The 144,179-nt window shown below is 35.9% G+C and overlaps 4 protein-coding genes across 4 annotated transcripts; 1 reads left to right on the forward strand and 3 right to left on the reverse strand.

Annotated features, from left to right (window-relative positions):
* Positions 1 to 458: 458 nt before the first annotated feature.
* Positions 459 to 66,185, reverse strand: VTA1 (vesicle trafficking 1). The gene is made up of 8 exons (XM_019425115.2): positions 66,031 to 66,185; positions 44,181 to 44,275; positions 41,207 to 41,334; positions 40,465 to 40,540; positions 23,338 to 23,446; positions 13,836 to 14,009; positions 7,944 to 8,024; positions 459 to 1,562 (listed from the first exon to the last, which is right to left on the reverse strand). The coding sequence occupies exons 1-8, from the start codon at positions 66,140 to 66,142 to the stop codon at positions 1,417 to 1,419; spliced, it is 921 nt and encodes a 306-aa protein (XP_019280660.1). The 5' UTR covers positions 66,143 to 66,185; the 3' UTR covers positions 459 to 1,416.
* Positions 66,186 to 73,243: 7,058 nt separating this feature from the next.
* GJE1 (gap junction protein epsilon 1) lies at positions 73,244 to 75,891 on the reverse strand. Its single transcript, XM_019425000.2, has 3 exons — positions 75,685 to 75,891; positions 74,821 to 75,003; positions 73,244 to 74,284 (listed from the first exon to the last, which is right to left on the reverse strand). The coding sequence occupies exons 1-3, from the start codon at positions 75,721 to 75,723 to the stop codon at positions 73,889 to 73,891; spliced, it is 618 nt and encodes a 205-aa protein (XP_019280545.2). The 5' UTR covers positions 75,724 to 75,891; the 3' UTR covers positions 73,244 to 73,888.
* Positions 75,892 to 96,682: 20,791 nt separating this feature from the next.
* On the reverse strand, positions 96,683 to 96,946 carry LOC128777764 (translationally-controlled tumor protein-like). Its single transcript, XM_053905299.1, has one exon. It carries the CDS (start codon positions 96,944 to 96,946, stop codon positions 96,683 to 96,685), a length of 264 nt encoding a protein of 87 aa, XP_053761274.1.
* A 4,377-nt stretch (positions 96,947 to 101,323) lies between these two features.
* Positions 101,324 to 119,717, forward strand: NMBR (neuromedin B receptor). The gene is made up of 3 exons (XM_019425117.2): positions 101,324 to 102,368; positions 114,989 to 115,337; positions 118,387 to 119,717. Exons 1-3 carry the CDS (start codon positions 101,947 to 101,949, stop codon positions 118,786 to 118,788), a joined length of 1,173 nt encoding a protein of 390 aa, XP_019280662.1. The 5' UTR covers positions 101,324 to 101,946; the 3' UTR covers positions 118,789 to 119,717.
* The last annotated feature ends 24,462 nt before the right edge of the window (positions 119,718 to 144,179 follow it).

Genomic DNA, 144,179 nt, shown 5'->3' on the forward strand with positions numbered 1-144,179 from the left:
AGACGAATGGTTATGAGATAATGATTCATTTTCTTTGGAATAGACTGTTAGAACAGGTTCAGCAAATGTTTTCTTAAAGAGCCAAAGAGTAAATATTTTAGACTTGCAGGCCATGTGATTCTATAGTCAGGAAAAGCAACCACAGATTAAACATAAATAATGGGCAAGGTTTTAGTTCAATAAAACTTTATTTACATAACTGGTGGTCTGCCCATTGACCATACATAGTTTGTGGACCCCTACGTTAAAGACTCCAATCTCAGTGGGATGAATGAAATAGACCAGATAAATTTCAGGTAAATTTAGCAAATTTACCTCCCTCTTTTTAAAAATTGTTCCTTTTACTTTAGAAACATCCATATTCCTGTAACTAAACATAATGACTTAAAAAAAAAAAAAGATAACTCTAGCATGCAAATTAAAACAGACATTTGGCTTTGTAATAAACGGAACGAGTTAAAAGAATCCTTGTATTTATTTTTTACACAGCACAAATGTAGGTGACACACAGTAAGTCCATCACTTCCCACAAAACTTATAAACTGAACAACTGAGAGTCTAAATTCTCATAGTCTTCTGCAGCGCTCAGAGCTATCCACTTTATGGAATCCATTCCATAGCAGCAGAGGAGAACCTTAACTTAAAGCACCAAGTTTCCAGGCATTACTACAAATGTCTTCTTTTCATTCCCTAATACATGCAGTCAAACTGCCTATGAATAAATACCAATTCACTTTAAGCTTCAATGGAGAAGGGAAAGCTGTTGGGAAACCAACATTATTCTTAAGTCTGAAAGTGATTCTACCTCTTTACCTTGGTTTCTTCTGTAACAATTTTCACTTTTAATGTAGTTCTATTAAACATGAACATATTTTAATTTTGAACATAATCCCTTTCAAATTCGTCTAACAGTTTAGGATGTTCATATTTGTTTTATAAATCCGGGGGGGGGGGTGGGGGTGGTGGAAACATGATCTCTAATCTAGAATATTCTGGCAATTTCTATTAAAAGTTAAATTTAGAATTTTATAGCAAAGTAATATAGCCTGTGCGTCCAAATTATAAGATTTTTAAAAGTCTTTAATTTATGTATATTAAGATACAATGTGAATCCCAATACATTTTATAGAAGTGTGATTTCATTCTCTGAAGCAGGGCTCAATGGGCATTTCTGGATCTTGCTAACATCAGCCCGATATACCCGGAGATTACTGGATCCACTAAATGGACAATGAAAACTGGTTGAGGCTGCTGCTGAATGCTTCAACAGGAATCTGATACACAGACACAGATTTCATTGTTATAGTCAATGCGACTGAAGTCTTCCTTAAAACTGTGCTCCTGATAGGCTGAAGAGAGAGTAATGGACTGTTAGTTCTTTAAGCCAAAAATGTACGGACGTGTGGTACAAAGGCTTCATTCTCTGCCCGTAGTTAGCAACTTGAGGGCCTTCTGTAGATTCTGCACCGCTGTGCTGACATCCTCATACTGCAGAGCACTGCCAGCATACTTGCAGTATTTCTGAGCTCTGGCAAAGTCCTCTGGTGTTAGACGGACATCCGCTGGAAGACAAACAGAATAATTAAGACTATCCGTAAGAATAGAAACGTATTCTGTTCGGTTCAATGCTTATTACATTTAAAATTATAAAAAAAATATTTAAGGTTATATAAAAACATGAAGGCTTTTTTCAACCCCAGGGTATTTAAATAAGTTTTTTCCATGCTTTTCAAATTTTTTCTTACTCATATAAACTATACACATGCCACTACACAATAACTTACATGAAAAGGTTTTTTTCCCCCAAGTAGTAAACTAGAGGCCCTTGTATTTTGGTAGATTAATTGCAAAAAAAAAATTATATTCTGTGTAAAATAAGGACAGTAGTTTAGGTGTTTATGTTAGAATTGCTAAGCCTCTCTTTTCATGGAACAATACACACAGACTAAACCATTGAACCCTCATTTGAACTAGAATATAAATATAATTCTCAATGACAAAAATAAATAACATTTTTAAAAAATTACATAAGCCATTTGACTTTTATTTTAGCATGAAAATATTTTGTGTTTTTGTGCCATCCGTATATAAAACTCTAAGGTTTAACGAACATACTATCATTGAACTACAAAATTCAACACGCGAACAACTTTTACAATTTATGTCCAAAATTTATTCTTGGCAAGTTTTCCAGTTACATATATGGTTAATATGGGTAGTGCTCAACTAAATAATCTGGGTAAAAAAGAAAACCAAAATGCTAAAAACATTTCATTTAATCTAAAATTTGAATATACCTGAATATATATTTCTAAAGATGAAATTAAAAACTGACTTTATGTCTTGTCTTTTGAAATACCATTTTCTTTAGAATTTTTTATGAGGATTCTAAAAAGAAGTGATAGGAGGCTGAGGCACAGAACATAACGAGCAAATTCTATTTATAAGTCTGTACTTATACACAGACTATTTTTGTTTAGTTACCTTTAATTTTGCCAAAGATATATGTGCGTATGTTATACATATCTATACATATAGCAACTGCAGGTATCTGGACACTAAGTTCTGATCCAAATTATTGTTTTCTTTAAAATTTTCAAAAGAGTTCTGAAATAATGGATCATAAAGTTTCTAGGGCAGGGTCAGGCACCGATAAGTGCTGAAGAACTTTAATGAATGAATATGTTTCCACTTCACATTATTTCCTACATTTTAAAATGAATCAAGTTCATACAGAATTACATATTAATTTCTGACTTTAAGAGAATATAAATATACACATATCTACATACGGTAACTAGCCAGTGTGCTACATATAAATTCTTCAAATACTTGTTGAATGCTATTAAAGTTATAATGGTTAATCTTACTATTGTAAGAAATTACACATTCCAATTTTGACAGAACTTACTTCAATTTTCTTAAGTTCCAGTCTTGCTTAAAAAGCAAAAAATACAAATCAATAAACTAATAAAATGTAATTATATATTTAAAAAAAAAGTTCTCCAGTAGTACCAAAAGTTTTAGTACTACTGAAAGTACTAAATTCTTTTAGTATTTAGTGACTTGGCATTTGTTACCACTTAAACTTAAAAACCAATTATCCTGCAGCTCTATTGACAATTTAGTCAGGACACTTTAGGTTGTATTTCTTTCTTGAAAATACCTACTAGATTTTTCAAAGTTTTTTCTAGATATATTAAGAGGCTCTGGTCATCTAGAGCTAGACATACTATCTAGGTGTGTGAGACATCTTTGAAAACTGAGTTTACCCCACTCATCATTTTGTACTTTAACAGCCTATCCTCTTATCTCAGGGCAATTTTTAAATATGTAGGGCATCCATCTAGAATTTACTGGACTTGCTGGAAGAAAATCCAATGCACAGAACTAATATTTTTATACCATTAGCCTTAGCACTGTTTTGCTGACATACCACTTACTTATTAATAAGATGTCTGTAGTGGCAAGAACTCTGTGACTATTTTAGTTTTTACAAACTAAACTTATACACCAATGATAAAACTATTTTAAAACACAAATATTCAGAAAATATGAATGGAAGTATTTTAACAGGAAAATGTCATTACAGATACATATGTATCTTATAAACTTGTATGAAATTATGTAACTAGCAGGTAAAATATCATTAGATAATAACCATCTTACACATTCAGATACAAAATGTAACTTACAGATTTATATAGAGATGTTAGATTTATTTTCAACAATTAAAAGAACTTAAAAAGCCATGTCAAATAGTTACTTTTGCTATTCTGTAACACTTCAGGCTTTCCTTCATTTAACAAATATCATCTAAGAGTCATCAATAATAAAACATGTCATTAAACTTTCAAATTAAAAAAAATAAAATCTGCTTAATTATGATTCTTTTAAATTAGCAGTTGAAAACTGAAGTGGAAAATACATAAGAGAACAAGTGTTCAATTTCAGTATCTGATATTATATTCCAAATTGTAAAAACTTCTTCATGCACCCATATAGAAGCTGTTTTTCCAATTACTAAAATTTACTAGAGGCCATAATCAGACCAGAGAGAGCATATTGTGGACCTAAAAGGTGTTTAAAGGATTAGAGAGGCTGTCTAACAGAATATCTCTTTTCTGAACTCTATGCCTAATATGTTTCCAGTGGCTTTAGGCAAGACAGTCCTCATCACAGGGCTGCTTTTCTCCTTTACAGGGCAGTACGAGAAGGCAGAAGACAGCTAGGGCTATTAGTGAAGTTCCCTATTGCAGCAGAAAGAGCCTGGGTCAGCACTGGATCAAAGATAACATTTTTGGTGTAAAGAGAAAATCTCTGCACACTCAGTTGACAGGATAGAAGAATCCATTTCCAAGGCTGATTTATCTAATGTCATGACAGAGCATAGAATATTTCATTGTAAAAATTTCCAAAATGGGTCTTTAAAGACTCTTTTCTATCTAACTGGGTAATTTTAGAAATTCACGTCAGGGACTTTGGATAATCTGACCCTAGTGGACTCTATAATCCTCTGACTTGAATGGAAAGCACAGGCAGGATCATAGGGGAACCATCTGATACCCAGTAAACCTTAAGGGTAAAGACAAACCTCAGTACTAAACCCTCATATCCAGGCACTGCCAAGATATGTCACTTAAAAATGGCAACAGCAGTAATGATTTGAGGCAGAATTTGACTGCATCGGGCACTGTGCTAAATACTTTTCAGATATTCCATTGAATCTTCCAAAAAAACCTATGAGGTACGTTGTTATTCGCATTCTAATACTATATAAACAAGTTCAAAAGGGAAATGCTCTGCTTCCTGTATCTACCACCTTTCCAATCCCATTCTCTTCTCCACAGTCAGCCACAGACTCACTACAAAAATATTTAATATATTAACACACATATAATATGGGAACTAAAAGGTGATGAGTACTAAGCACTAAAGAGAAAAATGTAGCAGCAAAGGGGTTTAGGGAGTATTAGAGGTGGTGGTGAAGCTAGTGATGGTTATGAGATGACTAGTTGTAGTCTGTGCATTCTCTAGAATTTTTCTATGTACTTAAACACATATGTACATGCGGGAAGATAGAGTTTTAATTTTTTTCCCCAAACAGGGTCATACTATACAGAATGTTCTACAACTTGCTTTTTTAATTCAGTATATGGAGGAGATCTTTCATGTCAGAGTTACTATATTCTTTTTTAATATGTGCTCAGTAGTCCATAGGACAAATGGACCATAATTTTCATTATTATCAAATAATACCATAAGATTATTTTCTACTACTATGATGATGTTGAAATAAAATATCCTTGTAAACATGTTTAGTGTTTATGTCTACGTATTTCTTTAAGACGATTCCTAAAAGTGGAACATAGCCGGGTCAAAAAATTAGTGATATAATACTGCTACAAAAAACTTTACTAACGTATACTGCCCAGCAACAGCATGCCAAGAGTCATTCCCTAGGTCTTCACTGACACTGTAGATTATCAATCCTTTAAAATATATTTTAATTTTTGTAATTAAAAAAACATTACATTCCACGTTAGTTAGCATATAGTGCAACAACGATTGCAGGAGTAGACTCCTTAATGTCCTTAATTCCTTAACTCCTAATTCCTTCATTTAGCCCATCCCCCTCCCACCACCCCTCCAGTAACCCTGTTTGTTCTCCATATTTAAGAGCCTCTTATGTTCTGTCCCCCTCCCTGTTTTCATATTATTTTTGCTTCCCTTCCCTTGTGTTCATCTGTTCTGTGTCTTAAAGTCCTCAAATGAATGAAGTCATATGGTATTTGTCTTTCTCTGACTAATTTCACTTAGCATAATACTTTCCCGTTCCATTCACGTAGTTGCAAATAGCAAGATTTCATTCTTTTTGATTGCCGAGTAATACTCCATTGCATATATCTACCACATCTTATCCATTCATCCATAGATGGACATTTGGGCTCTTTCCATACTTTGGCTATTGTTGATAGTGCTGCTATAAACATGGGGGTTTTCATGGGGCATGTGCCCCTTTGAAACAGCATAACCTGTATCCCTTGGATAAATACCTAGTAGTGCAATTGCTGGGTTCTAGGGTAATTCCATTTTTAATTTTTTGAGAAACCTCCATACTGTTTTCCAGAGTGGCTGCACCAGTTTTCATTCCCACCAGCAGTGCAAAAGAGATCCTCTTTCTCCGCATCCTTGCCAACATCTATTGTTGCCTGAGTTGTTAATGTCCGCCATTCTGACAGGCGCGAGGTGGTATCTCACTGTGGTTTTGATTTGTGTTTCCCTGGTGATGAGTGATGGTTAGCATTTTTTCATGTGTCGGTTGGCCATCTGGATGTCTTCTTTGATTCATGTCTTTTGCCCATGTCTTCACTGGATTATTTGTTTTTTGGGTGTTGAGTCTGAAAAGTTCTTTATAGATTTTGGATACTAACTCTTTATCTGATATGTCATCTGCAAATTTCCCCCATTCCGTCAGTTGCCTTTTAGTTTTGCTGTTTCCTTTGCTGTACAGAACCTTTTTATTTTGATGAGGTCCCAATAGTTTATTTTTGCTTTTGTTTCCCTTGCCTCTGGAGACATGTTGAGTAAGAAGTTGCTGAGGCCAAGATCAAAGAGGTTTTTGCCTGCTTTCTCTTCGAGGATTTGATGGCTTCCTGTCTTACATTTAGGTGTTCCATCTATTTTGAGTTTATTTTTGTGCATGGTCTAAGAGAGTGGTCCAGGTTCATTCTTTGGTTTTTTGTTTTTTTTGGGTTTTTTTTGGTGAACTGAGTTTTAGTTATTCATCTGTAGAAGCTCTTTATATATGCTCTGGACATTAATTCTTTAAGTTTCAATTCCCTCCTGGTCTATTAGTTGCATTTTAAGAACGTAATGGGGAAGAGGGAATCTTCCGTGGTATGGAATTTATTATTTTTCACTAGTTAAGCCTGTTAAGATGCAACTAAATCAGATATGAGAACTGGGAGACAGAATCTAATATATATTTTTTCCTGATAACCAACTGTTGTAACATCACTTTTGAATATATATTCTCGCAACATTGCTCCAAATGCCACCTTTATCATTAATTTCCATACTGGGTGGCCTGGTTTCCAGATTCCCTACTGTGTCATTGATCTATCTTTTTCAGATATTTTCACAGCAGATTTTAGACAGAGCTTTTAAAATTGAGGGGGATTAGGGGCGCCTGGGTGGCTCAGTCGGTTAAGCGTCCGACTTCGGCTCAGGTCACAATCTCACGGTCCGTGAGTTCGAGCCCCGCGTCGGGCTCTGGGCTGACTGCTCAGAGCCTGGAGCCTGTTTCAGATTCTGTGTCTCCCTCTCTCTGACCCTCCCCCGTTCATGCTCTGTCTCTCTCTGTCTCAAAAATAAACGTTTAAAAAAAAAAAAATTAAAAAAAAAATAAATAAAATTGAGGGGGATTATAGAGGGGAGTCTGGAAACCAAATTTAACAGAGGAATATGGTATTCATTGGGCAGGTGATATGTTTTCCATTATGTTGTTGGGTAATCTGCCAGTTTATTAAAGGTTCTTTTTTGTTTTTATTTTCAATTACAGTCAGTTCTCTTTTCGGATAATCTAATAATTTAATGTAGTAGATAAGGAAGACCATAATCATAACACATGGTAATTCTGAAGTAAAGTCATCTAGTATAAGCTTTCATGATAGCTTTGGCTATATGTTTGTGCCACGATATCCAGCATTATGCAAAAAAAGGAACTGTAAAACTAAAAAAAAAAGGGAATGCCTTCAAAGTTGGGTATTTTGGATAATATGAAATAATCTTGGCTCACTGGAGAATCTAGTGAACACAGCCATTCAAAGAAACGTGTTTCAAATTACCTAGGCATTCAAATATACAACACTCTTAAGGTAAAATTACCAAACAACGCCCAAAGCAGGAGATACAATATATCACAAAAACAGCTGACTTACCCTGGGACACTGTACTGAAAAGTGCAGGATCAATAGCCGGAACAGTCTGGGGAGTAGGCTGGATAGTATTACTTGTTACACCTGCAAATCGGAGAAGCACAAATGGGCATTACAGTTATACCTCTTAATTATACACTAGGAAAGCGTTTAGAGGATCATGAAGGAATTTCATTTCTTAGTATTTTGGAACCTTATTGAATTATAATTTGACATACTTATTTGATGTTGGAAGCTGCAATGGAAAACATGCAGGAAAATATATTTTGAGTGCTTACATACGTATTTAACGCAAATGGTAATATGTCTGCATACTATACTATTTTGTACATTTTTCACTTAATATATTTTCGCAATTTACCTTATTAATTTACATGGGTACATAAGTGTTCCATTTCATGTATGAGCCACAATTTATAAAGCAGTCCTTTACTGATGGACATGTAGGTTGCTTTCATTCTTTTGCTACTATAGATAACACTACAGTGAATATTCTTATACAGTGTGTACATATACATATGTACAATGTGTATGAATTTATTTATAGGAAAAATTTAAAGAAGTGTAACTGCAAAGTCAGGTTTTAATTTTAAACTGACCAATTTAATGACTATCTTTTGCTTGATTTTGATAATTGCTAACCAAATATATTAAACTATCCACATCTGACATAATTGTTCCCACAAAACTTGTTAACCTTTAAAGGCACATAATAAATAACATTAACAAAAAAAAGGGAATGCAACCTTTGGGAGGGATCTTCAAGACGACCTAATCAAGTGTAGTGTTTTGATGTATCTAAAGCATAGAGACATGACTATATATTTTTCATATTGATGTTAAAAAAACATGAGCAGATCAATCTAGATATCATTGCCATTCCTTGCTAAATAATTTGTGTTTCTATCTAAATTAAGTTCTCCAAACAAATCCCTTTCTCTATGGAGAAGAAATATTTTTATTAATCAGCATCTTGCTATGTAAAAATTTTTAAAAATGTTTATTTATTTTTGAGAGAGAGTGAGCGAGAACGAGTGGGTGAGGGAGAGAGAGAGGGAGACACAGAATCCGAAGCAGGCTCCAGGCTCTGCGCTGTCTGCATAGAGCCCGTTGCGAGGTTCAAACCCACAGACCTCGAGATCATGACCTGAGCCAAACACTTAACCTGGACACTTAACCAACTGAGCCACCCAGATGCCCCAATCAGCATCTTGTTATTAAATTTTAAATGCTTATTTGTACATCTTCACATGACTAACTAGACAATATTAATTAACAAGAACAAAACAGAATTTGCACAGAAATTTAGTTATGTAGTAAAATTTTATTTAAGCAATACTAAAAAAAAATTATGTGGTGTGTATTTTATTAAGAACTTGTGGTCACAGTCGTTCAACCAAGACTTGAACTGACAACACAGGCTGTTCAGCGCCTCACGCAGCAGTAAGAAGATACTGCCTCCATTTGTCCTGATGCATGAGCCAAGGGGTGTCCTTTGGCAGCCATCATGACATGTTCCCAGGGGGACCTAGTGTACAGGCCCAACACAAGCTCATAAATACTTGTTTTGTTTTTTTACATTTTATATATTTTTGATAGAGAGAGAGACAGACAAACAGACAGACAGAGCACAAGTGGGGGAGAGGCAGAGAGAGAGGGAGACACAATCCAAAGCAGGCTCCAGGCTCTGAGCTGTCGGCACAGAGACCGACACAGGGCTCAAACTCACAGACCGTGAGATCATGACCTGAGCCGAAGTCAGGCGCTTAACTGACTGAGCCACCCAGGCGCCCCTCATAAATACTTGTTAAATTTGTAAAAATAGCTTGTGGTTTATGTTACTTTTTTTTTTTTTTTTTCGAGATGCCCAAATCTATTTTTCTTTCTTTCTTTCTCTCTCTCTCTCTCGGGATTTGGAAAGGTCTCGTTTGTCAATTCATAAATGGATCGCAGCCCCCAAGACTGCAATATGCTGGAGTGATGTGACCATAAAAACATTCCTGGGGAAAGCAGAACTGTGTTGGAAATTTCCTTCCTTCTGTTATTTAACAAAAAGAGGTATTAACAAGTAACTTCTGGTTAATTTTTAAGTAGATGGTTACATAGCTTATTAAATGGCATTAATATACATTCAAGAATTAAACATTAAAAAATGTCTAATTAAGTATTGAATTGTTCTACTGCCTACATGATGTGGGGATTCTGAAAAGGGAGAAAAAATAGGTAGTGGTTAGAAAACTAGAAGATTATCCAAAAAGTATAACCCTAAAGAGTAACATTTGGAGAGGCAAAGAAAAGACATGCTATCTACAAGGAACACTGTAAGCAGAGGTAAGAAAATGGGAGGATTGGGTTGAGTAAAACCTCAGTATAATCACGGAAAATAGCATTGACTGAAATGGTTAGGACAAAATATTAACAACTCTGAAAGCTGTATAGGAGAACTCAAATGCAGTGCTGATACTTAAAAGAACAACAATAAAAGCGCTAAGTTTTTGATCTCTGTATGTGCTGAGCTACATTTATCATCAAAAGGCTAGCATTAATTATAAGACAGTTCTAATATTTAATCTATTTAGATTTATTACTGAGCTCTTCTTCCTGAGCACTTACAGGCTGTGTAAAGCGTATGTTTCAAGAGAAAGGAAAAACCATCTGCTCCATCACCTACTTCTGATAGTCCACAGTGGTTAAATACAAGAGGCAAACACTCCCCCTGCTTAAACAAACGTTATCGCTGCCCTCCTTGCACCTCGGTGCGTTTTGTGGAAGAACTAAAAACCGTATATTAGTACATACTATTCTTTTCAGCTATCTTAAGGATTTCCCTTTGATAAAAGTGCATCCTGGATCTTTATATGAGGGAAAGTAAATCAATCTTAAAGTGAGTAAGAGGGGAAACATCTGCTATATTTATAAACTAGAAATGTTATTTCATTTGCTATTAGGCAACTGTGGACTTTCTTTTTTTTTTTTTTTTAACTGTTTTAAATATAATAGAAAAAAAAATCTGCCAGCTAAGAGGAGATTCCAAAATCTTAAACCAGTATTAAGGGGTAAATTACTATATGGGAAAAGTAGATTTTGATTTAACAGGGTTTTAGTTCCTTGGAGGAAGAGACAGAAAGGAGGTGCCAAAAACAAAATCAGAAAGACACGGGTTCAGTTTCTAGTTCTGTCACTAACAGGTATGCCTGTACATTTGTTTTCATGGGACAATTGCTTAATTTCTTTACAGTATGTAAATAAGAGACAACAATTTCTAATATAGTTGCTGTAAGAATTAACTTATAAAATAGCTATGGCAATTATTTAAATGCTAAGTCTATTTAGAGTGTATATAAAGTAACACAAGAGAACCTCAACCTAAATAAGTTCCAAGGCTTTTGGTTTTATGTGCTCACTCTGAGGAACAAAAGAGAAAACATAAAATAAAATAAATAAGGTTTATGCCAGTTAACTGGATCAAAATTAACTGCTTATGCCAGAAAACTTCCTAACAGAAAACTACCTCGATATCTATGTTTACGTATGTCATGGATATTCTAAGCAGGAGATACTGTTAGTCTGAACGTATGAAACTACTAATATTTGATCACTTTTGTTGTACCAAACCTAATTCAGCCTTCCTACTAGAAATATGCTTTCCCTCTTCTATATATGTACTGTAGAACTATATATTAAATATACAAATATATGCCTATACAGAATTCTGCCCAAAGATATTTTGTCTAAACCAACACCCCTCATGCAACTTTTTTTAAGGTCAATATCCTACCCCCGAAGGTGACACTTCCCTTGATTCACAAAATGGTTTTAAGTGTTCATTAGCTTGCTGCTAAATACCCTGTCTTTGGCACAGAAATAGGAAGGAAGCGAAAAAAAAAAAAAAAGGAAAAGGAAACTAATTTGCTGAACACTGATTTTGTGTTAGGCATAGTAGTAGTGAATTTTCAACCTTTTTCCCCTTTAATAATTAAAATCAGTATGAGAGTATGGTTAATTTCATTTTAGAAAGAGGCAAAACCTAGGTTAGGAGAAGCTGTATAACAGTTGAGTCTGTGCTTTAGCAAGGGGTAGGCACTAATAACCAATACAATTTGACTTCAAAATGCATTTTATTTTCTAAAACTGGTGTGTCTGAGGCTCCTGGTTAGTGTTTAAATTCAGTAGTATAATTAGAATAGTATTAACCTAAAGCAAATACATATAAGTAGTTGGTGGTGTTGCTTATATTGTTCTACCCGAAAATATTGAGTATTTCTAAAAGAAAAGAAAATATTTATAATTCTGTTCCATGATACTTACAGAACAAACTCAAATTGGTGTGCTATTAAAGTCATCATACAGACCATAAAACAAAGTCAGGTTAAAATATGCAGAATGGTGACACAAAAGAGGTCAGTGTTAAAATGACCACATTCATCAATATTCTTCAAGACAAAAATGACAGCAATATTTGCAGGTAATATAAAACTAAAAGTTTTAAAGGTTTTCTTTTTGTTTGTTTGTTTCTTTTATTTATCTGAGAGAGACAGAGGCTCAGGGAGGGGTGGGGACAGAGGATCTGAAGCAGGAAATCCTGACCTGAGCCAAAGTCGGACACTTAACTGACTGAGCCACCAGGTGCCCCTAAAGCTAAAAAAGTTTTAAAATAGGAGGAAAGAAACTAACAATAACTGGTACTACAATGGTCAAGTAGAACACTTTTAGACAGTGGTCAACTCATGCAAAATAACCTAGAATGGTTTGGGTAAACTGAGGCTGAAAATTTAAAAGTCAATGAAGTAATGATGTGTTATTAATGGGACTCAAAGGATGACTTTCCTATCGATCAAATATTCTGAAATGTTTGGGGGCGCCTGGGTGGCTCAGTTGGTTAAAGCGTCTGACCCTTGATCTCAGCTCAGGTCATGATCTCACGGTTCATCTGTGGGACTGAGTCCCATGTCAGGCTCTGTGCTGACAGCAGGGAATCTCTCTCTGCCCCTCCCTTGCTCACACGCATGCTACCAAAAAATAAATAAACATTAAAAAATATATTTTGAAATGTTTGTACAGTTTACTACCATAGATTATGCGGAGATAAAAGAAATATCGTAAGAATAATTTTTGGAAAAAAATCAAGATATTAAATCATGGTTTTAAATGCCCTTCTATTTGAAAAGTAAGGGTGATCTTTTGTCAACAATGCAAGTACATGTCTGCAATTTTTAAAAGTATCTTTCATTTACTGACATTGACATTACTAGAGACTAGTGTTGTCAGATCTCTTCCATGAAAGCACAGACCTATGATACTGATTTATTCAAGGATAGTAGTTATCACTTCCCTTTTTTTCCTTTAGTCAACTGTTTGTAATATTAAAGGAAACAACCCAAATCCCCTGTTTTCAGTTGTCTGTGATTCCACTGCTATTGAGATTCTGTGCCTCAGTGCCTGCTCCCTCCATCAATAATGTCTATGTTGAGGGCAGAGGTCAGGTCCTAAGGAAATAAAGCAAGAAAAATGAAATCTTGCTCATACAGTGGGACGCTGACCAACACTTCCTGTAATAGACCAGCTCACCTCACTGCTAATCCTGAACAGCACTAAAGGGCAAAAAAAGGGAGAGGAAAAAAAGAAAATATGACTCATGAAAAGCACAGAAGTTCTTAGTAATAAAATACACAAAGTTAATAGTAACATATGTAAATGTTTTATCATTTCTCAAAAGGAAAGACAATTACTATTAAAACTTCAACAAAAAGGATTTAACATTTTTTGTGGGTTCAAATAGAATTTAAAGATCTTGCCATGTTTTATGACCATCACTATGAGGCATAAACATGAGGAAAAGTGCGGTTCTTGTTTACGAAAGGAAGAGTTCAAAACTGGTTAACTTGAACTTCCTACCTGCGCTGGAAGGCACTTCCGCTGGCGTGTTGGCTGGAGCGTGTGCACCGGGGGGGATCTGGATTCCCGTGAAGCTGCTGGACGGCACGCTGCCTGGGTCGTAAGCTGAAGATGAAGGCCGGGGTGGCTGGGTAGGCAGGGGTGCGGCCCCGGCATCTTCATTTTCTTCAACATCTATCATATAACATATATGTAAAGCGAAATTAGGTATTTTGAAGTAAACACGCCAAATATTCTTATCTCGCTATACAGATAAGACAGACCTTCAAAGGCAATTCTATTTAATGTAGTCGATAAGCAGGCTTTCTCTCTTAAAATACTAGTTTTAACTGTTTTCTTTTTTTGAAACACTTAATTGTGCCTGACAATATGATTGTCACTTCTTTCAAGTTAAGACTTTTTACAATTATATAAAATCTTTGCATATAGTATATTTTTCTTAAAAATCAGTTTTCTTTAAACTCACTCTTTAAACTCACGAAAAACAGGATATTTTTGGCAAAACATGTCACATTTAATGCTATCCATAAGAACGTTATTTTTCTGACAGCAGCCTTTTACTCAGCATTTGTTGTTACACTAGCTATAAAATGATTACCTGTGTGTTTGTTGTTCAAGTATTAGGTTCATCAACAAAAACAAAGAAAATGAAATTTCACACTGAGCTACCTGCACAGAAAGGAGTAGTGAGAGACTTGTGTTGAGAAGTTTTGAGATACAGACTTAAAATATACTATATTATTAGCTGAATTTGATAACTACCTTGGGAAAGTTAAATATTGACAGTCTATTTAAAAATTACAATTAGTGGGGCACTTGGATGGCTGAGTCAGTTAAGCGGCTGACTTTGGCTCAGGTCATGATCTCATGGTTCATGGGTTTGAGCCCCATATCAGGCTCTCTCTGCTGTCAGCACAGAGCCTGCTTCAGATCCTCTGTGTCCCTCTCTTTCTGCCCCTCCCACTGCTCATGCTCTCTCCCTCTCTCAAAAATAAACAAACATCAAAAAAAAAAAAAAAAGAAAAAAAATGACAATTAGCCACTTTTGGGAATCTTAGTAATTTGAAATGCAAACTAGAGCAACAGATTTCTGAAATCAATTTATTTCCTATCAACTTTTTACATAACATTTTTGTCTGATCATAGCCACATTATATATCCAATGCAGCTAATTTTAAGCAACCAAAAAACTCTACCTACTCTGAAATATATGTTACTAAGTAACCGTGTACATGTATTTATATTTTATATACACTAAAATAATTTTCTCTTCTATTAGAGAACTGTAACATTAATTCATCCTAAATGAAAGATAGGAAGGAACCTCTCAGTCCAATGTTTAAAGGCACTAGAAAGTGACTAAAAGGCGGAAGAAACCAGGGTGAAGATGGCCCCCAGGAGAGGAAATCTCACCAGGCAAGGTTTGCTTTCATGTGGCTTTTCACCTGCAGCACTCAACAGTCTGAGCAAAAGAAAGAACTGGAGAGAAGTGAGCCTTGAAATATGTGTATGAACCCCAACTAAATGCTGTAGGACCCTGAATTATGCACGCACAGTCCAGAGAGATTCTTGAGGGTCCTGGTAAAGGCAACAGCCTTAAAGGTGAAAGACGGACGGTGTTCGAGTTCAGGCAAGTTAAATGCCATTAGAACAGTAAGCAAGAACTTGCAGGGGAAGATAACAAAATGCAAAGGAGCTACAAGAGGGGATCAGCAATAATAATTAATAGAAATATGGGTGGGAGGGAGGAAGAAAATGTGACCAGAGTCAGGAGAAAAAGAGAGTCTATAGAAATAGACCACAAAGACCCAGATACCAAAATTAGTAAAATAAATAAATAAATAAACACATAAATAAATAATCACTTTAAAGCAGGTATTATAAATATGTTCAGAATCACAGAAAAAAATATAGTCATAATGAAAGAAGAAAAACTCACCAGAGAAAAGAAACTGTAAGAGGGACAAAAACAGGACTAACAGAAAACAAATGGTAAAAATAATAGGCTTAAATCTAGCTATAGAAATAATTACATTAAATGGACCAAATATTATTTTGAAGGCTGATGTTGGCCGACACAAAATACAACAACAAAAAACAAACAAACAAAAAAGGGGCGCCTGGGTGGCTCAGTCAGTTAAGTGCCTGACTTCTTGGGTTCAGCTCAGGTCGTGATCTCACGGTTTGTGAGTTTGAGCCCTGAGTCGTGCTCTGCACTATCAGCATGGAGTCCACTCTGGATTCTCTCTCTCCCTCTTTCTCTCCCCCTTCCCTTCTTGCTCTCTCTCTCAAAATAAATAACTTTTTTAAAAAATGAAAAACAAACAAACAAACCCTATATGCTTTAAGACTCAGATATGTTTATACTAAAATGATGAAAATAGATATACTATGTAAATACCAAGTAAAAGCTGAAATGGCTAAATCCAATAATAGACACAATAGGATTCATTTCAAGGAATATTAGTAGAGATACAAGGAGATGTTTCATAATGATAAAAAGGTGAAGTCATTAAAAAAAAAAAATCAAACAATTATAAAGGTGTATGTGCCTAATAAAAATGAAACGAAAGCTGACAGAACTAGTAAAATCCTCACAGTTGAAACTTTAATATGCTTCTATGACTCACATTCATGGGACACCACACAAATAAATGCAGAATATTTTCTTTTCAAATGCAAGTAGCATATTCACCAAGACAGATCATATTTTGTACCATGAAATAAATCTTAGTAAACTCTGATATATTGAAATCTTGCAAAGTATGTTCCCTGACCAAAGAGAATTGAATTAGAAATCAAAAAGAAAAGTCCCAAATATTTTTAAATTACACAACATATTTCTAAATAATCCATCTCTCAAAGAACAAAGGAAATAAATATTTTGAATTAAATGATATCAAAATTTGTGAGATGTCATTAAATCAGTCCCCACAGGGAAGATAAATGATGCTTTAAGTGCTTTTTCTAATAAAGAAGAAAAGCTTAAAATAAAAAGTCTACATTTTCTCTTAAAAAGCTACAAAATCAAAACTAAAAGAAAATTAAATCTCAAGTACAAAGAAGGAAAAAATAATATAAAAACAAACATAAAGGAAATAGAAAATAAAGATATTAGAACAATTAAAACAACTGAAAAATAACCAGATTAGGAAAAGGACAGAGAAATGGATAATATAAATATTAGTAATTAAAGAGGCACTATCAATACACATTCTTCAGATATTAAAAGGATAATGAGGAAAGAAAGGAAATATAAAGTCAATGAATTACACAATCTAAGGGAAATGTCATTATCCTTTCAACGTCTGTATGATTATCATCATTATGAAAAATACAGACACAAACTACCAAGACTTACCCAAGAAGAAATGATCTGAATAGTTTGGTATCTATTGAAGAAATTGAACTCACAGCAAAAAAACTTTCTATAAAGAAAATGCCTAGCCTAGATAAAGTGGCAAATTCTATCAAACATTTAAGTAAGAGATAATATCTATCTTATCCAAACACATTCAGGAAACAGGAATAGGAATCACTGTCAACTTAGTTATGAGGCTGGTCTAACTCTGATAGCAAACCTCATAAATGTGAACACATATCCAAAGATCCTTAGTGTGAGAACCAAACCTGGCTGTATATTGTAAAGACATTACACATCATGACCAAATGGCGTTTACCAAGGAGTGCAGAATTGATTTATCGTTTGAAAATCAATCAATGTCATTCATATTGACAGAATAAAGAAAGAAAAACCATATGATAATTCAATAAATGCATAAAAAGCACTTGATAAAGTTTAACCTCCCTTTAAAACAAAAGTTTTCAGTTCCCTGGAAGTGGGGCTTGGGTGGGGCGGGGAGGGGACTCCTTAGATGAGACGGGGCCATAAACAAAACAAAACCACACACATAAATATCATTGCTGGTGCAACAGACAAGAAAAAGAAAGAAAAGACATAAAGATTGGAAAGAAAGAAGCAAAACTGTCTCTCCTTACAGATAACATGATTACCTACACAGAAACTCTCAAGGACCTTATCTACAAAGCAACCACAACTAACAAGTAAATTTAGCAAGGTTGTACGATACAACATTATACAAAAATCAACTGTATTTCATATTAGAAGTAAACAAGGGAATGAAAAAACACATTTCTTGGAAATTAACAAAAGAGGTTCAAAATCTATACTCTGAAAAATACAAAATACTGTTGATAAAAATCAATGCAGGCTTAATAAATGGAAAAATGTATCATATTTGTACAATTAAAGACTCAGCTTTGTTAAGGTATACATTCACTCTAAATTGATGTATAAATTCAATGTAATATCACTCCTAATTCCAGTAGGTTTTGTTTTTTTTTTCTTAACAGAAACTGAAAAAACCTACTTTAAACTTTATGTGGAAACTCAAAGGACACAGAACAGCTAAGAACATGTGGATAAAGGAGATACCAGAACAGGGGGATGACTTCTGCCAGCTGACCTCAAGATTTACTGTAAAAAGATGGAAGGCAGTGTGCTATTAGTATAGACAAAAAAATATACCAATGTAACTGAACAGAGTCCAGAAATAGAATCACACAATTAACTGAATTTCTGACAATGTGTAACAACTGGTGATGAAATAATAGGATACCCTTATGGGGGAAAGAATCCTGAATCCCTACCTCACACCACGTGCACAAAAAAATTTAAGGTCTCTCACAAGCCTAAAAGTAAAAATGCAAACTACAAATCTTCGTGATTAAATATATATAAAAGAATTTTTGAGGTAGAAAAAAAGACTGGGCAGGACACAAGAAATAGCCATAAATTTTCTAAAATTATAAATTATACTTATCAGTATTAAAGATTCTTGTACTTAAAAGATAATTAAAAGAACAAGGTAAGCAACAGACTGGGAGTCAATATTGGTAAAACATGTATGTGACAAAGGACTTATGTTCATAATTTATAAAAAAAATCAATACTAGAATGACAGATAATCCATTAAAAACAGGCAAGTATACTAATGTTCATAGCATTATTCACAACAACCAAAATGTGGAAACAGTCACAATGTACACCACTAGATGAATAAATACAATGTGTACATGCATACAATGGGATATTATTCAGCCTTTGGAATGAAATTCTAAAACATCCTATAACATGGATGAACCTTGGGATGCCTGGATGGCTCAGTCAGTTAAACGTCCAACTTCAGCTCAGGTCATGATCTCACGGTTCATGAGTTCAAGCCCCATGTCGGGCTGTGTGTTGACAAGTGTGGAGCCTGGAGCCTGCTTTGGATTCTGTGTCTCCCTCTCCCTCTGTCCCCCCTGCCCCCTACTCACACTCTGTCTCTGTCTCTCTCTCTCAAAATATTAAACGTTAAAAAAAAAAAAGGATGAACCTTGAATACATTACAATAAATGAAAGAAACCAGTCACAAAAGGTCAGAGACTATATGATTCCACATGTATGAGGTACCTAGAGTAGTCAAATCCACAGATACAGAAGACAGAATGGTGGTGACCTGGGGCTGGGGATCCACAGTGGAAAGGGGACTTACAGTTTAATGGGTACAGAGTTTCAATTTAAGAAGATGAAAAATGTTTTGGAGATACATGGTGATGATAAACTGAACAAGATGAATGTATTTAATGCCACTGAACGACACAATTAAATAACTAAATGGTAAATTTTATGTTATGTATATCTTACCACAACAAAAAAGAATAGGCAAAAGATTTAAACAGATGCTTCACCAATAAAGATATAGGAAAAGCTAATAAGTACATTTAACAGAGTTCAGTAACATTTAGTCATTGGGAAAATACAAGTTAAATCACAATGAAGAGTCACTTTACACGGGTCAGAATGGCTAAATTTAAAAATGCTAACAATACCAAGTGTTAGCAATGACATAGAATTACAGAAACTCTAATACATGGCTGATGAAAGTGTAAATGGTACAATGACTTTAAAAATAGTTTGGGAATTCCTTAAAAATTAAACATATATAACCTAGCAATTCTGCTCCAGCTATTGACCCAGAGCAATGGAACACATGCCATGTGTTCACATATAATGTGAAGTATGTCAAAAACCACATGTATTTGCATTTAAATGTCATGTATTTAAGTGTCAAGAAGCTTAATTCTTCATAACCTCAAACTAGAAACAGCTAAAATATTCATTAGCAGATGAACTGATAAATAAATTATTTGTATCCACAAAGTGAACTACTACTCAGCCGTAAAAAAGAATGGATTACTCATACACAAGACATAGATGAATCTCACAGATGTGATGCTGAGAGAAAGAAGCTGGGTGCAAAAGAATATTGTATGACTCCATTTACACAATGCTCCAGGTCAGGTAAAACTAAATTTTGATTAAACAAACAACTAAATCAGTTGCTTCTCAAGGTAGGAATGGACTGGGAAAGAGTATGAGGAATTTTGAGAGGTAATGGAAATATTATTTATTTAGAGGGATATGTGTCAAAAGTCACCGAGTCACTGAACTACTCTAAGTAAACAGGTTAACTTTAATTTCTATCTTTGCTTTTTTACAGTGGTACAGATTACCAATTCTGACTCTATCATTTGTTTTCCAGACATGAGTAAATGGATGACTAAACTGAAGCTAATGAAAGCTAGAATACTTAGTGTTGAAGAATGAAAATAATGTGTGTGTGTGTGTGTGTGTGTGTGTGTGTGTGTGTGTCTCCCTTGCTGTGTTCTGAGAAGGCCTAGAAGCAATGATATATCCGCAGCAATGCAGACACCTAGTGCCTATCATGCCCAGGTTCCCAGGTCTTGGCTTCCATTCTCCAGTAAAAAGGACCAAGGGCTCTTTAAATTTTTTTTTTTTAAACATTTTTATTTATTTTTGAGACAGAGAGAGACAGAGCATGAACGGGGGAGGGAGACACAGAATCTGAAACAGGCTCCAGGCTCTGAGCTGTCAGCACAGAGCCCGATGCGGGGCTCGAACTCACGGACCGCGAGATCATGACCTGAGCTGAAGTTGGACACTCAACCGATCGAGACACCCAGGTGCCCCCAAGGGCTCTTTAAAGAAAAAGCTGATTCTAGTGCTGGGTCAAAAAAAGAACTAGATGCACTTGTAGCATTCTGATGTGTCAGAAAGCGAGGAAGCGTATACCACCAAGAACGACAGAAACACACAAAAAGGACACAGGAGCCAGACTGAAAAACTCCCACTGTCTGAATCTGGGACAATTTTGACCAACATAAAAAGAGATGATAGTAATGGATTATAATCACTGAATATAAATTTATGAGCCCATACTGACATAAATAATTAAATGAGTAAATACACAGATGAAAGAGATAGGAACACTCTTACAGTATAATGCCAACTTATTAATATAGAAGGAATAATGGTGTTAGAAAATCATCGGTAGATGCTAACGATGGTGGGGTAATATTCCATTAAAAATAGGGTATTTACATAGCCTCAAAGTATCTTCCACAAACAACTTATTAATAACAAAGGGATAATTATTTTAAAGTATAATAACCCAGAGGATACCACATTATCTGAGTGATCAGTTAATATCACCATTATTTCACCAATATGTCACAATATTATACACTTCCAATGGGAGGTAAGGAACACAATCTCATTCTAGAGTATTTCTGCTAAAAATGCATAGTAGTAATCTAATTATGAGGGACAGTCTATAAGTAACTAGCCTGTGCTCTTCAAAAACATCAGGCCAAGAAACACCTACAAAGGCTAAAGAACCATTCCAGGTGAAAGGGACTAAGGAGACATGAAAAGTAGATGTAATGGGTTGATCCTAGACTGGATCTTGGACACAAAACGCCACCAAGGAGATTACTGAATCAACTGATCAAACTTAATATTTGAAATATTTAGAAGTAAAAGAGTGTATCTCCAATTTATTTTCAAATTCTTCAAAAAATGTGTATTTGTAAAATTATATCCTTTTGTAGAGCCATAAGCCATTTCTGAGAAGATACTGTTAAAGTTATGACATTAACACTAGATTAGGACACTTTAAGATTACATTTTAGATTCATAATGTATTGACTTATTTTATATCTCTCATATTCTTCAACTACAGGTCTTAAGAGCAAATATTTATCGAGGCTAAAAAATGCTGAGGTTAACTGTATCTTATGGTTTGTTGAGAGAGAGTAATTTTAAATCACTAGAAATATGAAATATGTAATTACCTTCTTTAGTTTTTATTGCTGGAGTATAGGTTAATAATGACCAGTCAGAAGTAATACCATTTTGCAGATACTGAATTCAAATGGACGTGAAAACCTAGAGTTTGAATGTTAACAGAATTCCCTTCAGTTGAGCCTTTTCCCTAGAATGCTATTTTTGTACTAAGCATGTGGCTTCTTTATGGGCTTAATTCCATACAGTACTATTTTCAGGAGTAAGTATATTTCTCTTTTTTCTTACTCTAAATTAACTAAGGTGTGGTATCTACTTTTTTTTTTAAATGTTTTTACTAGAAATTAAATTCCAGAGAATTAGACTTTTGTTAAATGTAATACTTTTTATGTAAGTCAGGAGTTAATTTAAGAACACTAGAGAATATAATGGTACATTGAGAAAATCACAGTTTAAAGACGACTTTTCTCTTACACATTCAGATTTAAGGACATCCTCTGGTGGAGCCATACACCACTTCTGAGCATATACTGTTAGAGGTTATGACATTGACACTGATTATGCCACCAGGTTACATTTTAAGTTGTTTTGAAAAAGCATAGAGTGAAAAAAACTCTTCATATTTTGAAGGATTTATTACTGGTATTCTGTAACTCATCATTTTCTACTATCTAGAAGCTCCACAAAAACAGAATAAAAGTAACGAATAGAAATTACAATTCAGATTTTCTGTCTTCCTCTCTGCTCCTCCCCCGCTCTTTCTCTCAAAAATAAATAAAAACCTTAAAAAAAAAAAGAGGATATATATTCCTATATACTTGTAAATTCATAAAAAATCATATGGAAAGGTACACAAAAAACTGAAAATAATGTTTATTTGGGTTTTAGTAGAATCTGGGCAAATGAGGGATGTGGTGGAAAGGAGAAACTCATTTCATATATTTTATATCCTCTATAACTTTTGAACCATGTGAATGTACTATCTTCCCCTCTGCCAAAAAAATCTACCTCAAACAGATATGTAAAAAATAACAGTGTCTTTGTGGTTTGGAAATATTTTATGAATTATAAATGGATTACCTGTTCTATGTTGGAACAAAATCTGATTATAGGTAGGAGAGAGGCAGGCCATTTTGTTGACACAGACATTAGAGCAGTTTGGCCCTAATCTCTCACTGTCCCTAGATTTATGATTTCACACTTAACTTTCACAGATTTTAGAACTAACGCGACAAACAAAAGTGTACAGTTTCTTCCAAAAACTTTGAGTAATAATATTTGGAACAATTATGATTCTGCTAAGTCATTTTGCTTAGATAAATAAATACATACCATTATCTTCTTCAATTCCAACAGGCCCTGCTTGAGGAGTCTCTCCATTCTTTAAACAGTTATGGATATATGTTGCCTTCCACCTTGCATACTTTCTGTGTTTCACATTCTAGAAGGAATATTTTAGTATTAGACTGCAGTAAATAAGTCAAATGAAAATATACATTTGTGATAACCTACACGGTATTTCTCAGATAAAACCCATTTTTGCATGTTGTATCTCTGCAAGAATATGGCAAAGAATCCCCTTTCCCCACTGGATCCTACCAGCTGTCTGGTGCTTGACAGACCATAAAAAACTATCTTCCTCAAAACACATGCCTAGTTCCCTTTTATGATTTTCTAATTTTAGAAAAGGTCTGCAATGAAAATATGGGAGTGTCCTTCCAGCAAAACTTGTAACTCTAATGGACAGGGGAGAACTAAGCTAAATGGAATTCTAAAATTAAATGTAAAAGATAGTAACAACAGATTCAACTATTTCCACCAAAGAAGAAAAAATTGACCCGTACAAATCTATGAAAACACGTTTATGAAAACAAAAAGAAAAATAAGATGATGCAGTTGTTAAAACAGACACTAGACAGACAGCTAGGCAAATCTGACCTTTTAACTTTTTGACCACCTCCGAATCTCAGTTACCTCAATTCCAAAAAGGGGAAAAATAATACACCTCATGGGGTTGTTATAAGAACTGAAAATATCAATAAAGAACCTACGAGTTGCCTCCTCTTCCTTCCTGCCTTCAAATTGATGCTTACACACTATAAAATTAAGACAAAAATTTATAAATGTGAAACCTTTTAGAATTTTGGATGGGTTAGTAATTTTTAGTTTATATTCCAACTGACCTTTATGATAATCATGACTGGAGCTTGTTAGAAATGCAGAATCTTTAAGCACCTCCCAGACCTACTGAATTAGAATCCGCACCGTAACAAGATCTCCAGGCGACTTGTATGCGGTTTCATTATGTTGGAAACAATTATAATTTGCCTTTTGCAAAGATCCACTGAGTCGCCAATAAATAGAAATACTGCACACAGCACAGATACTTAGTTTTTTATGCAAAATGATCTAGATACTACTACAGATAAGTATATAGATACCTAAAAAAAAAGTTAACTCCCAGATTACTGAATTCGTACCATATTTAATTTCCCTTTTCTTATCAAACAATCCTCATATATTCTACTAAAAAGTCTTTTGTACAGGGTTTCCATTTTCTTCCAGGTATGATTATAATTTATTCTACTTCACAAAGAAGCTCTTCAAAAGAAGCATCCACATTTAAAGTTTTCATTTCTTCACAGTTACTCTAGAGAAAAAAGTCTCTGTTTCTCTTCTGTTTGGTTCTCATTTTCATCACACAAAAGGTCAGAGTCCAGATAGGACTGGCTCACCTACAGTGTTTTCTCATGCTAGTCTCCCTATCTAAGATGGTTTCCTCTTCTGACAAAAGTCTCCTTAGGCTCAGTTCAAATGTTTACTACCTTATCGGGCTCCCTGAATACCAGCAAGTCAACACATAATTTATCATTTATTCAAGTCAGGCACTATGCTGAGTGCTGGGGATAACGATGAACAAAGTAGGTGTGAACTTTGGAATCCAAAGTGAAAGCTGGGCAATAACTTCCATTACTACACGTGGCACTTGTACTACCCAAAGTCTGTAATATTTCCTTCGCCTTTCTCTCTTAGGATTCTGCAATCCCGTTATTATAAATATGAGGAAATGGCAATACAAAAGTAAATGGTTTACCCAAGGTCACACTATTTTGCAGTGAAGCCAACCACTCGATTCAGGGCTGCCTTAATAAGCTATAATTAGCACAGTGCACTTTGCAACTTAGGAATATATGAAATAAGGGAACACTAGCTTTAAAAGGTCAGCTACCAGGGGCGCCTGGGTGGCTCAGTCGGTTAAGCAGCCGACTTCGGCTCAGGTCATGATCTCACGGTCCGTGAGTTCGAGCCCCACGTCGGGCTCTGTGCTGATAGCTCAGAGCCTGGAGCCTGTTTCAGATTCTGTGTCTCCCTCTTTCTGACCCTCCCCCGTTCATGCTCTGTTTCTCTCTGTCTCAAAAATAAACGTTAAAAAAAGTTAAAAAAAAAAAAAAAAAAAGGTCAGCTACTTAATGCATGTTATATAGATTGTACTTTGGTATATATAAAGAGGACCCCTTTGAAAGAAAATGAATAAATTGCTTAAGAAAGTTTAATTTGCCTTCTTCAGCTTTAAGAATAGGACAGATTATTCTTGGCATGAAATAATTTAATGCTAAAGACTGAGTTGGGTTAAGTTGTATGGTGTTAACCTCAGGAGGTTCCTTCATTCCTAATATCATAGTACAAATAGTGTAAATATTTAAACCACATTGGGTTCCTTCATTAGTATGTGAAGTTTAAAAATGTTACGCTAACCTAAGATGGCTTCATTTTAGTATATACATTAAAAAAACATTTCCCCAGAGCAGATAAATCCATACAACAGTTTGTTTTTTATTCCGCACTGTTTTCAAAACACCCCTGCAACCTGGAGCTTATAATATATAATACAGAAAATTTTGGCAATTGTTAAAACGAATTTGCTTTTTAATTTTATTTTCTTTAAAATAAAGGATGCTAGATATAAAACAATGTTTTAAGAGGAAATTTTCAAGATGCCAATATTTTTGACATCTTTTAACTCTTTTTGGCTAATTAGACATCCTTTCTGGGAAACAGGAATTACAAAAAGAACTTTTACTTTTGTCCTTGGCCTTTAAGTTCCTGTTTTGTTACAGGATTGATGAGAATCACGGACAACTGCAAATTTGGGCCACTAGAGTCAGCAGTGGTAAGTAGAATTTCCATTTAATTTTTAAATCATTTGCGCTTGTTACACTGAAGAATGGTTAGCAAATACCAAGCACAGGCTACAGCAGAGGTTCTCAAACCTGGTGCATTTAAGAATCCCATGAAAATACAGTAACAAAACTTCTTAGCCTAAACTACGGGAAATCTTATGAAAACATTCTCTATTAGCATACCAAAAAGCCACTTTGAAAAAGAATGCTCCAATTCTTCCTCTTGGATTTTGGTCTTGAGCCCACCCAGTCAAGTTCTTGCTTTTGTCTAGGTTACAGATACTTCTCTCTTGCAAAATCCAGAGTTTAGAGGTCATCTTACTTGACTCCATCAGAGTGAAAAGTTGAGCACTTCCTCCTCTTTGCAACCTCCTTTCACTTGGTTTCTGGGTTATCAAGGTCATCTGGTTTTCTTTGCCTGGCAGGGTGCTCCTGATTCTAGCTCCAGGGTGGGGAAGGCCAGAGGCTTCAGTTCTTGCTTGGACTTCTCATCTTCTCTTCTGACACTTTACCTGAAGGATCTCATCTACTCTTATGGCTTTAAGTACCACCTTAGGCGGCCAACTCCCAAATTCGTATCTTCTGCTCAGTTCTGTCTTGTGAAAGTCAGGACTTATATTCACCGCACATTTCACTTGTATGGCAGAGAGTTGAAAACATTCAAAGTTCAACACCAACTTCTGATCTTTTCCTACTAAATTTGCTCCTCCATATGCCAGTAAATGGCAACTCCATTCCTGCAGTTGTTCAAGCCCAAACCACTGGAGTCATTTTTAGTCCTCAATTTCTCTTACAATCTACCAACGAATCTTTTAGAGTCTGTTAGCTCTCTGTTCAAAATATATCCAGAGTCCAGCCACTTCTCAGCATCTACTACTGCAAATTCTGGTCTGAGACAGTACTACTTCTGGTTTTGATTATTTAGTAATGAACTAATGGGTCTCCCTACTTCCACACTTGACCATTAGAGTGATAGAAATACTTTAAAAATAGCACTTAAATCCTATCAATTCTCACTGAACTCCTCCTTCCCCAGCCTCACCTCCCATTAATCTCTCTCACTCCAGATTCAGCCAGTCTTCACTGCTACTACCTGAACTTGAACAGACCTCCTTTACTATTTCAAAAGGTTTGTACTTTCTCTTGCCTCTTTCTGAACATCTCTGTATTTCATTCCCTTTATCTTTCAAGGCATTGTTAAATGTTGCTAAATGTAAGGCCATCCCCAACCACCTGTTTTAAATAGACCTTCCTATCTCTACCTTGAGTTTCTCCATGGCACTTGCCATCTGACATACTATGTATTTTATTTATTCATTTTTTTCATTGTCTGTCTCCACCAGAGAAATGTGATTCCCACGAGGACAGGGATTTTATTCACTGCTGCATTACTTGTGCCTAGAACCATGTTTGATATATAGTAGAGCTTAATAAATATTTGATGAATGGAAGGATACTAGATTCTGAAATACATGTTTTTTTAAAATCAAATACCCCAAATGATTCTGAAGGTGGCTGTCTTGGAACTATACTACGAAAAACACTAAACTGGAATAAAACATTTTTCACTAAGGAATAAATGTGAATATTACATTCGAGTATACAGTTTGACTTAGGCTTGCAAAGAAGGGTCAGTGGTTAGGGTAGAGGGTGTCTGTGAAACTTGCAGAATTATATGCAAAAATGTGATGCACAAATGCATGGGAGAGAATCCATAGCTTTCATAACATTTCAAAGCACTTAATGATACGAAGGAGAGGAATAATCTCTAACTCTGTGGCAATACCACAGATAATATATTTATATTTAGCCCCTTGATGCTCCCAAATATAGTATAGAAACAAGGGCTCTATTAAATTCCCAGGAACACTGGACAAAATACAATGAGAAATGCTTGAAAAACACACATTCAACAAATTTATTACCACAATGACTCAAACACTGAAGTATTTATAATCACAAATTACATGTACACAATTACATGTATTATTAAGATTTATTTAACATTTTTATACTTTTAGATTTTTCTTTTTTTGAATGTGTATTTATTTTTGAAGCAGAGAGAGACAGAGCACAAGTGGGGGAGGGGTGGAGAGAGAGGGAGACACAGATCCGAAGCAGGCTCCAGGCTCTGAGCTGTCAGCACAGAGCCCCATGAGGGGCTTGCACTCACAAGCCGTGAGACCATGACCTGAGCCAAAATTTTGGAGGCTCAACTGACTGAGCCACCCAGGCGCCCCTACTTATATTTTTCAAAACAACTAGAATTTTATAAAACTGTACCAAAAAATCATACCCATAATACATAAACATTTAAATTTACATGTACTTAATAAATAAATATACAAAACTATAATACACAAATACTTAAATTTAACTATCCTAGTTTTATAATATTTGGAATGTACATTCAAATTAGCCAAAAGATTTTCAAAGAAGGTATGATTATTAACTGTTTAATACTTAATCCACTGGGGTAAGAAAGAACCAAAATTATCTTAAAATACATATATATATATATATATAGAGAGAGAGAGAGAGAGAGAGAGAGACACACACACACACACACACACACAGCTTTGTGAAATAATTTTTTATACAACTTCACGAAGCTTAGAAGAAAGTTTTACAAGACACTCTCTCATATACTTTTCATTTAGATGCCCCAATTGTTTACATTTTATCAATCCATTAATATACACATATTTATGCATATATCAATATGCAAAATGCTTATTTATATATATGCATTTTTTTTCTGTACCATTTAGGAGTAAGTCAGAAGTCACTGTGCCCCTTACCCTTCCATTGTGCATTTTCTAAGATCAAGGACAATCTTATGCACGATGGTTATTAAAATCAGGACATTTAACACTTATATAAGAATATTCTCTGATCCACAGTTCCAACAAATTCTGTCAATTTTATTAATGCCCCCAGTAGTTATTCCTCTTCTGGGTTTATATCATTTAAGAAGCTTGCATTATTTAGTTGTCATGTCTTTTTAGTCTTTAATCTGGAACCGCCAGCCTTTGTTAGTGTTTGCTTCTCAACCTCAACATTAAAAAACAAAACAAAACAAAACAAAACAGCCTAAGTTGTAAAGCATGTATTTATTAGGATTTGTCTGATATCTCCTTATGATTAGGTTCAGGTTATGCATTTTTAGCAGGATTAGCACTGAAGTGATGTTTGTCTTTTTCACTTTATCTTATTAGAAGGCATATGGTATTGGTTGGTTCCAATACTGGTTGTGTTAGATTTGATAACTTGGTTAAAGTGATGTCACACAGGTTTCTCCATTGAGACTATTTTCTCCTTTAAAATTAGTATGCAGTTTGAGAGGAGACATTTAGAAACTAATAGAAATACCTCACTCTTCATCAAACTTCCCACCCATTCGTTTTAAACCCGATTATTTCTACCTTTATCATTTTTCTACATTTATTAGAATTCTACTGTAAAAGGCCTTCTCTGTTTTTCCATCATTCATTCATTCATTCATTCATTCATTCATTCATTCATGTATTTCATTGTATGTTTCAGTACAGACCCATTGATTCTTATTTTATTCATTGAGTTATCATTAATATCATTCTCATTTTGATTCTCAAATTGTCCCCAGCATGGACAGTGGAAACCCTTTCTAGTTGGTTTCTGGATCCTTTTGACATGTCCCCAAGATCATATAAACATTTTATTTTCTAGCACAAGAAAAGGGCCAGCTTCATCTAGTGTCTTCCCTGACCCAGTCCTAGATTCAGCCTTTCTATAAGAGTCCTGGTTCCTTTTATAGATGAACAGTATTTAGAACCCCAAACCAGACACTGGGGTACTCTCATTGCTATTGGTGCATCATTGCTTCTAGGTCCCTTATAAGAACTATATTTTATGTGCATGCATACACATATCTATGTATGTATGATATATGTATACACACAAATACATATATTATACATACATTTATAGTATATATACTACCTATACTACTACACAATTACTATACTATATGTATCCATTTTGCTCTATTTATCTAATATATTTAATAAGCACAAATAATATGGACATCTCCAATTCCAACCCAACAGCATAACACAATCTGGTCTTCTCCCATCCTATTGTAACTTCTTTCCCCAGAAGTGAGAAAACTGGCTCTCTCAATGCATTTCTACTCCTATGCTCCATCCTAGATTACAGAATAAGCAATTTTGGAATTGCCAACCTAATACCATTAAGAAAAACCAAACCTATAAATGATAGTTCAATATTTAACTTTTTTTTGCAGTAATAGTGATACACCTTGAGATGCATAAATCTTGTATATGAGTTTTGACAAATAGATATACCTATATAAAACATACTCCTATCAAAATAGAATACTTCTAGTTCCCCAGAAGTTTCCTTTATATCTCTCTCCAGATCAATTTGCCCTTGCACACACATACACAGACACAAACCCTAACTTTTTCACTAGAATAAATTTGTATATTGTACTTTATATGAAAGGAATCACAGCTTGCATTCTTTTGAGTCTTCTTTTGCTCAGCATAATCTAAGATCCATCCGTGTTGCAGGGTATATCGGCAGTACCTTTTTACATCTCAGTAACAGCTGAGATCAATTCACAGGTTGGTAGGCATCTGGGATCTTTCCAGCTTTGGGCTATTATGAATAAAGTTCCTATGAGCTCTCTTGAACAAGTCTTTTTCTGGACATAAGTTTTCATTTCTCTTGGATAAATACCAAGGAGGAATTGCTGGGTAAAAGGGTAGGTGTATATTTAACTTCATAAAAATATGCCAAATCTTTTCCAAAGTGGTTATAACATTTATCATTTTCACCAAGCAATGTATGAAAGCTCTTATTTTTTCTACATTCTAACCAATATTTGGCCAGTCTTTATTAATTTTACTGTTTTTAAACTACTCATTCTAATGATACTGGGGGTGTTAACATCTGAAACTGTGACTATGAATTTTTCTATATTTCTATTTCTATTAATGTTTGTTTTATGTAGATTACAACTTAGTATGTACACATCTATAACTATAATACCTTGTTGATGAACTGAACCCTTTATTGTTATAAAATGTCCCATTTTACCTCTACTAACACATCTTCTTAAAGTTTGCTTTGTCTAATATTAATATTTCACTAAGAATTTTGTTTATTTAGTATTGGCATTCAGTATTTTTTCTGTCCTTTCATTTTCAAAATATGTTTCTGTACTTAAAAAGTGTCTCTTGTAAACAGTATAAAATTATAGCTTGCTTTTTTACATAGTTTGACAGTCTCTACTTTTAGAGTGTTAGTCCATTTACATTTACAGTATGTATTGATATAGCTGTATTTAGGCCTAAAATTTGCTAAATTGTTTTATATTACTCCCACCTGTTTTTACTTTCCTCTCTTCCCTTTATCTGCCTTCTTTTGGGTTTACCAAATATGTATATATAGTTATAATAATTTTTTACTTAAATAGGCATAGATCTTTTAAAGAAATGAAGGAAAAGAAAAAATATATAGTCTTTTAAATATATTTATTTACATATTATGTCCAGTGTACTTCATTCCTTCCTGGAAATCCAAGCTGCCATCTGGTATCATTTTCCTTCAGGCCAAAGAAAGTTTCTTTCTGCTGTTCTTTAGCTCTTTAGAGCAGATTTGCTAGCAGTGAGCTAACCTGCCTGAAAATGTCCTTTATTTTACCTTCATTTTTTGAAGGATAGTTTTGCTCTATACAGAATTCTACACTGACAGGGTTTTTTTCCTTGCTTTTTCTTCCTTTTCCCTTTCAGTGCTTTGAATATGTGAATTTCATTATCTTTTTGCCACTACTTTTTCAAAAAATGAGAAGTCAACTATCCTTCAAAGCACTGTTACCTTCAAAGCACATTATACCTTGTACAATGTATTATTTCCCAAGACCACTCTCTCAAGATTTTCCCTTCCATCACTGAACTTCACTGGTTTGACCAAAATGTTCTCAGGTATGGTTTTCTTTGTATTTATTTTACTTAGGGTTCACTGACTTTGTTGGATTCATTTTAGAAAATCTATGGTCATTTATTTCTATAAATATTTTTTCTTCTATATTTTCTTTCTACTCTCTTTCTTGGGACTCCAACTGCACATGATGGGTCTCCAAACATAGTGGTAATGATATATAATGCTTACTTATTTCTGTATAATAAGTATTTCTGTATAATAAGGCATAAATTCATCTTAAGTAAATACATAAGATTGAGCAATTTAGGATAGTTTGCATTAAAACTGCCATGTATTTGCTGATGCCCTTTATAAATATAGTACAGTACAACATTATCCATCAAGGAGTGAAAGCAAAAACTAATGTTTTTAAAGCATCTACTATATGCTAGGCACTTTGCTAAAGGCTTTACATGCAGTTTTTCATTTGAAGTCTAGAAAAACTTGAAAGAATAACTATTATAATTTTCTTCACCTTACAAACATAGGAACAGGCTTATATAAATCAAATAACTTACCAAAGTAACACAGTGATGAAGTGCGTATGGAATTGTGAAGCCAATGCCTTAGCATTCTTAGTCACATTGTACTAACACTACATGCAAACATACTCCACTCATTCACAATTAAATGAATATGAGGTGCACACACTTCTTGGCAATTATTACACAGAAACAAATACAAAATATATGGAATTCCTACTCTAGTAAGACATACTACCCTCATATTTTTGTTTGTTATTATAATTGCTGAGACCTTCAGTGTACATACAGTAAAAGTATAAAAACCTAAGGTATGGTGTATGTACTGAACGCATGCTTTTGTAATTAGATAAATTACTCCTGATCCACCATGGTTTCTAGGTTAGCAATAAGATGTTGCTTAATTTAGAACCTTCTAGTGCAAATGGATACTTTAGACAGATTATCTCCTTCCCAGCCTGCTATTCATATATATAATCACTGCGGTAAGGTTGCAAAGCTCTGTTTTCTGAGCAGGGAGAGTCAGATCAGGATATAAACAGGATTCCCTGGGGGCTTCAAGAGAAGCCAATGATCAGTGCCAATCAAAAGACACCCAGTACGGGTGTGCAAACTGTTTACCAGTTTGTGACAAGATAGTACAGAAATTCGGAGTATTTAGGAAACTTATAACAAATTAGGCTTGTACTTTATATGTCTTTTTAAAAAATTTTTTGTTTTTAATTTTTATTTTAGAGAGAGAGAGAGCTTGTGACTGGGGGAGAAGGGCAGAAGGAGAGAAAAAGAGAATCTCAAGCAGGCACCGTGCTCTGCTCAGTGTGGAGCCCAACATGGGGCTCAAGCCCAGGATCCTGGGATCATGACCTGAGTCAAAATCAAGAGCCCGATGCTCAACTGACTGAGCCATTCAGGTGCCCCTTACACATCTTTTTTAAATTTCACCTTTCTAGTAATTCAATTATTACTTGTATTTTACGAAACTATCAGTCTGCAACATAATGGAAAGTCCAAAGTAAAAAAAAAAAAAAGAAAGAAAAAAAAAGGCTGGATGTTCATCAGAGTTTGAGAATACTGTTCCGGGCCACAGCACCTGGGGACAAAGTACTTATATTTTTCTGACTGGTGTTCTTACTGTAATTCAGAGTCGTAAAAGGTGAAATAAGGTTCATCTAAATTGTGTAAGCACAGTGCCAGGCAAGTGGCGGGAGTGGAATCTCTTCCCTGTACTTTATCATTACTACACCATATATCCTCATAATTAGTTATTTTGCTTCTCTTTTCAAATTAGAACACAAGCTCCGTGAGGGCAAGAAAACATGCCATATTCATTTGATTCCCCCCAAAATTAGCAGAAACTCAATAGATAAGAATAGTATTTTTACCTTTTACCTACGATTTTTATTCTCTTCCTAAACTGCAGTATTAAACCTAAACCAAAGACCATGAAGGAAAAAGGGCAAAATGCTGTCTGCTCCTCAACACTGCCAGAAGTGAAACAAATCTAAAATACAATAGAAGTCTATCAACAATACTGGTCATGAACAGACTGCACAAGATACCATAGAAGGAAAATAAAGTATTTATGTTTTAAACATCCCTTGCTTTAAAATACAAAATTAGGGGCGCCTGGGTGGCGCAGTCGGTTAAGCGTCCGGCTTCAGCCAGGTCACGATCTCGTGGTCCGTGAGTTCGAGCCCCGCGATGATCTCGCGGTCTGTGAGTTCGAGCCCCGCGTCAGGCTCTGGGCTGATGGCTCGGATCCTGGAGCCTGGAGCCTGTTTCCGATTCTGTGTCTCCCTCTCTCTCTGACCCTCCCCCGTTCATGCTCTGTCTCTCTCTGTCCCAAAAATAAATAAAAAACGTTGAAAAAAAAAATTAAAAAAAAAAATAAATAAAATAAAATACAAAATTAAAAATTTTAATATATACTCTGGTGATTCTATTGCTAAAACTGGGACACTGATTTCCATGTAGCTACAGAAAAGCCAGAAGTTTATTTTAACAACAAATTTAAATACTGAGATGGAATTATAGAAGGCACAGTTAAAAGAGTTACACAGGTACAACTAAAACAGAGATAGCAGAGTTAAGATACAGAATGGTGGCAGATAAAATATTTAAAAAAAAAAAAAGTCAAAAACTAAAGAAGATACAGACTTTACTTTTGTGCAACTATGACCTGAATTTAAAATGAAAATTATCAGGGAACAGACCAAGAAAAATGCTGTGAGTAAATGAAATCTATTACATTTTAGAAGAGTTAGGAAAGAAGTTCTGTGTAAACAAGTCTGAACCTTATCTCCATCTATAGATAGAAAAATGAAAAGCTGAACTATAGCAACATCTGAAGTACCAACTAATCACTGTTATGTTAATGGTACAAAAAAGCCACTGTTTTTTACTCTGAGATTTTCCTCAGGGTGGAAATTTACACTTAATGCCAAAGAAGATGTAAGAGTAGAATGAGACAAAGTCCCCCCTGCAAGGCAATACATTATAGAAGACTCAAAATTTTCATATACAAATGTCATACATTAGGCCCCAGGTGGTGTTCAGCTTGCCCACTCTCTGTGTTACAACACTCGGATAATGGTCCCTTTCCTCTCCCTTCCTCTTACTAGAAATTTGTACTTTGTGATATTTTCAGTGGGTCTACTTCCCACTTTCACTTATGTAACGATGTAAGTTAGCTTTTCACCCCTCCTTTTGTAGCTTCTAACCTAAAACTATTTTTGCTTTGCTTCTCTCCTTATTTTGTCTGCTTTTTCATCTTTGTTTTTCATTCTCCTTTTCCCAGCACCTCTCCCACACAAGGCACATATACTCATAGACTGGTGGAGCTGGCCTCCCAGTTTACAGAAGAAAAACCAAGTCCAAAGAGGTAAAATAACTTCTTGGTTTGGAGTTGAGTGGGGCTTGCGTTTGACAACCACTATCTCTTTACTTTTAAAGTAAATTTTCAGGGCTGATAGCAAAAAAAAAAAAAAAAAAAAAAAAAAAAAAGCAACATTTTAAGAACTTTAAAAAACATTAATTTAAAAACCACCATTCCCTTGTTTGTAAAGATAATAAAGTTAAAAGATAATTTAAAAATACAAAATAAAAAGTATGAGACAATTATAATGCTTTTCTCCTCCCCACTGTGTTGTTACAGATTTTAGCGTTTCTTAAAACAGCATTCTTTGAGAAGCAAGGAAAACAAGTATTTCTGAGGAAAGCTGCAGATTTGTTAAAAAGCTTTGGCATATATCTAGTTAAATGCAGCACTGCATTCACCTTATACATGAACAAATAAGTTACAGAATCCTGAACTATACCTACAGGAGTATATATTAAAAAAAAAAAATCTGCCTACCTGAAATCCTTAAACTCATTCTTTTCCCACTTGTTTCCTGCTAGTGTTTTTCAAGTGGATGAAACTAAGTGGAAGTGGAAAGGAGGGAATGAGTTAAAACTGCTAAATGCTTCAAGTAGCCAGTTTATACCCATAGCTTTTGAAACAGTTTTGTTTTTTTTAATTTTTTAAATGTCTTATTCAGTTTTTGAGAGGGACAGAGACAGGGCGTGAGTGGGGGAGGGGCAGACAGAGAGGGAGATACAGAATCTGAAGCCGGCTCCAGGTTCTGAGCTGTCAGCACAGAGTCCGATGCGGGGCTCGAACTCACAGTCTGCGAGATTATGACCTGAGCTGAAATTGTGATGCTTAACTGACTGAACCACTCAGGCACTCCTAAAATAGCTCATCTTTTTAACAGTTATTTTGAAATAAGAAATGTTATAAGAGTTAGTGTCTTGTTTTAGGCATACTGGGCTTACATCACAAGTAAATAAGTACAAGCCTCAGATTTTCTTAGGACACCCGCGAAGACGTAGGGGAGAGGGTTGGTGCCAATCACCATCCTGCTCATCTGTACTGGTGACAGCTGGTAAAGTCACAGCCAGAGTGGATTGCTCCCTATTCCACCCAGTGGAGCTTTACCTACAATTATCTGACATTTCAAACCATTATTTGGAAAAACCTAAATCTCAGTAATAATGATGAAGATGCCATTAGCAGACATGGAACATGATGAAACAAAAATCCAACATTAAAAGTAAGAGAAAAGAGAATCTGCAAGTATGCCGATAAACTGGTAGGCCTAGGCATTATGTTAATGGCAGATGGACAGTCAGCCTCACCCTTATTTTACTTTCCTTGTTGACCGACTCTCTGTATTTAGTTCATGGTCAAAAATCAGTTCACAAGTCATGTAAGAGCACTGTATGATAATGAATATGAGAAATGTCAGCACTGTGTGTCAAGCAATTTGTTGATTTTGATATGCACAACTTTCAACGGATGTACAAACTTTGCACGTTATAACATATGTAAGCAGTGAAGATATAATTACACATAAATTGTGCGTACACACATTTCCCAATTTAAATGTGCACAACTGGGCACTTGGGTGGCTCAGTCAGTTAAGCATCCGACCTGACTTTGGATCAGGTCATGATCTCATAGTATGTGGGTTCGAGACCCACATCGGGCCCTGCACTGACAGCGTGGAGCCTGTTTGGGATTCTCTCTCTCTGTCCCTCTCCCGCTGGCACTTTCTGTCTCTCTAAATAAATAAACTTAAAAAACAAGATTGCTTTTAATCAGTCAATCAATATGCATGATTTACATGGTGAAGGTGAAAGAATAAACCTCACCCCAATCAAGTAATTAGTAACACTTTCTTTTCAGGCTGGCCTTAGAATGCCGAACTTCTTTTCTCTATACCATCTTAGACCCCTCCAGCTACCTGGATCCTCTAACCACCAACACAGATGCTATTTGAGTCTAGTACCAATGCAAGGCAGAAGAACTTAGGTAGCAGGTTGTGTGGTGAGACAGGGAAAGAAAAGAGCGTCAACATTTTGGGAAAGTGTCTCTTTACTCTGTTGCTACATATATTCTTCAGTATCTTCAGTCTCTAAACAATTTCCCCTAACTCCTTTTGAAGCCCTCCCATTTACCCAAATATTCAGAGTTCCTGCCCTAGTTACTATATTCAAATAACTAAGGAAGCTGTTCTCTGTTAGGGATACCTAAATGTAAACCTAGATTTTTCTTCTGAAATGCAGATGAACTTCATGCTAATTATATGTGCAAGTATCCATGTATCTTTTAAGTTAAAAAAAAAAAAACAAAACAAAACCTGCATTACTCACTTAGGACTTCTGGACATTTTGTTCTTTTCCCCTGTATTGTTACTTTATCTACTATTGGGGATCCTCACAGTTGGCATTTAAAAGTTTAAAGGACTGTGGTCTTTCTTCTGAAACGGGAACAAAAGCAGCTTCCCTAAGTAAGTAGAAGAGGGAGAAGCAAGGCCAGTCCTTTTGGAAGTCTTGGGCAAATTCGATCTGCTTTTCTGCCTTATCATGATCTTCTCTCATATCTTGACTTTCTTCACTTCTCTATTTCTTAATTCACATCTTCCTCTTGCATTTTCAATAGGTGTTTACTAGGATGTTTACTTGACCATCTACTCTTTCAAACTATCTTCTTCCCCTAGTGTTTGTATAATCTAACTTGAACTGTCACCTCTATTTTTGCAGATTTCTTGTCTTTATTCCTTTTTTTTTTTTTTTAACGTTTTATTTTTTGAGAAACAGAGAGAGACAGAGCATGAGCAGGGGAGGGGCAGAGAGAGGGAGACACAGAATGTGAAGCAGGCTCCAGGCTCTGAGCTGTCAGCACAGAGCCCAACGCGGGGCTTGAACTCACCAGCCGCAAGATCATGACCTGGGCCGAAGTTGGATGCTCAACCAACTGAACCACCCAGGCGCTCCATCTTGTCTTTATTTCTAAGAGTCTTGTGTTGATTTATTTGTGGATGTCATACCTGCATCTCAAATTTTATAATCTGTCTGAACATATCGTTTTTCCTCAGATAAAAAAACCTACCTTGTACAAAGTTCCACAATAATTATGAACAGTTCTTTCATCAAATGACTTGCAGTTCTTCCTCCCGCTAGTCCATTCTACAGATTCCTAGCATACAAAGCACACCCGAGTATAGTTCTTTATTCAAAAAACCCACTAACTGAAGATTCCAGGCCTTCTATCTTCCTTCTGATCTGTCTTATGACTTACTTGTCTAATCTGAAGCCTCATTATTCTCCGTCACCCACCTGCTACTCTCCAAAACCATACTGAACTATCTAAAGCTTTAAACGTGACTATTCCACCATCATGTTTAAGCCACTTCTGTATCCTCAAGTATCTAGTATGTTGCTGCACACCGGAAAAACAGAAAGAACATCAGATCAGCAATAAAAGATGGGAAAGGGAGCTAAAACAGAGTGGCTCTATAGGGACCTCAGAATACAAAGAAGGGATACCCACTGAGAAGCATTTCAGGTTTCACACTCCAAGTCTGTTTTCTCTTACACTACTTTGTCTCAAGGAGACTCAAAAACACTGACTTACAATGGGCATTGCCCCATACCCTAGGCATTGTTTTGGAAATATCTGGGGGTGGCTTCTGGTTATCTGAATGATTGGGAAATGCTATGTGGGCAAGGCCAGGGATGCTTGATGTTTTGAAATAAAAGAGACAGTACAGTTCCACATAATAAAAAACTGTTCCTTACTGGGCAGAGCCTTGAAACGTCCTGTACATCTCTGCCAATGCAAAAACCTAGCTTACAATCATCAAGCCTAGAGCTTAACTTAATTTTACATATAAACATAAATAATGGTGGGGCGCCTGGGTGGCTCAGTCAGTTGAGCCTCCGATTCGGCTCAGGTCATGATCTCACGGTCAGTGAGTTGGAGCCTGCATCCAGCTCCGTGCTGACACCTCAGAGCCTGGAGTGTTCTTTGGATCCTGTGTCTCCCTCTCTCTCTGTCCCTCCCCTGCTCACGCTCTGTTTCTCTCTCTCAAAAATAAACACACGTTAAAAAAAATTTTTAAACATAAATAATGTTTTACACAGTTTTTCTATTCTGTTTTATGAAAATGGAAACATCTCATAAGTAATATTCCATTTTGTTTTGAACTTTATACTATGAGCTGCTCATCATTTGGAAAAAACTCACATCACAGAAAGCAATGTTCTCCATAAATTCCAAATCATTAATACAACATGGCTTTATCAGTCTCATTTGTAGCTGTTTTTTTTCCTGTCTCTAGATTAGTATCTCCCCTCTCAAAAAGCACAATTTCCACGCCAATGGTAAAGTCTGCTACAGTGAAAACAACACTGAACTCACAGCAATAACTTCATCACTTAGCCTCAATTTGCTCATGTATAAAATGAATATATGCTCTACTTACCTTAGAGGTTATGAGAAACAACATGATAAAATGGATATGAAGCATCTCAGAAAATATCAAGTTCTATGGGTACTTTACAATGAGACGAATCATAGTATTTCTGACTAGAAATGAAATAGGAAGAAGGTCCTAAAAGTCTCTGCCCCCAGTATATTGATGAAATAACAGTGTAGAAATTTACTAGTATACAGGATTAATAATATTTAAACACTTAATAAAATCAAACCCTAAACCCGTGATACCCAATACAGTAGCTATGCTTTTGCCAAATTATAAAATACACACTAGATGCAAAGAACATATACTATTAAAAATAAAATATATTATTAAGAAATGTTTCATCTTCTTACTTTTACAAATGTAGCTAGTGGAACATTTTTTGCTTACACTGCATTTCTGATAGGCATGCTGCTGTAACTAAGCAAGGCAATAACAAAACCAAAAAAGCGTGACAATACCGATCTTTAGCTAATAAAACAATAAAGAATGCATACTCACTTCATCAGTGAGTTCTCCAAACACTGTTATGACATCTATTAAAAGACTTGCAGTATAGAAAGACTTGATCATGTTTCTAAACAAGAAGAGAGAGCTGGTTGAGTTAAATGAAAACCATTAAGCTGCAGAATTAGTCAGGTAACTATAAGAAAAAAAATTCTAGTGTTTTATAAAAGCAGTCAAAAATTAATGTTTTAAATAAAATCAGATTTCAAGACCACAACAAAGCTCCTTTTATAATCTGTATTGGGGGAAAGTAACAACACTCATAAGTAAATATACTACAGCAAAGTTTTATAGTCTACTTTTCATTAAAAAATGCAATTATAGTATTATTCAAATCTGTATCAAGCTACGTTCATTTCTTTGCGTTATTATTAAAATAATGACAAATCATTTCACTTGGCAGGTTGTGGTAATTAAAAAAAAATCAGTTTCACTGAAACAGGCTGTTGTTGGCTAAAATCAACTCTTAGATTTTACCAAATGTTAAATAATGGCTATTTGCAGAGTATTCACTGAAAAAATAAATCTGCCGTTGGTATTCTTCCTTCAGCAATTTTCTCCAAAAAGGCAGGATTGCTCTTGTAACTTAAAATGATTCTGAGATTCTACAAGTAATTAAAAAAAAATCTAAATCATTAATCAAGAGGTCTGAAAGCATTCAGTGGAAGACTGGATAATTCCAGTTACACAGTAATTTCAATTTTTAAGTTTAATTTAATTTTTCTGCCTTACTTACTTGTGAAATCGTCCAGCACGATCTTCATTATCTGCATACAAAAACATTTTCAAAGCATAATTCTCCAAGTGGGCAGAACCAACTATTTCTTGAGTAATAGCTTCATTATCACCCAACTGTTTCTTAAGCTAAAATTAAATCAGGTACAAAGCTTAAGATTTGGACTCACAAGAAGTCTACTTAAGTACAAATAATCCTATAATCCTAATAATCATTTTATATTTTAAAAATTACACCCATTTCAGTAGATCTATCAATGAAATCTCATAAAAATTGCTCTCCCTCAGCCCAAGGTTTTTAGAAAATCCAATGTTTACAAAATTTTGAAGAAACATATTTATAATAACCTGAAAGGATAATTTAGCTCTAAAAATCAAAATAAGCAAGAATGAAAAGATAACACATCCAACTATCTATGTAAAGCATCAGACAATTATTTCAAGATAATAGTCAATATACTATCAGGTATCCTAAAAACAGAATTGGGAAATTCTTATGATTAGGAATTCCTAATTACAATTTAAAATTTTAATTTATTCCCATTTCAATTTCTTCTATCAAATATAAAAAATGAGATTAGGGAAATCATTACATCCTAAAATAGTATCACTCAGAGGATAGTGTGGAAAAAAAAAAAAAAGATCTATTTCTACAGTATAAGATCACAAACTGAGACTAGGATTACAGAAGTTTTTAAAATTTAGCCTAATACCTCAAAGTTAAAACACAATTCCCAACTGTAAATTTTCAGTCAGTACATCCCTTTCCCACACATACAATAATTTAAAATATCTTAAAATTTATTTATTTTGAAAGAGAGAGAGAGAGAGAGAGAGAGAGAGAGAGAGGGAGGGAGGGAGGAAGGGGGAGAAAGTGAGCGGGGGAGGGGCAGAGAGAGGGGGAGAGAATCCCAAGCAGCCTCTACACTGTCAGTGTAGAGTCGATCTTACAATGGTGAGATCGTGACCTGAGCTGAAATCAAGATTCAGATGCTTAACCAACTGAGCCACTCAGGTGTCCCAATAATTTAAAATATTTTAAACACAACAAATTAAGTTCCTACATCTTACCCAGACTGTTCTACTGGAATGAAATGACTTTCTGAAATATTAGATCTGAGTACCACACTACTGTTTAAAAATGGTTTTTCTCAAAGACACCATGAAGTAAAAAATCAAATTTAAAAAAGGCTTCAGGATTTTTCACAAAATCAGGAAAATAAATATCCTTAAAATTACAACAGAATAATTTAAGTTCCAGAAGAGATAGAATGTTGGAATTTAAGAATGTTTTCCCTATGCTTATCCTGATCAAAAACAGAAAAAACCCACATCTAACACTAGTTTACTGTATCCATACTATGATATGCTTCAATTCTAGATTTAATTCTAGAAAAATTTAGTGGGAGTATGTCATTTCATCTCATCTTCAACGTGAAATATCGGCAGCAAAACCATCATACATTCAGTTTACTAACTGCAATCTAAACATTACAGCTCAGTGGTCACTTCGGGAGCACATACACTAAACATTACAGCACAGGCCGATGGGCTCTCACCATGCAATATGCTTATTCTACCTGCTGTGCAATTTAGGTAATAATACACTCCTGCCGAGTCCCTTTATAAATGTGATTTTACACTTCACTTACTATAAAGAACTATCCTGAGTTCTGTCTTATCCGTAAGCTATTATTTTACCTATTATTTTTATACTGTGAAACTAATAAAGAGATATATGCTATATAGTCTATTAGTGACAGGATTTTAAAAATATATTGTTATGTGTGGAACATATTTCTCCTCTCCTAACCCCACCTTCCAAAAAAAGAGTACTCAAATTTTTCCTGTACTTACAGAACCCATGTTAGAAGTAGGACAGACAGACTTCAAGGGCAGCTGGGTTTCCATCAGTGGTGCCACTAGGCTCACCATCAGTGGTTAAAAGTTGCAATGACAGGGATTCCGGGTCAGAAGGCCAGATACCCATATCAAGTTATAACCCTACTGCCCATGGCTGTTTAATCTAATAAGGCTTTGATCTGGATAACTTTCAACATTTATAAAAGCTCTGGGCTGACTATTATAAATGTTTTGATTTTTAATATATCTAAATTTTGTCTCTCTAAATAAATAATGCAACTAGTCAAATAAATATTTAGATTTATAATTCTCCTGAGCAGGAGCATATAATTAAATAAGCAAATAAAAAGTTGCAGCTATTAATATAACAGCCTCTGAAGAGATGAAGAGATGAATTAATGAGGAGTAGACCCTGACATTGTTAAAAGAGAAACCAGGACGGCTGGGAGAGGAGGCACAGGGTGGAGCCCTGATTACTAAGAGGGATTACTATGGCTGCCCCTGCCTTCCTGTACTTCAAACCCATTCAATTTTCCCTGGATCGATGCCTCTATATAACCTGTGAAATTATATCATGGTTCAAGAAGGTGACTCATACATTAGTCACCTACCACATTTCTGCTAGCAGGGAAGAATGCCTGGACCATAAAAGTATCTTGTGTCCTGGTACCGAAAGTAAGACAAAGAGACTACAGGCAACTGATACCATTTTCTTCAATGTCCCTTTCACTAAATAAATAGCCTGTTTCATTATTATAAGAGCTATCTAAGAATTCTCAAATCCATCATCCATGTGACTGCATGAAGTAAAGTTAGAAAGGGTCTGTCACCTGTGAAAAATGACTCAAAGGCCATCTATAACATCTATAATAACAAGATATAGTGGTAAATGCAAAGACACTGAAAACTATGCTTACAACTAACTCCTTTAGCAGTAAGATGTAAAAAAAAAACCAAAAAAAAAAAATTGCGTCTAATTTTTTCTCAGCTGTAAAAACTTTGTGGATTGCTGTCAAGGGGAAGCACAAAAATGGCAAAATACACATACACAAATGCAATAAAATGCCACTTAAAACATTAATCAGAAAATCAATGATCAGTGTTTAACTTACAGCTTCTAACTGATCCATTAGCTTTGATAAAAATTTACGACATTCTGGAGTTTTACTATCAATCTTCATTCCAGTTTGCATTGCATATAAACGACCTACAAAGAAAAATAAGATGGTTTGAACAATCTCATTTTTTAATGTTCCTTTCTATTACTAAATGTTTAAATATTTTAAATGTTTTTATTTGTTTTTGAGAGACACAGAGAGACATAGCACAAGTGGAGGAGGGACAGAGAGAGAGGGAGACACAGAATCTGAAGCAGGCTCCAGGCTATGAGCTGTCAGCACAGAGCCCAATGTGGCGGGATTAGAACTCACGAACTGCAACCGCGAGATCATGACCTGAATTGAAGTCGGACGTTTACCTGGCTGAACCACCCAGGCGCCCCTCTACTACTGAATGTTTAAAATACGTGTTCTAATAAATAATTTAAAGTTTAAGTGAATTTAGAAAGAAAACTTTGATTTACTATAGATCTTATTTACAAAAATAAAGAACACACAAATATTATGCAAAGAATGCAAGAAATTCATAATGATAATAAGCAGTATTTTTTACCAAGACCTTCTTTTTTGGCATTATGATTAAAAACAAACAAACAAACAAAAAAAGACCAGGTCCTAAGCTGACAAAAGGCCTGTAATTTAATTGGCAAGTTAAGGCACTCAGAGAAACAACCACTTACACAAGAGCACTCATCCAAGTGCCAGTTAAGTGATACTGATAGAATATATAATATGGGATAGAATACTGGGAAATGGATCTTGAGCTCAGGCTAACAGGGAGAACTGTTTTAGTCATTTATCTATCTATCTATCTATCTATCTATATATATGTATATATGTATACGTGTATATATATATATATATGTGTGTATATATATATACGTGTATATATATATAAAATACACACCCTTTCTTTTTAAAAAGTTAATAAAATTAGAGAAAGGCTAAAGCTAAAAACTTTTGTGACACCATGACCCTAATACCTTTCCCAGTGATGGGAGCTATGAACAGTTCTGTGGTAGTTGTTGTTACCATTGGTGTATACATATACCACCTGTGATTTACTCTTACAGTCTATAAATATGTTCTGGAAATCTGTGATAGTGCTACAGTGCTCCACCCTGTGGACAGACACAACATTCACATTCAGGTAGTTCTTGGATTTTGAGGACTACAGATCATATTGTGCTACTACACCTGCTTGTGATACGTTCAAGAGTTCCCGGAGGCAAATACCAAGAAATGGAATTCTTGGGTCACAGTATATGTATTTTTTTCACTTCTGAGAGCTCTCAGAAGCACTCTCAAGCTGTCCTCCAAAACAGATTACCAATATGCAGTTATATCACCAACATATACAAGCACTCATTTCCCCAAACCCATGAAAATTTGATATTATTAAACTTCCTATCAGTCTCAGGATTTTAAGTGATTTTTCATTTTCATTCCTAAAAAAGTCCTGCATATTTACTGCATAGCTCTATATTCCCCTTTATCAATTAGGAGTAGTTATCAATGAAAGAAAGAAAATCTGTCAAATTCTGTTGTTTGCTTTTTAACAAATTGTCTTGTGGCAGTTCTTTACACAGTATAAAGGAGGAATAAAATGTTTTCCCCTCAAATGGCACCTTGTGAACACCATCCCTCTTCCCTGCTTTACTTTTCTCCTCAGCACGTAATCATATTCTATTTATTTATCCACTATCTCTACTCCAACTCAAATTTAAACCCTGTGGTGATGGCGATTTTCGTCTACTCGGTTTGCTGATGTACCCTTGGCTTGGCATGTAGGATAATGCTTGGCCTTCGATAAACATTTTCTGAATAGATAAGTACATGGACGAAAGAATGGCTCATTCTGCCCCACTGACTGAAATGCCACTTTTAACATTCATTATCATATATTAAGCTTCCGTGGGATAAAAGGGCCCAATTCTGTATACTGTCTGTCCTGTTTCATTTGTCTCCTGGCCTATCACTGCTTTATTTACTACAGCTTTATAACATGGCTTGGTATCTGTTACTCTCAGGATTTCCAATTCAATTATGTCTACTCGATCATGTCTTTTAAAACTATATTAAGATATATATACATATATAATATGCAGTTATTTACTCTCTCTTTTTAATTTTAATAGCTTAATCTGAAGAAACTACTTTTTAATGCTTAGGCTTTTAGTTTATTCCATGTTACATACAGAGTTTGATGTTTATTAATGTATTTATTTTCATATATCAAATTTAAGGGTCTGATCCATCTAGGTTTTTATGCAAGAAAAAAATGGAGTTCCAAAAGTACTGTACAGATTTATACTGCTACACAGTTTAAAAAGCATGGTGTTTTCATTTTCCCTGCACACCAGCCAGCACTGGGTATCACTTTGACCCAAAACCAGGTTCTAATTTGAAAAGCAAAAAACCCGATCATTTTAAACATCCATTGGTCACAAATGTGACCAAATTTTCTTCTTCTTCTCTCTCTTTTAACCAGTCATATTTCTTTAGCATGTTGTCTGTTAGGTTTCAGTCATCTCTCCCTTCCCCCCACACCTTTTAAAACATGGTTGAACACCCTTTCCTTTTAAACCAGTCACATCTCTTTTGAGCTGATCAAGATCTGTGCCTGCCTTAAACTCCTTTTCTTCTTATGACTGTGACTGAACTCCCCAAGACTTCCTCTTTGTGAGCTGTTCAGGTTTTTTCTTCCAGTATTTTTGCTGCATTTTTTCTTCTAAAGTACATCACATGAGCTCTTTGGAAAACAAACATATTGGCTGCAAATATCATGCCGTCTTTCAATTTTTGAATGCTGATTTGAAACACAGAGGCTTGAAATATTTATGTACTCAAAGCTATTATTTGTGATTTTTTTTTTTTTTTCTTGTCAATTCTGTGCTTGGAAAAGTTCTTTTATCTCCAAGGGACTTGACTCATTTACATGATTTTTCTAGTTTTTCCTACATTTTAATTTTTCAACTTTAAACTCTTCTACTTACATTTCCTCTCCTCCCAAGTTACTAGCACCAATCTCAAATAAACTTAATAAATGATCCTTCCTTTCTCCAATGATCTGTGGTTCCCTCTTTAATATATTTTTATTTTTTAGATTTCCTGGCTATTTGATTTGCTGAAATCACAGATCAAATGCCATCTTTACAAATGACAATATCTGTAACTGGTAATATGCTTTTTCTTCCTCCAAATTTAATCTTGCCATGTTTTACGGTATTGCCAAAATTCTACCAAGAATTTTAAGTATTCTTGCTCTTATTTTTAAGAGGAAGGCTTCTGCTTGGCAGTAGGGATCAATTTCGTGCCAGGCTGTTTATAGTCACACTAACAGAGTCCCCGCCCTATGCTATATTGAAACTGCAGCCTCTGGGACCTACATGATCCCAAGGATTGGCAAGAAAATGAGCTGGAGTGTGGGAAAGAAAATATTAGCATTTCTACTGATAATTTTTATATCATTCTTTATGTTTCTGTGTTTCTGTATCTTTAAAAATACATATAGTGTTTTTATAATACATTAGTACATCAATATGCAAATATAATTTGTAATTTACACAATATAATTAAAGATTAATTAAAAAAAAAACCTCATGGATAGGTTAAGAATCACTACTCACAGCATCCTTACTCCTCTCAACTATCAACTATATTTTCTTACCCCAACCTACCACTTACCTCTTCCACAGGGCCCCATTCCTTCTACCATATCCCTTGGAGCTACTGCTTTATAATTGGGAAAATCCCCTACATGTCCTCAGATTCCTTCTCCCTGTCTTCACTAAACCTTGATGTCACTTGAAGAAATTCTCTTATAGTCTTCGTATCTCGGGACTGGCAAGTATAATGGTTTTTTTTTTCTGTGCATTCCATTGCTACTTACAGTTTTCTCTCCATGTTTCCTGAAAACACGGGTCTAGGGCTCAAGCCCCTCTCTTCCACCTGATCTTGTTAATGCCTGTAACTGCCCAAGGACCTCAAGGTCCTTCTGTGTCCATCACTGAAAATTTTCCTGTTCACGTGGATAATTAATAATTGTGGCAGAGACTGCTAACTGCCTACCCACATTCTTTCTTCCTACCTCCTTTGCTAACGAGACCCCTTTATTATTAAGGGCATTGTAATGTACCTAGCCAAAAGTACATTTCCCAGTATTCCTCAAAGCACGATACGACCAAGTAACTAAAACTGGCACCATATTATCAGAAGTTGTTGGAAGAGAATTCTGGAAGTCACCTTAAAAGGGGGAAATGACAGCTGGGGAAAGGTCTCATTGACCCTTTCCCTCTTCTACTTCTGCTGCCTAAAATAGAAATGGTATGACTGAAACTCTAGTAGATACCTTAGATCACAACGCAACCCTGCAAATGGTAATAATCATGTGCTGGCTTGTAGAGCTGAAATTGGAAAGCACCTTGGTCCCTGCAGACTTCATGGATTTGGCACACACTGGGTACTACCAACATCAGACTTTGTTTTAAATGAGGAAGTCAAGTCCTTCTTTTACTTAACCATTGTTATTCTGGATTTTCAGCAATAAGAAAGCAAATCTAATCTTAAAAATACATAGAACCATCTTCTCAATTCTTATTGACCTGGTCTCCAAAATTTGTACGCACTCTCCCTTATATGCCAGTCACTCCAGAATTAAATTACCACCTCAAACTGTTGTACTTCCAAAATCAGTATATTAAGTACCAAGTCTAAATACAATTTCCCTTTTTTCCAACTTAAAGCTATGCCTATTAAAACAGGTGTCCAGTTCATGGATGTCTATTTCTTCATTTACAATCAAGTCTTTTCTCCTTTAACTTCTCTTGGCAACCAGCTTTTATTTTACAACGTATTTTTCTAGAACTTCACTGCCCTATGTCCTTCTATCCCATAATCTTTTTACTATATTCCTCTGGCAAAAGTACACTCATATATAAACTCAACAATCCTCATTCTCTATGCCTATATTTGAGAAATACCACTAGCAGATTAGCACCATTATAATTATTCAAATTATCAACCTCAAATGAGCTTAACACATGCCTTCCCAACCTCCCAAATAACTATTTCAAACATACGTCAATCTGTGTTTTTTTTTTTATGTTTATTTATTTTTGAGAGGGGGAGAGACAGAGTGTGAGCAGGGGAGGAGCAGAGAGAGGGAGAGACACAGAATCTGAAGCAGGCTCCAGGCTCTGATCTGTCAACACAGAGCCCAATGTGGGGCTTGAACTCATGAACCGCGAGATCATGACCTGAGCCGAAGTTGGACATTTCACCGACTGAGCCACCCAGGCACCCTTTGGTCAATCTCTTTAAAACAACAACCTCAAAAACATGCACTGAAAATGTAATAAACATTAGTTAATTATTCACTACCTATATATACTACTGGCTAACATGATGTCATGAAAATGTGAGGAAATACAATACAGACAGTTTGGTTTTCCTAGGAGGTCTTTCTCCTTACCTTCTTAACATGGTAGTGAACACTATATGAATCCTACAATCCATGGAGTGTAATTAGCTATTTGGTGAACCAACTTTGGGGATAAATGGCTATCCAGCATAGACAGGTTGAAAAAATGAGATGGATTCTTAGGTTTCCAATGGCTTAAGTGGCAGCCATATAGGACTTAACCATTAAGAAAACATGCAGAAATTAATTGAGTAGTTTTCTTTTTACCACGAGAAAATGATTTAAGTGATTTATTCATATGCAAAAAGTACAATTCTCAGGGGGCACTTGGGTGGCCCAGTCAGTTAAGCATCCCACTCTTTTTTTTTTTTAATTTTTTTATTTTTTTAAATTTTTTTCTTTTCAACGTTTTTTATTTATTTTTGGGACAGAGAGAGACAGAGCATGAACGGGGGAGGGGCAGAGAGAGAGGGAGACACAGAATCGGAAACAGGCTCCAGGCTCCAGGATCCGAGCCATCAGCCCAGAGCCTGACGCGGGGCTCGAACTCACAGACCGCGAGATGGTGACCTGGCTGAAGTCGGACGCTTAACCGACTGCGCCACCCAGGCGCCCCAAGCATCCCACTCTTGATTTCAGCTCAGGTCATGATCTCAGTTTGTGAGATAGAGCACTGAGTCAGGCTCTGTGCTGACAGCGTGGAGCCTGCTAGGGATTCTCTCTTTCTCTGCCCTTCCCCGGCTCGCTCTCTATCTCAAAATAGATAAATAAACCTTAAAAAAAATTTTTTTTTAAAGTACAATTCTCAGTTTCTAATTTGTTATTTTTAACTACCACTGTTCTTTATAATAAAAATGGAGAGTATCTAAATCTTATTTCTTCGGAAGCAAAAAATCAAATTATTCTCAATTCACTATCACCACAACCATTATTATACTTCCTCACAACACAGTATCAGCTCCTGTCCTTTACAAGTTAACCTTAACACAGATGTTTGATACTTGCTATAAAATGTAATGACAATACAGTTCATTGGTTTTGCCTTCATGCATTTTCTTTCTTGGTTTACGTGCATAATTTAGTCTTTGCAAATACAAGTAACACCTTTAATTGAAGAACTGGAAAGAATCATCACAGAATTGGAAATAGGATAAAATTGGCCTGGCTTTAACATTTTTTAATATCTCACATGTTTGATTTCTTAAATATAGAAAATTATCTTGTGATACATTTTTTAATATTAATAAAAGTGAGAAGACCTTAAATCTACTTGTGAAAATTAATATGTACACAAAAAGATCTTTTTGCCAGAAGGGATGGAAAAGGAATCACTTTCATGTACAGCTCGAGACAAGTAATTCATTGTAGCAGCAGCAGGATGATGAAAAATTAATGTCTAACATGGAAAATTACCTACTAAAACAGAACAAATATGTAGCTAAAATCATGTATAAGAAAATATATTTGATTTATTTCATCAAGGAAATGTGTTTATTTTTATGAATAAATATTATTTGAAGATGAGTAATGAGGCACATTTGCAAAAGGATTAACTACTTTCCAACCTAACTTTAATTTAATGTGAAGCATTTAGGAGATAAACATTTACAAATCCTGAAGGTATGTGTAATTCAAAGTTCCATAAAATCTAAACATTAACATTCTAACACATCCTTGCTTAAACATGAGAAATATAAAACTATGAAATGCATGATATAAATATACAAAAAAGAAAAGATATATAAAAGCAGTTGTGAAGAGTGATGCTTTGATAAGTGAAATAAACATGGCACTCAAATAGGAATCATTATGATTTACACTGATGTTTAAAAGAAGATTTTATTCCAATAAATAGAACTGAATATATTACTCTATTTGTAAGTATATTGTAAATATTTGCTATATGGTTAGTATTAGCTTTTGCGAAGGGACTTCTGAGCCAAAGATTAAAAAGAAAGTATGAATGAGTGTCTACTAATAAAGGGTGTTTACTTTGCTCATTCCTTCATTTAACAATATTTTTAAGCTCCTGTCATAATATAGTAGCTTTAAGAAAAAGTGAACTACTCTTGAATTCTTACTAGAAGATTATGCTGGTATAGAGCAAATACTAAGTGACTATTTGATTACTAAAACGAGACCAGATTCAAATTTTGGCCATGATGGAGTAATGAGACTTGCCATTCACCATAAACATCAAAAAACTAGACAAAATATATGAACCACATTTTCACAAATGGAAACAGATGGGAAGACCATGACACCTGGAGAAAGGAAACAAATGACATGACCACATCAATGATCAGCCCAGCATTCTTCCTGGAGGCACATTTTTCTTTTTAATACAGAGCGCGAGTGGGGGAGGGGCAGAGTGAGAGGGAGACACAGAATCCGAAGCAGGCTCCGGGCTCTGAGCTGTCAGTGCAGGGCTGGATGTGGGGCTTGAGCTCAGGAACCATGAGATCATGACTTGGGCTGAGGTCGGAAGCCTAAGCAACTGAGCCACCCAGGTGCCCCTTTGGAGGCACATTATAAACTAAGGAGTAGGGGGAGACCCAAGCAGAGCATAGTCTAGTAGAGTTGAGAAAACAGACTATAGAGTTCAGGTCTCCGGAAGCAGCTATAAATGGAGGCGCAGAGTTTGGAAGAGTGGAATCCATGCAGAAAAGAACCCCAGAAATCTGACCAAGGATAAACTTGAGGCTAAGCTGAATACTACCAGGTGTAGGTATACAGGGAAACTCCACAAAGTCAAAGAGTGAGCAGAAGCCGTGAGTGGAACCATCGCCAAAGCACATCCCCAAAACTGGGATGCTTTCAAGTTCCAGCCAGGGTGCAGAGCCCTTAATGCTTATCCAAAATATTCAGTAGAGACCCTAAATTTGGGGTATGCTTTAGTAGAGGATTATCGTGTCCTCAGAGCTACTTAGACCGGCTGCCAAAACTAATAACAAACAAAATAAGGCACAAACATATCACACTGAACTGCAACGAACTTAACTGTCGGCCAGATCAAATCTGTTCAAAACTATAAACTCTAGATGTTCGAGAACTTAAAATTCACTGTCCTACAACGAATCAAAAATTACTAAGGTGGCGATAAGCAGGAGAATGTGAACAGCCCAATAAGATCAAACACTGACAAAATAACAGAAAGTGACTAAAAATAGCAGTGACATTAAATTACTGGGAAATCATAATGAAGTATTTAATGGAAAACATGAATGAGGAGAGAAACAGAACATATACAACACAAATGGAACTTCTGGAGGTGAAAAATACCTGAAATAAAAAATGTATTGGATAGGGATTAACAGAAGTTTAGACACCATGAGAGAAAGATTAGTGTACTTCAGAACACAGCAATAAAAACTACTCTACGCAGGGAAAAAGGGATTGAAAAGAAAAAGAAAAAGAAAACCAGAGTCTCAGTGAGTTATGAAAAAAAAAAAATGTTCTAATGTATGTGTAACTGGATTCTCCAAAGAGGGTGGGGAGGTGTGGTTAAAAAAAAAAAGGAGAAAGAAAAGAAAAGAAAGAAAAAGAATTGAGTGCTGAAGAAAAATATAAACAAATTAAAATTCTTTATCCAGCAAAAATATCTCAAAAATAGATATGAAATTAAAGTCTGTTTCACACAAGAGAAGCTGAAAGAATTTACCAGCAGCAAGCCTGTGTAAGAAATGATAAAGTTCTTCCACAGGAAAGAAAATGATACGAGATTTAAAAGTGGGATCTAACGAGAGGAGTAACAAGTGCTGAAAATGGTAATTATGTGCGAAAATATTTCAACATCTTATTTCATTTTATAAATTTCTTGTAAAAAATGACAGTTAAAGAAATTGAAATGTATGCTAGGGTTTATGACATATCTACAAGTAAAATGTATGGAAACAAAGGATAGGAGAAGGGAAAAGAAAAGTTCTTACTTGGAATCTGAGGCAGTATGTTATATGATAGTAGACTATGATAAGTTAACATAAACGCTAGAGCAACCACTAAAAAAATAAAACGAGGAGGAATATCTAAGAAGCCCATAGTTGAGGCACAAGGGAATCCAAAGTGCTTCCAAAGAGAAGCAGTAACTGAGGTTAAAAAACATCTAAAAACCAAAAAACCCTGACAAGCCACAGAAAAATAAACGATGAAGTGAACGAAAGCAGGAACTTCACAAGCATTGAAGCCTCTTTCATGTAATAACATGCTGCTCAAAAATAAGTTTTCACCTCGAACGTCAAACATAATTGTCATAAAAAAGGCGCTTTAAACCTGCATGGGTGCCAAAGCAAAACGATGACAGTAAAGGACGAATTACCTGACACCACCCCCCTGGGCCTTCAACCTTAGGGACAGACTGAGAATCTAACAATGAAATGATTTACTTCACTCAAAACTAGGAGGAACTATTACAATGATCATTTTAAAAAAATAAAATTCATGTTTGCAACACATTTCCAAAAACAAAGGTAAATAAATGGGGAATGTTAATGGATAAATCAGCTGTCCAACTTTGCTTTATTATTAACCTGTGATTGCGACAATCATGTAGCCTGAGTCAGCCTGTAATAAAAAATGATAAGTACTCTGACAACAGGACTACAGACTTCAATTAATCACAGAGATTCACAAATCAGTAAGTAAGGGGGAGATCTTTACTGGTCTAGTTAACTTTGTCTCACTGGCTTCAAAAGATCTAATTTCTGTGTGATTAACAACAGAAAAAAAATAATAGGCAACTGGTTATTAATCCTCAAACCCGTCTGATTTAACATATCAATTAAAAACTCCCGTATTATTTAGCCTTTATTTAAACTAAATTACAATTTTACACCGCATGTTCTGTTACAGCTCAGAACTGAAATGGCCATACCTGTTTACAACTTCCTGAACAACTGTTTTTAATTTTCCTATGATCATAAATGACTCTCCAAGAACATCTACGCTTTCATTAAGTCTGTTAATTGTACACTGTCACCCTCTAGAGGAAACTTTAAAAAACCGAACTTGAAACTATGTTTAGTTACTTAAGCTAATACCAAGGGAAGGACTCTTTATGGGGTTTAGCTTTATCTACAACACCAAATCTGACAGAATCAAAATATTTACCATAAAGAGTCCACATTTAGAGACTCAAATATTTTCTGGCTTCATTAAAGGAAAAAAAAAAAAAGAGAGAGAGAGAGAGACACACACACACACGTTGCTCAAAATTATGTTAATAACATCAAGCCTGTCTTCCATTTCTACCCTTCAGTTATTACAATCTCCCAGATTACACTGCATTGGCTTTTTGCCCCCCTTTCATTTTTCACCAATTAGGATAGTCCCTTTACCCTCACTCACTCTGCAACTGGTTTTCTAATTACCACCTACTATCAACGATTTTTCATACAACTATTTCTCAACTAGCATCTGCCATTCAGGTCCTGGTTCCATCACTTACTAACAGAAGAATCAGGATGATTGTAGGGTTCAAATCAGATATCCTGAAAGAAAGGATTGTTACAAATGCCAAGAGCTACATGAATGTTATTTGTCTGCTTCTTTATCCAGTGACAACTCGATGGCCATAGTTCCCTCTAGGGACCACAGGTTGCCTTACAATCCAAGTCAATTTAACAGACATTTTTGAGCCCTTTTTCTTTACTGTGTCAATATCTCTAGTGGCCTAGCACTAAGTGACACTGTAAATAGATAAAAAGCACCCAGAAGGGTGCTTAAGTTTAAAGCCTAGAAGACACAATAGGCCTCAAGTTTAAAGCCTGGAAGAGACAAAAGAAAATGAAAAGCAGTTAAGGTAAAGCCATACAAAGCACAATGAGGACAAAGAAAAGAAGCACCTTAGGAAGTTTAGGAGAAGGCCTCCCAGAAAAAGTGACATTCAAGTAGTACGTAAGGATAAAGTAGAGTAAGGGTGGTGAAGGAGTAAAGAGTTGTCAGGACAGAGCGAACAAAATGTTGGAAGACTTGAAGAGACAAATGAGAAAGGTTCGGGAAACAATGAAATTCAGCTTGATTAGAACTGCTAAAGACGATTTCAGAGTTCAAATAATTAAGGGCACTTACATATGGAGCTACTATAGGTGGCTTTTATTTAAAAAAAAAAAATTTTTTTTAACGTTTATTTATTTTTGAGACAGAGAGACAGAGCATGAATGGGGGAGGGGCAGAGAGAGAGGGAGACACAGAATTGGAAGCAGGCTCCATGCTCTGAGCCATCAGCCCAGAGCCTGACGCGGGGCTCGAACTCACGGACCACGAGATCGTGACCTGAGCTGAAGTCAGATGCTTAACCAACTGAGCCACCCAGGCTCCCCTATAGGGGGCTTTTAAAAAACAACTTGGTTTTAATAAAGCTTTTGCTTTGAAATTTTTTATGGTATGGAATATGTTCACTTACAGAACAGAAAACAAACAACAAAAAATTCAAAAGAAACACTATCTATGAAACTAAAAGCCACAATCTTTTTCTTCAAGTATATACACATTAAACAGTTCAAATTATGTATGTGTGTGTGTGTATACACACAATTTTATATCCTGCATTTTCATACAAACTTCCTCCCATGTTACAAAAGATGCTTTGTAATTCTTAAATGATTACATTACTTTCCACCCAGTAGATATGCCATAACTTAATTAACCATCTCCACAGTGATCTGTATTTTGGTTATTTCGCATTTTCCACAAATGTGTAAATAATCATCCAGAGAACTCCACATAAAGCCCTCAATATATTTGTGATTATTTCCCAAGCACAAGCTTTCCAAAACTAGAATTACTGAATTACAGATATTTTTGTGATTCAATCCATTTTGCCAAAATGTTTTCCAAAACTTTTGTACCAATTCACACTGCCTTGTCAATGGAGATTTCACTGTATATTCATCTGCACTGTTAAAATTTTACAGCCAAAAAAAGTAAGTGATTTTTTGTTTTAAAAATTTTTTAAGTTTATTTATTTTGAGAGAGAGAGAGAGAGAGAGGGAGAGAGAGGGGGAGCTTGAGTAGGGCAGGGGCAGAGACGGGGGTTGGGGGAGAGAGAATCTCAAGCAGGCTCCGCACCATCAGACTCAGGGCTTAAACACACGATCCAGGAGATCGTGACCCGAGCCGAAATCAAGAGTCAGACACTTAACCTACTGAGTTAGTCTCAAAACGTAAGTGATTTTAATTTACATTACTAGTTATGCTGAATTTTATTGATTACCATTCCTTCCTTCAGCAGTTGTATATACATGTTCTTTGTCCATTTCTCTATGGGTATCTTAGGTTTTATAAAATGATTTTATATGAGTGTTTTATATATCACGGATATTGGCCCTTTGTCTCATCTACTGGAAATATTTTTCCTATGCAACGTTTTTAAAATTGTAGTGTGTGTCATACAGAATTTTTGAGTGTTTACAGTTAACTCTATCATTTATTTATTTATTTATTTATTTAAACTAAGCATTTAAAACAGACTACCTGTTCTAATCTAGTGGCTCAAGGGATGACCTGTTTGAAGTAGAAACTTGGAACCTCTGTCAGTAGTTTAGGTGTAAGATAAGGGTATGGCATATACCAAAAGAAAATGAGGAGATAAGTAAAATTTTTAAAATTTAACGACTGATTGATTGTGAAAGATATGAGGGAAGGGAAAAAAGGTTAAGCTTGTAATTTCTAGTTAATAAATTTGCAAATCTGACAGAAATGGAAGATATTTTAGAAAACTTTAATATATCAACACAGGTTCAAGCCAAAAATGTGTATTTTTAAAGTTTACTTATTTATTTTGGGAGAGAGAGAGTGCGAGTGAGGGAGGGATGGAGAGAGAGAGGGAGAGAGAATCCCAAGCAGGCTCCTCACTGTAAGTGCAGAGCCCGATGTGGGGCCTGAACTCACGAACCATGAGATCATGACTTCAGTCCAAGTTGGATGCTTAACTGACTGACCCACCCAGGTACCCCCAAGCCAAAAATATTTTAAATGGAAGAAATTGGTAAATATATAAAATAATTTCCCCCGAAAGAACAAAGTTTTGCTCTACAAGGACTTCTTTAATCAAAAGAGAGAGACAGACCTACTGTGTTTTAGTCCAAGTCAGATAGGAGAACCTTTTCAACAAATATTTAGGAAACCAGCATGACACTGTTACTAAAATCTGACAACGATAACACTCAAAAAAAAAAAAAAAAAAAAAAAAAGAGCTAAATCAATATTATTTAGGAACTCTTCTTGGGGGAGAAAAACAGAAAAAACAGACTAGGACACTAAGAAAAATACACAATAAAGCATACAGATTTGATACCAACAGCATATAAAAAAGGAAAAACTGAAAAACTGGCTATTAGCAAAATTTAAAACTTTGTGACTCCGTTATGAAGACAAAAGAGAAGCTACAGACTGGGAAAAATATTTGCAAAACACATATCTAAGAACTTACAGTAACTACAATATATAAAGAACTCTCAAAACTAAAGATAAGGGGGGGGAGGGGCAAAAACACATTTTGTTGAAAGGTGATATACAGATAGTAAATAAGCACAAGATGTTAATTTCAGTAGCATGGGGAAATAAAAATTAAAGCCATGACGTTAACATAACTACCAGAATGACTAAAATAAAAATAGTGACACAGGAAGCCTGGGTGGCTCAGCTGGTTGAGCATCTGACTCTTGATCTCATCAGACGCTCTGTGCTGAGCATGGAAGTCTGAGATTCTCTCTCTCTCCCTCTGCCTCTTTCCCCTGCTCACACACACACTCTCTGTAAAAATTAAAAAAAATAAAATAAAAAAAGAGTGACATACCAAATGCCAGCAATAACATAGAGAAACTGGGTCACTCGCCACTCACGTTGCTGACTGGAATGTACAATGGTACAGCCAATCTGGAAAAGTTTTGCTAGTTTCTTATAAAACTAAATACCAAGAAGGGGTAGGGAGCTCTGTGGGATCTCTTTCATAACACATCTCTTTCATGAGGGCTCCATCCTTATGACCTACTCGTCCCCCAAACACCTCATCTACTAATACCATTACTTTTGGGGGGTTAGGATTTCAACATGAATTGGGGAGGAGGGAGGCAAACATTCAGATCATAGCACAACCCAAATGTCCTTCAATGGCTGAACTGTTACACTCTGGTACATTCATACCATGGAATATTACTGAGCATTAAAAAGAAACAAAATATTGATACATGTAACAACTTAGACGAGCTTCCGGGCAATTATTACTTGCTGAGTGAAAAAAAGTCAAGTCTAAAAGGGTATATAATGTATGATTGCATTTATATATTTTTTAAATGATAAAATTTTAGAAATGAAGAATAGGTTAGTGGTTGCTAGGATACAAGGATAGGGTAAGGTTGACAAGAGACAGATGTGGATTTAGAAAAGTAACATGAGGGATCCTTCGTAGGGAACTGTTTTCCTGACTATGGTGATACAGGAACCTGTATCTGATAAACTGCTTGGAACTAAATACACACACACACACACACACACACACACACACACACAGGAATATACATAAAACTGGGGAAGTCTGAATAAGATTGGTGGATTTTCTCAATGTCAATATTCTGGTCATAGTATTACCGTTTTTTGTTTTTTGTTTTTTTTTTGCAAGACATTACCACTGGAAGACATGGAGTAAAGGGTACAGGATCTTTCTGTATTATTTTTGGGACATGCATGCAGATCTACAATTATCTAAAAAAAAAAGAAAAAAGAAAAAAAAAAGGTTAATTAAAAAAAAAACTAATGGGATTCTTTTCAGGAATGGAAGGATGTTTTAAATGAGAACATTTACTATTTTGTTGTAACTTACTAAATTAACAAGTTCAAAGAAGTAAGCACAAGCACATTAGCACTTGCACAAATAGTAAAACAAAGGTAATTTGATACATAGCATTCAATATACATTCCTGATTTAAAAAGAAAACATAAGACCAAACAACATAAAAATATAGAAATATTAAGTCATAATTTAAAAAATGATAAAACACTAGGGTATTCACATTAAGCCCATAGATAAATCGTTTCTGGAAATCATATAATACCAAAATGGAGGAGGCACAATAACTATACCTTATGCTAGATACTACACCTATGACTTCATCTAAAACTCATTATAAACATAGTAAGGTAAGGGGCGCCCAGTGGCTCAGCTGATTAGGCATCTGACTTCAGCTCAGGTCATGATCTTGCAGTTCATGAATTCAAATCCTGAATCGGGCTCTGTGTTGTCAGCTCAGAGCCTGGAACCTGCTTCAGATTCTGTGTTTTCCTCTCTCTCTGACCCTCCCTCACTCTTTCTCTCTCTTGTGTGTGCTCTATCTCTCTCTTAACAAAGGAATAAACATTAAAACATTTTTTAAACATAGTAAGGTAAATTATAAAACAGAGCATTGGAATTCTTTCCATTACATTTCCTTATTGTAGCTAGAGCATGTCAAAAAGCTATAAATTACTCTCTAGTCACTAAAGAGTTCATTTGTTCAATCAACACACAAAATTTACACATATCCACCATGTCTTAGGTACTATATTAGGAGTCAGAGAGTCCAAGATTATCAAGTAAGACATACTTCTTGCTCTCATAGAGCTTATGCTCTAGCGAAATGTTAGTAACATTTAGAGAGATGGCATTCATTAAATATTTATGAATGTCAGTTATGTGCCAGGTGGTGAGAGAAAACAAGATACTTATTCCCTGTCCTTCAGGAGAATCTAGAAGATTAAAAGGTAAAAAGGTGTTTATAACACTATGTAATTAAGATGAGGGGCACACTGGAACAATTTCTAGGCTATCCTTTGGAGGTAATGAAAAACAGCCTATAGAATGTAGAATTTGTACTGAATCAGTACTAGTAAGTTAGCCAGGTGAAGAGGAAGTCAGGGGGATGCCAGGCAAAGCCTCACAAGTAAAAGACAACAGGGAGCTTTACTGGTCAGCAAGTACTTCAGCATAATAATCTTCATTTTTTTTTCCTCACCAAAAATTCTTTGCTCTAGGAAATTTAGAAAATTGTTTGCACGAAGATTATAGAAATGTATCCCTTCACACACTTTTAAGTTGACATCTATCACTTTTCATCAGATATTTAAGCAAGTATAAAAGATGTAACTTCTGTACATCAAATTCAGACATCTAAAATTATATCATTCTTTCAGCTGTTAAGTATCATTAACAACTTGGTATCATAATCTCTTTTAAAATGGAAAAAGCTCTTTCTTCAAGAGTCAGAAATGATACATTTTGTTATTTCTTTTAACCTACATTTCCATTTACTTATCCTACTGAATTTTATTATAAAAGAATATATTTGTATGCTCAAAAGTCCTAACCTGATTAGCATACTTCTCTGCAAAAAAAAAAAAAAAAAAAAGTCTCAAAATTGGGGGCATCTGGGTGGTTCCGTCTGTTAAGCATCTCTTGATTTCAGCTCAGGTCACAGTTCATGGAATTGAGCCCCACATCCAGCTAAGGGCTGTCAGTGCTGAGCCTGCTTGGGATTCTTTCTCCCCTCTGCCCCTCCCCTGCTCTCTCTCTCTCTCTCCCAAAATAAACATTTAAAACAATTTTAAAAATGTATAAAAACGGAAATTTAAATTTATCAAAACTTCCTGTGAAATAAGGTGCTAAGCATTAAAGTTTTTCCTCTGGATTTGAGGTTTCTGTGATTATTGTAATGAATAATTGATCAAAACAACATCAATATGTTATACATTTCAATAATAATTAAAAAGAAAAAGTAAAATTTACTGTTAATGTGTCTTACAATGAGCTAAACTGTGTATCTAGGAATCAGTATGATTTACTGTCATAATGAACCAGAGTAATGTATTGGTTCTATTCCCACTTTTACGAATTTAACATAGGAGAAAGTTCAGAGAAACTTTCTCTTTCAGAGAAAGTTCATTCACATAAAGCAGTAGATGAGAATGGAAGTTTTGTCACAGCAGAATCACAGAATTCTTTTCATTCCTTCTGGGTTACAGGCTAAAAAGCATAAAATCATCTATCGTCAAATACTATTTTTAATAATCTCTCTTAGCTGATACTTCATATAGGTCAGCCTCAAAATTTGTTTTAAAACGAGAAAAGGACTTGTCACCCCATCATTAGAGTTATTCATTTTCTCAATTCTGTGAAGCATACCAAAAAATCTTACGAGGATTCATCACGTCCTTTCATTCAGAGGCTTGTTTATTCTAAGACACTGAAACAAGATTGGGAAAACTGAAATGCTGTTCATTTCAACATGCTCTGGCAGAGAAAACAAAAACGTCAGAAAAACTCAAAACCAATTCAAATGTTTTTATGTTATTACTTGCTTTAAATGTATTTCTGAAAAAACAAAATACCTCAGAGCCGAAAATTAGGCTCATTTAGTTGGAGCATGTCTATCGTGTAACATAAATGGCAAAACCTGCTGCTAATGCCAAACCAGCCTGCCAATGGTGGCTTACTTTTCAGAAAAATACGATTTAATTTTCCAATCAAATAGATGTTAACCCATGTCCCCATTCACCGCATCTCATCTGACTTCCAATTCCAAAATTTCAGTCAGCCACAAATCCTTATGTCACTTGGATGAAACAAGGCACTACCCTTCCCAGCATCTCTCCTTTGCTTTTTGGGGTTTGCTCTTCTATCAGGAATGATATTCTTTCATAATGAATAGAAAATGAAAAGGTGAGGTCATTTCAGGAAGTCTTACATTCTGGGAATTCGGAACACTGCAACTCAGGCCAGGTTTTAATGCGAGGCTTTGCCCTTAAACAGATATATTTATAAACATACGAGACCTCTGAAAGACAGACTTTTCCACTGTGGTCCTTGCATGTCTTTGTCCTCACAGCTAAACCTTTTCACACTCTCTCACACATGACTCTGATCCCAAAATGTCCCTCACCACCCCTCTGGATTAAATCCCAAATGATCAAACAATGGCTACTAATATCTAAGGACAATCCTTTCTCTTCCCCCTCATAAAATGTTCTGCACTCATTCCCCAAATTAGAATGTTGCTTTTGACATCTTTTCTCATGCCCAGCGTTTTCAAATAAAGGCTTATTCTTTGCTCTGATTTTCTTCCATATAAAAAAGGGAAGGGCAGGAAGCTCTCCTTAATACCTTAATTAACAGAAACTCCACTATACCAGTAATTTGAATTGTCCCTTTTTTCCAGACACCCTGGAAGGTTTTCCACCTTCTCCCCCAGGGCAACACACCATAAAAATACTCACGAGGCATGGGAGTATGCCTTTCTTCTTTAAAGTAGGAGAAGGGCAATTGTGAACAGGATGTGGGAAAAGAGAAGCAGCATACTACTTTGCTATCCTGATCAAAGGAGCTTTGTTAGAAAAGAAACACAGAAGTTGAGAACTGGGGATATGATTCCTGTAGAATTATTTGCACCCCAAGGTTTGAAGAACACTGGTTTGGTATGTGTAAAGCACAAATCACAAGTAAAGAGGTCACCACGAGCAGTCTTCTGTTACACAACAGAATCAGACTCACATGTACAGCAGCTACAGGAATGATCAGAACACAAATACAAATATTTATAAACCTTTTAAAGAAATAAGTGTTTAAAAATATAGTAACAAAAGACTATCAGAAACGGCTAGGCCAATTTAAAAACAACAAAAAGAGAACACCCAGAAATAAAAAATGAAAACAGAAATTCAACAAATGGGTTATACAATAGGATATATGGAGGTGAACACAGACTTGCAGAAATTATACACAATGTAGCACAGAGACACAAAGGGATGAAAACATTAAGAGACAAAGGAGAAAAGTGAAGCACGTGTCTCATCAAAATTTCAGTAGAGAACAGAGAAGTAATACTTGAACAGATAATAGAGAATTTTCCAGAATTTATTGAAGACACCCATCTGCAAATCCAGTATGCCAAAGTCCCAAACAAGGTAGATGAAAAGAAATCAAGTCCTGGAAAATTAGAATATAAATCAGGAGAGTGATAAATTGGCTATATTTTAAAATTAAGAACTTTTGAACATCAAAGGACTTCACAGAGTACAAAAAATCAAACTATGAACTTGGAGAAGACATCTGCCACGCACATATAACAAATGATTAGTATATTATTAAGAAAAGATAAACACTGAAATTAAAAAAAATAGAAGCAATAAATAGGTATTTCAAAAGGGAATCACAAATGGTAATTAACATATGAAAAGACGTTCAACCTCATTAAGACTCAGTGAATTGCAAATTCAGCTTGAATTTCATGCTCACCAGATTGGACAAAATTTAAAAGTCTAATAACTTCAAGTATGGTGGGTACCTCAGTGTTCATTTTATTATTCCTTAAACCATACACACGTTATATGTATTCTTTAATATGCATGTTTCATAACAAAAATATTCTTTAGCTACCACTTTGATTTAGCAATGCAAATGTTTGTTCATGGCCCTGTTGAGAGCAGTTTTGGTGAAATAAAAGGCATGAAAAGCAGACTGCAATGAACTGAAAAGGCTCTGGGAGAAAGGGAGGTAAAGACAATACCCACGACTATTTCAAGCTTACCTTTGAAGTTAGGCAGACAGGACTATAACTTTACAAGAATATCTAGTGGCAGCTTTTTTTTCTTTTTAAATTAAAAAAAAAAAAAAAACTGGGGCAAGTTTAGAAAGAAATAGCAAAAGGGGGAAGATGACGACACAGAACATAAAAGTCCCTAGGTATTCATTCACAAAGGTATGTAATACAGAACTCATGAACGGGAATTTGTTTTAGACAGGAACAAGGGTTCCTTCATTGTTCCTTCAAGGGTTCCTTGAATTGTTCCTTCAAGGGTTACTTCATTGTTATTAGAAATTACCTCTTTGACCTTATCGCATCATTTTTCTCCTTGCTATAGCCACTCCAGTTACAATGGGCTCCTTGATCCTCCTTCAAACAAGCCCCTGCCTCATGACCTTTGCATATATTATTCCCTCTATATTTTCCAGATGATGCAAAGCCTGTCTTTCTCTTCGTTCAAGTCTTTGCTTGATGTGAACTCAGTGACACATTCCATAACTACCTTGAAAGTGAAATCCCCTCCTTGCTCCCTACCACCCTACTCCTAGTACTCCCTTCTCTTTTCCTTGCTTTGTCTGTATTCAAAACCTTCTACTAGTCCATATAATATGCTCATGTTATTGTTTAATATCCTCTCTTCCTTACTTGTATATATGCTGCATGAATGCAAGAACTGCAACCACAGTGCCTAGTAATGCCTGATACAGGAAGAAGTTCAATAAGTACAAGGTGATTAAATGATTAATAGTCCTTCCTTACTTGTGGAACCTGAAAAACAAATATAATGGAAATAACACTGTATGATTTGAATAAAGTGGGAGAGAGCCTAGAGAATAATCAACTTACTGCCTACAGAAGAGGTGACATTTGGGTTAGATCTTGTATCATGAGGAGTTTGCCAAGCGGAAAAAAAACAGGTAGACATTCCAAGAAACTGAAGAACGTAGAGGTGTGAAAGGGCCTTGAATACTTGAGAAATAGGGGTACTGGAGTTTGACAGGGATGAAAGTAGACCAGATTTTAGTGAACGTTTCAATGTTCACAACAGAGGACACATTATATTGAGCTTTTCAATGCTATAAGTCCTTCACAGAAGATTACAATTGCTTGGTAACATGTTTTATTTGCCATCAAGTTTAAAGTTTACATAAAAAAAACTACTAGACATACTACGAAGCAAAAAATTTGAACAACCTAATTTGTTCTCTATCAACTGTAGATTATAGGTCTCATAATCAACCAAAGTGATAGTATTGCTACCAAATGTCTTGGCCCCAGGTATTTTTCAAAGACAAAAAATTCCCACTGGTGGGAAAATGGTCAAATTCAAGTGCTAGTTTCCTAGCAACTCATCTCCATTTCATCATTTATGAGTTTCTGAATGGGCTTTCATGTTGTCATAATTAACCTGCACTTATTACTATGTTTTCAATTAGTCTACCTTCTTCCTTTTGTCCGCATCACTACCGTCTTCGGGACACTCACCTTTGTTTTAGCCCCAACACAATTACTTAACTGTCGAGGTGATTCTGGAGACAGGAGACTTGCTGAGTATACACAGAAAACCTTAAGACAGTGTGTCACTGAGCTCATGAGCCCATGCAGCCAGTTTGGCAATATTTAAGCCCAAGACTGGAGAGGCGACGAAAACCAGGGGTGCTTTTAAGTTTTGTCTCTCTGGGCCTGCGAGGGGGAAAGAGGGGGGAAGGTGGGGAAATCCCAGAGAAGGGCGGGGCCGCACTGTGTTCCCAGGGCAGGCCAGAGGTCAAAGCTCAGGTCTAAAGCTGAAGGGGCGGGGCCTGCCTTAATAACCAAGGGGTGGTGTGTGGGCCCCGGAGGGTAAGGAGAGGCACGGCGACTCGGAAAGACTCACAGTAATAAGCGACCACAGGGTCCCGCTTGTCATGCTCCTGAGCCGTCCTCAGATGATGCTGTATGCTCTTAAACTGGGGGGGGAGTGGGGGCAGCTGAGCAAGCGCGGCCATCTCTATTCCAGGAATCACCACTTCCTACTCGCGCGCTACCGACACTTCCGCTTCCGTCCGGCAGGTCGCGCGCACGAACGCGCAAAAATCCCGCCCACTTTCCGTTGCTCAGCGACAGCAAGTCAACTACGGGCTCCCAGCAGGGACATCCTCAGTGTACCCGGCTCCGGCGGGGGGGGGGGGGGGGGGTGTTAGATACCAGTGTAGGCTAAGCGGCACCAGCGCTCTCTGCTGGCTGCGGATGGGAGGGAAAAGAGTTTTTGTTTTCTTTTACTTTCTCGCGTCCCCCTGGCCTTTTTTTTCTTTCCTTTTTTTTTTCTTTTTCTTTTTTTCTTTTCTCTTTAGCGAGACGGAAAGTAGAAAGGGGAAAACAGGAAGAGAATAAAGTTTGTTGATTGGGAGAAAGGGTAAAGTGAATTGTCGTTGACATCATTCAGGAATTATCACTTCCAGTTCCTCAGATTATTTTAATAGCGTCCGTAGAAACCTTTCTGATTGTAGAAACAGTAAATTCAATTATTGCCTGAGATGAGAGATGATGTGTTTAAAATTTTATATTGAATTCTTTTATATTGATACAGTGGATAAAATACCCAGACTTTTTTCCAACTTAAGCACTTAAGCACATAAGCTTAAAGAAAATTGAATTTTCCATCTGAACTGGGTCGGTATCCACTAGCGAATGAATAATCTGGAGGTCATTTATTTCTGGATAATGATGAACAATTTGTCAAGTATTTTAACTCATACCATTGTAGACATCAACTTTTCCTTCTACAACCAATGACTTCAATTCTTTTTCTCTCTTCTCATTCTGTCATCTTCTGGGACTTTACACTTCATTTGCCTCCTCCAGTAACCTTTATCTTTATTGCTTTATTTCCTCAGTTCCCAGTTTTGAAGGTTCATCTTAAAACTAGTTTTCATTGAAATCATACTATCTCCAAAGAAAAAGATCTCAAGCTCTGAAATTTGCCCTGCATGCTGTTTGCTAATCACCAAATCATCCTCCCCTCTCCCTCAATCCCTGCAGAAACTGCCCTGTGTCCTGTGTCCGTATTTTTATCCCTACTTCCCCTCGTTTGTCCCTCTCTGTTGGCAGAGTACATTGCTCTAGGTCTGTTTTTACCTGACAGAAACTGAGTTATGTATTCTCCCCAATCTCAGTAACACATTCACTATCACTTGAGAATGTAGGTGCTACAGACTGAATATGTTAAAATTCATTTGTTGAAACCTAATACCCAGTGTGATGGTATTAGGAGATGGAGTCCTTGAGAGGTGATTAGGTGATGAAGGCAGAGCTTTTATAAATGGGATTAATGCCTTCATAAAAGAGACCCCAGAGAGCTAGCTGGCCCTTCCCACTGTGTGAGGATACAGTAAGAGGGCAAGAGTCTGCAACCTAGAAGAGCGGTCTCACCAAAACCTGACCATGCTGGAACCCGGATCTTAGACATCCAGCCTTCAGAACTGTGAGAAATAAATTTCTATTGTTTGTAAACCACACAGTCTGTGGTATTTTGAATGGACAAAGAGAGTATGGTTTCTCTCTCCTCTTATTCTCACTATTCTAACTTCCAGTCATAAGTTGCTGGATTGGTAGAAACTAAAGCAGAGTGGGATAACCATAAATGTCATCATTCTGTCCTTATGACTTCTCATTTATTATTTTCCTATTCTTCATTCTCAACTGTGCTTATCCTTAAAGTTCACCTAAGAAGTTTGTTCTGTTTTTGTTGTTGTTTTGTTTTGTTTGTTTTAAAGACTTATATCTAGATATCACCCCCAGACAGTCAGATGTAATTGCTCTTGGTTGGAGCCTAAATATCAGTATTTTTAAAAGGTCTTGGGGAATTTTAATGACACATCTAGAGGTGAGGACTAGTGCCATAACGAATCTTCAACACATAGCTGATGTTTCAAGTCTTCTCCGCTGTCTTTAAGCTAGACCCTCTGCCCTGATTGCCTTGATGGGACACTAAAGTTCCTGCTGTTGAGATTAAGGTCACCAGATAGGAATTGTTTGACCTCACCTTTGCCACGACAAAGTAATAACAACTAGCTAACACTGGCTGAGCATCTATCATGAATCATGTATGTTTCTAGGGATTTAACGTCAACTCATTTCATCTTTACAACAACCCTATGAATAAGGTATTATTGTTTTCACTATCTTACAGAAGAGAAAAAATGAGACACTTAGAAGTTATGTAACTTGCACCAGATGACAGCCAGTAAATATGAATGTTTGTTATTAAAAATCCATGTGCTTTGGTTTCAGAGCCTGTAAATCTAGTCACTACTACTTGACTTTAATATCTCTAGACCAGTATGTTATTGTATTTTATGTTTTTCCTATTGAATGATCCTGTGTCTGAAAATCATGTGTTCCTATTCCTAATGAAGTCTATACCTTCCTGTTATTCTCCTTTTTATTATTAATATCAATATTTAATGTTAATATTTTAAATATTTATTACTTTTAATATATTTAATATTAATATTTTAATATTTAAGTTTTAAATATTTATTTAGTTTTGAGAGACAGAGACAGACAGCGTCAGCAGGGGAGGGGCAGACAGAGAAGGAGACAGAACCCGAACCAGGCTCCAGGCTCTGAGCTTTCAGCACAGAGCCCAACTGGGGCTCGGGCCCACCAACCGTGAGATCATGACCTGAGCCGAAGTCAGACGCTTAAGTGACTGAGCCACCCAGCACCCCTTCCTGTTATTCTCCTGATCTCTCCTTTCAGGACTGGAGGTTGCTCAGGTCTCTTTCTCATTGGCATATGTTCTAGGAAGAAAGGTAATGTAAGCAAGTAAATGAAGTGGTTAAAATTGGATTTTACTCCATCTGCCAACACATGCTCTCTTCTTTTTAAGTAATGAACTCCCATTAGGAGAGGATAATTGATATGAGGGAGAAAAGTAACAGAGACTGTTAGCTTAACAGCACATTGGAATTATGCTGTGAAACAATATTAAATCTTAACATGAGGTTGTTTTTTCTTGTTGATGTTTTATAATGAAGTAGTTACTATGAAGACAGACCCAAACTCTCCTCCGTCCAGCTCTGAACAGTTGCTCAAGGATCTTACATCACCCTCCAGATTGGGGTTTGAATCTACGCAAGGTAGAGGAGGGCATGGATGGAATTCACCAGCGAAGCTGCCTGGGCCTAGCATTTTCTTTGTGGGAAGACTTTTGATTTTTAATGTAATTTCTTTAATAAGTATAAAGATATTCATGTTTTCTGCTTAATTAAGTTTTTAATAATATATGCTTTTCAAGGAATTTGTTCATTTTATATAAGTAGCAAACTTATTGGCATAACATTGTTCATGGTGTTTCCTTAAAATCATTTAAATATTCTGTTGTGATGCCCCTTTTTTTATTTATGATCTGAGTAATTTTCATTTTCTCTTTTATTATCTCAATCTGTCTATGGAGGAATGTATCAGTTTTACTAATCTTTTCAAGAACCACTTTTTGTTCCACTGATTTTTTTCTATTGTCTTTCAGTTTTCTATTTCAAAGTTTTGTGCTTTTTAAAAAAATTTCCCTCCTATTTAATTTATATTTAAACTGTTCTTTTTATAATTTCTTAAGGTGAGAGGCTTAAATCACTTTATAACTCAATTTTTTTTTTCCTAACAGAACATTTAGAACTTTTAATGTTCTGTTAACTAGTCTTCTAGCTGTTTTCCATAATTTTTCAGAAATAGTGTTTTTATTAGCATTTGTTTATAATAGTTTTCAATTTTCCACATAATTTCATCTTTAATCTATGGGTTAATAAAATTGTACTGTTAGTTTCTCAAATACTTGGGCATATTAATTCCTAGTTTAATTCCACTGTGATCAGCTTATATACTCTGTGATTTAATTCCTTCAGACTTTCTCATGGCCCAGCAAATAGTCTCCCTTGGTGAATGTTCCATATATGCATGAAAAAAATATATATATAATCTGCTGTGGTTAGGTGAAGTGATTTCTAAATATCAATTAGTTCAAGTCATCTACTAGTAACGTTTAAGACTCCCATATCCTTTCTGATGTTCTTTCTATCTTCTTGATTAGTGAGAGATGGGTGTTGAAATCTTTAATTATAATTGCATTTATTTCTTTTTTGAATTTTATCAAGTTTTGCTTCGTGTAGTTTGCTACTCTGTAACTGGTGACATTACAGAATTGTTATGATTCCTGATGATATTACACTTTAATCATTATTAAATGTCTCTTTTATCCCTGTCATTATCCCTTGCCCTGAAATCTACTTGAGTTTTCTTATATTATAGCCACTTTAGCTCTCTAACGCTTTTGCATGATATATCTTTTTCCATTTTTTAAAATCTATTTGTAAAAATATTTGAATGGCCTAAGTACTAAATCTTTAAGTATTCAAAAATATTTAAAGTGGGGTTCTTGTTAATTGTTTGGTCTGGCTTTTAAAAGAGTGCATTCGTTTAATCTTTGTTCTTGTTTAGGGTGGTAAAAGCTTTTATACGTATTGCTACTATCGATATTTTTAGGTTTAGGTCAACTGTCTTATCTTGCTTTCAATTTGTCCCATGATTTTTTGTTTCCCTTTTCTCTTTCTGCCACCTTCTGGACTAATTGCTGTTTTATGATTCCATTTAATATACTTTGTTGGCTTTTCAGCCCAAATTTTCTTGTTTTGTTTTATCAGCTTATATGTCATAGTATATATCTAAAGATATATTACCACAATATACTTTAACTGATAATATACAACTTTATATATTGTAAGGACCTGATAATAGTATACTATCACACACAGATTTATCTATTTTATTACTGTTTTCTAGTACCATTTTATATTTGTATTTTATATGTTTTATATGTTTGTTTTCTAATTTATTACTGTACTTTCTTACTTTATCCTTATTAAACTATTTTAACATTTTTCAAAAAAAGTTTATTTGTTTATTTTGAGAGAGAGAGAGGGCAGAGAGAGAAGGAGAGACAGAGAATCCCAAGCAAGCTCCACACTGTCAGGGTGGAGCCCAACACAGGGCTCGAACTCATTAACTGTAAGATCATGACTTGAACTGAAATCAAGAGTCAGAGGCTTAACCAACTGAGCCAACCAGGTGCCCTGAATTATTTTTGTACTTTTTAGTTTTATTTTGGAGTTCTTATTTTTACTTTTTAAATTGCATTTATTATTTCTTTTTAATAAGAAATATATTTTCAGCTGTCAATTTTCTGTGTACTACAGATTTGGTCCCATCTCATGGCTTTTAATATGTAGCATTTGACTGTTCATTTATAAATACAGAAAAAAAATTCATTTTAAATTACCTTACTTGATCCAAGAGCTTTTTATGAAATAATTTTAAATGTATTTTCAAATGGTTAAGTATTTGTTTAGCTTTTACATTCTTACTAATTTTTTACTACATTTGCATTTTGGTTAGAAAGTATATTTTTTATAAATATTTTATATTTACTTTATAAATGCCATATTTATATATATCATTTATTATTCAGGAGTATATAGCTGTATGCTAAAATCCTGATATAATTACCAATGAAATGAAATCATAAAAAAAGTAGAATAGTAAGGAATTAAAGATTGTCCAAATCAACTTTCTCACTGGATCTGTATCTTTAAACATAATAACAGGTACTGTTTGCTGAAAGGAAGCAGAGGTAAGCAAGGTTTTTATGGTGGCTTAGAAATGCCATCTCACAGGAGCTGTGAGATCATGACCTGAGCTGAAGTCAGACCCTTAACTGACTGAGCCACCCAGGTGCCCTGCAGTGATTTGAAACAAAGATAGTGAATACATAAATACTTCTTCCCTTCAGGGTGGGCTATTTCCACAGCCCCACTCTTTTGGGATGTCACCGACCACTCACTAAACATTTCATAAAGATAGTAATCTTGGTTATCTTTGTATGTGAACTCTTTTTTTTTTCTAAGCTTATTTTTTATTTTTGAGAGAGAGAGAGAAAGTGCAAGTTGGACAGGGGCAGAGAGAGAGGGAAAGAGAGAGAATCCCAAGCAGGCTCCACACTGTCAGCGTGGAGTCTGAGGCGGGGCTGGAACCCATGAACCATGAGATCATGACCTGAGCGGAAGTTGGGCGCTTAACCGAGCCACCTGGGTGCCCCAATCTTTGTATATGAACTCTTAATGCAGTACATGCTAACTGACAGATACTTAGCAGCTCTTTGTTGAATGCAAGTGAGTTGGCTTTTCTCCTGTGCTTTTTATGTGGAGGAAGCCTCAATTATTTAAAATCCTTAAGTCGAGAAATTCATGATATTAAGCATAGGCTGAATAATAGTTAAGAAAAATTGAAAACCTCAGTATTTGACTGACTATAGTTTCTTTACTAATGAGGCATCAGTACAAGGCAGTCATACATAAAGATTATAAATGAGGAGCTCCTGGGTGGCTCAGTTGGTTAAGTGTCTGACTCTTGATTTCAGCTCAGCTCATGATCTCACTGTTCTTGAGATCAAGCCCTATATCGGGCTCTGCGCTGACAGCAAGAGCTGCTTGGTATTCTCTCTCTCCTCTCTCTTACCTCCTCCCCCACTTGCGGTCTCTCTCTGTCCCTGTCTCAAAATAAACTTTAAAAAAAAGATTTCAAATGATATCAAATAGATATGATTATTGGTAAAGATAAAAAGAATACACTGAACTAATATAAATTTCTTTGAAATAATTTTATAACTCTTTAGGAAGTCTAACTTAATATAAATATACTTTTCCATTTCAATAATCTTGACCATAAAAGCTATCATTATTAGGATATCCGTGAGCACAGAGTTTTTTGTTTTTTGTTGTTTTGTTTTTCCTTCAATAAGAAACAAGAAAACCAGAACACCTGAGTGACTCAGTCAACTGAGTGTCTAACTTTGGCTCAGGTCATGGTCTCACAGTTCTTGAGTTCAAGTCCCACATAGGGCTTTCTGCTGTCAGGACAGAGCCCACTTCTGATCTTCTGTTTCCCTGTCTCTCTGTACCTCCCCGCCCCCCGCCCCCACTCAAAAATAAAGAAACATTAAAAAAAAAAAAAAGAAACAAGGAAACCATTCACAATATTTGCCATAGCATTTTTAATTTATTTGGTGGCTATATTACCATATCATTTGATGTTAAAAATTTCAAGAAAACAGTATAATATTAAAAATGTAATTACTCCATTTCTTTAAGTTAGTGATCAAACTATAGAATGACTTTTAGTAATTAATTTACAACTTTTGCACTTAAGTAAGTTATATTTATATGAATGCAAATATAATTACACCCTCAAAGTTTAGCCAAAAGTGTTCAGCCTTTATATTTAGGGGATCTTAATTCTAATGTGGTTGTATGACTTTGGGCATACATATTAACCCCCCTAAGATGCAATTTTCTACTCTGTAAAAGAGATAATAAAACTTCTCTGGCCACAAAATACTGTGATTAAGATGTTATATGTGTGAGAACTCTATACAAGTTCTATTTTTAAAAGAATTAACATTAGTTATGTATATATTTTCTAATATGTGACAAAATTAAAATAGAATGAAATGTTTGTTCAAGAATACTTGCCTTGGAACTTAGTATTCTATTTTATATTGGACATAAAGTTTAGACACACTGAGATAAGTTTAAAGAATAGATATTTATGTGTGAAATTGAGATAGTCAGTGAATAAGATGAAACTAAATGAACATGACTGATAAAGAATTGTGACATATTGGCAGGTAGTCAACCTTTTGGTCATTGCCTAATTAGAAAGCATAATCTTCTAAATACGATTTCAAAAATTTCAGCAACACATAATACTACTGTAATTACAGTAAATGTATACATTGCAATGAGAAAAATGGTCTTCTCAAAGTGTTCTGGCACCATGCATTTTATAATAGTAAATTTTTCCCCAAAAGATCCAGCATCACACAAGTAGAGAGGTTTAACTTGGAAACCAAAGAGGTGAATCTGAAGCCAAAATGCTATCACCTCTAGACTAATTCTTAATAAAACAGAGAGGATATAAATCACAGTGTAGACAGGCTTTTGAAGAATGCATTCTTGATTGATGCTTTTACATGCAGCATAAAGATGGAAAATAGCGCCAGGAACCAGGACAATCACTAGTTGTAACGCCCAGAACACCTAAAGTATGTCAGAAATATCTTAGTCAAATCAGTCCACATGTTACCAAAAACACACTAAAGAGACTGTCTCTCAACAGAAGCAAACTTAAGAATTCTATGTTTCATAAGTCTTGCAAACAATAAAAATAATATAATGAAGATAGTATTATTGAACATGTTTACTTACTAAGATATTTAAAATGTTAAACATCTTAGTGATTGTGAAAATGTCATATTTTGCTGTCATCATCTACCAATTATTAATTATAATGAAGTACTTTATTTTAGTAGCTACCCAATTTCCATTTTCCAATTACAGGTCTAGAGTATAATTCTAACATCAATAGATAACAGAATTCTGGAGATGGAAGAAACTCTTGACCAACTCATATTAATTCACCTGGATTATACAGCCAGTTAGAGAAAAAGTAATAATTCTACAAACAATGCCTGTTAGGACATTCTTCATCTTATTGTGACATTATCTTACATTTAAAAAGAAACAAATTTTTATCCAGTGTAGAGTAAGGCTTACGTGCCCACAGAAAAACTTACCTGTGGAGTGATTGGCCTGAACTGATTATAACAGAAGAGGTTTATTTCTCTTTTGTCTGGATCACAACTGAAGTGCAAAGCCTCATTCCCATAGACCGCAAAGCCTAACACACCAAGGAAGAACATTCTTACTGATCCAAAGAATAGGGTGTGGAATTGACCAATCACAGTTGGAGGCTTCACCTGTTAGCGATTTTAGGAGAAAAAAATGTTTTGACAACAAACATTAAAGAAGCACATGTTAAAGGATGTTTTCTTGATCACATTTAAAAATATTTAACATTCATGAATTTCTGAAGCAAGATATAACTTTAGACATCATTAAGCCCAATACAAATTCTGCATTATGAGATTGCCCAGCCCTTTTAACTCTGAAAATATGAAATGCAACTATCAGGGACACGTTGCTAATCAAATGTATAGTTTTGGAAATATTTAAACAGCTCTGAATTCAATGAATATCCTTACCCCCCTAATCCTTCTGCAATAAAATCAAGAGAATCTGAGAATATCTGGGACCTCTTTTAGAAAATTAGATAACAAATCTAACATTAAACTCATTGGTATGCATACTATCTTAACAACCAAATGATGTTTATTTAATTGTCATTACAGCTTATTTTCTACTTCTTAATTATTGAATTGAGAGATAGTGAGCTACTTTAAAACACTAATAGCTAAAAGTACTCCCTGAATTATTCAGGATATAGTTTTAAATTCAACATATTTTGAAATATATGGTTGATATTTATATTATTCTTATATATGTAGATGTTATCATTCATCAATACTTATGCAAATCAGATTAAAATACAAGACAAGACTCAATTATTTTTGTTTGTTTTTTGTTTGCATAATACTTACACATCCTTCATAGAAGTTTTTGATGTAATTTAGAGACATGTCTCAGGTGTTGTTATCCTGGCATCCCTGTGGGTTAATTCTTGACCCACATTGCCACTTTGCTTCTGCCAGAATCAAACTCATATTCTCCCATGACTCTTACAGCAGAAAACACTTATCACTGCAAATTTCTCTCCCCTCCTCCTTTTCTGTCTTTTTTTTTTTTTTTTTTTTCATAGATCTCTGGGGCCCCAGTCAACTTTCCTATCTCTGTCCCAAAACAAAACAAAAACAAAGAAAAGCTGAGGGCATGTGTTCAATCTAATAATCCCTTGACTTACACTGTCAGCATAGCCAGCCAGACAGACGGGCATGCTAGCAAAGCAAGAGGCCAGCTCAACAAGGGCTCTGAACACTCAGTGCCTCTCAGTTACCTGAGAATTGCCTATTGGTAAATCAGTGGACTCTTAAGCTTAGAGTTTTCTCCAAAATGTCAAGTGATTTTCCCCCTCCCCCTCCATTTAGGCGTATCTGAAAAGATAAGCACATAGAAAATATTCCTGATTCTTTCTTGTTTACCTTTATGGAATAGAACTAATTTCTGGGACATTTAAGAAATTGTAACAGATTATGATAGGTGTTACAGCATCGGATATTACTGATGTGTTGCCATATTTATCTTCTTGTCAAACGCTTACCATGGACATAAAAAATCTGTGGTTAGATCTCTATTCTAAGTAAAAGATAGTTTCCTACCAACCAAGATAAAACCGGGATCTGGCACAAATCGTGTGAACAATCCTGCCTTCCTTTCTTTTGTCCTCCAGTAGATACATCATCTGCTAGGCATTATTATGGGTGCTGAGATCAGCAGAGGCCAAAACAGATAAGGAGATGCCTTCCAACTGATACATCTGTATAATATCTTCCGCCCACTGATACTTCCCTACAGCCAATGGTGAATCCGATCTGCTTTCTTTACCTGCATTTCTCATCTTTGTTTTGTTTGTGATCTGCACTCTGTGAGAGCTGTAACTCTAGACAACTGCACTGCTTTCCTCAGCAAGTGAAGAAACAACTGTATAACTAACACATGCAGTTGTAGCCAACGGGCAAGGGGCAGTGGCCTTGTTAAATCGGTGTTGTAGAGGATAGGGAAAAATAAACATGGACAACGTAATGATCCCTCAGAGCTGTTGCATGAGAGTAATTGGTCTATATTCTCATCTTGTTCAGAAAAAGAATTCCAGGTTTGCTGTGTGCCAATTCCTATGAAGAAGCATCCAAAAGCCAAAACAATCTTTTGCATGGGAGGAATCCTTCTTTGATTTCTACCATGTACAGTAATGAATGTGATCATTTAGACCAACATATGCTAGGGTCAGACAGGTAGAAACCATCAAAGTCTTCCTGTGTTTTTTCAGAGATGAGCAAAATTGGCTTGGACCTTAATTGTGTGAAATTGCATGTGTAGATGGGAGAAACACAGTATCATTTTCATTGTTGGGATCCATGTGAGGCCAAATAACTAATACTGCTCTTCCCTTTATAGGTTATGATTCAAATGAGTCATAAGACAAAGGAGTAAAGCAGTTGGAGGCCAGAATAGTGCCCTTATTATACTTATCATCATAAAGATTATGTTGGAGGAGGAACATGGTTTATCTCTTTGGGAAAGTGCGATTCCTAGGCAGACACAGGTGCAGGCCTGGTCAGTGCTGTATCATGGCTGCCTTCCCTGCATGAAGTGCCTCCCTCCCTCTATGAGATTTATGCATGAGAACAGAGTAGAAGTGCTGATCTCTGTGGACAACTGGCTCCCAAGGGGAAAGTCCCAAGAAACGATGAAAGCCTAGTTTTACCTTCCAAATGTAAGATAAACTCACTAGAGAAGACAGTGGCTATAGTGATGCTGGCCTCGTCGTATGCATGGCAATTAGTAGAGCTGTTAATTAAGACGACAACCTGAGCTGCTTTACATGCTAAGACTTGCAGAGTACCAGGAACAGCAAAAATAAATAAATAAATAAAAAAATAAGGGCAATCCCCAATGCGCAAGCATCATTTAGTCCTCTGCTTGCTTTAGGTTTGCTAATATTACATTAGGCAAAGCCAACCCAGATTTGAGAAATGGCTACTACCGCTTGAAGGATCTGCAGTCATATTGCTTAGTACCAATATCCGTACCAGTTAAGAATTATTTCATAGCAAGGCACTCTCAAATTTAATGGCCAAATAGCAAACATTCATATAGCTCATGGTTTGAGTGGTTATTTCTCCTGGTCTGGGTGGCTCAGTGATCTCTGCTGGGTTCTTGCATGCGAATGTGGTCAGGCAACAGGTCAGCTGCTATGTGGATTATCCGGGATGACTTAACTCACATGCCTAGAGGTTGGCAGACTTTGGGGAGAGTGATCAGGGTGACTAAAGCACATGTCTGTTTGTCATTCTGGAGACTGGCCCAGACTTCTGCTTGTGGAGGGAGTTACAGAGTTTCCAAAGCAGAAAGAATTGTAAAGGCCAAAGTGCGAGAGCATTTCAAGCCTCTGCTTGCTTCAGAGGTGCTAATGTCCCACTGGCTAAAGCAAGTCTCACAGCAAACTTGGACTCCAGCTCTCAGCAGGAAGATCTGAAGTTACATTCCGATGGCGAAGAATTTGTAGTGATTTTACAATCAACCCTGAGACTGAAGGGCATTAATTGAGGAAATCTAATATTCAAGAATCATGTCTGTTTCAAAATGCATTTTGGAAATCAAGGATTTGTGCTTTCTTCCTAGAAAAGCCTAGAATCAATTAATGAAAACTACAGTTTGGGGCCATGGGTATATGCTGCCCACTGAGCTCTTTCTTCCTGATGTGAAAGGGACGGGAAAATAACTAGAGCAGATGGGGGAAAAAAAACTGGTCTACAATAAACATCCAGTAACAATGTATTAGCCTATGGAATGGTTTATATTTGCTATTAAGTATTTAAAACAAATGGTCTCCCTGAATTCTTGCAATCTGTACTCTTACAGGTCTATTCTACAGATAGGGCCTAGAGAGGTTAAGTAACTTATCCCGAGTTACAGTTAGTAAGTGTTGTAAAACCAGGTAGTGAAAGATAGTGAATGAATTGCCTGTTAACTGGTGGGGCTGCAGGCACATGAGAATATTATTAGGCTGATTACTAGGACCCTGAAACATGAGGAATTAAGGGGAAATAAGTCCAGACTTTCTTATTTTCTCCCGGGAAGATCTCAGGGGTTATTGGGATACATAGCAGCTGGATGGTGCTCCAGAGCTTGGCCATTATCCCATGCTCCTGGCCTGACCTCAACAGGAAGAGGAAAAGCCAAGCAGAGAACTAACAAAGTATAACGCGTGCCAGGGGAGCACTTGAGAACCATGAAGGCTTCCACAGAAATTCAGCTAAGTTGCTTTCTCATTTGGTGTCCATGTGAAGAGGAGGAACCATGTGGTATCTAAGGCCATGGGCTCTGGAATGAGAAAAACTATATTTGAACCCTGGTTTCACAACGTGGTTAGATTTGAAATCTCAGGAAAATTATTTACCATCTCTGAATTTCAGTTTCTCCAACTAGGGTTGATGGTAGTATTTACCTCACAGAGTTACTGTATGGGGATTATTAAAGCATTTGGGAGAATATCCCTCCTTTCTTTAAAAAAATTTTAAATTTTCATTCATTTTTGAAAGAGAGAGAGAAAGAGAGGGAGAGTGAGTGGGGGAGGGGCAGAGAGAGAGAAAGAAACACAGAATCCGAAGCAGACTCCAGGCTCCGAGCTGTCAGCACAGAGCCCGATGTGGGGCTCCAACTCACGAACCGTGAGATCATTACCGGAGCCGAAGTCAGATGCTTAACCAAATGAGCCCCCCAGGTGCCCCAATATTCTTCCTTTCTTTACTGAGATCTGAATCTATTATTTTCTATTAATTTTTCTTTTTTATGCAGATTACATAATGTTAACAAATTAATAATCCTTTTTAAGCAAGGAAGAGTCACTGCTTTCTCTAACGTAAAGAATATTTGTGTTGGCCATAAGAACATTTTAGGAAAGAATGAATAACATATGCAAATCCCATATCTGTTTTGTTTTTGTTTTTTTTTTTTTAACATTTTTGTTGGGGTGTAATTGACATATAACATTATATTGGTTTCAGGTGCACAATGTAAGGATTTGATGTTTGTATACATTGAAAAATGTTTTTTTCTCCAGATAAGAACTTTTAAGATTTACTCTTTCAGTAACATTGAAATATGCATGTCTATTTCCAATGTCTCTCCTCTATCTCTGTTTAATCTTTTTGGGAGGGAGTGTCTCTTTCTTTAGAACCTCCTAAAATGCCAAGATATAGGCTTCTGCTCAGCAAGACTAGTGAGCCTAGCTCCAAAGGTTTTTTAAATGACCAAGTCACTCCCATCAGTTTCCTAAGTAAATGGTCTAAAATTTGAGGCAGTAGCACTAGCTTGCCTAGAGCTTTTCATTGTAGCAAAGGAGTGAAGAAAGGCCCAGGCATTTTTCTTTTTTTTTTCTTTTTTTTAAATTTTTTAACGTTTATTTATTTTTGAGACAGAGAGAGACAGAGCATGAATGGGGGAGGGGCAGAGAGAGGGAGACACAGAATCTGAAACAGGCTCCAGGCTCTGAGCTGTCAGCACAGAGCCCGACACAGGGCTCGAACTCACGGACCGCGAGATCATGACCTGAGCTGAAGTCGGCCGCTTAACCGACTGAGCCACCCAGGCGCCCCAGGCCCAGGCATTTTTCTACTATGACTACTGCTGCTACTTCTTATACACACACATACACACATGTACACACACATACACAAACTGCTGACATTTATTCATTACTACTGTTTCCAGTAGTGCTCTAAACCATGGGAGTCTCGTATAATCTTTGGCCAGATACTCTTATTTCTGAGATTAAAACCATTTAAGACCTGTGTGGTCTAGACCAGAAAGGGGATAAACCTCTAATTTTGTGCAGAAACCAAGATAGGATTGAATGAAATAAAGGTGTAGAAAAGCACTCGTTATGCTGGCTAACACATATCAACCCATATATATTTTTTATTATTACTACTTACAAGCTACTCTAAATTAACATTTTAAATTTAGTCATATGTTTTGTTTTGTCTTTATTTTATTTTATTTTATTTTAATTTTATTTTTTAGAGAGAAAGAGCACACAAGTGGGGAGACAGACAGAGGGAGAGAGACAGAAAGAGAGAGAGAGAGAGAGAGAGAGAGAGATTATCTTAAACAGGCTCTACAGTCAGTGTAGAGCCCAATGAGGTGCTTGATCCCATGACCCTGGGATCATGACCTGAGCAGAAATCCAGTCGGACACTCAACCAACTGAGCGACCTAGGCACCCCTGCATGTACTGTTTTAGACCTATGCTTTTCTAGAGTTTGTGCTTATTCACCCTTATTTTTTTCATTAACCCAGTAAATATTGAGTACCTACAATGTCAGCTTCTATGTACGTTGTTGAGAATGTGTGAGAATAATACAGACCTTGCTTTCATGGGTCTTATAATAGCATATGTGCTTATATGTATAAGTAAGTATGTATGTATGTACATATGTATAAATATATGTGGTTTATATAATGCTGGTAATTTGCTTAAAATGAAGAATGATTTATGTGCAATCCTTCAGAGTATGGTCACAGACTATCTTGGCTTATTTTACATCTGGAAACAAGGAGAAATAATCTCTTTATAAGTTCCCTCTCTAGCATTCTTTGATTCTCAGAAGTTCTCATTGTGTTACAGTAATTTACCCTCCTCCTCCTGAGATATCCAATGACTTTTGAATGGGATGAAATAGAGATCAATTTAGGTACTCCCAATAGTAGATTTCACAGAAGGACAGCTGAGATAAGGCAATCTGGACATCTGCCTCAATTCATAAATCACAATCCTTAACCAATTCATATCTCGCTGAAATCTCTGACCTGCCAAAATTGGGTTTGTCTTTCTGCATGAATAATTTATGTTCTCTGGAATGGAACTGGGAATGCCTTAGCAGAAAGGGTCAATAGCCAATCATGTTATTTTAGGCAAATGATTTAACTTGCTGGGTTGCATTTCCGGGTCTCCAAAAGGAGTAGGCTGGATGCAACAATCTGTAAATAACTTTACAATATTATGGTTTTAGGATTCTAAGTCTTGTAAACATTCTTGGAGCTACTGTACTTGCTGTGAGATTGATTGTCAGTAATTTGTATGTTGCCAATAATTGCTTGACCTAATGGTTAAATTGAAGACCTCAGTTTTCTTCTTTATCATGAGTTTATACATTTTAGATATTTCCAATATGCCTATATTGTATGGCTTATAGTTATACAACACATATGATTTCTTTCTTTTTTGGATGCTTTATCTATACAGTCAAGCCCCATAGGAGAATACAGTCTATAAATCCAGAAGACCTGAATTTGTGTCTTTTTTACCATTACTAGTTGTTATTTAAACATTCTGTGTTAACTCTGTAAGTTTTAGTTTTTCTAATTACAAACTCTTACCCAACAGATGACATGATTGAGAGAATAGATGAGGTAATATCTAGCAAAATGCCTGACACATAGTTGATTTCCCAATAAATATTATTTTTGTTCTTGTTATGGAGACTCTACTCATTGTATCAAACCTGAGAAGTATACAGATAGGTATACTTGAATCGGCAAACATAGATTAAATCACAGCTTGTGATAAAAATGCCTAGGTGGAGCACCTGGGGTGGCTCAGTTGACTGAATGTCTGACTTCAGCTCAGGTCATGATCTCACAGCTTGTGAGTTCAAGCCCTGCGTCGGGCTCTGTGCTGAAAGCTTGGAGCCCGGAGCCTGCTTTGGACTCTGTCTCCCTCTCTCTCTCTCTCTCTCTCTCTCTCTCTCTCTCTCTCTCTGCCCCTCCCCACTTGTGCTCTCTCTCTCTCTCTCTCTCCAAAAATAAATACACATTAAAAAAAAAATGTCTAGGGAAAATGAGCTAACAACATTAAACCTCACTTTCCTGGGAGTTGCTTAGCTCTCTGGATCTGTAGATTTGTTTTCAATGAATTATTTCTTCAAATGTTTTTCTGTCCTTTTCCCCTCTTATTCTGGACTCCAATTACATATATGCTAGAATGCTTGATATGGTACCTGATCCTCTCTAAATTCTTCTCTCATTGTGTGAATAGTTATTGTAATGTCAACTGATCTTTTCTTCTACAGGATCTCATCTAAAGTTGATCCTATTCAGGGCATTTTTATCTGTGATATTGTATATTTACCTCTGGGACAAGGGTCAGTAAACTGAAGCCCGTAGATCAGCCACCCCTTTCGTGAAGTAAGGTTTCATTGCAGCATAGCCATGCCAATTCATGTTGTCTGCAGTTGCTTTTGTTCTACAAGGTCAGAGTTGAATAGTTGCAGCAGAGATTATGGCCCATGAACCTAAAATATTTACCATCTGGCTGTTTAAGAAAAAAGCTTGCCAACCTTTCTAGAGCCAATCCTGCTCTAGAAGTTGAATGTGGGTCTTTTTTTAATCTTCTATTTCTCATATCATCTTGTTAATATTTTTCCCTACCCTTTTAAAGGTAAATGGGATACATTTTAACAGCTGTCTAATGTCCTTGTGTCTAGTTCCATCATTTCTGTCATTTTTGTGTCATCCTAATGATCGATCTTCCTCATTGTGGGTTATATTTTCTTATTTTTTGTATGCCTGGTAATTTATAACTGGATTCCTAACATTTTGTGGGTTGTTGCATTTTGTTGTTTTCCTTTCAGTGGTGTTAGAATTTTTCCTCACATGCAGGTAGGCTACTCAAATCAGTTGGCTACCTTTCAGTCGTGTTAAGATGGGTTTAGATTAACTTGCAGTAGGGCAAATCTAGGTTCACAACTAAAGTAATATGTATGTATGTTGTGTATTTTACAGGATATACCTTGCATTACAAAGTCTTTCCACTCTGGCTGTGGAGACACAAACTATTATCAATCCAGTTTGTACTTCAACTCTTTGTGGGTGGTTCTTTCTCTGACCCTTGGGAAGTTTCTTCTAGCTCGAGCAGATCAGTACTCAGTCAAAGCCTCAAACGAACCCCCACTGCTGATCTCCAGGGTTCTCTTTGTTTAACTCCTGCCTCTATTGTACTCTGTTCCCCAAATTCTAGCCATCTTTGTCTCTTCAAACACTGATTTCTAATTCCTCAATTCAGTGAGGCCAATGAGCTTTGTTAGGGTTTCCATTTCCTGAACCATGACCTGAGCTGCATGTGGGCTTGCTTGGTTTATTTCCCTTTCCCCAGTGACTTCAGTCCTGTGCTGCTTGTTTTCCAATGGCTGTCTCATATTTTACAATGATCCTTCCTTTTTGGGGTCCAGTTTTCTAGTTGTTTGTAGCAGAAAGCAGAAAGAACATCCAGTCCTCATCACTCTATTTCTACCATAACACAAAAGCCTTTAAAACTAGTTTCATGGTTCTCAACAATGTTCGGAAGACTAAAGGTCGTGGGCACTCTGAATAAATATAATTTCAATTTTGCAGTATGTGTAATACGGTAGATCTTACTTTATACTTAAAATTTAGAAGTCAACAGAATACTACCCAAGTGTCAAGTGGTATAGGGTCAGCAACAAGTCAAGCTGCATTGATAGTTTAGTAAAGTTGCTCAGAATGAAGAAGTCTGAAGTCCTTCATTTCAAGCTGTACAACTCATCAGTTGTGTGATGTTGGAGACGTTTCTTCTTTTTTTCATGGGTTTCAATTTCCTATCTATAACAACAAAATTTGTAATAATCTATATTACAAAAAAGTAATGCCCATCTCATAGGGTTGCTACTGGGATCAAATGAGATAGATTATGTATTTATGGTTTCATGGGTTTCGATTTCCTATCTATAACAACAAAATTTGTAATAATCTATATTACAAAAAAGTAATGCCCATCTCATAGGGTTGCTACTGGGATCAAATGAGATAGATTATGTATTTATGGTTTCATGGGTTTCGATTTCCTATCTATAACAACAAAATTTGTAATAATCTATATTACAAAAAAGTAATGCCCATCTCATAGGGTTGCTACTGGGATCAAATGAGATAGATTATGTATTTAACATAATATCTAGCACTGTAAGTACAATATTAACATAGATATTATTGTATTGTTGTTGATATGATTGTTATGGAGAAGGTGGTCATTTATTGTACTGAAAATGAGTCTGTAGGCCTTTAAGTACCCACCGTGCTAGAGTCCCTGGAAATTCTTTGTGCTTTATCATTTGGATGAAAGCAGACCAATTCACTTGGCTGCAACTGACTGGACCAGCTCTTAGGGCACCAGCCAAAGCCTTCCATGAACTGACTTAACTCAGAAGGTCAAGCCTAACAAGGTCTTCTTATTTAAATGGGGTTAGCCTGACTGAGTCGTATCTCCCTTCCTTGTGTATTAAAGGCTATGGTGTTTTTCCTATATGCTATCCCCCCACCGCTGGGAATATTGGCTGCTGGCCGGGTATGACTACATCCTTCACTGAGCATAGCCCTCTTCTGCAGGGAGACTTCTCACCTGAGCTTGTGTTCCTTCCCAGAGGGTGACACATGGTCAGAAACGTCCTAAAGCAGAGCCGAAAGGCCCACTCCCATTCCATTTCAGAACAACCATGAAGGGCATCTCAGCTCTTGGAATGATGGAGCCTTCAGGTACAGCCACTTTACAGGTGTTTCTTCATGTGCTCAGTCCTGCCTTCCTCATTTCCTTCCAGGGTCAACTCCTGAAAGCACTTCAATAAACCTCCTGCATACATGTTGCCATTTCAGAATTTGTTTCTATGAAACCCAGACTAAGACACTTGGGGAACATGAGAACCTGCATCTTATAGATGTGATTTTGGAGGGCTCTTATCTGAAGTGACCACAAATTGCCATTAGTAAACGAAAACCTTTGACATCCGGATTGGCTATGTGCATATGATTAATATTCTTAATTAGAATTTAACATGATTAACTTCATGATGACTATGAATAGGAGTGTGTTAGCATACACCTTCCAACATGTTCAAGTTTTCATGTTATTTCAAATTATTTCGATGCTAAAAGAGTTAGTGAGCATTATGGCGCTGTGACTGGATCCTTTAGATTTATTATCGGAGGTTATTCTCATCTTTCTGAAAAATATTGAATTTTTAAATTTGGGCATGCCCAGTTTTATTTATTTATTTTTCATGAACCAGGTTTCTGTAAAGAGGTACACATCTGATAGCACAAGGTTTTTTTTGTTTTGTTTTGTTTTGCTTTGTTTTAATTATTTCCTGTAAACTCAAACTCAGAAAGCTCATGCCTAATACTACTCTTTGTTGGTGACTTTCCCTTATTTCACACCAATTTTCATCAATATAAGTTCTGTAAATCATCAATTTGTTATAAGTTTTCAATGTTGAACATACTGAGAAATTGTAAATACTCCTGTTGTATGCTTTCATGTGGGGAGAATTTGTGATTCTTTATGTTTGGTAACTGCTGCTTTATTTTACTATATGTTGACTCCTATTTTGTGTTTTTGAAATTCATAGCATTCCTTTAATTTGTGAAATGCTTATAGAATCAAACTTTAGTGCATATATTCAGTCTTATGTGCACAAACTCCAGATTACTGAATTAAAACCCCGTGCTAAATTGTTGGGCTATCATTAGAATTTCCATTCCTTATTCCCTTTGTGACATGTTACCAGGGAAAATTCATTGCTTTGAATAATAATGAGCTGGAGACAAATTTAGCCTTTGAAAGCTGATTAATGCCTTTCTCTGTTTTGAACACCTAATATATAAGCCACCTTTACTTCTTTTTATAAGGAAAATTTAATGGCCATTTTTCTATGAATTCCTACTTATTAAGTATTGGAATGTGCTAATTTATCTTTAAAATGCTAATATAGATCTTGGGATGGAAATGTACTGGAGCTAGTAAAAGATGAAACCATATGTGAGACGACTTTGTTAATCTGCTACTGACTATAATTATTTGAGTTTTATGAGTCACATGAACTAAAACCATCACATATTCTGATAGTTTCAAAAAAATGATTTTTCCAGCTTTATATGTTAGGAGTATAAACTTTTCCAGGTGTATTAAAAGGTCCTGTGAATATCTAGTCACCCTATGATCACCCTGTCTATCACCCTGTGATATCTAGACACTGAAGTGAATGGATACCAATGCCATTTTTTGTTGGTTATCAAGATACAAATAACTTAAGATGAGTGTTGTGCTGTTTCTAATAACATTTTTTATCTGTAAAATTAATATGGGACTTCTTCACTTATTTTGGGTGAGGTGGCAGGTTTCTAGCAATATTAATCATGATAATGTTAGAGGTTTATTTATTAAAAGCAATTATATTAAGGATGAAGACAATAAATATGGAGTTATTTGGCTAACAGCCATTCAACTTTACGGTAAGTAACAATAAGCTGAAAGATGACTTTGTGCCAACAGATCTGTTAAAAACTTGTAACACTGAATTATGAATACAAACTTAAATGGATAAGAAAATGAAAATTGTTCATTTGTTATCAAATGACCTGAAAAGATCTTGTAAAAAAGCAAGACTCTTTTGGGGTCAATTCCCTGGAGTTGATAGAGCAATTTGGAATTGAATGGTATCACAGACATGATATAGAGCCCTTCCATTGATTGCTGATACGTGAGAACTCAAAAGTATTAACAATCTATTAGGGTTTTGAGACTGTCAGTAGGGGCACCTGGGTGGCTCAGTCAGTTGTGTCTGACTTGGCTCAGGTCATGATCTCATGGTTCATGGTTTGAGCCCCACATGGGGCTCTGGGCTGGTGGTGTGGAGCCTGCTTAGGATTCTTTCTCTCCCTCTCTCTGCCCCTTCTCCACTTGTGTGCTCTCTCTCCCTCTCCCTCTTTTTCTGTCTCTCAAAATAAATAAACTTAAAAAAAAAACTATCAGTAGATGTGTGGTTCTATTAGTTTACCCGTGAGTCCTTCGTAAAATATAGAAATCCTTGGTCTTCTCTGTGTCCAAATAAGATTTTAATAACTCTTCACACCCCCCTTGGAGCCAAATATCCTATATATATAGCTTCTTATAGTAACTGTAGGCTGAAGATATATTTTTGTGTAGATGTGGGTATATGTGTTTGGGTAAGGGTGTCTTTTTGTGAGATTAAGAGACTGCAGAGAGCCATGGATATTGAGGTTCTTTCTTTGATTTAACATTTTTATAAAATCACAATTCAAGGTCTTTGGATAGTTTTTCACAACCATTAACCCTATATCAAACCTCAAAAGATCTTAGTGTTTTAACTCGATGTCTGCATGGAAAAATATTAGAATAAGAACTTTAAAAAAAAGCGTTCATAGGAAGAAAGAACAATAATGCATTTCTAGTGATTGATTATCTCTCCCCTCCTCTTCCTCTACTTCTACTAGTGTAGTTCAGGTCTGGTATTAATAGTTTGAGGTTGTCTTCTTACTGCCATATTACCTGCTCAAATGCTTCTACACCCAATGTCAGAATAATTGTCCTACATGTGGTTTTGTTGTTTCCCTCCAAAATCCTCTTTGCTCCCCAAATCTTAATCACCAGAGACTACATGCCTTAATTTAGCATTTGGAGTATTCTACAAGTTGGCCTTTTTCAGTCTGTTCTCCCATCCTTCTAGAAAATTCTATGCTTCAGCCACTTCAGACCATGTTATATACCTCAAATGTGGCGCTTTTTTTTTCCATATGTAGATCCTTTGCATTTTCCAAAAATGTCCTCCTATTTTATCTTCTGTTTTTTATCATACTGTTTATTTTCCTCATTAAAATCTTACCTATTTTTTATGGCTAAATTTAAATTTCTTACATCTATGATTCCATCTCTGATCAACTGAGCAAACAGCAAACTTCTCTCTGAATTTTCAAAACATTTGGAAACATACAGGGCTAATACTAAACAAATTAGAAAAACCCACTTCATCTGGACGGACAGTCCCATAGGCACACAGCACGGTGAGCAGACTGATTAGGAAAAGGACCTCCTAAACCTTGTAGATGAAGCTCCTTGCCAGAATGCGGGGCTTAAAGAACAGAGATTTGCTAGACTTCAGTTCTCTTTTCTGTCACTGTCTGGCTGACCTCAGATATATTATTTTACCTCTCTAGGTTTAGTTTTCTTCCCTGGGAAATGGGGATAATAATATGAAATTCATACTATCGATAAGAATAATATATAAAATAATGAATGTAGATGTCTAGCTGGATATTTGGCATACAAACTCTAATCAGTAAACTGTATTGACCTTCACAATTATTATGTTTTATGCTACCATGGTTAGTTTCAGGGTTAGTCTGTTTTTCTCCTTGAATTAAAGTTTGGGGTATGGGAATTAAATATATTTGTAGACACAGATGCACTTTTGTTTCTTTGACTGAAATGTTTACTGATGATCATTATTAGATCAGTACCTCTTAAATAAATATTAACAAGACTATGTTTCTTGAGCCAAGATGTTATTTTCTTCTGCTGTTGATATTAGCTAGATACATATAGACATATGAGCCTAGAGAGAGAGAAAATAAATATGAGGAAGGTAGTAGTCTTATTAATACCTTGACCTTGATTTAAAGTTACGATAGATTTTGAGAAAGACATTTGTTAGTATGATCAATCATTCCCATTCAACTAATGAGAACATTTTCCATTTTCTGAAAGACAATTTGTGAAAAAATATCAGATTACTGACCACAAAAATGTCAAAACCACCTAGTTATCTGGAAGAAACAGCGATAGAGATGATTCTCCATACAACCCAAAGAAAAAGACCTTAGCCTTGACCCATGGAGATTGCCTTCAAGGCAACAAAGTAATTTATTTTTCCGACCTAAGCTCATTCAAATTCTTGTCTTCTCTGGCAATATTGCTTTAGGTTATATTCAGTGGACCAAATTCATATCAGTCTTTTAACCTCTCCAGAGCATTTTGTAACTGTATATATCGGCTTTGAGTGGAACTTTTCCTATTTCATAATTGAGCTCTTCATGCCAAGAAACCTTTGGGGGATGAGGAGGGGCAGCCAGGAAGATATGAATGTAGGAGGGAATTGGGCCAAAGGAAGATATTTGTTAAACATTCGTATATTTGCTTTGGGAGAGTGTAAGTGACTTCAATATTTTGGCTATGTTTATATTTATAAAATATGAAAGCCTCCCTGTGAAAAGGAAGCATTCAGGTAAAAATTGACAATTCAGGCAAAAATGACAAATATTTGAATGTTTATAGATATTTAGATGCTCCCAAGTTCTGTAATCTGCTTGTTATAAAACTGGATACTGTGGATAAGAAAATAGACAATGTAAGCCTTTGTTTGACTCCTCAGTCCTGGTGTTCTACCTGTACTACAGTAGAAAAAAAATGAGTAGTAATAAATTCACTTAATCAGATATATGGAATTATTTCCTTTTTATTTTATTAATTATTATTTTATGTTATTTTATTTTTTATTATTATCTTATTACTTCAGACAAGATTCACAGGTAGGTGGTGAAAGAACCAGACTTTGTGGGAGGAACTTTTCTTACATGAGATCATTCTGTTTCATAATACTCACCAGCAGTCAGAAGTCAATGAACTTGATACTTAACCACACTGAGTTTTTCATGTGCTTGGTGACTCAGTAGTTGCAGCAAAATAAAAAGTTTGAATTACCAACTATGTTTTTGTTAATGAAATCATCTTATGCTGTGTTTAGTGTGTGAGACTCAGTGTGTTTTCAGAACTGAAAAATAAATATGACTTTAGGCTATAAGGCTAACTCCTTTATTTTTGTTTTTAGAAATGAGAAGATAAGAGAAGGGTGTTCCAAACCGTCAAATGCAGGAAAATGCTTTCCAGTGAAATAAAATATTTCAGCTTTTCGAAGTGCTCAATGGAACCTAAAGTATCAGTCTAGCTTGGATCATAAATTCAGCTATGGAATTTTAAAAATTTTTGAAGAAAATAAAAATAAAAGTGAAAATACCATCCCATTGTGGGTTGAATTATATAGCATGTTTTACATTTTTAATGTTTTGTGGCTTGCAAAGATTTCTTTTTTGCATGCATTATTTTAGGTAATTTATATCATAAATCCATGACGTGTGTAAGGTAACTATGACTTAATAATATTTGTTTTTGTCAAGGTAAAGCCTCTATTAATCAAATTAAGTATCATCCTTATATAAATAAAATTTAAAGCTAATTATTTTTCTGACCTCACATTCAAGGTCTGGTTACTGCATCTATACTCAAATAGCACAGATGAAAGGAAAATGCTGGAGATGTAATAATTCTATTGTCATTCTTTTGTTATTTTGATTTGGTTCTTGCATTTACAAGCAGTTGATTTGTAATTGAGATTTACGAAATGTGAGCAGCACTCAGCAGGTGGCGCTAATGAGACACAAAATACTGAATCGTAAACTACAGCCAGAAATGTATTAGTTTAGCAATAAGAATGTTGGGGGTAAAGACAGTCTGATCACATTTTTTCTCATTTGAGGAGTGCTGAGGCCACATAAAATGATTTTAAAGATTTATTCAGCCCCTACTTTATACTGAATTCAAAGATAATGTTTATTCCTTCTTTTCTACTTCGTAATATTTGACAAAAATAAAGCACCTTCTTTCACTGAAAGTTAAACTTTCAGTTTGCTCCTTTGCCCGTATGAACTTTCTTCCATTCATATGCTGGAAAAAACTGAATCACTTTGTGGTTATTCCTTTAAGCACAAAATGTGGAATTCAAAAGAGCTACTAACTCTCAAGAAATTATAATCCTTTTTATCTTTGAGGATTTTTAATCTTAATCTTAGTAGATTATTTACTAGTTTAAGAGTTAGGCCAAGTGTTCCAAGGGGGGAAATTCCTTTTGTCTTGTGGCTCTACTAACCATTCAGAATAAAAACCTTTGTACTGTGGCAATTAAACGAACTTTTCAGCATAAGGAAACACTATTTAATTAGAAAAGATAGAAGTATTTGCTCATTTTGTCAATTTAACAAGCTACACAAATAGCATACACTCCTGTGTTATAAAGTGCCTCGGTGGCCCCTGAGCAAGTTATTTGAGCAATATCCCACCAAGAAATAAAGAGTTGCGTTTTAAATGGGGAATTCAGCAGAGTTAGCACAAAAAAACATACTAATACATGTTTTCTGAAGTTACATTTCTACATAGATTAAGTGTCCATGGACATTTTGGTATCCTCAGTTTTTCAAAGTTTAATTTTCTTCCAGTAAGAACCAATATCATCCCAATTCTATGTTCTATTTTGAATAAAGTGGTCAATTTCACATTTTTGTGTATCCTATTTGAAACTAGTGATAGATAAAACTGCTTCAAGGAAGTTCCCTCTAAATGACTAAGATTAAGAGACTGCTGTATAAAGGATGGTCTAGTTAGCTTTCTTTTTTTTCCCTAAATAACATTGATGATTGGAGACTCATAGAAATCACATTATTATATAACCAGATCAATTTTTTCTCATGAAGAAACATATTTAACTTTGGTTTTTATCAACAAATCAGAGATTATGACTGTTGTATCCATTGCCCTTTCTCAATAGAAATGATCACTTCCTGGTACCAGATTTTGTTGTGCATAGTGGTGTAACCAAAGGCCATACATTAATGAATTCAGGGTACAAATATTTTATGGCCATAGCTATAGATCTTTGATAATTTCATAGGATCAAGTTGAAATGGTTTCTCAACGAAAGGAGTCTGCTAAGACAGCCATTCAACTTTTTGGTAGGATTTTCTGAGAAAATTTTAATGTTTCCTGTCCCCACAAGTTCCCTAATTGGATATGAACTGATTAGTTTAGGTTGTTCTTTTCATTGCTTTAAGATGAAAGGTTAGGGTAGTAAGTTGAGATTTTTCTTTTTTTTACATATAGGTGTTTAGAGCTATAAATTTCTTTCTAAACATTGATTTGGTTGTATTCCTGTAATTTTGGTATGTTGCATCTTTATTTTCATCTTAAAATATTTTCTCATTTCCCTTGTGATTTCTTATTTGACACATTGGTTCCTGAGGAATTTGTTGTCTAATTTCCACACAGTTGTGAATTTCCTACATTTCTTTGTTAATGATTTAGAATTTTATTCCACTGTGGTCAGGAAACATACATTGTATGATTTTAATAATTCTATGTTTATTGAAGATTGTTTTGTGGCCTGGCCTATGATCTATCCTGGAGAATGTCTCATATGTATTGAGAAGAATATGGATTTTTCAGTTGCTGAGCAGATTGTTTTAATGATGTCTGTTGGGTTTAGTCTGTTTATCGCCTTCCAGTTTCTTGTTGCTTCCTTGTAGTCATTATTGAAAGTGAGATATTAATGACTCCAGCTATTACTATTGATTATCAGTTTATCCTTTGTGTTTCACCAATATTTGCTTCATGTATTTTGAGATGTAGTGGTTAGGTACAAATGTGTTTAGAATTGTTAAATATTCTGGATGGACTGACCCTTTTATCATTATAAAATGCACTTTATCTCTAGTACCCTTTTTGTTTTAAAGGCTATTGTTTTAAATGTTTACTTATTTGGAGAGAGAGAGAGAGAGAGAGAGAGAGAGAGAGAGAATGAGCAGGAGAGGGGCAGAGAGAGAGAGGGAGAAGGATTCTTGCCTCCACACTGTCACTGCAGAGCGCAGAGCCCAATGTAGGGCTCAGACTCGTGAACTGTAAGATCATGACCTGAGCCCAAATTGAGTCAGAGGCTTAACCGACTGAGCCACCCAGGCACCCCCATTTTAAACGCGATTTTGTCTGATACTAGTATAGCACTCCAGCTCTCTCATGGCTGCTGTTTGCATATATTTTTCCATTTTTTTCCCTTTCAACCTATGTGTACCTTTGAGTCTAAAGTGTGTCTGCCTCATGCAAATTTAGATCTCTCTCTTTTTTTTTTTACTCCAGTTTGCCAGTCTCTGCTCATGACTTGCATTGTTTAATCCACTCACCTTTTATGTTCTTATTGATACAGTTGGATTTTATGTGAAATTTTTCTTGTTGTTTTTTGCATGTGTCATATCTTTTTTGTTCTTCTGTTCCTCCTTTATTGCTGTCTTTTGTATAAAGTAAATGTTCTCTAGTTTAACATTTTAATGCTTTAAATAGTTGTTTTACTATATGTTTTCTTTCTTTCTTTCTTTTTTAATGTTTATTCATTTTTGAGAGACAGAGAGAGACAGAGCATGAGCGGGGGAGTGGCAGAGACCGAGGGAGACATAGAATCTGAAGCAGGCTCCAGGCTCTGAGCTGTCAGCACATAGCCCAATGCTGGGCTCGAACTTGTGAACTGAGAGATCATTACCTGAGCTGAAGTTGGATGTTTAACCAACTGAACCACCCAGACACCGCAGTTTTCTGCTTTTTTCTTGGTTTGTCTAGGGCTTATCACATATATCTTATCAGAATCTACTTCGAACTTACACTAAATTAATACCTGTTTATGAGTGTGGTACAAGCCCAACAATACATTGTTATAATTTTTACCTTATATAATTTATTTCTTTTAAAGATGCTGGGAGAGGAAAGAGTGAGTATGTATTTCCTGTTTGTTATAGTACCTTTCCGATTTACCATCCTGGCTCTTTTCATTTGTTTTTGTGGGTTCATTTAGCATATTTTTCTTACTCGTATCTAGGTCTGTTCCTACCCACCTACTTTGTGCATTAATTGTCAAATATTATTATGTTTCTATATATTATGGGCCCAACAATACAATTTTATATGTATTGTTTTATACAACTGCTTTTAAAAATAAGTTAAGAGATACGCTATCCTTTCTAATTAAATTTACCCACATTCTTTAATTTTTCATGTGGATTTGAACTACTGTCAGAGTCACTTTCTTTGTTTCATTGTTTTCAAGACTATCTATTAGCTTGGACTTCCTCATACTCTGTTCCTGATATGGTTAGTTCCCTTAGGGAGAGCTTTGGAGCCCTCTGCTTTCACAGCTTATCTCTTCCTTGTGCAGAATCTCTTTGTCATTGAGTGCTGATTTGACTATGATGTACCTTGGTACCATTTTTTTTAAACCATAGGTAGAGGTTTTATTAAAAAAAGAAAAAGCAAGGGGCGCCTGGGTGGCTCAGTCGGTTAAGCGGCCGACTTCAGCTCAGGTCACGATCTCGCGGTCCGTGAGTTTGAACCCCGCGTCGGGCTCTGGGCTGATGGCTCAGAGCCTGGAGCCTGCTTCCGATTCTGTGTCTCCCTCTCTCTCTCTGCCCCTCCCCCGTTCATGCTCTGTCTCTCTCTGTCTCAAAAATAAATAAACATAAACAAAAAAAGCAAGAACAATCCCCCAAAGACTTCTTTTGACATTAAAATGTAGAACAGATAATTCTACCAGGAGTTCTTATAGACATAAATGTCCAGGTAAAATGCAGCACCTTAGTAACTAAATATGATTTTATCATAGTTATCTTTTTTAAAAAATACTTTATTTTTTAGAGCAATTAAAAAAATTATTTTTAACATTTATTCATTTTTGAGAGACAGAGTGCAAGCAGGGGTGGGGCAGAGAGAGAGACACAGGATCTGAAGCAGGCTCCAGGTTCTGAGCTGTCAGCACAGAGCCCAATACAGGGCTCGAACTCACGAATCAAACCATGAGATCATGACCTGAGCCCAAGTCAGACACTTAACTGACTGAGCTAGCCAGGTGCCCCTATTTTTTACAGCAATTTTTAAAGTGGCTTTAAGTTCACAAAACAAGTTGATTGAAAATTACAGATTTTCTATACATTACCTCCCCTCATAGCCTCACTATCAACGTCCTGCAAAGGTTGGTACACTTTTTATACCTAACAAACCAATACTGACAAATCATTATCACCAAGAGTCCATAATTTACATTAGACCTCACCTTTGGAACATCTATGGCTTCTGACAAATGAATGACATATGTCCACCATTATGATATCATATGGAGTAATTTCGCTGCCCCAAAACGTCTCTGTGCATTGCCTCCTTTTCTCTGCATCCTTCCTAAGGTAACCTCTGGCAACTACTGATCCTTTATTGTTTCCACAGATTTGTGTTTTCCAGAATATCATATAGTGGAATCACACAACACGTAGTCTTTTCAGATTGGCTTTTTTCACTTGCAACATGCATTTAAGTTTCCCCAGGTCTTTTCTTGGCTTGATAGCTAATTTTTCAATGCTGAATAATATTCCATTGTCTGTATATACCATAGTTAATATGCCCACTTACTAAAGGACATCTTGTATACTTCCAAGTTTTGGCAATTATGAATTAAATTGCTATAAACTTCCTTAGGGAGGATTTTGTGTGGATTTAAGTTTTCAATTCATTCAAGTCAATACTAAGAAGCACAACTGAAACATTTTCTGATAAGAATATATTTAGTTTTATAAGGAAGTCCAAACTGTCTTCCCAAGTGGCTGTCTCATTTTGCATTTCCAGCTGCAATACATGAGAGTTCTAGTTGCTCCACATCCTCATCAGCATTTGATATCATCAGTATTTTGGATTTCGGGCCATTCTAACAGGCATGTAGTAGCATCTCGTTGTCATTGTTGTTTTGAATTTAAATGCATTTTATTTTTAGACAGCCTACATGACATGTTTCTTCTGCTTAAAAACAATTCCTCTGCTTCAAATAAATCAAGGACAAAATAAATGAAGAACTCAAGATGCTAACGTTCCCTTTGTCTAAGTTCTGGCATTGTGTGGATGAAAAGCAGCAGCCAATTATGGCAACGGGCAGTAACATCCAAAGTAGCAGCCAATTATGTTACCATTTTGTCACATGTGAACCGTCCTTATAGAAAATCATATATGGGGCCACACCATCCTCATGGTAATCCAGCAGAACAACCATGTCATCTGGATTTATGTTGTCATAAGTAGAGAATTGGTAGTTTTTGAAATTAGCAAGGATGTGCTTGATTTGTTCTACAGCCCCTGTCATAAACAGTTTAACTCTTTCTTGGTCTCTGTTCTTCAAGTTTGCCTTTGATTGATTTTATATAATCTTTGATGTGCTTCTCGTAGCTTTCTGTTGTGATTCTGGTTTCTTGCAAGTGATAGTTCATGACAATATCAACATCAGCAATTAGCATGCTTCCAGTACCTTTGTCCTCAGGGCCTCCAGTGAAAGCATTTCCACTAATGAGTGAGTCATCAGTCTTACTCTCTGTCTTACAGACCTCATGGTTGATGAGGTCCCAGCAGATGATCATGACAATGGCTGCAGAGAGTCAATGGTGGTGCTAGCTTAGCATGAGCCCAGAGCTGGAAGTAAGTGGGATGCAATCAGACGGGCATACTGGAGGAGGGGGAAATGGGTGGAAAAGCTCACTGTTTATTAATTTGTAATTCCCTAATTATGTTGAGCATCTTTTCATTTACTTATTTGCCATCTGTACATGTTCTTTGGTAAGCTGTCCAGATTCTTTTACCTATTTAATATTGAGTTTTTTCGTTCTTTATTGTTGAGTATTAAGTGTTTGTATTTTTGAATAACATTTACCAGCTATATGATTTAGAAATATTTCTTTTTCCCACTTTGTGATTTGTCTTCTCATTTTCTTGACAGCAGTTTTGCAGTACAGAAGTATGTAATTTTGACTCACAAATTTAGTCAAGCTTACAAATTCTTTCTTTTATGTATCTAAAAAATTGTTGCCATGCTCAAGGTCATTTAGGTTTTCTCCTATGTTATCTTCTAGGAGTTTTATTGTTTTATGTTTTACACTTAGGTTGATGGTTAATTTTGTGTAGGGTATAAGGTCTGTGTCTTGATTCTTTTTTTTTTTTTTTTTTTTGCATGTGTATGTTCAATCGTTCCAATACCATTTGCTGAAAGACAATCTTTGCTCCATAGTATTATGTATTATCCAAAATATTATCTTTGCTTCTTTGTCAGAGATTAGTTGATTATGTTTACGTGAGTCTATTCTGTGCTCTCTATTCTGTCCTATTGATTTACTTGTTTATTCTTTTGCCAATGCCACATTGTCTTGGTCATTGTAGCTCGATAGTAAGTCTTCAAGTCAGGTAGTGTAAGTTCTCTGACTTTGTTCTGTTTCAATATTATGTTGAATAATCTGGGTCTCTTGCTTTACCATATAGACTTTAGATTCATTTTGTCAATATCCACAAATTAACTTAAGATTTTGATTGACATTGCATTGTAATCAAGGATGGAAGAAGTGACATCTTAAAAATATTGAGTCTTCCTATCCATGAACAAGGATTATCTCTCCATTTATTTATTCCTTTATTCGTAAGATTTCTTTTACCAAGGTTTTATGGTTTTCTTCATATAGATCTTACATATATTTTGTCAGATTTGTGCAAGTATTTTATTTTTGGGGTGCTAGTGTAAATGGTATTGCATTTTTAATTTCAAATTCTACTTATTCATTGCTGGTATATAAAAAAGCAGTCGATTTTTGTATATTAACCTTATACCCTGCAACCTTGCGACTAATCATTTATTAGTTGCAGATTTTTGGTTTTTTTTTTTTTTTTTGATTTTCTACATAAATGATCGTGCCATTTTTGAATAATGACAGTTTTATTTCCTCCTTCCTAATCAGTGTAACTTTCATTTCCTTTTCTTGTCCTATCACATTGCTAGGACTTTCAGTACAATGTGTAATAAAAGTGGTGAAAGAGGATATCTTTTCCTTGTTCCTAATCTTGGTGGGAAAGCTTCCAGTTTTTCTTCTTAGTAGAATTTTCTTCATCTTTCTTCTGCCTGGGATTTGCTTTCATCAAATTTGGAAAAATATGGGGCCATTATTTGAAATCTTTCTCTCCTGTCCTTCAGGGACCTACTTACAGAAAGGTTAGGCCACTAAATGTTTCCCACAGTGTGTTGATACTCTGTTCATTTTTGTTCAGTTTTTTTTTTTTTTTTTTTAGGTCGGTATTTTATTTTGGGTAGCTTCTATTAGTATATTTCAGGTTCACCAATCTTTTCTTCTGCAGTGTTTGGTCTGCTGTTAATCCTGTAATATTTCCCATCACAGACATTGTTTTTTTCCCCTGTGGAAATTTGGTATATGTCTTTTTATAGTCATTTCTCTGTTAATGCTAATGTTTTCTTCTCCCTTCTCAAACACATGGTGTAAGGTTTTGGTTACATTTTTAATATCCTTACCTACTTGTTGTAGCCTCTGTATCATTATTAGCTTAGTTTTCATTGACTTCTTTCTTTCTTTTTTTGGTTGTGGTTTACAGCTTATTTGCATGAATTTTAAACAACAAGGAATGTTTACATATACTTCTGAATAGATTTTGTTCAGTTCAGGGAAATGAAATGTATAATATATATTTTATAAACATTGAATACTTCAGTTAAAATGTGTCCTTCAGTTATATAGAAATCACATTTTTTCATGCAATTTTATTCTCTTGGTACAAAGAGATACAGTAGACTTTGAAGGCATATATAATAAACGTCAAAATACTGTTTTACCAAAGTTTTTAGAAAATTAAGCAAGTTATCTTATCTTTATGGGTTTTGATTGTCTCATATGTTAAATTAAGACTCAAATATGTACCTCACAGAACACTTACAAACATTAAATTAGATATGACTCTAAGGAACCTAATGTGATGTATAAAGCACTGACTATAATTTAAAAAAATGTCCCTTTGGTAGATGTCTTTCTGAGGTGTATTGATTCTATACAAAAGAGACAATACCCCTACACCTAAATATAAGTTGGTGATATATCCAAATAATAACTTCATAACATTTTAGTAAAATATCAGTAAGGCTATCATTATTAAGTCATTCATTATACTCTCCAATCCCATGAACCTAAGATTTTGAGTTAATACATATGGACTCACTTAAAGTGCAAAAATTTAGTGATCAAGATGCCTCATTTCTACAATATCAGGCAATTAGATATTTATTAATCCAATTTTTAGACTACACATTTTTTTCATCTGAATGCTTAGCATCATACAGACACAATTAGAGGAGAATACAGATATTCATAGAGCAATTTAGAGTATAATATATTTTCATATAAAATAGGTTAAAATGGGATAGTTGCAGGTTGAAAGTGAGAGATTTCATAATGTAGAAGATTGCTTTAGTAGTTAATTTACTTCACATGATAAGGTTGGATGTTAAAAGACAAAATTTAAATAACTTTGAAGATAAAATTCCTAGAGACATGAAATAAGTAATATGAATGGCCTTGATATATGATATATAAAAGTGACTTATAAAAATTGTGATTTATATACATATATCCAAAGTTATTTTATTTAGCCAAACTTAACCTAATAACAAATTATTTCAAGTAATGAAATCCAAGAAGAGTGTAGTAAAGACTTGTAATCGAGTTAAAAAACATACAATTCATTACAGTGCAAATGTTTAACTTGTCTAATGGAACTACGATAATTAAATGCTGTTCTTGATCAGAAACATCTGAAAAAAAATGTGTACATTTTAGAAATGGGTTGGCACATTTCATTAGCTTCTGGCTACATCATTGTAGGTAGTTCTTGACTAATTTTCTTTTTATCACATAATTTTCTTCTTTAATTACCAAGAACCTGCCTAATGTTTTTCCTAATGAAGAGTGTTATTTGGCTCACTTCAGAACTGTGCCACTTCTGAGAAGATTACATTAAACTCAGATAGTGTGAATTTGGAAAGTCATTTTGATTTTAGGAACACCCTATTTAAAGCAACGTTGTCAGTGATGGGGATTAAAGAGTACACTTATTAGGATGAGCACTGACTAACATATGGAATTGTTAAATCATTCTATTGTACACCTGAAACTAAAAAATAGTGTATTACATATATATCAAGTATGTATTTAGGGGAATCCTTGCCCAATCATAGGCACATGTATGTTCAGCCTTAATAGATATCGTCCAGCAAGTTTCCAGAAGGAAAAAAAAAAGCAGAATTCACTTTGGAAAATTTCCCATCTCTGCTAAAGTTGAACATATTCAATCATTGTGACATCTACATGTAGAAATCTACACGTGGATTCAAATATGCACCAGAAGACAGGCAAAGAGTATTTATGGAAACATTGTCCAAATCAGTTAAAACTATAGAGAATACAAATGTCTTCATTAGAAGGGATAAATACAGTGGGTATATTTATACTGGAATACTATGCAACAATGAAAAAAATGCTACAAACAAAATCATGAGTGGGTCTCACAGATGCAATGTTAACTGAAAGAAACTGGACACAAGATTAAACACTTTATGGTTCCATTTATAGGATGCTCAAAAGCAGCAAACTAATCTTAGATGATAAAAGGCAGAATAAATAGTGGTTATTTCAAGAGATAGCAGCTAGATTGTAGGTTCTGAATGGTGATTACATTAAGCTGTACATTTAAGAACTGTGTACTTTATGCATGCTATATTTCAATAAATATGTTTAAAACTAATACGCAGCTGTTGGAAAGAGTCTCCATCTTTGGGGTGAGAAAAATGGATCAGAAAAGAAGAGAGAGTGTGTGTGTGTGTGGGGGGGGGGGGGGTTGCGGAATTCCGTTCATTTATTCCGTCCTTTGTCACTCATTCTCTTTCCTAAATTCAGTGTTACAGTGCCAAGGCCTTGACAGCTCAGCCCCTGAATCCTGAGGATTGCAAATTGGGGCTCCTCCCGCTTGGAGGCGGGTAAGGATGTAACTATGTAGGGGCGCAGAGTGAGCGAGAGAGGACTCAGATCCCCTCCAATTCCGCACATTACGGCAGGCACAGCAGAAACAAGAGCAAAACTGTGCAAAGAGCAAAGTGCCTACCGCCCCCAGGGTTTCACCTGCGGATCGCTGGGCAAGGACAAGGTGACTTCTTCCCCTCCCCGCGAACTGTCCGGCAGGTACTTTTTTTAATTCCGGAGGGAAAAAAATCTTTGTTCACAAAAGGACTGGTTCCTCTGTGAAAGGGAACAAACCGTTGAAGACTGGAACGAAGACGCAATTGCTCTGCTTTTTTTTTTTTTTTTTTTTTTAATTCGGAGCCAGCGGAAGCCATGTGCCCCTTCCAGAAGTGAAGCCCCGAAGCGTGGGCAGACCTCTCCCCAAAGCCCGATCCTCTTCGGGACGCGGCAGCGTGACTCGCTCTCCCCAGACGGTAAACTTGTCCCCGTGAGAGGGAAACTGATTAAGGCCAAGTGGGTGTTGCACTTTTCAGGGCACCTGGGCGCATGAAAACCCAGCGGACTGTCCTGGAAAGAACATGCCCCCCAAGTCTCTCTACAACCTCTCCCAGACCGCAGGAGCGAATCAGAGCGGCTTCGTTCCCGGGGTTTCCGAGGGGGACTTGCTGGCCGCCGCCGACGGGACGAGCGCCAAGTTCGCGATCCGCTGTGCGATCCCGTCCCTCTACCTGCTCATCATCGCGGTGGGCTTGCTAGGCAACATCATGCTGGTGAAGATCTTCATGAGCAACAGCGCCATGAGGAGCGCCCCCAACATCTTCATCTCTAACCTGGCCGCCGGGGACTTGATGCTGCTGCTCACCTGCGTCCCGGTGGATGCCTCGCGCTACTTCTTTGACGAGTGGATGTTCGGGAAGGTGGGCTGCAAACTGATCCCGGTCATCCAGCTCACCTCGGTGGGGGTTTCCGTGTTCACTCTCACCGCCCTCAGCGCCGACAGGTAAGGGCGCAGGTAGTGGTGGCCTGGAAAAGCGGCGCAGAGGGTCAGGGGTGCCCCTGGTGGGGGGGGGGGGGGAGGGAGAAAGGAAAGCCCGCAGGTGGGCAGGGAGAGAGGGAGAGAGTGTATCTGGGAACTGGAGTAAAAGGAGTTAAAAACGGCCTGAGTTGTGAAGCTTGAAAAAATATATAAGAACAATATTCCTAAATTTAAAAATAATTAACATTGTATTAGTTTGAAAGTAGTTCTAAAATTGCATAGCCTAGTCTCCTTCCTCCCCTGCACACACTCTGAAAATCTTTACTATTTCATAGAAAAGCTATAGAATAATTGGGCAACAGGGCACCTATCACGTAGGAGCTTTCCCTGTGTGCTAAAATCTTACAAGTGCACTTTCCTTGTTCAGTCAATAGGTAAGAATGTCTAACTTAATATTAGGAAAGTGTTTGATGTTGAGGTTTTTTTTTTTTCAAATATGGGGAAACATCATTTATACTTATTAACCAAATTCTGTTATTTATTCCAAGTCAAACAACTACAATAGTAAATGCTCTTCAGACAGTTGACTACACATTCTTGCTTTAATGCCTCAAGTTAAGTGATCCCCCTCCCCTGCAAACAGGTAGGTACTGAATTTTAGTATCTTAAAATGGTGGTGTAAAAATACAAATTTGATATCAAACCTGCTTTTCACGTATTTTAAAGGTGAGACATGTCTAGTATTTTACCTTGCAGACCAACTAAGTTCAACCATGTCATTTTTAGGTGTTAAGGTAAGATATTGAGGCCCAGGGAAAGTGAATCCCGTTGGCAGGGCAGGCTGGAGAATCCAGGACTGCTGACTGCTGGACCATGCCTCTCCCTCAGTCTCTCTATCATCATGCTTTCCCGCATTTAAGCAGGAGAAATGTCTGCATGGGGGTGCGGACAAAATGTCCTATTAGGCAACTGTGCATGGAGCCCTGGTTTAATTCTCTTCGGGATGGGGGGTTGACTTAAGCTATTTAGATAAACAATTGAACTTGGATGATTAAGGTGGTGGATGCACTCCTGTTCTTCAATTTACATGTTATGAGTGGAAAATGACTCCATCTAAGTGTCCCGGTATTTGCATTAATACCCTTCCATCACTCTGACATTGAAGAGTTAATCTTTGTTGAAGGAAAGACAACAATCACTGGCGAGTTGAGAGCTTCTGTCTTTTTAAACCAAATATTATTGACTTTTTAGTTTGTGTCATATTCTTTCTAAAACCACATTCCTATAAAAATGGGTGCCTTTGGGTAAATTATATGTACCTCATTTTGCTAAGACGACACTATTTCTGTTACCTTTTATACAGTTTTTTGAACCCTGTAATTAAAATATGACTTTTTAGTTTAGCTGCCCCTCTTTATAGGACCCATTTTAATTAGAAAGTTAAAAGAATACTACTTAATAATTAGAATAAAACATATTGAATAGCTATGAATACAATAGTTAAAGTTACTATCATTGTGCTTTGATTTCTGCTAGCAGCAAGATCCAGGGCTAGAGTTTTTTTTATGCCATTTTTCTCAATCTATTGTCATGGAGACCCACAGGTAAATTGGCTGGCTCTGACCAAGGTCTGAGAACATGCTATTACTCATGTATTTACTGACCTTTTTGCTTTGTTATATATATCATGTACTTTGTAAATGCAGCGTGGATACTTTAATAATAAGGATAAAGAAAGGTGGGTCGCCTCTTCTGCTTCGTCCACATTCTACGTTGTGTGTTTTGGAAATATAAATTAAGGAACTGGAATCACTGGTGATGAAATTACCCAATACATTCCAATAGTCAATTAAAGTGGTTTGGAAACGTTCTGCTATATATTGTCTACATTTCTATTTTTCTCCCAGAACATAGTGATCAAGTGTTGGTAAGTATTTAATCTCCTCCCATTTTATCTCACCAAATGTTTGGATTTCCTGTGAATTTGGAAACAAGTAGAGGACTAATTGTACTTAGCACTGTGCTTTTCTGTGTGTGAGTTTATTACCCTCGCAATACTATGAAGCAGGCATTATTATTATTACTGTTTTAAAGTGAAGAAATCTAAGCCTTGAAATTAAGCAACATTTTCACGATCTCACAGTGATGGAGCCAACATTTGAGCTCAATTCAAAGTCCATACTCTTTATCATTAAGCCACAGTATTACTTTTCTGAGCCTAAGAAATTATTAATGATTTTTCCTATTTAATGGTAAATAGACTGAAAAATTCAATCTAAAGCAAAGCACCCAAGAGTACAAAAGGAACAATGATTTTGAAAGCTGATTCATTAGATTCAACAAAAGGAAATAATATCATAAAAATTCAAAATTAAGCAGTGGTAGTGGCAATAGGAAAACTTTTTAAGCAACAAATTCAATTGTTCATTAAACCAAATATCCTATCTTCACTAGATGGCTTCAATGTCTTTCCTTAAGAAAATAGAGTATAGAAGTAAAATCACTGTAATGTAGAAAAAGAAACAGGAAGATCATTCTATTTCAGAAAGCACATCCCAATGTGAAGCGGACTTCAGTGTTATAGAGCATCAATGACAGCATCACCGGAGAGCAGAGACTGAAATAAGAAGTATAATATTTATGAATCAACCTTGGGCTTAAATCACCTTGTTCGATATGACCAAAGTGTTGGGCGGGTGACACTTTTGGTTCTTGAGATTATTATTCCTTGAATTGCCAAGCTTTTTTGAGAAGTTTCAACGGGTACATCCGTAGGAAAGATCTTTTATGTCCACTGTAGATGTGCCTCAGGGGCATTTCATAACCCCAGTGGAGGAGGAGAGACAGGGCCCGATCCGAGTTGGTGAGTCTGGTGATTTTAGTTTATTTTCTACTTTTATCTTGATGATTTTTTTTATATTTTGAAAATGTACTTGTTTGCTTGCTCACATGAAATAGCTGATTAAAGGCATGTGCATATTCTCTGTGGTATTATGTTTTTAACAGTTTTTCATACACACACACACACACACACACACGCTGGGATACTGAGCAGGTGGGATCCCATAAACATACTTTGTTTGTGGTTGGCTTACAGGTATCTCCTTCACTATCTATTACAGTGGCTTCATTTCCAAACTTAGGATATAATTTCTTTGATTCCTGAAGACCATTTGGCTTCTAAAAACCCCTAATTAAAATGCAAATAACTTTTGAGAATGAGTTCTCCTCTTTCCTTTAGAGGAAAAATTTCCCAGATTCCTAGGGCTGAACTATAAACTTAATAATTTTATGTATTTACCAATGTAAAACTAGGCATCAATTCTTCTTATTTTTTAAATACAACTGTTAATTAAAATGCATTTTTATTTTTTATTTAAAAAAATTTTTTTAATGTTTATTTATTTTTGAGACAGAGAGAGACAGAGAGAGACAGAGCATGAATGGGGGAGGGTCAGAGAGAGGGAGACACAGAATCCGAAACAGGCTCCAGTCTCTGAGCTGTCAGCACAGAGCCCGACGTGGGTCTTGAACTCACGGACCATGAAATCATGACCTGAGCCGAAGTCGGCCACTCAACCAACTGAGCCACCCAGGCGCCCCTAAAATGCATTTTTAAATTAAATATTAAAAACCTATAAAATAATAAAAATGCAATTAATATTAATTTAATGTATCAGATTATGTTGTTTTTCTGGTATTGAATAGCCAATGTTGGATTGAATGCAAACATAATTTTTTGCCAAATCTAACTAAAGTGTTAACATATTAATGATTTCAAGCTTTTAGTTGCAAGTTAGGATACTCAGATTTAATTCCATAACTAAGCTAGTTCTGTTAGGTATGATGAACCTTGAATCATTAACATTATTTGGATATTACAACAATGCAAACAGATATTCTCTTCGGTATAATTATTTGTTAAAATATTGAAACAGATCAAATGTACACCGTGGATCTAACAGTCCCAAGGCCTTCAGAAGCATTTTTATGAGTCTTAGTCCAGTGATGGGAGGGAATGCCATAATCTGTTTTCTGGGTTTTCACCAAAACTCCTGAGTGAAGCTCAGGTACTGATTAACCAGCTGGCCCCACTGGAGATGTTTTCTTCTTTGGTCTGGAGCCCTGGATAGTAAGCTGAGAAGCCCTTACTTCTTGGTGCTGAGATTAGCACTTAGAGTGTGTTTCTAAACTCTTCTGGGGAGTTCAGATTGGCCATACCTACCTAAGAGAATACTCCACACTCACCCTACAGATAACCCATTTTACCAGAGCAAGGACTTTTTTTATTTTCAACTTGTTCCAAAAAGAATTTAAGAGAGCTTAAAAACAAAGATACAAACAACACACAACAGATATAAAAAAGGGAGGAAATCCAGGGAGAGGAAAAATAAAAGTTGAAGACTATAAGGTGAGCTATACCGTCACAAATGTGAGTCACGTGTTTGTGAACTTTCTAGCTGCCAATGCAAAAAGGATAATTTTTCATAAGAAGTGCTCAGCTGTTATTTTTATGTAGTCATAAAACAGGATAAATTGAAATCTGCACTTAATTTATCAGTTTTTAATCTGAATTTATATGTTTTTTTTTGCTAAATAAAAGTTGCTATCTTTGACTCCAATAACTCAGATATCTTTTATTCATTAGTCTCAAATGCTTCTAGCTTATGTCCTTTCTCCTTCTCTTTAGAAGGAATCTGAGACATTGGAGAGGCTGTGTAATTCTCACAATATTCATACTATTGCCATAACTTGTGTACTACTTTATAGTTTTTGAACATTATTCATGCACCTTGGTCTGAAACTTTTGGGACACACTATAACTAAGGAGGGATGCCCCGGACATGTGGGTGCTAATCCTGTGTCTGTTAGGTTCCACTGTTCTAGTTGGAGACGATAAAATAGTGCAAAACACATGCTCATAAGGCAGTATTTTCCTCATTTGCAAAATAAGAATAATGTCTTCAACTGTAGAGCCAAGGGACTGTAGGTAGGATCCTATTATTTCCCTCCCTGAGTATTGAGTGGAGAAAGGCCCAAAGAGGAGAAGAGACACTATATTGGTGAGGCAGCTGAACGGTGAGTTCTGTCTCTGGGGCTCTATCACTGTCCTCCACATTGCAACAAGTCTTTCAGTCACTTACGCTGATTCTATTTGGTCCACTTCTCAGTGGAAACACTCTCTGCGGTGTACCTTGTCAGTCTTTTGCCTGCGGTGGTGCATTTAAATAGGGGGCCATCCGCTCCAGTGGAGCCAGGAAGTCAGTGAAGTTCAACACTTTCCCTATTGTTAGCTGTCCCACCAGTACACTTCCTGTTTGTGTGTTTAAAGAACAAACATAAGGATTTACATTGGTCCTTTGGTTGCTGATTCCTCAGGAGGACTGACCGATCTCCAAGGTCTTTAATAGTTTTAATTGCATTTTTATTTTTTCATTCTCAACAAGCTCTTTTTTTAAAAAAACAAAATTAAAATTTGAGTATAGTTGGCAAACAATGTTATATTAGTTTCAGGTGTAGCACATAGTGAGTCAGCTTCTCTATACGTTATGTTATCCTTACCACGAGTGTAGCTATCATCTGTCACTGGGCAATGCTATTACAATACCGTTGACTATATTCCCTATGCTGTTCTTTTTATTCCCGTGACATTCATTGCATAACTGGAAGCCTCTATCTCCCACTCTCCTTATCCATTTTGCTCATCTCCCACCCCTCTTCCCTCTGGCACCCATCAGCTCATTCTTTGTATTTGTAGATCTGATTGTTTTTTTTTTTTTATTCATTTGTTTTGTTTTTTAGAATCCACACATGCATGAAATCATATGGTATTTATTTGTCTTTCTCATATGTCTTATTTCATTTAGTATAATACCTTCTATGTCCATCCATGTTGTCACAAATAGCATGATCTCATTCTTTATGGCTGTGTAATATTCCATTCAATAAGTTCTTACTTAAAGTTTTTTAGTTAGTCCTTACTTTTACTTAGTGCATTTCTAGAAAAGTTGATGCTGATATGGGTTGTAGATGATTCTCTTTTAGAAGGTGTTGATCAAATATTCAGTACGAGATAGTTATATGCTATATTTGTGTATTTACTTTCCATTATTACTTTTACTTGTGAAATAGTATGTAGGTTTTAGATAATATTTATCTAACCAGTAGATTATTGTAAGCTCTATGGAGAACCCACCCACATACCAAATATACTGACAACTTTGGTATTTGGAAAGTTTATTTGTTTATTTTTCTATACAAAAAGATACACGTCTTCATTACATTTCCCTTTTTAATTGTTTGTTGTTTTTATGCCTGTATTCTTATTAGTTTCTGTATGACCAAAGTTATTTTCAGTTTCAGTCCAAGCTCCAAAGTGATGACCGAGCTTAATATTGCTAGGTTCAAGCTTAATGAACTGTCTTTTAACTTATTGTTTTAATTATTGATACAAAATATTCAATGCTATTAGGCTCATAGCCCATCTTTGTGAAAGCCACTGATTTATTGATGTGCCGGGCAGTATTTTCTATTTCTAGTTATTCATGGATCTTCAAGGGGAACAAGAATAAACATTAAACATTTATTTATCCCAAGTCCTTATCTTCATTAATATATGTGCAATTAAGTTTTGATTTTTTTCTTCTGCAGATTTTCATTAAGAATATTTTTTTCAAGGGATTCCTGGGTGGCTCAGTCGGTTGAGCGTCCCACTCTTGATTTTGGCTCGGGTCATCTCACAGTCATGAGATGGAGCCCCACATCTCCATCAGATGGACCTGAGCTTAAGATTCTCTCTTCCCTTTCTGCTCCTCTCCCTGCCCCTCCAACTTACTTGAGTGTGTGAATGTGCTTGCTCACTCTTTTTCTCTCTAAAATAAACAAACAAGAATATTTTTTCAACTTTCAATGTAGAGCTTCTTTACTTTTATCATTTGTGGAAATTTGAGAAGAATATTTTGAAAATGAAATTTTAATAATTGTGATTTAATTTAAGTTAATTTTTGGAAAAGAATCACATTTTAAGAGAAAATGGGTAGACGAGGTAAAGAATTTAGTTCTTCAGTTGCATTCTCTGTGATGTGCCATAGCTGAAAAAATATAGAATCTGAAGTCACAAGATAGTCTTGTGTGAATTCTAAGTCATCTGCCTACTGGCTCTGTGGTTATTTCAACATCACTTAATCCCATAGTCTCAATGAGCTTTTCTGTAAAATGGGTACACCAATCAATTTTACTACACAGGATTATTTTATCAAATTACATAATTAACATGAACATAATTAACATAATTAATATAAACAGTAGGTTGCTGTGTAACTACTTCTGCTATGTCATCTATGTGTCAGGATGACAAGTGACCCATTAATTCAAAACAATATTTATTCACATATGCAGTTAATTATTAGATAATAGGCAGTAAAGTGGGGTGAAAAATGAGTCTATTGTAAAATTAATGAAGGTGATCTCTCTACCTTCTATAGCCCTTCCCCAATTCCTTTAATCATAGACTGGCTAGTTCCAACCTATTGCCTTCATCAACATGACTTGTCATTGTCATTCCCCTTCTCATGAGACTTTCATGTGTCATTTAAGTCACACACTTTAGTGGGTTAAGAACAAAGTGATTTGGCCAGAGGGTAGATCCCTTTGTGTCAAATGGAATTACTGAGCCCTCTGTAATTGAATCCAGTATTTTTTCATTTTTTCCAAGGTGACATCCCACTTACTACATTATTTTTAAAAGATTATCATTTTAGACATTCTGTTCTATGATCATGAATAGATATTTTAAATAATAAATTTAGTAATTTTATTCAGAATAAATTTTACTGCTGTGAGCTATAAATACTTTTTAAAACATGATGTGACGTATTATAAAGGGCAGGCATCTAGTTCTTAACGCTGAACTTTTGCTGGATTCCGGAAACTCTACTGCTGAACATATGTCCTTTGCACCAGACAAGCTCACAGGGGTCTTGCATAAAGATGCTTACTGCCACAGTCAATCTCCTTGAAAAGTGGTTTCTGAACCTGGTTTATATTCAGAACCATTTGAAAATCTTAGTAAAATGTAGAGCCTCACATTCTATATCTTAGAGAATGTGTAAGTCTGGAGAGAAACCTAAGACTCTATCTTTCTTCAGCTCTCTAGGTGGTTCTGAATATTGATCCAGCTTGGGCATCACTAGACTTTGTCTCCATCCCTGACATCATTTTCATCTCAACCTAATACCCGATGACCATCCCACTCTACCAAAACTGTCTTAATAAGCAATCTCCTTGCTGCTTGGACCACATTTCCCTATTAGTTCAACATTTACTGAGAAATGACTATGGGTCAGTCATTGTTATGCACTTTAGATACAACAATGAGTAAGACATAGACTCCAGTTTCAAAGGAGGTTTTTGGTTTTTTTTTATTTTTAAGGAGCATTTGACACAGAGGTCTACATTTCTTTTTGAAATTTCCTCTTTCTCTTGCTTCTGTGATATCTTTCTCTCCTTGGTCAGAATGTTCACATTTAAACTCTTTGCTGGCCTCTTATAAATGAAGGAATGACAAGCAAAAAAAAAAAAAAAAAAAGATTATGGATAGTCTAACTAGTATGTGTGCAGAAATGTGTAGAAGGAGATTTTGAGAAATTGAGATGACTTTATATGAGCTAAAATTGATCTAATTTTCATTATATGTATTTTAATACAATGACATTTCATTATCCCTTACATTAAATTTAGACTATATACAGATATGGTAAGTGCAAGATTCAAAACAGAAATTAATGAAGAAGCATACGTATTTATTGATATTTAATACATGAATGGTGATTATGTTTTCTTTAATCCCTTTTGATTCATTATTTTTTAAGTTTTCAATTAGGGATACCTTTCTAAGACTATCTAAAAGAAAACAAACATAACTTTTCACACATATGTATTATGCTACTAAATTTAATGAGATGGTTTTCGTACTGACGGACTGTTTCATTCCTATATTTTTTAAATGTTTATTTATTTATTTTGAGGGGGGGAGGGGCAGAGAGAGAGAAAGAGAGAATCCCAAGCAGGCTCCGCACTGTCAGTGCAGAATCCAATGTGGGACTCAGATCCACAAAATGTGAGACCATGACCTGAGCCAAAACCAAGAGTCAGACGCTTAACCGACTGAGCCACCCAGACACCCCCTCATTCCTATATTTTCATAAATTTTTAAATAAAGGATGATTAAACATGTCCATATTTGCTCTGTATTGTTTTACCTTTTATCCTTTCAAAGATGCACATGAAACACTGGTGTAAACCTTCTTCTCTGACAATTATAAACCATGGTTAAGGACTAATATTGATGCTTCACTAATCTGTTGCTTTAAACTATAATTTCCAGCTTTATAGAATTGTCAGTACTCCCCTTTCTAGCAAATGTATATCATTTAGAAGAAGATCCAAAGTTTATTTCCCTTTCCTGCAGGACATGGCTAAGAACTGTACCTGTCGAAAAGGCCTTCTCTATCCCTTCCTTACACTCCCACTAGGTTTCTTACTTCCCCTAAACCAAGAATCCAAGAGCTGTTGCTACAGCTCTGTTATTACAATGTTAGCAGCATGTTATTGGCAATGTTATTACAATGAAGGAGGTATAACTTCCATTCCTCTTTGCAGTTTCCCCAACATGCTTTCTGTTTATGTGCTCAGAGATAAGGTGGGAATGGGAATAGGGGAGTGATGTTTTCCTCCTTTTTAGTCCACAAAGGAAAGTTCAGAATATTCTTTGAGTTTTCTGACAACATAACAAGGAAGGCTAGTTAATTGATTAATTTTTGGTAACCATCACCCCCAAAACTTCCCTGCTCTTTCTCCATCTCCTCTACGTACAAAAGAATTTGTGATCGGCTTTTTGGCACTTTGATCTTAAATAGGAATTGGGAGGTAGTAGATACCTAACTTTTGAGGAGAAATTCCAGCATAAAGAAGCTAAGCAAACACACCACCAAATAAATATCTTTAAGTGTATTGGTTCATTTTTGGTTTGTTTAAAAATCTGATTTAATTATATTTCCATGAATTCCAATAACATCATTGTAATTAATGCCAAAAAAAAGGGCAAAGAGAGATATCTGAACATGAAAAAAGAAAAAAAATGAATCCACAAGTGAAAATAATGTATATTGGTACTAAAATATAGTTACTTGAATCCATAAAGGGAACGGTTTCTTCTAATTATCTATTCACTTGCAAAACAAGAACTTCTAGAAATTAAATATATGATAGCAGAGGGACCACTGACTGGGTGGCTCAGTCAGTTGATCATCTGACTCTTAGTTTCAGCTCAGGTCATGATCCAGGGTTGTCGAGCCCACCATTGGACTCCACACTAAATGTGGAGCCTGATTGGGATATTCTGTCTCTCAAAATAAAACTGAAAAACACATTTAAAAATCTAATGGTGGAAATAAAAAAAAATTATAAGAATGGACGCTAAGGCTAATAAAGCATCTTAGAAAGTAAAACCAATAAGAAGGTGGAGATGAGCTTGATAAAGTGAAGGAGGAATTAGACTCAAGTACTGAGACTCCAATTATAAAGCAAGATGGTAAAAAAACAGAAAGAAGTAAATTCAGGTACAGGGAAAATTATGCAAAAAAAAGATCAAGTAGCAACTGTAGGTAAATCGAAGACATGTTTAGGAAAGAAAACAATATATTACTTAATTCTACAGTAAGAGATATTTGGTTGGTCATAATAGCAATCTAGTGACTATTTTATAAACATTTAATATAATTTACTGAATTAGGAAGTTGGTAATGGGAGAGATAGAAGTATATAAGAGAGAAAATCTTCAACTTCCGTAATAGGATGTCAAGAGCAAATGTCTACAATATTTAATTCAGGAGATAGTGGCAGAAGGACATTTCTTAGACATGTGGAGGTAATGATATGAAATTTGGTTCAACTCAGGAGCAGGACCTGAAATGAAATCAGGTCCTGCTTTTCTTATTCTTTACAGGCTCTTAGTGTTCTCTGATTAAAAACAAAACAAAACAAACAAAAAACCCCACCTCTTTGAATGTATTAAGCTAATAAACATTAAAAAGAAACAGAAAAAAACAGCTAATTCTAGTTACCGATTGTAATTCGACTTTTACTTTCTTCTGAACATGTAATTAAGCAGAAGTGGGGGGGTGGTGGGAAACACATGCCTACTTTTTTCTGCCACGTGCAAAGTCTAGGTGAAACAAATGCAGTATGTTCGCTACTTTATTTAATTTGGGGTTGAGGCCCTTTGCTGTTGCTCTACTTTAAGTTTTATATGTGTCCTGGTATACAGGGGTAGACTCTCTAGATCAAAATGCAAACTGTCTTTCTCTGATTGAGGGTCTGGGAATGATGCTTGATGCAAATCAGGAAGAAGAAAGAGAGGCTCCCCTCAGAGAGGTATTGAGGCCAGGAGCTGTTTCTCTCTTCCGGGCAATGGGAAACATCTTTACAGAACCTCAGACCTTATCTGCTTGTTCTGTTGCTTGAAGTATTCTGAATTTTTAGAACAGCATTCTAAATCAACTGTAAATAAGGAGAAGGTATAGAGTCATGGCATGGTTAGTATCTGCTAATTGGCAGGCACAGTAATAGGTAGTCTCTCCATTTTTTTTTTTTTTTTATCACAAAACTTTGAGAAAAATGTTTTTATCCCCACCTTACAGATGAAGAAAAAGACCTTAAGTGATTTTTCCAAAGGATATTAGAGTTAAGAAAATGGCTCAGGTTTGTTTGACTAAAATAATTTTTTACTGTGTCAGGTTAACTTCCTAGGTGTCCTATAACCTGAATTACTTTCAGAAAAATATAAATAACTTGATGTTCACATATAATTTTGGTTTGTTTGCATTACGATTACCCTAAAGTGTGTGATTGAGTTAGCTGTTTATATTCTTTAAGCCCTTGTGTCCTGGAGTGTGGTTCCTTTACCATTATGATGGTGTTATATAGGAAGAGAGAGGCTTTCATGAGGTGTCAACAGGAAATAAATTTCAGCTACAAAGACAGGATGTTATTTCATCTTCAGTTCTTTCAGTTCTTATGATTGAATTATGGAGAAAATCCCAGTCTTTAAGGTTTACTAATGCCCTTAGGGAAAAAAAGTGGGAGACTAAGTCACAGAAGGTGAAGAGCAGCAAAATAGAAGTTGGTAACATTATTTTGTAGACATTTTATATTTTAGGGTTTCTGTCTATTATTGCAATTATAGCGGTGATAGTTTTTTGAAAATGCAGTGATTTAAATGAAAAAAAAATGAAAATATTCAATAACTGATGATACTTGTACTATGTGTGATTTAGAAAAATACTTGCAAAAGAGGTAAGCAAATTAATGGAATTTGGGGAATGACAATTTAAAATCTTTTCCTTTCTCCGTCTTCTGTGCTAATAAGCTATGGAATGTCTTGTAGACAGACATCAGAGATTTTAAGTATTCCATATACTGCAAAACAGCTAGGGAATAACAGAGTTTTAGCACCTCTCTCTCAGCCAGTAGGATCTCTCCTTCCTCCCTTCCTTCCTTCCTTCCTTCCTTCCTTCCCTTCCTTCCTCTTTCTCCTTTACATTTTTCTTTCTAAGAGAGTAATATGAGTCATGTTGTCTTCCCAGGTACAGAGCCATCGTCAACCCCATGGACATCCAGACGTCCCGGGCGTTGCTGTGGACCTGCGTCAAGGTGGTGGGGATCTGGGTGGTCTCCGTGCTGCTGGCACTTCCGGAAGCCGTGTTTTCGGAAGTGACGCGAATTGAGGGCGTTGAAAATGGCAGCTTCACGGCGTGTGTACCCTACCCTCAGACGGATGAATTACATCCAAAGATTCATTCAGTGCTCATCTTCTTGGTCTATTTCCTCATACCACTTGCTATTATTAGCGTTTATTATTATCATATTGCAAAGACCTTAATTAAAAGTGCACATAATCTTCCTGGAGAATACAATGAACATACCAAAAAACAGGTAAGCTTGTTAGGTGTGTGGGTGGGGGTGTGTGGGTCAGATGCAATAACTGCTGTCTGCTGTTCTATGGCATGGGTTCTCAATACCATGAATGGTTAGAACAGAATCCCAGGGCACTGGCACAAGCATTAGCCTGAACTAGAAGAGATGTTGGGGTGGGAGGAGGAGGGGAGGGCATCTCCAGTATGTGGCCATGTCAGAGCTTTGTAAAAGCCCACTGAGGTCCAGCGTATCTGCCATCTGGGCCTACAGCTATTAAAATTTAATGTCTTTGAAGGCTTTTCCTTACCGGCAAATGTTCATGCAAAAAACAACATAATAAACCAGAAAATTAACTATAAATTTATTTAATTATTGTCTATTCTCCCATTAGCCCATTAAGGATGACAGAAAGTCTGGGACAAGGATTCATCAGGAAAGGACCTAGGATCTGGGGATGAGGTTTGGTAGGATGCCAGAATGGGGCTCTGGGAACAGAAAGTAGAGAACAAAGGTGAGGAACAGCAGGTAGAGAACAAAGGTGAGAGTGATCAAGAGGTGGTTGATGCTGAAGTTGTACTTTCTCTAACTCAACATTATAGCTTTTCCTATAAAAATTATATATTAATTTAAAAATTACAGTATGCACCTTATGTAGTCTTTCTTCCTTAGAAAATACTCCGAGATACTAACTTAAGGTAAAACCAGTTGTGTGAATCCACAAAGAGATGGAAATATTGTTCTAGTGGGACAGTTTCAAGTTGTGCATTTGTGTACACAATTTTTAGCGAAGAACCTCTTCCAAAAGGCTCTGTAGGTACAGGGATATGATGGGTGTCCTTCACCAAGTTAAAGGCAAGTTGAATGGCGGATCATTAAAATTTGCTGGGCTGTAGTTGGAGGCACAGTCTGGGGCTTTGCACACTTCAGCAACAGCAGATTCTGGAAGGGTTTCTTGCATGGAAGGTAACCTCTATTTATTGATGACCATCAGAATCAGAGATCCACATCTTTTTTGAAAGCTAAAAAATCAACCAATCATTAAAAGAGTTGTTAGATAAATTAATACATTCATTATCTAAATACGTAGCATCGTGGGGCGCCTGGGAGGTTCAGTCACTTAAGTGTCCGAATTCAGCTCAGGTCCTGATCTCACAGTTTGTGAGTGTGAGCCCTGCATAGGGCTCCCTGCAGTCAAGGCAGAGCCTACTTTCGATCCTCTCTCCCCCTCTCTCTCTCTGCCCCTGCCCCGCTGGTTCTCTCTCTCTCAAAATAAATAGACTTTAAAATAAATAAATAAATAGATACATAGATAGGTAAGTAAAAATAAATATCTAGCCTCATGGTAGCCAAAAAATCCAGTTCATAGACTCACTGCGCTTTTTCCTTTGCCCTATGATCCAAATTGTATCTCAATTTGGGTATATGAGTTTTTGCTTTGTTTTCTAAAATTGAGTTCCTCCCACCCTCCAACCTCCACTTTTATTTTATTTTTTTAAATGGCCTTAGTTCTGCCTTGTGTTTTGTGAGTTTTCTATTGGGACTTATAAACCCTGGCTGGGTAACGGGGCTTGGTATCTGCTGAGAAGTAATCTCAGTGCTGATGGCCTGCCTGTGTGTCTCCAGACACAGACTGGCATGAAATTCTTCCACCCATACTCCACCTGTTAGTGTGGACACTGCTTTGTAATATAAATTTCACATTTATCTTACAGTCAAGTTGGTTAACTCATGCCGCTGGGATACATCTGGACCACAGCATTTGTCGTTCCTCCTCTTTACTGCACCTTTCTTTGTTGCCCCCGTCACCACTCACTACTACCCCCCAATACCAGTTATGTTTGGATTGTAAACCTTTCCAGTTTTGGTATGTTCTAGTTGACTACCAGTAGTTTTAGCCCAGAATATATCATTTTGCCTCCTATCAATATCTTTTGATAAACTAAGTTTTCATACTCATGTTGCCGTATTTAAATATTTAAACAAGTAAGACAAATACGAGCTAAACCTTGAACTCTACATATTGGAAAATAATTTTTGAATTAGAAGAGATATATGTCCAATATTTGAATTTTGTCTCTTTATCACATTCCTGAAGAGTTTCCTATAAAACAGTGAACACAGTATGTAAAGTTTATGAAAAGAAAGAAAATGTACTTTTATTTTTAAAGGTAATCTAACATAGTTAATACTTATAGGATTGACAGTTATGTCAGATGGTTTTGATTTACGTGAGTCAGAAGTTGAAATCTCAAGTTTTGTTTGTGTGTCTGTGTGGGTGTTTGTGTGTGTGTTTAATAAGGGTTTAAAAAGTCATGCTTTATTTCAATTACCCTGATTTAAACAAAATCTAATACCGAATATATTTTGTGGTTCATTAATTCAGTGGATTTAATACAAACAGAAATGATTAATGTTTAAAGTGAGCACAATAAGACTTTAGCAACAGGAAAGTAGTTAAAAAAAAGAGAGAGTTTATATAGGTCACAGTTTAGCTTGAAGACATAGCCATTTATTAGTAATTTATCATCTGGTCTCACATAAGCTGTCAAATAATTTTATTTTATTTACTTATTTAGTTAGTTTCAAGTTTTTATTTAAATTCTAGTCAGCATATAGTATAGTAGTGGTTTCAGGAGTAGAAGTTAGTGATTCGTCACTTACATATGACACCCAGTGCTCATCACAAGTGCCCTCCTTAATACCCATCACTCATTTAGCCCATCCCTTGCCCACCTCCCTCCATTAACCCTTAGTTTATTTTCTGTCATCAAGAGTCTCTTATGGTTTGCCTCCTTCTTTTTCCCTTTCCTGTATGTTCATCTGTTTTGTTTATTAAATTCCATATATGCTTAAAATCATATTGCTAAATATATTTAATGAAAGAGCATAGTGACCAAAACAAGCTTTGTCAATCTGTTAAAATCATCACTTTGTTGAGGAAAATAGTTTTTGTATTTTGGGATGCATTTGCATGCTATGGCAAGTTTCACTTCTTTTGCACAATGTTTCTCATGTCGATGGTTCCATTTTCATTTTAACCAAAGGGACTGTTTGCTTGTATTTGCAGATGGAAACACGGAAACGCCTGGCTAAAATTGTGCTGGTCTTTGTGGGTTGCTTTGTCTTCTGCTGGTTTCCAAATCACATTCTCTACATGTATAGGTCTTTCAACTATAATGAGATTGACTCATCTCTAGGCCACATGATTGTCACCTTAGTTGCCCGAGTTCTGAGCTTTTGCAATTCTTGTGTCAATCCATTTGCTCTCTATCTACTCAGTGAAAGCTTCAGGAGGCATTTCAATAGCCAGCTGTGTTGTGGGAGGAAGTCCTATCAAGAGAGATCAACGAGCTACCTTCTCAGCTCTTCTGCAGTGCGTATGACATCTCTGAAAAGCAATGCTAAGAACTTGGTGACCAATTCTATTTTACTAAATGGGAACAGCATGAAGCAGGAAATGACACTGTGATTTCAGCCATTCAACTCACTACCTGGAAAGAACTTACCTTGCTATCTCTATGGAGCAGAGCAGAAAGAAACAATTTTCTCATTCTTACTATTGCTCAGCTGGTTCATCAGGCGATTTCATGATTGACTCAGAAAAGGCAAGACAAACACAGCTAGCATTCTTCTCTGAACAGGATTTTGCCTTGAAAAATATATATCTCACACTAAAAGTCAGTCAAATGAAGCTCTATTTGTGTATAAATCAATATTGCTTCAGGATTTAAGCTGTTGTTAGAGCCAACTCTACTGTATTTATCTTAAGTTTGTTTTATCTTGAAATGTATTCCTATATTGACTTGATTCAGTGATGGTAATATTCAAATTCCTATTATTTGAAAAAGGAATCATATTTCCCTGGTGAATTTTATTCATAACCACTGCATGTATATATCTCCTTTATTTAAATAAAATAGAAAATTCAAAAGGTAGAGCTTAATTACAAGTCAATAACATTTATTGTGATTCTTTGTGTGATTAATCATAATTTATAGAGATAGCTTATGTCTGTAACTTTTAGGTATGTGATTAAAAGGTATGATGACATTTGATTATGAATAGTAAAATAGATATCATATGAATATGATTTTACATTATGGATGTAAAACGGGTATCATATGTCCCAAAACGATGATTCAGAAAATTGCATGGCCATTTGTGTATACATTTCTAAGTCCTTTAACATTTCGATGTTTCTGTATAGATATGAGAAGATTAGTGTAATTCTGGTGAGGTCAGTCACTTACTTGTCTTCTCTTACAATAGCCACCTAACAAGTGTGTGAAATCTCATTTAAGCAAGTTTATTTGGCATAGTACCACAGTTTCCTCTGACTTACCATCTTAAAGTTTTCTCTAAAATGCAAGCATGGTCTTGATTAAATTCTAAAAGCTACCCTTTCTCAGATTTGTATCAGTAAATCTAACATCTGAATTAATATATATGCTTTATAATTATTAGTTATTATAAAGTATATTAATAGTATATATACTAATATAAATTATTAATATACTCTTTCTCTTTACAAATTAGCTGAGCTCTTTCTTTCTTTTTTTTTTTCCAAAGGTACTTACAGATTTATTTTTTAATATTTTGTGTTTTCTTATTATATTACATAGCTGAGCTCTTTCTTAAACACCCTTAAGCTGTACTATTTAGGATGTGAAATAATTGTATGCAGTAATGGGAAAAATAAACACAAGCAAATTACCTATGATAATAATAATAATGGTAATGAACATGAATCAAGTGTTTTCCTTATTCTAGGCATAATCCTAAAGCTTTACCTATTTTATATATCTAATTTAGTACTCAGTATAAACCCTGAGAAATATCAAATTTGGTAGGGTATGAAAAGTTACACAATTTGAGGAATATGTCTATTAAAGAAATACACTAGTAAATTTTATAAATTTTACCCGATCACATAAACACATTGCCAGAGCTCCGATCTTAGGCTTTCTTCACTTCATGGAATTATCTCTGAAATATGTGCTGTCATTATCTTTATTTTATAGATTAGAAAATTGAGCCTCAGGAATATTAAGAAAGTCAAACAGGAGTTACACAGCCTTGTGGGGAAGGTGATATCTGAAGCCAGATGCCTTACCATGGTGCGTGCACCACTATTCCTTTATGACTCAGTTGTAACTCTCTTCTATCTCGATTGTTCTTAACCTTGGCAAAGGTGGTCAATCCACTCATCAGAAAGTTGCAAAATATTACACACCAATTTTACATGAATTCTGAGTATCTTTGAGTCTTTCAAGCCTCATCCATTAAAATCTAAAGAACCAAGGGTAATCCTTGGTCCATGCAGAATCTTTCTCCTTGCTAGTATTAAGATGAGAGTAGAAGTATATATAGGAAAGACTGCAAGGTATATGCAAATATATCTTGCAAGATTCTTTTAGTTTCTGATATATACATATACATTACAAGATACATATGCTATATATATATGTATGAAACTAAATATATATATATGTATGTATATATAAAGCTAAAGGGATATCTATACATCTTAATTATAAAGTCCTAAGATTTAAAGTTTAAGTGAATAATGTTTTTATATAATCTGTTATCTGATTTGTTTTTTAGGAATTAAAAACATTTTTCATGAGATATTTTAGAACTTTTTTTTATTTATACATATTTTGTTAAAAATGTTATGTAATGACACTAATGGAGTAATAATAGTATCAAATTTCAGTTTTTCCTCTTTTAAAGAATTTTAAAAATAGCTATATGCCTGATTATATAATATTATCAATATTATCAAACTCTTAGGTGCATTTTATTTTATTTTATTTTATTTTATTTATTTTTTATTTTATTGGCTGCATTTAAAATTTTTCTTTCTGGTTACTATTATTACTGAAAATCAAACTTTCTCTTAAAGTTGTTGAGCCCTGAAGTTTAGAGAATCTGTCAAAACTCAGAACTCTGTTCATACATTAAACAGGTTGAGGAGGGGCGCCTGGGTGGCTCAGTCGGTTACGCGTCCGACTTCGGCTCAGGTCACCATCTCGCCGTCCATGAGTTCGAGCCCCGCGTCGGGCTCTGGGTTGATGGCTCAGAGCCTGGAGCCTGCTTCTGATTCTGTGTCTCCCTCTCTCTCTTCCCCTCCCCCATTCATGCTCTGTCTCTCTCGGTCTCAAAAATAAACGTTAAAAAAAAATTAAAAAAAGCAAAACAAAAACAGGCTGAGGATTATCTATGCAAACTTTTTTAATGTTTATTTATTTTTTGAGAAACAGAGCTAGTGCAAGAGCAGGGGAGGGGCAGAGAGAGAGGGGGACACAGAATTTGAAGCAGGCTCCAGGCTCTGAGCTGTCAGCACAGAGCCAGACTCAGGGCCCAAACTCGTGAACCGCGAGAACCGTGAGCCGAAGTCAGACACTTAACAAACTGAGCCACCCAGGCGCCCCTATGCAAACTTTGTTTTGAGTCTGGCTGTTGCACTCTACCGCTGGGTTATAATCCTAATTCACTCACTAACTGTAATGATTTCTCATTTTCAAGAAGTCCTGTGAATTGTACCATTTTCTCAAATACTTCTTTTCTTGGGAATAGATGCCTGAGAATTAAGATATTAGTATATATTCTATATACAGCACGATGAAGGCAAGTATTTAACATTTACTTTTATCATATACTTCTCAAGTCAAACAAAACTTCATGCCTTATACACACATACATACACTCACATGAATATGAGATTGAGTTCATTTTAAAAAAGAACTCAACTTTGGCATTGGTTGGGTTTTATATGTTTAGTTTTTTTTTATACGTGCTTCACATATTTATTTTTAAGCTATTTAAATTTATTTCTGGGCATTTGAAAACTGTTTTAATTTCCAGAGAGTGGAGTTTAAAGAAGTAATCCCCAAATTTCTCTATGAAATCAAACTACAGAAGGAAATCAAACAAATTATGCATATTAGTCAGAAGTAGAACAAAAATGCAAACCCCCAAATCTGTTAACAAAGAGTGAAACAGATCTTTGAAAAGGTAATTAAATTTCCTGATTTGTGTATTTCTATCTAGTAGGATCTTGATTCAAGGTAATATTAGGAAAAAATTATGTCTAGTGTGGTAATATCTGCCTTATTGGAGGGAAATTCCACCAAATTATTATTTTTAGTGTAGAAGAATGTCCTTATATGTTAATATCTTCTTTAAACCAGGTGTTGTTCAAAAGAACTAGAAAATGATAGGATCTTTGCAATGCTTGGGACCAGAGGATGCTGCCTCTTACTTGTCTAAAAAATGGGTTAACAATATTGTAAAGGTTGAATTGGGTAATGTCTGTAAAGTACTCACATGATTCCTGGCATAATAGTAAGTGTTCAATAAGAGTAGCTTCTCTTATTGTGTTTAAAAGTTTTCTTTCCTCATGTAGTAAAGTAACAAAATTCACTAAAGAATTACTGTGTGCCAGATTCTATATTTTACAGGAATGCCTCACATCAGTTTATAAGGCAGGTGTTATTCTGATTCCCATTGTCTGGGTGAGGAAGTTGGGGGTTAATAAGCAGGTAGACAAAATGGAAGAGCTTATTGAACTCTTGTCTAGAAGACTTCAAATTCATATGTTCTATGTTAGTCAACAGTGCCAGGAATCTGCAATTCAGTTCATTCATTGGATGATAGAAATAAGCACGACATCATTTTCTTCCCTAGAATGTGGAGGTTACCCAATGATGGAGGACAAAAACAAATGGATCTTTGAGTTTACCTTTATCATTCTAGGCTAAGAATAATAGCTTACATTCTGGGTCACCCATATGAATACTTTACAAAAATAATTTCATACACAAAAATGTGGGTTCATAATATCTGCCCCCAATTTCTTTCTCCATTTTGTGCATGCCCTATAAAAAAAGAAAGAGGAGATAAAATAAAAATTAATGGAACTTATTTATACCAAAACACATATTTTATTTGACTGTTTGCTTGTTAGAACATGTCTTAAATGTTTATATGATTGTATAGAGCTGTAAAACAGTTAATGGATTTTGAACAAGCATAATTTTTCCATTTACTAATATTTTATTACTGGCTTCATTGCACACACAGGAAATATTTCCACTAAGTTTCTGAGAAATGAAATGTTCCAGCCATTAAACTTCTCTTAAAATAGAATAAGCTTGTGTATTTCAACTTTAAATAAGTTAATATTTGTGCACATTTTCCTTAAACGTTTTCAAAGCCAGGGGCAAGGTGTAAGTAAATACGGTCAGCTTTAGTGCAGAAAACCATTTTTTTAAGTAAAGTTGTAAAAGAATAACAAGAATGTGAAAGAAAGTCTGGTTATAAGTGGGTCTTTAATGATTATTGGAGGAAACATTACTTACATGCTGTGGTTATAGCATTTTACACCATTTCATTTTCTAAATTATTTTACCAAGCTATTCCAAGAGGTCTATTTTTTCCATATGTGGTGTTTTACCAAAATTTCAAACGAGAAATTTTCTTATATACAGAGCCAAGTCTTAATCTGTGGTGGGTAATTTGTGTTTGAAGCAATGTACAGCAAAATTTAACCAAGATTTTATTTCTGGGAACTAATTCTTCTCTTGAGAAATAAGCAGATAACAGTCACCCATTACTCCTCTGAGTAGAAGAATAATATAAGTTGAATCCATTTAGGATCCTAAAAAGTATTTTACAAAATATTTAATGGTACTTAGAACTATTTGAAATGGGAAACCTGTAATCACCTGCGGTATTTTGGCAACTGTACACAATCAAATCTGAAAATCAAGTACTAGAAGGTTCAAACTGTTGTTTTCATATGCTGCAAAGTTTAATTGGAAACATGAGTATGCTTAAAACTTTTAAATTTCTGCTGAATGTTAGAAATGTATCTATTCACTTTGAGTGTGTAGTATTTTGTTGCATTCTTTTTTTTTTAATTTTTTTTTAACGTTTATTTATTTTTTTGAGACAGAAAGAGACAGAGCATGAACAGGGGAGGAGCAGAGAGAGAGGGAGACACAGAATCCGAAACAGGCTCCAGGCTCTGAGCTGTCAGCACAGAGCCCGACGCAGGGCTCGAACTCACGGACCGTGAGATCATGACCTGAGCCGAAGTCGGACGCTTAACCGACCAAGCCACCCAGGCGCCCCTTGTTGCATTCTTCAAACCAAAAAGTATTAAGTCCTCAGCAGTATGACCCATCCTTTATCATTTTGCACATTTATTAATCTGGTTATATAAAAGAGAATAAGTAAACATGGTCCTATGAGAACATAAAAGTAGGAGGAAAAACCAAAAAAAAAAAAAAATCACTAATCTTTTTTTTTAATGTTTCTTATTTTTGAGAGAGAGAGACACAGGGCATAAGTGAGGGAGGAACAGAGTGAGAGGGAGACACGGAATGTGAATCAGGCTCCAGGCTCTGAGCTGTCAGCACAGAACCCGATGTGGGGCCCAAACTCGTGAATGGCGGCGAGATCATGACCTGAGCTGAAGTTGGATGCTTAACCAACTGAGCCACCCAGGCGCCTCCCCCTCCCACCGCCCAAAGTCATTTTAATATGACCTTGTTGGCTCCATTAGAATCACTCACTCACTTAAGTTTATGATTTTCAACAGGTAAAGTTTCTCCATGGAACAGCAAGAAAAGTTTGGTTAAACAACTGCGTGGTATCTTGAAGATACTTAATAAAATTCAATAAGAAATTAAATTTAGTGTGCTCCTTTAACTTATTTTAAAAACATAAATTTATTCAAATAGCAAATTACCAAGAGCAGTGTTATTTCTGCTTAAATGTTTAATCAAATAAATCTCTTGGAATTAACAAGGACCATGTAACAGCGCATGCTAGATATGAGGTGTGCTTGATTTGCATTAGTTTTGTATTTCAGCTATAATAAGCTGTCTAGAGTATTTATAAATTAGAATTTATTTCCCCTCTCCAGGTGGTTTGCCAAGAAGCATATCAATGAAAGGTATCACTTTTTAAGTAAAATGATTCGGTACAGGACAGGAGGATACATTTTCTTCTCTCCTTCCTTCCTTCCTTCCTTCCTTCCTTCTTTCCTTCCTTCCTTTGCCCTCTCTCTCTTTCTTCTTTCCTTCCTTTTTTTCTTCTCTTATTCTGTTGTTTTGCTTCTAATTGAGAGGATGCATTTTCTTTAGGAGAATTTATTAGTGAATGAAATCAAGAAATAGAAAATAAAGATAAATGTCTGAACACTATTATGCTTTTTAGTTCTTTATATTGTTCTCAGTTTTAGAATACCATATTGGCTTCTGTTTAATCAATAAAATATTACTTAATAAAATTTAGGGTGGAAAGTTACACATATGAAGACAAAAATCACAAAGTTCTAGGGCCAAGTTCTACAATTTCCTTAGAACACTCTTTTGGTGTCGAGTGGGGAAATTTCTATTTAAATTTTCTAATAATCATAATTTTTCCTTTACTAACATATCCTGCAACCATTCAAAATTTAAATATGACTGAAATATCATTTCCTATTAAGGTAATTATATAACATTTTAGTTAAAAGTAACAGGATAGTCACTAATAGATGAGCAGAGGCCAGGGACTGACTGTAGTTATTCTGCCTCTTTAAAGCATGTGTGATTACTTTTCTTTATTTCTTGATTTAATAAGCAAAATGAGTGTTCGTGCATCCTGAATTAATTTTTTTCTTGTAATAACAGTTCATAAACTCAAATTTGTGGAGTATTGTCTCAGATAAAACACATAAAAAGAATGTATAAAATTTATACTTCCTTACAAAGAGGAGAAAGCCATATGTCAGAAACTTGAAATCAGTAAGGATTACAGAGAAATAAAATAAAGTTGGTTTTTCCTTTTAGACACAAATATTTCCATTGACGAAAAGTTGGATTTGATTTCAACTACATATTCTAAGAAAACAGAAAATCTTGCCCCTCAGTATAGTTGAGTTTTTACTTCAAAGTTCAATATGTGAGAAGTCTCTTGTGCTCTTAACAGTTTAATTGCTTGATGTATCATGATGTTTGGTAAATATATGAATTACCATCATGTTTCACTGTTGCTGTGACTGTCTTCTGTAATGATTAAAACTACCCTTAATGGAAGTCTATCTTGACACATATTTTTCATAAGTTTATTGTAAGATTTAAAGTGTATTTGTACCTCAATCTCTCCTATTAGAAAGACTGGAAAAGTGGTGACAAATGAAAGAATGTCTTCACTCAAATTTTCATGAGGTAATGTGATAAAGTGAGAGAATGGGTCTGGAATCTTGAAGCAAAAGTTATAATACTCAATCAGTCTCAAAGGCTATTTTTCATTCCCTTTTTTACACATACTTTATGGCTAGATAACATTCTTTTTCACTTGAAACTTACAAACCAATAGTATTTTGACAGAGTGTGAAACATCTGGATGGAAAATAAAACATCCATACAATTGTCTTATTGTTTCTTACTATTTGGCTTTACATGAAACACCTGTGTGATTATTTCCATCTTATCTCAATATTTTAGTGTTGATACAGCTTAAACTTTCATATTAGGTCCTAGTGACTAAGTTAAGTACAAATTAATTGTTTGACTAGTTTAGGTGTAGTTTAATGTTTTTCTTAGATTGAGTCAGTTACCTTAATATATATGACATCGACATTTTTAACATCTATGCCTACTTTTTAATCATGATGAAAGAAAAATAATGAATATATAATTTATTTATCTAGATAACTGAGAATTCTGTTCTGAGCTCTTAAGAATAATAATAATAACCATTGTGAGTAATATTCAGAGAAAGCCTTTGTTGTTCTGCTTATTAAATATAGAAGGTAGGAGACAACAACAATGATGGGTTTAAAAAAGTCATTGCCTTCTTGTAATAACCTCTTGTGAAAGAAATCAGAAACTAGCATTTTTTTGTTTGTTCTTGTTTTTATTTTAGCTAAAAATATTCATAGAGTAAGACCAAAATAAGAAGTATAATTAATGGTGCTTACTTTACAAGATATTTTTCTTTATCAGGGAAACATAGTCAAAATGTTCTATATGATCACTTTTATGTATTTCAAAGAGTATTCTGTTGTATTAGTATGGACTCTCGGGCATCTTTAATGCATTCTTTATGAAGGTTCCAGAAAACTTTAAAAACTGCCTTTTAGAGTTGCAGTCAATAAATATTTCATAAAATGCCCACATTTGTGAAAAAAAATCAAGAGGACATTGTTGACTGTTTTAACTTGTAGTGAAGACTTTGAAGAGGGCCCTAAGACTTATGTAGAAGCAGCCAATTAAAGTGGAGACTGGGTGGGTATGGGTTTGATTTGGAAGTGGCTGTCTGAAGTTGGTGCATTAAGGTTAGGTTGAGGGAGGCGGGCTCATCATCAGTCATTACAAAGCTAACAGAAGTAAGAATAGACTCTTTTTGGTAGAGTAGGTATGTTGAGGATCAAGTACAGTCCTTTAAACTTGCAAAGCTATGTTGAAATATGTCATAGGATCCTAGGCTGAACAGTTCAACTTTTTGGGGAATAAGGAAAGGAAGACTTCCACTAAGGATGAAGAAATAAAAGAGAAGAAAAGTGGAAGGATTGTTGAGTCACTTAAGGTTGATTTTCCCAAGGGCAAGGACATGGGTACTGGGCTGGCATTGAGAGGGCAACAGGTATGGGCCAGATCTGCAAATTTCACTGTATTGCCAAACATCTGCTCTGGATATTTCATTTAGCTTTTTCATTTTTTAAAGTTTATTTGTTTTTGAGAGAGAGACAGAGACAGAGTGCAAGTGGGGGAGGGGCGGAGAGAGAGGGAGACAGAGAATCCTAAGCAGGCTGCAGTCTCTGAGCCTTCAGCACAGAGCCACGAACCAAACCGGGTGATCATGACCTGAGCTGAAGTCGGACGCTTAACCCACTGAGCCACCCAGGCACCCCTGCTCTGGATATTTCAAAGTTACCCTAAGGTTGGTGTGATTGAAGCTAACTCATTATTCCCAAACTGCATCCTTCTGTTTCCAAACTGGATCCTTCTTTCTTACACATTTTGGTAAATGTTGTGCCTCTCACCCTTTACTGAAGAAAAATAAACCCAGGAGTGTCATTCTTTTTTTTTTTTTTTTAAGTTTATTTATTTACTTTGAGAGAGAGAGAGAGAGAGAGAGAGAGAGAGAGAGAGAGAGAGAAGGGGAGGGGCAGAGAGACAGAGGAAGGAGAGAAACCCAAGCATGCTCCCTGCTGTCAGCTCAGCACAGCAATCTACAGTGGGGGGAGGGGCTCAGTTGATCCCTTGAGATCATGGCCTGAGCCAAAATCAAGAGTCCAGTGCTTAACCAACTGAGCCACCCAGGCACCCCCAGAGGTGTCATTCTTAATTCTTCTTTCTCTTCTCCATGTCCAATCCATCAGCAGGTTCTGCTGATGTATCTTGAGTCTTTCACTCTTACTCCTCTTTGCCTGTTACCACATACTCTAAACAACCAAATTTTCCCCTAGATTAATGCAATAAGTTCTTAATGGATCTCCCTGTTTAGTCCCCAATTAAATCCATTTTCTACACTGCAAACAGAAAGCATGATACACTTAGATCATGTCACACCGTGGCTTTCTAATAAAACTACTTGCTTAGGCTACATAATCTGGCTCCTGACTACCTTTTAAAATTCATTTCCTAATTAGCTCACTGAACTATAGCCTTGTTGGCCTTCATTTTTGTTCCACCAGCACACAGACAGCTTCCCACTTCAATGTCTTTACATTTCTGCTTTGTGTCTAGAACTCAGTTTTCTGAGATATTCACATGGCTGACTCTTGTCAGAGATGCTGTCTTTGATCAAAAATTTATAGTAGCCAACTCAAATCATTCTATCACATCTCCTTGTTCTTATTTCTTCTCCTATAGCATTTGTCTTACTTTTTTTCTTTACTCACTTGTATGGTCTCAGACATAAGTCCGACCAGAGCAGCCACTTATCTGTGTTGATGTATACTATATCTCCAAGGCTTAAAACAGTTCTTGGAATGTAGTTTAATGTAGTTGGTGCTCACCAACTCAAGATTGAATAAATGAAGAGTTGAATGGTGCTAGGCTGCAAGATAAAGAGGGTACTTGGAAATAAGGAATGGAAGTATTTTGTGAAATGTCTCAAGGGATCATCCTGCACCACTTCTTCTTACTGAGCTAAACGGACATACTTCCTTTGAAATAAGAGTTAGAAGACAATTGATCCAAGTCTGTGAAGCGTTGGGTTCATCATTATCTTTTGCTCTACACCACTGTACAACAATAAACATGAATTTCCTCCTGTCAGGCACTGATAGAATTTTACAGCTTTGTATCTTTGGCCTCCCAAAGCTTGGAGTTTCTTATAAAATATCATTTAGATTATATCTTTCAGGGAAAATGCCAAGGGCATAAAGCAAAACTGGAATGTTTTTTCCTGAAACCACATGGGATGCTCATGCCTTTAGGATTTGCCTTAATCTTAAATGCTCCATGGTTTGAAGTGAGAAGAAAGCTCACAGCTGCTCATCAAGAAACAACTCTTTGTGTACCCCAAGAATCCTTCTTGAAGGTAAAAGCAGTCACTTTGTGATGTGGGACCATAACTCTACTACAGCTGGATAGTAATCCACTGACTCTCATTATATCTTCATGAAAATTTTCTGCCCTTTTTAGGGACTTGTAACTAAAACCTGGATGCATTCTATTCTGTTTGATGGTTTGTCTAAGTAAGAAAAATTTTAAGAAGAGTGACTGTGTAATGTAATTTTAGATTGTGTTCTTAATACTATACACAGTACAGATAAGTTAGTTTTTTTAAAGATAATGTATAAAATCTATGAAATGCCTGCCAAATATTTTCCAATTTAGATGCTAACAGTTGGATATAGTCAACCGGTTAGAATATAAAGAACAGAGATTTGGGGTCAGCTGTGGGCATTTGCTATGATGAGTGTCTGTTTTTCTAATCAAGTTCTTGAATCAAAAAATTTGAACTTCTGAATGCTGTAAATTCCATATTTTGTATGATTTACCAATATTTCACCCATCCACATTCAGTTCTTTTATCCATTGGGATGCATGTTGCCTAAAAAGGCTGGGTACAAATGAACAACAGCACTGAGAAAAGCTAGAATTATAACTCTTGTTTTGTTGTTGTTGTTGTTGTTGTTGTTTTTTCTCTAGCTGGGTGCCAGATGTTTTGTTGATTGAGAGAGACTATTTCACTGACTTACAGAAAATATAGATGAAGTTAAACATGGTTGGTCTTTTTTCTTTTTTATCTTCTTATGCAGAGTAATAAAAACAAAAATAAAGTTGCCCAGAATCAGACATTGGTAAAACATTAGTAAGTGGGGAAATAATCAGCCTTGGGATAAATGTGAAGTCTAACACATCAGGATAACAAGAGGCTGTCCTTTGCTGGTCTAATGTAGATTCTGATCTTACTCCTATCCCTAAATTTTGCATGCTAAAATGGCATTTAAACTGTAGAGCAAGGTTCAGTATGATGGTTTCTTATTGATTCATTGTATTAACTTCTAAACAACCATAAATCACTAGAATCATAATCTGTGTCAAAGCTTTATCTGTGTGTAAGATGACATCTAAACCACTAGTAAGAAAATCGTGGTATCTTATCTTTAATGTCTCCATGAGAAAGAATCATACAGCTTTCTTGGTAATGTATAATAGTGTACAGCTTCAATGTCAGAACATTTTTCTTAATTGTTTACCCTTCTTTTTCTTTTGTTATGATTCAACTAGGGATGAAAAAAACTTTTTTGGTGACCTCAAGGTTAAGCCTCCCAAGACAACATTTTATGATAACTACCCAACAGACCCAAATAGTAAGAAAGGCATGTACAAACCATATAATACAAGCCTATGAAACTCCTGTAAATCAATTATTACTTTACACAGTGGTCTACTATGACTACTTATATTTGATGATGATTTTAACCTCGCAGTCCCCAGATGAGTAGAGCCCTTACCAGATGGAAAATCATTGGTCTCCAGGTTTTTGAAATCTCTCTCTGTGCCTGAGATCAAGGTCTTATAATAAGACTCTGCCTGAACGTGTGCAGAGAAAGCCTTCAACTATATTGATTTGATTACTGTTTTTTGTTTTTGTTTTTGTGTGTGGAGGATTATGGCAACAGTTCTTATATTTGTGTTCTACTTGAAATATCATAAAAATTTCATTTCAACAAATGTTTATGGACCAACAAGTATATATGGGTGCTCTATTAAGTCCTGGTTATACATTGTAAATAAAACAGACATGATGAGAGAAATCTTAATTGTCAGCAACAGGCAGTGATTAACTCAAGCAGAAGGGAAATCTTGGGGAAGAGTATTAAGAATTCCCCCAAATTAATTCAAAGTGTAAAACTAGGCAAGAACAAATAATTTATGCTGAATAGTCAAATAGCTAAAGTGTCAGTCCTCATGAGTCTTATAGAGATGTGCAGGATAAATACAATAACCAAGAAAACAAAAACCATTGATATATAAGTATAATGTGATGCTGGTGCTATTAAAGAAATAGGGGCTGAAATAGAGAATAACAATGTTTGGGAGAGAATAAAAAAACTCCATGTAAGCTGAGAAGAAGGATAAAAAGAAGACTCTCAAAATGCTTGCTTTAAAAATTATTTTATTATTAATGTTGTTTTTATTGCATCATTATATCTGAAGGAGGTATGACTGATACCTTGGGGCTCGGGTGGGTTTGGTGGGCAGTGGTGGTTAGGGAAGGACTCCAAGTAGAAGAAATAGTGCTTATAAAGTTGTCATGGCAGAAAGAAAACAGGATTTCTTTGATGGGCCTAAAGGAGACCAGTTTGGCTGAGACTGAGTGGGGGAGGGAGAGGGTAAACCGAGATGAGGCTTGGGAGTTAGGCAGTGGTCCTGACTCCAGACTTTGGAATTTATTGGAGGGGAAATGGAAATTTTAAAGAGTTTTAACCAAGCCAGTATATATTCATTATTTCTATTTATTAAAGATGACTTTGCCTGCTGTGTGGAAGACAGATTAGAAAAAAGTTGGGAGATGAGCCGTGTTACACATGTCGGTGAAAGATGTTGTCATTGATGTCTTGCATCAACATGGTGGCAAAGTATATTGGGGAGAAGTGGTCGAATTCAAGATATATGAGAATATACATGCAAGGAATTGTTGATGAATTATATACTAATTTTAGTAAGGTGATATTTGGTTCTTGAATGGAGAACTTTCACTTATGTGTACAATACATTTGCACTATTCCTGGCTCTTTTGACTGCAAATGACCAAAATCTACTTAAAATTAGATTAATTTATTAATTTATTAATTTATTGGCTGGTATGACTGGGAAATCAAAAGGTGGATTAGGGCTTTAGGCAAAACTGTGCCCAAGCTCATAGATTATTTCTGAATGTTGTATCAACCTCTTCTCTCTGTTTCTGTATTTTATTTTATTTAAAAACATTTTAAGTTTATTTATTTATTTTTGAGAGAGAGAGAAAGACAGAGAGCAAGCAGGGGAGGGATAGAAAGAGAGGGAGAGAGAGCTAATCCCAAGTAGGCTCCACACTGTCAGCACAGAGTCCTGTGTGGGGCTCAAACCCATGAACTGTGAGATCATGACCTGAGCCAAAATCAAGAGCCTGTTGCTTACCTGACTGAGTCACCCAGGCACCGCTGTTTCTGTATTTAAAAAATATGTTACTCTCAGGGCACGTGGGTGGCTCAGTCGGTTAAGTGTTTGACTCTTGATTTTGGCTCAGGTCATGATCCCAGGGCCCTGGGTTGGAGCCCCCCATTATGCTCTGTACCAGAAGAGTGGAGCCTGCTTAAGATTCTCTTTGTCTCCCTTCACCCCTCTCCCTCACCTCGCACTCTCTCTCTCTCTCTCTCTCTCTCAAAATAAAAAAAATAATAAAATAAATTTTTAAAAATCTAATAATGAAAAAACTATGTTACTCTCCTTTCTTCAAGATTTAGGGCACATGATCTCAGGCAGAATTAAGTTAAAAATATCAGAGGAATCAGAGAAATTTCTTCATCCACAATCTGTGTTGAGTCTCTGAGAAGGATTCTCTCTCTCCCTCTTCGTTTTTGTTTTTCGTAAAAGACAAAGATTTATTTGATCTGAAGAGAAACAAGAATATTTGAGAAAGATTCTGATAAGCTCTTCGTGGGTGGTCTGTGCAGCTGCAGTGACCAAGGCTTGTGTCTAAGGTCTGATGCATATGCTTACTTCTTGGGGGGCAGCGGTTTTTACCCCGTGAAGGTGTGAGCGAAAACTTAACTCTGCATACCAAAACAAACAAACAAAGCTGTGACAATCCACAGCTTTTTTTTTTTTTTTTCAGACTGCAGAGAGGACACGTTTGTTCACCCCGCACAGAGCCCCAAGGACGAGGGGTTTCTATCCGAGTGGCCTGCTGACTCCACATCTCCCTCAGCTGGAGGGGACCATCCACAGAACAACCCGTAGAAAGACAAAAGTAGTACCTGACACGCAGGAGCCGGCCCAGACTCAAGCAAGACGCTTAATGTTGTCCTGTTGAATGTATACCATTTTGTGTAACATTAACACCGATAAGGCTATACTGTGACCATGATGGATCAAAGAAAAAACAATACCATCATGTAGTCATGCCTGAACACAAAATATGTGCATTCTCTGAGTCACACAAATTGCCCCTAAGCTATCCTGACTAACTATGAGTAACTATTGCTTCCTTGCCATTTACAGTGTTAGCCTGGGTAAATCAAAGAATTACCCTTGCTTCCTGATGGCATCTAATCCAGAACCCAGTCCCGCTTTCTTAGATCCTTTCCCCACATCACTTAATACAAACCCAAGTCCTATAACAAGTCCTCCCCAACACCCCCCTACCGAGATACCCCATGGGTCCTGATGATACGCATTTATCCTCATAACAACAAGCAGAAACTCAACTCATTCAACGATAGCTTTATTCCTGGTAGTCTTTAGCTAGAGGGCATCGGCATCAGTATTTTTATCATTGATAAATACAAAACAAGCAACAATAACATCAACAACAAAATCTTTATTCAAGTTTCAGAGGAATGACCAAGTAGCAACCAGTAAATTTCATGCAGCCCTGCCTGGAATTCTTTCTCTCCTCATCTTTTCACTTTGGGGAATGATACAAAAGCCAGCAGTAATGAGGAGTCTAGAGTTAAGTAATCGCCATGCCATTACTATCATGGCGATGCACTTGATCTCATATGTGATACTATGTCACTCCCCACATACTATATACACTAACTGGCTCCACTGTGACATAATGCCTGTCCCAATTCTTTGATGAATGAGGAAGCCACGGTGCTTCACTTTAGCAATCAATCTGATAGCGCAATACCATCAGGCTTCCTGAGGCCTTCTCTAATTTTAATCATTCACAGTTTTCTCCAGATTTTTCTCTAGGATTGTACCAGCCCTAAATTGGCCATAGTCTTGAAAAAAGGAATCACCTTTGCTTACGTCTATTTCATGGCCATTAAGGCAGGTTGAAGCTTCAGGCAAGTTAAGTTTTTTTTGTCACTTGAAAATGGGATGAACAATTTCAGGATGGTCTTTATTGAAATTGTTGCTTCTTCTGTGTTCTTTAGCAACCAGCTATGACTGAATTGTATATAGATTGCATGATTTTTTGAATGTCTGTCCCTTTCTTAGAGGGCAGTTTCATTTATTCAACTGTAAGTTCTTAATAACTAGCCAGGATTATTCCTGATATAAAGTGGATACTTAATGTTTGTTGAATGAATGAAGGGATATCATTATAAATAAACTTCACTGTTTTCCCATTTCTCCTTAAATGAAACCCATGAACTGCACAGTTTGTCATGATAGAACAAATTCTCCAAGTGGACCTCATGCCCTATTAAGCAGTTCACCTGGACTTTTAAAAATGTACCAAACCGTTAAAATCTAGGACTTTATTCTTGTAGTTTCTTCAGCTGAAATGGCCATCCTGAGCACTTCATAAGCTAGTTTTTTCTTACTCTACAAGTCACAGCTTAATTGTCTTTCTTTCAGGGCAGTCTTTTCTGTTACCCTAGGTAAAATTACCTCTTAAATTTATAACACCATATCTATTTCCTTTATAGAATTTGTACCAATATCTAGGCTTCTTATTTATTTATTACCTTATGTACAGTGTTTGCCCACTAAACCGAGTTCCATGAGGGCAGGTATCTTTCTGGCATGTGCGTGACTCCATTCCTAGTGCCTGTCAGGGGGATTGGTGTTCAGCAGGTTCTCCATGAGTGTTTATTGACTTTATGAATAAAAGAGCGAGTGAAAATTGATTTTGTAGCTAACTGGAGGGTTTTATATTCTCTCAGGTGGAGCTAACAATAAGCACTAATAATTATAATATTTTGAGAGCATTTAATCAGGGTCTTGAAGATTTACAATGTAGTAAGATCTGGGATAAGGTAATATCAGGTGGAAAGAATAATGCATAGTAGGCAAGTCTTGGAAATGGCAAGCAGTCTATTTTGCCTGCAGCATAAACTCCCCAGACCAAATTGCAGAAACAAGAGTTAGGAAGGTAAGCTGGTGTCAGACTGTGCACAGTTCGAGAAGCATGCCATGACGGGATTCCGTGTTACTAGTTAAAGGCAATCAGACTTGTTCCTTCATGTGATCGATATGAAAGTAGCAGGGAGGATGGTTTATAGAAGAAGGAAATTGTTAGGGAACAAGTTGGAGACTATTGCCTGGAATAGTGAAGAAGAACATCTGTGGAGACCTGAACTAGGGTATTGGAAGTGGGAATAGAAAGACGATGGTGAATGCAAAAGATAATTTGAAGATAAACCGAGTACACAGACTATTCAATGGGGTAAATAGAGTTGTGTTAGGCATTTATTCTTTATGTTAGTATTTGCCTGTGTATAAGACTCCCAACTAGTACAATTAGTTCTAGGGAAATTATGAAATGGAAAATTACTTGATCTGGAAAGAGAGCAAGGTGCTCTGAGACTCAAATTTCAGAGAAAGAAACTCTATGTTTATACAGAGAAATGTTCATAGTCATGCAGTAAACTGATCAGATGCAGTTAAAAATGGATCAGAGGTGGGGGTTCATAGTGAGGCAGAATGTCACATTGATCATGGAGCCAAAAACAATAGCTAATTATGATATTTTGACTATTCTTATAGAGGCATGATCCAGGGGTAAATGCTTTAAAGTCCCACTTTGGTCTTTTTGAGCCAGTTTTTCTTGAGGCAAATGGTAGTAATATTGTTCAAATGGAATCAATAATATTTTACTACTATTGCATATTAGAATGTTCCATAGTTATCTCAATTCATCTATTATTGATGAGAAGCCTCTAGCTCATATTTGGGACAGACTACACATAATTTTTAATTCATAAATTAAAGGTTTCATAAAACCATTTTTACTTTGTAAGTCTGAAACTCCCAACTGCTTTGGACTTAATCACAGAGGAATATTTTTTTAGGATAGTAATATCTTATCAACATTAGAATAAATTAATCATTTATTTAAATAATCATTTATTGTGCTTGATATCATAAAGAACAGGTATTGTATCTATGAACTTTTCTGCTAGAATAGTATCTGCCTTTTGCATTTAAAGTTTAATTTACTATTATGTCTATAATAATAAAAACCTGGTGTTGAAATATAGACACGTTCTAATTAGATTACTCTTTACCCTCTTTAATCTTTGATTTGGCTGGCATCTTTTAACATTTTGGACCCATTATTATTTGCTACCCACAACCAGTATTTAGTTTAAATGGCTTTATCAACTATGCATACATTTTAATCAGCTCTTTTTCCATGTTGGAGTATAGTTCAATTCTATTAAATAATTCACTCTGCCATTAATGGTGCTGCCTGTTAAATATGGTGTTTTGGAGAAAATCCATATTACTGAACACTCACTGGTGACATGAATTATCTCCCGAAGATGGTGTTGTGATTCAATGCCATAAGTTATTTGGACAGCTCTTACGGTAACTCTGTTTCACTCAGTAACACCTCATAACTCACGGCTGTCAGCTGAAAAGGGTGGGGGAAGTCCCTTGGTCCTATATGCCCTCTTCCATTAGTCCTCTTTCCAGTCCTTCCTGGGAGAGAAAAGCTCTGTCAAAGTAATCACTGGTAGTATTTCCCTCTGAACCTCATGGCTTATGCTGTGAGCTGTTTTTAATCTGAAACAATTAAATAACCGCTAGAAAGAAATGGAAAGATTCTGATTCTTTCAGTTCCTAGTGTATTTGTCTTCCAACTTTCTGGAACAAATATCTGCACTAAGACATCCTCACTTCTTCAAGTTCCCTTTGGGACAAAAGGCTTATTTGCAACTTAATGAGGTCACCCAAGAACTGTCTGAACTGGGCCACATCATTATGCTGTGTTAGAAATAACAGAAGGAAATATGAGGGGGAAAATCTTAAGGTTAGGATGTAGAACTGATACAATTATCTGTCATGTCAGATGAATACCAGAAGATGGCAGTCCTATTTGTTCAGAACTTTATGAATTTTGCAAGACCCATGAGTCCTCTTTGGTTTCAACATGATCATAGCTCATGAAGGAAGCCAGAAATTAGTTTTTGTTGCTATAGAAACCAAATGGAATGGCTTAACCTTTTTTTTTTTTTTAAAGAAACAGTCTCAGAAATCAAGTAAAAACAATACTATGAGAAAAGTTCTAGGGAAAATAAAACATTTATTTATTTATTTATTTATTTATTTATTTATTTATTTTCTTCTCATGGCAGCATTGTGAGATCTTTAGGCTCTTAAAATTCTTTTGGACAGTTTCTTTTCTTTTCTCTCTCTTTTTTTTAAAAACAGAAATATATTCAAGTTCATTTCAAAATTGTCTACTGCTTTAAAACAAGTTTAATTTATATTGTTTTAAGTGCAATAAATATACAAGTAGGAATCTGAAATTATTTGTTTCAGTACAAGAAAGAGACCAGGATACGTTTCATGCTTTTTAGTTGGGTATAGAGAATTCAATGCAGAAATAGTCCAAAACAACGCTAGACTTTGAAAACAAAATTGTTCTGTTTCTTGCCTCCTTCTCAAGCTGTTATTAATTCAGATAATTTGCAACCGCTTTAGCTGAATTTATTTATTATGTGACCTACAAGGTACAGTGATCATTTTTGACTATTCCAATAGCACATTCAACATTAGGGCACTGAATGTCTTTCTTTGTATTTAGAACTTGATGAAGTCTGTGTTTTATTACATTCTAATTTTACATAGAGTCCACTAACTAGTGAGCTAAGCAATACACATAAAAACTGCATTTTTAGAAAGCAACTTTCTTCTTTATGCTGGGAGTAGACAGTCGCATGGCCATGGGCAGAGATGGTCACGAGGAAGAGGTGCTCTGTAGAATAATTAAGAGGAGCTAGTGCAAACAAGCTGAATAACTGTTTCACCCTGGTTGATTCCCAGCCTCTAAAATTCTCCTTTAGCCTCACCTGGGGTGTATAACTCTCTGCTGAATCTCTTAGATCCAAGGCTTGGATTTATCCCAGATTTGTACAGTTTAGCATTTTTTCCCCATACCTTGGACACCAGTCTAGATAACTGGGTTTTTCACTTCCCTTAAAACCTACCCCCATCATGTGTCTTTCCTCTATTACTTGGACTCTTGCCTCAATACCATAACCCTTGTTTAGTTGAGCTAACATCCCTATTCCTTAACACTAAGTCACTGCTTTGTTCTACCTGCTGTTTTCGGGAGACAAGAACCCTGGCATCAAACCACATCTAGATCAGTGTTTAAGGGTCTGCTATCTGATGGTTGATTCCTGCTTATACCCACTGAAACTCTGTTCTTCCAGGACTACCCCTTCCACACCTCTCTTTCCACATCTCTTGAGACCATTCCCCTAATGCCTTGGTTACCCATGGACCCACTTAGACTGTGATCTGGCATCACTAATAGATCCTTATCTGTGTTTTCTTTGTCTGATGGAAACTTACAGCTGTATTTGCAACTAAATATGCTCCTAAATTGTGCCCACAACTCCAAAGTAGCACTCTTGGTTCTGGAACTCAGTTTTGTATTTATATGGTTGAAATGCTACTACGTAATGGGTCTTACTGCACACCTCTTCCCTATTCTGCGACATCACATAGGTAGCCTGAAATCAGCCACCATGAGAATTTTACCCCATGTAAATTTGCAAGCCCTACAAACCATGCTTCCCTCCTCCATCCCCTACTCTGGACAACTGCTGTTAAACAATCACCAGAGCATCACTATCCTTCAACCTTTAATTGTCCAACCCTGACCTCTCCTAAAAGTGTTTCCTTAGCCAGTGTTATTACAGAAAATGTTGCAACCATTCACCTAGGTGTTCAAGCCAGAAGCATGAAACGATCTTTGACATTTACCTATGAAAAGCTCTTAGCTCTTGACTAGTGATGTTTTGGTAAGTACAGATGCTTTGCCTGTACTGCAGCAAGAGTTTTTGATATCCTCCACACTTCTTCCTCTTGAATCCATTTTCTACTATAGATTAAAGGTGAATTTTCTAAAGAATTAGTCTCTTCCTCTGTTGAAATCCTTCAGAGGTTTTCCCTTAAAGAGGCTCTCAAAGGTGACCTGTGGATTAACAGAATCAGCAACCCCAGAAATTTGCAAACAATGCAAATTCCCAGCCCCCCCTCCTACCCTCCAACACAACCAGACCTATTGTATCAGAAACTCTGGGGTGGGGTCCAGGTGAGATCTGTTGTCACAAACCGTCCAAGTGATTCCAATGCACACTTAAGTTTGAGAACCACTGACCGGGTGAACTTCAAACTCCTTTAGTGGTTATAGAGTCTCTAAAAATCTGCTCTGGTTTACCTCTCCCTTAAGCTTCCTTTTCTTGCTAACTTGAATTCTTTGCTCCTGCAATATAAAAATGCATTCAGCTCCTTTATTTGGGGTTTTTTTCTCTTTCACCAAGTCCTCTTTGGTAACTGGCCATTTGCATTTGCCAGCGATTAAGTTTCCCTCTCTATCTTCTCTTGCCTGGGCATTGTTCCTTTGATCTTCCTGTTCCCCATTTCTTCATTAGAACAATGCTTCACCATTCTTATAATTCAGGATTATAATTCAGGATTATAATGACAATTACATGTCCAAATAGAGCAATGTGGAATATGACCCAGTTTATCCTCAAATTCATAATTGCGTATTTCAAATAAATTGTAACTATAGCCTTATACATCATGATGACAGAAACAAAGTCAAGAGAAATGTAGCTTAAATTAAATCCCCTTACAGCCTGCAGCCCACTGATTGTCACCTGAAAAATGCAGAGGGACCTTCCTCAAGCAACTCATGGCTGCCTTACTGCCTTGATGTTTTTGTTTTAATAAACACTAAAGTAATCTTAATAGTAGCTAGCCCCTCAAGGTCCTGAAAGTCTTGCTTCCAAATTCCTTAGAGACTTATGCTATCCCTAACCCCCACAAACTTAAAAGTATATAATTAGTCACTCCTCACAACCCAGTGCAGCTCTTTCTGCCCATGGGTCCTGTCCCCATGCTTTAATAAAATCACTTTTTTTTTTTTTTTTTTTACCAAAGACATCTCAAGAATTCTTTCTTAGCCATTTGCTCAAGAACCCTATCACTTTGGCGCCCTTGTGTGGGGCTTTGAGTCCTTTCATCTGGACTCTGAGCCTTGGTGCAAACTTGGTGAGTGTTTTCTCTTTTCTTTCTTTACTCTCAATTCAGGGGCTTTTTAGGGAGAATGATCTTACCGGAATATTTTCACGTTGATTGCCCAGGCTGAAATCGTCTAGCCGGGGGCTACCCTGTGGGGAGTAGAAAGCCTGCCTTTTGGTTGGAAGTTAGTACCCTGGCTGGAATGGTAATAAAACTCAGAAACTTGATGCCCTGTCTTTATTCCTGTCCTTATACAAAACTGTCTGTCTTGGGCACGGGACAGCCACCTAAGTGACTAGCACACTGCCAATCTTAAGACTCCCTCCACATCCCTGGTCTAGTGGCTTCTGTCTGTGAGACCTCCACTGAGAGCCTGCTGAAACCAGTACCCGATTGAATTAAAACCCAACTGGGATGTTTCCTAGGGAAGTTGGCTGTAAAGACTCTATGTGTTGGAATGTCACTTAGATCATGATGGATTGCAATCTTTATTGTTTTCTGTCAATGTCCTTTACCTACTACTTAAATTACAGAATTGGGTATTCCCCATTGTAAAACTTTTCTAGTGTTTTCCATGGGTTAAAAATGGCACAGCCTTCAAGAAAACGAAGGCATGACCTTCATGGCATGCTTCTTAAGACAAGGTAAACTAAAGCACGGCCTTTTACAGTATGGCTTTCAAGGCACAGATGGCACAGCATGGCACAGTATTTCAGTCCATATGCCAGGCACCCATTTGTAGCCTAGGATGCAATGGGGAAGTGAAGGGATGCTAGGATCCCTTCTCCAGGGACCCTTAGCGGCTGGTCAGGGATCATAGTAATTTTTGTTTGAGGGATGCCTCCTGTAGCTTTGATACCAGGAATCTCTGACATATCGTGCATGGGACACCACCCCGGAGTCAGGGGAATTTTTGGTAATGGACCTTCTCTACTTCTCTAGAAACATGGGATCTTCTTCCTCAGTCCCTAAGGACTATCCCTTGGGATGTCTTTCAACCTACTGGAATCGAGTTGGATTGCAAAATTTAGGAAAGGACTGATCTTCTGCAACACTGAATGACCTTAATACAATCTATCAGTTAGATCTCTTCTGCAAGAAACAGGGCAAATGGACTGAGGTACCCTATGTCCAGGTTTCATGGTCCTAAACCAGGATCCAGGACTGAGGGCCTTTTGCAGAGTGTGTTTGGCCACTGACCAGGCTGATAAACTCCCTAGTGATATATTGGAACATTGTTTAAGCAAGCTTCCCAATAAACTCAGGTTGCTGGAAGAAACACAGGCCATCCATAATGAAAAGGACTCTGATACCCTCTCTCACTGTTCCTCCTTCCTAATAGACTCGGGTTACTCTAGCTGTATGTGGGGTCTCTCCTTCATTCATTTACTGAGTTAATGACTATGCTAATTGGAGCCAATTGTCTCTGGTTAGTCTACCTCAGGAAGGAGACTTTAAGGAATTTTCCTAAGCAGCTGCTGAAGCTCCTTTTGTTTTGGGGAAGTCCCCTGTCTTCTCTGGCCTGACATGGCCTATTTCCACTTGGTGGGAAAAAAAAATCTGCATCTGCTCATCTGTCCGAGCTGACAGACTTTAAGACTGGGAGACATCTTTCTCTGTCCTCTGGGCTTTAATACACCTCCAGCCTTTCTGGTTGCACCTCACCTCTTCTGCCTTCCCCTCTCCTTCCTGTGTCTCTACCACCTTGGGTGCAACCTGCATCTTCCATGCCTCTGGCACCATCAGATCCTCTGCCTTCCCTCGCTGTCAAGGAGTGAAGAGCACCCTCTTGGACTTACACTGTCCACTTCAGATCTCCCCACCAATGTCCCAGGCAAAAATTGACAATGGTGAACAAATTGCTTGACTTTTAAGTGGACCCAAGTGGAAAGTATTTGGCATTTAACGTAATTTAAGTTCGTTGGTTTAATTAAGATAGACATTTATTAACAAAAAGACAACTTAAAATGATGGCTAATTTTGTCTGTCTCAAAGTGTTCATGGGTAATTGTTAACAGCTTTCAGGGTCTTTGGTAAATGCTGAAGCATTGATTATTAAACATAGATTTGTGCCTTTACAGTGAAACTAAGGATATTTGGGTCTGTTGGAAAACCTGCTTTGTGCTTAATTAATTCATAAGTTTGCCATCTAAAAAATTCTGGTGTCACAGTTCACAATTGGTTACTACCTAGTTTTCACTGGAGACTAAAGTTTCTAAGAGTGAAAACTGCTAAATGTAATTAAGACTGATGGAAATGAGGAAAACAACTTGCTATATCAAAGAGCAGAAGACATGGAAGAAAGAGGTAAGGAATGGAAATAAATTTTGTTAAAGGTAAAAGAAAGTAAATTTGTCCTAAATAAGAATCGTTGTTTGGAGAAAAATGCTTGGGTCAATATCTGAATGCAAAGGAAAGTTGTATAAGGTTCATGAAAGGAAATCTTTGGAAAGGAATTTTATGTGGGGTTAAGACAGACTAAGGTTGAAATGGATGGATTTTAAAAATACACTGGTATAAGATTAAAATTCTGCTTTTCTCTTTCTTGGATTGTGGATCTGCTCTTGATTAAAAAAATGTAATCAAAAGTTTTTTCTCTTTTGTCTACCAGGAAAACCAAAGCTTTATAAAGTCTTTGCTTACTTAAAACTCTCAAAGTTAAAGGAGCTAGGTTTTGCTAACAACTATATAAACCTACATATTTGCCTTGAGAATCTCTTATTGCCATGTTGGTTAAATAAATAAGATTTATAATGATCTGTTATCCTATTTGGGATGAGCTTTATAACTTTCTAAGGTTTTAACAAACCTCCCAGGATTTAAATTTTAAATAAAATGTTTTTGACCAATTGGGCCTTTTTATTTGGTATACTACCTGGAAAGCCTTGTCAAACAAATAATAGTAAACTTTAGGTTATATTGCCTTAGTAAATGCTCAAATATATATATAAAATTCCAAAAGTTTTAATTTGTTTTGATTTGAGGTCATTGGTTGATATTCTGATTATCAAAGTGTTATGTTTCAAGAAATAATCGAATTTCCTTGTGAATTGCATCATAGTGAACTCTCATATCAGATTGTTAACCATGTCCACTTCTGAGTATTTGTTATTTATGGTTATTGTTCTGATGCTCTTAAAAAACGTGTTTCATCTTCAAGGAGATTTATAAAAGGACTTTTAGGACACAGACAAGT

The sequence above is a fragment of the Panthera pardus genome, unplaced genomic scaffold, assembly GCF_024362965.1.
Source record: "Panthera pardus isolate Hobbes unplaced genomic scaffold, ASM2436296v1 HiC_scaffold_17, whole genome shotgun sequence".
Lineage (NCBI taxonomy): Eukaryota > Metazoa > Chordata > Mammalia > Carnivora > Felidae > Panthera > Panthera pardus.

What these genes read in the sequence shown, in the direction of transcription:
- NMBR (XM_019425117.2), top strand. Translation starts at nt 101,947, where the DNA reads ATGCCCCCCAAGTCTCTCTACAACCTCTCCCAGACCGCAGGAGCGAAT. An exon ending in ACCGCCCTCAGCGCCGACAG is followed by an intron (nt 102,369 to 114,988) that starts GTAAGGGCGCAG and finishes TTGTCTTCCCAG; the next exon opens with GTACAGAGCCATCGTCAACC. An exon ending in ATGAACATACCAAAAAACAG is followed by an intron (nt 115,338 to 118,386) that starts GTAAGCTTGTTA and finishes TTGTATTTGCAG; the next exon opens with ATGGAAACACGGAAACGCCT.
- VTA1 (XM_019425115.2), bottom strand. Translation starts at nt 66,142, where the DNA reads ATGGCCGCGCTTGCTCAGCTGCCCCCACTCCCCCCCCAGTTTAAGAGC. An exon ending in CCCTGTGGTCGCTTATTACT is followed by an intron (nt 44,276 to 66,030) that starts GTGAGTCTTTCC and finishes TTTTCTTTGTAG; the next exon opens with GTCGTTTATATGCAATGCAA. An exon ending in CGTGCTGGACGATTTCACAA is followed by an intron (nt 40,541 to 41,206) that starts GTAAGTAAGGCA and finishes CTTCTTGTTTAG; the next exon opens with AAACATGATCAAGTCTTTCT.
- LOC128777764 (XM_053905299.1), bottom strand. Translation starts at nt 96,946, where the DNA reads ATGATCATCTGCTGGGACCTCATCAACCATGAGGTCTGTAAGACAGAG.
- GJE1 (XM_019425000.2), bottom strand. Translation starts at nt 75,723, where the DNA reads ATGTCTCTAAATTACATCAAAAACTTCTATGAAGGATGT. An exon ending in AAAACTTCTATGAAGGATGT is followed by an intron (nt 75,004 to 75,684) that starts GTAAGTATTATG and finishes AATCGCTAACAG; the next exon opens with GTGAAGCCTCCAACTGTGAT. An exon ending in TCAGGCCAATCACTCCACAG is followed by an intron (nt 74,285 to 74,820) that starts GTAAGTTTTTCT and finishes GACATACTTTAG; the next exon opens with GTGTTCTGGGCGTTACAACT.